Source organism: Chiloscyllium punctatum, chromosome 40 (assembly GCF_047496795.1).
Source record: "Chiloscyllium punctatum isolate Juve2018m chromosome 40, sChiPun1.3, whole genome shotgun sequence".
Taxonomy (NCBI): domain Eukaryota; kingdom Metazoa; phylum Chordata; class Chondrichthyes; order Orectolobiformes; family Hemiscylliidae; genus Chiloscyllium; species Chiloscyllium punctatum.
In genome coordinates, this window is record NC_092778.1 from 24988187 (window position 1) to 25132365 (window position 144179).

Consider the following 144179-nt stretch of genomic DNA (forward strand, 5'->3'; position numbering starts at 1 on the left):
ACAGAACTTTCAACTTGCCGTCAGCCATTTTATACATAATAGCAATAGCACTGGGACATGTGATAACAGGTGAGCACGTAATTAGGCACAGGCCTGTGGAGTAACCTTGATCACTCTCAGGATTTCCAATATTGACAGCCCATCAGAAACTATGTGAAATCATAGAATGGAACCCCTACAGAGTGGGGACAGGCCATTAGACCCAACATGTCCACACCACCCAGACCCATTCCCTACCCTATAATTACACCTGACTATTGCACCTAACCTACACATCACTGAACACTATGGGCAATTTAGCACAGCCAAATCACCTAACCTGCATGTATTTGGACTGTGGGAGGAAACCCGAGCACCCAGCAGAAACCCACGCGGGCATGGGGAGAATGTGCAAACTCCACACAGACTGACACCCGAGGCTGGGATTGAACCCGGGTCCTTGTGCTATGAGGCAACACTGCTAACCACTGATCAACCGTGCCACGCTGTAGTCACTGTTGTAATGTAAGAAATGTAATTGACACAAAGTGAGCTCACACAAATAGCAGTGCGATGCTATCCAGATAGCCTTCCTGACAATACCTTCCAAGCACACAAATTCTAGTATCTTAAAGGACCAGGGCAGCAGATACATGAGAACACCAACTATCTGTACGTTCCCTTCTGATCTGAGCCTCGCACCATCCTGACTTGGAAGTATATTGCTGTTCCTTCAGCATTACTGAGTTAAAATCTCAGAACTCCCTTCTTACCAACAATATGTGGTTGTACACCACTCAGACTCCACCTGCACGTTCTCAAAGGTAATTAAGAATGGGCAGCAACAATCGGTGTTACCAACATTAATGAATGAATAATACAAATAACTGTTCTTTTATGGTTGTGGCCAGAGCTCCAGCATGGCCTTCCACAGACAAATTAGGTTAAACTATTGTTGGAAAGATAACATCTCCAGCAATGGAGGCTCAGCCTTCATATTGTGTTTCTATGTGTGGAATGGAGCATGAATCAACTGCCTCAAAGGTGGATGTGTTACCACTGAGTCATGGTTGAGGGAGAAAAAAATAGAGTGAAGGGTTCTGTCGAATTGCTGTCAAGTGTTTGTGGTGTTTTGCCTTCCAACATGTTGCATCAGCTCTTGTGTGTATGATTATGAGCTTCTCTGACGTCGCTGATCAGATACTCACATTGAAGAAACTAAGTGAAAACCTGGATTGCATTGGCAATAATATTGTGCTCTTTGGCACTTTTTCCAGGTGGTACAGTAGCTATACCCCTGCAATTGGTATCATTTTGGCCTTTGGGTCATCTAGTGTGGATTGAACTTTGGGCATGACTACAAGTTGGCACGTTTTTTGGTACTGAGGAAAGTCTTGCTTTGGTACCAATGCATGAAGCTGAGGTGTTACCCGTCTTCTTCATGGGATCAGATGGAGACAAAAAAAAACTGTAGTTGCTGGAATCCAAAGTAGACAAGAAGGAGGCTGGAAGAATACAGCAAGCCAGGCAGGATCAGGAGGTGGAGAAGTCAACGTTTCAGGTATAACCCTTCTTCAAGAATTCCTGAAGAAGCGTTATAGCAGAAATGGCGACTTCTCCACCTCCTGATGTTGGGTTGAAGAGTGTATTGCTGGAAAAGCACAGCTGGTCAGACAGCATCTGAAGAGCAGTAGAATCAATGTTTTGGGCATAACCCCTTCATCAGGAATGAGGCTTGTAGACCAAGGGGGCTGTGAGATAAATGGGAGGGGGTGGGGCAATGGGAGAAGGTAGCTGGGTATGCGATAGGTAGATGAAGGTCAGGGTGAAAGTGATAGGTCAGAGAGGTGGGTGGAGCAGATAGGTCGGAAGGAAGATGGATGGGTAGGACAGTTCAAGAAGGCGGTACCAAATTGGAAGGTTGGGATTGGGATGACTTTGGGGGAGGGGAAATGGGGAAACTAGTGAAATCCTCACTGATCTTGTGTTGGAGGGTCCCAATAGGGAAGATGAGGCGTTCTTCCTCCAGGCGTCGTGTGGTTAGGGTTTGGCTATGGAAGAGGCCTAGGACCTGCATGTCCTTGGTGGAGTGGAAGAGTAAGTTTAAAGTGCTCAGCCACAGGGTGATGGGGTTGGTTGGTGCGAGTGTCCCAGAGATGTTCTTGGAAATAATCCGCAAGTTGGAGTCCTGTCTCCCGCAATGGAGAGGAGACCACATCGGCGGGTGCGATGGATACAGTAGATGCCGTGTGTGGAAGTACAGGTAAGCTACTGTCAGATGTGGAATATTGCTTTGGGGCCTTTGATGGAGGTGAGGAAGGAGGTGTGGGCACAGGCTTTGCTCTTCCTGCGGTGGCAGGGGAAGGTGCCGGGAGGGGAGAGTGGGTTGGGGGTGGTGGTGGTGGTGGTGGGGGGGGGGGGGGAGTGGGGGGGGCGGAAGGTGGGAGCGTGGACCTAACAAAGGAGTCGGGGAGGAAATGGTCTCTCTGAAACGCAGTTAGGGGCTCAGAGGGAAATGTACCTTTGGTAGTGGAGTCTGTAGTTGGCAGAAATGGTGGGGAATAATGCAATGTCTTGGCACATTGGTAGGGTGGAAGGTGAGGACCGGAAGGTTGGGGGGATGGGATTCTGTCCTTGTTGCATTGGGAGGGGTGGGGTTCAAGGGCAGAGGTGCGAGAAGTGGAGGAGTGCTGGAGTGCATCGTCAACCATGTGAGAGGGGAAATTGTGGTCTTTGAAGAAGGAGGCCATCTGGGATGTTCTATGAAATTGGAATTGATCCTCGTGGGAGCAGATGCGTGGAGGCAGAGGAATTGAACATAAGGGTTAGCATTTTTAGCGACGACAGGTTTGGAGGAGGTGCATTCCGTGTGGTGCAGGACTCGGTAGATTTATAGTTGATGTCTGTGTTGAATCAGTTGCCAGAAATGGAGATGGAGAGGACCAGGAAGGAGGGCGGTGTCTGAGATGGTCCAGATAAACTTGAGGTCGGGGTGGAAGGTGTTTGTGAAGTTGATGAACTGTTCAACCTCCTCATGGGGGCATGAGGTAACGCCAATTTGGTGATTAATGCAACGGATGAAAAGGTGGGGACTGGTGCCGGTGTAGCTGTGGAAAATGGACTGTTCCACATACCTGACAAAGATGCAGGCATAGCTGGGGCCCATGAGGATGCCCAGGCCTACCCCTTTAGTCTGGAGGAAGTGTGAGGATTCGAATGAGAAACCGTTGAGGGTGAGGACCAGTTCAACCAGTCGAATGAGAATGTCAGTGGAAGAGTAATAGAGGGGTCAGCGTGAGAGGAAGAATTGAAGGGCTTGGAGGCCTTTGTCATGGTGGATGGATGTGTACAGGGATTGAATGTCCATGTTGAAGATAAGGCGTTGGAGCCTGGAGAAACAAAAATAATGGAGGCAGTGGAGGGCATAGGTTGTGTCCCGAACATAGGTGGGGTGTTCCTGGACTAAGAGGGATAGGACGGTGTCTAGGTATGCAGAGATAAGTTCTGTGGTGCAGCTCCTGATGCTGCCTGACTTACTGTATTCTTGCAGCCTCCTGCTTGTCTGACTGGATCAGATGAGCAGAAAAGCATTTCATGGCATAACCAGAAGCCAATAGACACTTCTCCCTCCAGCCATTTAATAAAATGATTATTCATCTCACTGCCATTTGTGGCTACTATATTTTGCCCACATAGTAGCAGTGACTAATGTTTAAGAAGTAGCTAATTGGCTATGAAGCTCAGGATGTTGTGGGATGCACAATGAAACCATACTTTACTTCAACAATGACAGAATTAGCTGGAGAAACTCATGGCAGAATCTGTGAATTAAGAAACAGAGTTAACATATTGTGTCCAATGACCATTTGGAAATGTGAAACATTGACTCTGTTTTTTCTCCACAGATACTGCCAGATCTGTTGAGTTTCTCAGCAATTTCTGTTTTTGTTTCAGATTGCCAGCATCTGCAGTAGTTTATATTTTGTTTTGATTACCCTTGTTTCCAGTCAGGGTAATTGAACAAGTCAGAGGGAGCTTTGGGGGTACTGTGACACATTAGAACATAGAACATAGAACAGTCCAGCACAGAACAGGCCCTTCAGCCCACAATGTTGTGCCGACCACTGATCCTCATGTATGCACCCTCAAATTTCTGTGACCATATGCATGTCCAGGAGTCTCTTAAATGTCCCCAATGATCCTGCCTCCACAACTGCTACTGGCAACGCATTCCATGCTCTCACAACTCTCTGTGTAAAGAACCCACCTCTGACATCCCCTCTATACTTTCCTCCAACCAGCTTAAAACTATGACCCCTCGTGTTAGTAATTTCTGCCCTGGGAAATAGTCTCTGGCTAACGACTCTATCTATGCCTCTCATTATCTTGTATACCTCAATTAGGTCCCCTCTTCTCCTCCTTTTCTCCAATGAAAAAAGTCCGAGCTCAGTCAACCTCTCTTCATAAGATAAGCCCTCCAGTCCAGGCAACATCCTAGTAAACTTCCTCTGAATCCTCTCCAAAGCATCCACATCTTTCTTATAATAGGGCGACTAGAACCGGATGCAGTATTCCGAGTGCGGTCTAACCAAAGTTTTATAGAGCTGCAACAAGATCTCACGACTCTTAAACTCAATCCCCCTGTTAATGAAAGCCAATACACCATATGCTTTCTTAACAACCCTGTCCACTTGGGTGGCCATTTTAAGGGATCTATGTACCTGCATACAAAGATCCCTCTGCTCCTCCACACTGCCAAGAATCCTATCCTTAATCCTGTACTCAGCTTTCAAATTCGACTTTCCAAAATGCATCACCTCACATTTATCCAGGTTGAACTCCATCTGCCACCTCTCAGCCCATCTCTGCATCCTGTCAATGTCCCGCTGCAGCCTACAACAGCCCTCTATACTGTCAACGACACCTCCAACTTTTGTGTCATCTGCAAACTTGCTGACCCATCCTTCAATCCCCTCATCCAAGTCATTAATAAAAATTACAAACAATAGAGGCCCAAGGACAGAGCCCTGTGGAACACCACTCACCACAGACTTCCAGGCAGAATATTTTCCTTCTACTACCACTCACTGTCTTCTGTTGGCCAGCCAATTCTGTATCCAGGCAGCTAAGTTCCCTTGTAGCCCATTCCTCCTTCTGAATGAGCCTACCATGGGGAACCTTATCAAATGCCTTGCTGAAGTCCATATATACCACATTGAAGGGTGTCTGAGAGAAAAAAGGCAAGGGAGAAAAAATTGAATTAACAAAGATTAAATGGAAAATGTTCAAATTCCCTCTCCAGCGTACTGCTGCTTTAAACACAATGTAAAGTTTGTAAGATGCTTACAAATCACATCTTTAATATAGCCTAGACTGCAGCTAAACAAATCCAGTCTTTTGCTGTATAGGGATGGCTTCAGGAATGAGAGAGTGTGACACCTTTCTGAAGTCAAGCCTCTCTCCCCATCCCTATTATTTCCCAAGGTGAGGTGAGAGTGACAGCACTTGACATCAAGGCCACATTCAACTGAGTGTGGCATCAAGGAGCCCGAGCAAAGCTGGAATCAATGGGTTTCAGGGGAAAACTCTCCACTGGTTAGAGTCATATCTGGCACATAGGAAGATAGTAACAAAATCAGAAATTGCTGGAAAGACTCAGCAGTTCTGGCAGCATCTGTGGAGAGAAAGCAGAGTTAATGTTTCGGGTCCAGTGACGTAACTGAAGATGGTCATGGTTATTGGAGGTCAGTCATCTCAGCTCCATGGCCTCTCTGCAGGAGTTCCTCAGGGTTGTGTCCTATGTCCACCCAACTTCAGCTGCTTCATCCCTCCATTAGAAGCAGTCAGAAGTAGGGATATTCGCTGATGATTGTACAATGTTCAGCACCATTTGCCACTCCTCAGATACTGAATCAGTCCACGTCTAAGACTTGCACAATGTTCAGGCTTGAGTTGAAAAGTGGAAGGTAACATTTGCAGCACATAAATGACAGGCAGTGATCATCTCCAATGGGAGACAATCTAAACATCGCCTCTTGACATTCAGTGGTGTTCATAGAGTCATAGAGATGTACAGCATGGAAACAGACCCTTCCGACCAGATATCCCAACCCAAACTAGTCCCACCTGCCAGCACCCATATCCCTCCAAACCCTTCCTATTCATATACCCATCCAAATGCCTCTTAAATGTTGCAATTGTACCAGCCTCCACCACATCCTCTGGCAGCTCATTCCATACACGTACTACCCTCTGCGTGAAAAAGTTGCCCCTTAAGTCTCTTTTATATCTTTCCCCTCTCATCCTAAACCTATGCCCTCTAGTTCTGGACTCCCTGATCCAGGGAAAAGACTTTGTCTATTTATCCTATCTATGCCCCTCATAATTTTGTAAACCTCTATAAGGTCACCCCTCAGCTGTAGCTCAGATCCTCCAACCCTGGCAACATCCTTGTAAATCTTTTCTGAACACTTTCAAGTTTCACAACATCTTTCCAATAGGAAGGAGACCAGAATTACACGCAATATTCCAACAGTGGCCTAACCAATGTCCTGTAGAGCTGCAACATGACCTCCCAGCTCCTGTACTCAAGACTCTGACCAATAGAGGAAAGCATACCATACGCCTTCTTCACTATCCTGTCTACCTGCGACTCCACTTTCAACAAGCTATGAACCTGCACTCCAAGATCTCTTTGTTCAGCAACACTCCCTCGAACATTAACATTAACTGTATAAGTCCTGCTAAGATTTGCTTTCCCAAAATGCAACACCTCACATTTATCTAAATTAAACTTCATCTGCCACTTCTCAGCCCATTGGCCCATCTGGTCAAGATCCAGTTGTAATCTGACGTAACCTTCTTCCACTGTCCACTACACCTCCAACTTTGGTGTCATCTGCAAACTTACTAACTGTACCTCTTATGCTCGCATCCAAATCATTTATGTAAATGACAAAAAGTAAAAGGACCCAGCACCGATCCTTGTGGCACTCCACTGGTCACAGGCCTCCAGTCTGAAAACAACCTTCCACCACCACCCTCTGTCTTCTACCTTTGAGCCAGTTCTGTATCCAAATGGCTAGTTCTCCCTGTATTCCATGAGATCTAACCTTGCTAATCAGTCTCCCCTGGGAAACCTTGTCGAACGCCTTACTGAAGTCCATATAGATCACATCTACTGCTCTGCCCTCATCAATCCTCTTTGTTACTTCCTCAAAAACTCAATCAAGTTTGTGAGACATGATTTCCCATGCTCAAAACCATGTTGACTATCCCGAATCAGTCTTTGCCTTTCCAAATACATGTACATCCTGTCGCTCAGGATTCCCTCCAACAACTTGCCCACCACCGAGGTCAGGCTCATTTGTCTATAGTTCCCTGGCTTGTCCTTACCACCCTTCTTAAACAGTGGCACTATGTTAGCCAGCTTCCAGTCTTCCGGCACCTCACCTGTGACTATCGATGATACAAATATCTCAGCAAGAGGCCCAGCAATCACTTCCCTAGCTTCCCACAGAGTTCTAGGGTACACCTGATCAGGTCCTGGGGATTTATCCACTTTTATGCGTTTCAAGACATCCAGCACTTCCTCCTCTGTAATATGGACATTTTGCAAGGTGTCACCATCTATTTCCCTACAGTCTATATATTCCATATCCTTTTCCACAGTAAATACTAATGCATAATACTCATTTAGTATCTCCCCCATTTTGACCTTCACTGAAGCCCCCACTTTCCACATATTGGGGGTTACCATTGACCAGAAACTCAACTGGACTCACCACATGAACACAGTGGCTACAAGACCAGGACAGAGGCTAGGTCTTTTTCACTGGAGTGTAGGAGTTTGAGGGGTCACCTTATGAAAGCTTGAAACTCATGAGGGACATTGATTAGGTGAATTCTAGGTGTCTTTTCCATATGGTGAGGAATTTCAAGACTAGGAAGCATATTTTTAAAGTAAGTGGAGAAAGATTTAAAAAGAAATGAGGGGCAATGTTTCTTTTACACAGACAGCAGTCCTTGTGTGGAATGAACTTCCCAGGAAAGTTTTGGATGCAGATGCGGTTACGATGTTTAAAAGACATTTGGATGAGTACATGAACAGGAAAGGTTTAGAGGGATATGGGCAGAGAGGTGGAACTAGTTTAGTTTGGGATTATGGTTGGCATGGACCGGTTGGCTTGAAGGGTCTGTTTCCATGCTGTATGACTCAATGACTTGTCAGTATGGAATGTCATTAACAAGCCTCATTAAATAAAAATGCCAGTGAAGGTCACTTCTCAAGAATGAAGTGACAAAAAGGATGGCTTTGACTTGATTTACACAATTGCTTACATGCTAATTTTCTATCTTAATAATGTTTGCACCCACTAAAATCTGTGTTAATCTGCAGAAAGCCCTGATAAGAAAACACCTCTTAGACACTTACCGCCGTGTTGTGCAATCTGTTGTTCTCTGCAGAATAGCAGCAGGTGCCTGGCTGTTATTAACGCTATAAGCTGCTGTCGCTGCGGCATGTTATCTTAGTGGCCCAGTGTACCTAACTGAAAGAATGTAAGAACCAGATGCTTGTTCAGGTGCATGAACACTATCAGAGCTGACAGGTGTTGCCATATCAGGCTATCTTGCCATAATCACAGCGGCACGACACTTTAATTAAACTTCCCTGTCGTGAGATAATGCTGGTAAATACTCGGTGGAACACCAGTCTGAGTCAGAGACTTTCAAGTCTTATCAGTTCTAGACACACGCTAGGAGTCTGCTCAATCACGGACAGGAACAGGCGCACAAAGTGCTTGCAGTACATAGATTATAGTCAACCATTAATTTGCAAATGACTGATTCCCAGGAGACTTATTACTAAACTGCAGGTTGAGGAATTCCACGCAGTCTGATGCTATGTTGCAATAATTACAGATGTATCTAATTGATGTGCAGATGGCAGGCTATATTTAAGGTTACACTCTACTGCATTGTTAATTCTGTGGCCCTGGTTTTAACCATTGCCCTTCATTTGCAATTTAATGAGGCTATTGGTGACAAGCTTCCAAAGTGCCATAACATTTTCAACATCAAAACAATTCCATGTGTAAACTTTATAACATGCTTGCTTAGCTACTGTCAGCATTATTCTTCTCTTTGGAATATTCAAGTTTTGGGACTTTGATGCCACATAGTTTGGAAGACTTTTTTGGAAGTCATTACTATTACTCTTCTAACATTAGTGGTATGGTGGCTCAGTGGTTAGCACTGCTGCCTCACAGCACCAGGGACGTGGGCTCAATTCCTGCTTCGGTGACTGTCTGTGTAGAGTTTGCACATTCTCCCTGTGACTGTGCGGGTTTCCTCCGGGTGCTTTGGTTTCCTCCCACAGTCCAAAGATGAGTATGTCAGGTGAATTGACTATGCTAAATTGCCCATAGTGTTAGGCGCTTTAGTCAGGGGTAATTATAGATTGGGGGAATGGGTCTGAGTGTGTTACTCTTCAGGGGGTTGGTGTGGACTTGTTGGGCTGAAGGGCCTGTTTTCATACTGTAAGGAATCTAATCTAAAAGATACAATTTGACACTTGTTGGTAATTGTTGCTAGCACATTTTGCTGTGTTTACTGGTGTAATTAATTTAGATCTCACCCATGTCTCATTACTTGCAAACTGTCCTGCGATTGACTGGAACCCAGGCCATTACTATGGTGACTGAGCTCATGATAATAGCGCAACCTTCTGCCCTCCCTGATAAATGGAGAGGGGCCTTTGAATTAAAAGACTGACTGTTTAACCAGCGATAAATACTAAAATGTTACAGCTCAAAATAGCAGCAGCTTTAAGCAGCTCTGAGACAGGCACCACAATGGGCTGTGCTGGCTTATTCATCTCCATTTGAAAGATGTTTTGGTATTCAGCTTTGTCAAATCCCTTTGTAAATCCAGGGATTGTCCTCTACCCATTAGGGACTCAAAGAAACCTGTGGATGGCTGTTAGTCCACTGATTCACAACTGAATTATGATTCATGTGCCAACTTGGTTTATTGACTCCTGGCCACCTGTTGTAGCAGCTTAAAATGGGGACAGTCAGGATCTGTAAGTGGGCAGAGCTTTCAATGTACTGCAATCACACCCTCTTCAACTCTGTCAGCATGCCCCTCCCCCTCTCCCACCCTGCCCCATGCTCATTCCAATGGCCAGTGGGACAAGCAGATGGAAATGAGAGAGTAGAAATGTTGGTCATGTCCCATGCCAGTTTTTTAAAAAATGCCACTTTCTTGATGAACTCAAAGCTGGCCACAACAGAACCTGTGGGATTTCTAAATGTTTAGTCATGATGTGGAGGTGCCAATGTGGATCTGTGGGGACAAAGTCAAAAATCCTACGACCCCGGGTTATAGTCCAACAGGTTTATTTGAAATGTATGGTTTTGTGTACCCAGTGACGTGTGATTTTTTTTGACTAAATGCTTAGTTAAAGGCAGAAGATAACTTGTGTTACATTCTGGTACACTTCATTGACTGTAGACACTTTGGGATTTCTCAAGGCTGTGGGAGGCAAAATACAAATGCAAATCTACCAACAATTCTGTCAATTTCCCGCATGGGCCACTGCCTCGAGAACAGGACATTATATTTATGTTCAGAAACTGTGCACCCTCCATTAGCTCAATAGCGTTGCTAATGCCCATAGGGAGGATTGCTCGTGGCCTTCACCTCTGATTTGTTTGGGACCAGCAATACTGGACAATGTTTCCCCCAGCAGCTCCTGGTGATTTCATTTCTGTGTCCCTACTGTCCCCCAAAATGTAATACACTACTGTCATCTTTCTCTCAAATACAAGACACAAGGCTTTCAGGTACCCAGCTGTGTCAAGCAGCTAGTAATTGTTTTTAGCAATTACTTAAACGCAGTATAATATTTCATTCAGGGAGCTTCCCAGCAAGATTATCAACAAGAAAGTGAGACTGAGCTGTATGTAGAGTCACGAGGACAGGTTTAGTAAAGAGCAAGAGCTGGGGTCTTCATGGTGAGCAAGAATTAAATCTGAAATGTTAGTGTCACTCTCCCTTGCAAACCAGACATTCAGTCAACTGATTCCTAATGAAGGGCTTTTGCCCAAAATGTCGATTTTAGTGCTCCTTGGATGCTGCCTGAACTGCTGTGTGTGCTCTTCCAGCACCACTAATCCAGAATCTGGTTTCCAGCATCTGCAGTCATTGTTTTTACCTTATTCAGTCAACTGAGATAACCAAGTGGAACCTCAAAAGGACATTGACAAGGTGGTGGAGTGCATGGTGCCAGATGAGTGCAGAGAAGTATGAGTTGATGCATATTGTTACAAAGGACATGGAGACATTAATGGTACTGTTCTAAGGTGTGTGCAGGAGCAGAATGTATTAAAGGTGGCAGGGCATGTAGAGAGAGTTCCTGATGAAGGACTTTTGCCCGAAACATTGATTTTCCTGCTCTTTGGATGCTGCCTGACCTGCTATGGTTTTCCAGCACTATTCTAATCTTGACTCTGATCTCAACATCTGCAGTACTCACTTTTGCCTAGCTAGAGAGAGTTGTTAATAAAGTATAGAGTACCCTAACCTTCATTAATAGAAACATAGGGTAGAAGAAGAGGGAGGTTAGGAAGTTATGATGACCTTGCACAAGTCACTTGTTACACCTTCGCTGGAATCTTGTGTTCAGTTCTGAGTGCCAGATTATAGGAATGATATGAATGCATTGAAGAGGGTGCAAAAGAGGTTTAAGACAATACTTCCCAGGTCAGGACACTTCAGTGATGAGGACAGGTTGAAGAGGGAATGATAAAAGGAGTTTTGACAGAAGTTTTAAAACTTATGTGCAGTCTGGACAGAATGGATAGCAAGAAAGTGGTCCCGCTTGTTAGATGGAATAGAAAACAGGGGGCACAGATTTAAAGTGTTTTACAAAAGAAGCACTTAAGATGCCATATCCCTACTGGACCATCAGGCTGCTCTCTCAATGGAGAGTCTTTCAACCTCTGTCAAACTAAGGGTCATCAAGAGAGGGGAGAGGTTGAGAAGCGCAATATTTCATGGTAACCTCAGCCAATATGGGAATGAAACCCATGATGGCATCATTTTGCATTGCAAACCAACTGTTCAGCTAACTAACTCAGCCCGTCTCCAGTGAAGTGAGAGAAACCTTTTTCACACAGCTAGTTAGGTAATGGAAAGCATTGCCTGGAAATGTGGGGGAAGCAAGTTCAATTGAGGCATTCAAGAGGGACATTGGATGGTTATGTAAATGGAAACAACATGCAGGGCTACAGGAAAAGGGCAGAAGAATGGCACCAAGTTAAAATGAGAGAAAGTGAGGACTGCAGATGCTGGAGATCAGAGTCGAGAATGTGATGCTGGAAAAGCACAGCAGGTCAGGCAGTCTCTGAGGAGCAGTAGAATCGATGTTTCGGGCAAAAGCCCTTCATCAGGAATCATCATCATAAGTCCTTCCTGATGAAGGACTTATGCCTGAAATGTCGATTCTCCTGCTCCTCGGATGCTGTCTGACTGGCTGTGCTTTTCCAGCACAACATTTGCTACCAAGTTAAAATGCTCAGACAGCCAGTGCAGGCACAGTGGGCCAAATGGTCTCCTTCTGTGAGACAAGGATGAAGAGGTAAAGAGGTATCGCAAGGGAACTCCAGAGCTTAGGGCAGCTAAATGCTAGTGGTAAACTGATGGCAATTTCTGAACCAATAACTTCCTTCTTTTGCCAGCAATATCCACTCCTGGTCACTTGTACTTAGCTCACTTTGGTTCACTCTCTGGCTCTTTTTGAGGTCTCACAGCTGGAGCCAGGGGACGGTCGAGAGAGATGTTGGGTGCACACTGTGCTAACAAGGATCTGCATCACTTCCACACAAGCAGAGCAGAAAACAAGAAAGAAAGGGCCAAAGGGTGGTAAGGACAGCCTATTGAGTCCCAGAATCTGGTGAATGATCAATGGTTTAGTGCCTGGCACGCTGTCAATTAACACATAGTTCATCAGTAAGAGAAGAAAGACAAGCTGATACTCACAAATGGCACTTTCATCCCTCTTTCCCCATCTCTTCAATCTATGGTCTCCCATCTCAAGGCTGTGGGTAAACTTTGGGGATTGTTTGGGGATTTGAGATTAAGAGGCTTACCTCCAGAATTAAACTTTATTTTAATATGAACAATTTTGGAGGTAAATTATCAGGTGTGGCATAAAGCAGGCTGCTGATTTGCTATCATTTGTTTTTTGTCATCGCCGGCGAACAGTTTTACCTCAGTGCCTCTGCCAATGCAGCAGTGTCTCAGTAGTGCCTGCCCTTGTTTACAAGTTTTTCAGTTGGGGTTTGAGCCCACCATTTTCTGACTCAAAGCTGAGACTTACACCATTTCCAGTAAAAAAACAGAGCCTAAACTCCCTTGATGTCCAAAGCCCCATGGCCCCTTAATGTACAACTTAATTAACACCCAATTTACAGACATTACAGCACAGTACAGCCCTTGTTGTTGCACCGACCTGTGCAACCAAAGCTAACAATATTCAAATCAATGTTTGTCCTAACTTTCAGAGACTGGTGAGCTAAAGGTTGAATCATAGAATCCCTACTGTGTGGAAGCAGACCATTCAGCTCATTGAAACCACACAGAACCTCGAAAAGGCATCGCACCTCCGCTCTAACCCAGTAACACTGCATTTCTCATGACTAATCCATCTAGCTTGCATGTCCCTGAACACTTGTTCAACCCCAGGGCATCAATGTGGACTTCAACAGTTTCCTCATTTCCCCTTCCCCCACTTCGCCCTAGTTCTAAACCTCCAGCTCAGCACTGTCCCCTTGACTCGTCCTACCTGCCTATCTTCTTTTCCACCAATCCACTCCACCTTCCTCCCTGACCTATCACCTTCATCCCCTCCCCCACTCACCCATTGTACTCTATGCTACTTTCTCCCCACCCTCACCCTCCTCTAGCTTATCTCTCCACCCTTCAGGCTCTCTGCCTTTATTCCTGATGAAGGGCTTTTGCCCGAAACGTCAATTTTGCTGCTCCTCGGATGCTGCCTGAGCTGCTATGCTCTTCCAGCACCACTAATCCAGAATCTGGTTTGAAGTATCTGCAGTCATTGTTTTTACCACCGCTATGGACAACTTAGCCTGGCCAATCCACCTAATCTGACCATCTTTGGACTGTGAGAGGAAACCCAAACTGACATGGGGAGAATGTCCAAACTCCACACAGACGGTCACCCAGGACTGGTATCAACCCTAGATCGGTGGTGCTATGAGGCAACAATGCTATCTGCTCAGCCACCACGCTACCCTAGCTTCTGCTACTTTTGCTTTCGATCTAACTGTACTGAGACAGAAAGTCTGTGATAGAACCCAACATATTATCTGCAGACTGAAGGATGTGAAATCAGAATAGATTAATGCTGTGAGAGGAGACATTTCTTATGGGGCTGCACCCCCTAGAGGCAAATAGCAGGAACTTCGGTGGTTCTGTGCAATGACCCTCTCAAATGTATCATAGCCTGGAAATTCTGTCTTGTTTACCGAGATTTCTAGCCAAAATTATTATGGGAAACTTAAAAATGTCGATCGAAAGAATTGCAGGGACCTGCTTTTCCAACTGACCTTCACAAAGATAACCAATTCATTCTTACAAAGCAAGCTCTGGTTCCTTCATCACAGCATCTAACAATTTCTTGAAAGGCAACAATCTTTTTGGTCTCAACTTACCTACACAAAAGATCAGGCCAAGTACTGGCCATTTATTGATGGTCATTTCACTTAAGCTGCCTCTCATTAATCAGAAATCTTTATTAGAAACCCAGTTTCACAGCTGTCAGATTATCTAAGTGAACAATCGAAAACCATGGGAAATGCGTCTGAATTTCTGATATGCATCTTTAGGCTGCCTGCTAGAATCTTATATGAAAACATTACTCATCCTATTTGCAAAATGAAGAATTATTTGTGAACTTGCCATTAACCAGCTTGTGTTCAAATTTCCTTGCACTAGCACTGTATACTTATTTATAGGACAGCCTCACGTTCCTATTACTAGCCTAAACCTTTAGTTTACCCATGGTACGAGTGAAAGTGCAAATGGTGGGACTCCCACCACCTCTCACTGTCCCATGTGAATTCTGTCATGAATCCTAAGGAGGAGGATATATATGAGTTCTTAGAATTGGAAGAAGAGCCAGTATTATGCAGAAGTTAGGTTTTAGAAATCATCACAGGCTAATTTCATTTCATCATTCTCTAGACACAGAATGCTGCAGAGATGAGCAGTTATAGATGCAGAGGGGATTGGTGGACAACACAATCAGTCTGAGGACCAAAAGAGTATGATAGGTGAAATAACTCCACAGAGGTTGGTATCCTGTCAGTGAGTCACCCCTTATTTACACATGCAAAGTACTTGGCTACCTTACAGGCAGCTCTCAGAGTGAACAGAATATCTGCTACTCCTGTTTATATCTGTCAGCCAGGTTAACAGCCCCAATCAGGGAACACATATTCTCTCAAATCCACTTTGTTGACCTTGTTACAATCACTACAGTAGGGAAATTGGGGGCTCTGTAGAAACTATCTAAATGGGATAAGGAAGAGAAGGCTGACAATGACAGTCATTCAGAGATGGAGAATGTCCAAAGAACAATAAACAGCTAGCAACAATAATGACAGTGTATGCGCGTAAAGGAAGATTCCAACCTGTGACAATCATGACTAGAATGTGTGCTTACACTCAAGGAAACATGTTTTTGCACCAAGCTCACACTTGCTTTGTATAATTAACCATCCTGGATTGCAGGAACTCTACCTAAACTTGCAGGGTACTAATGTGGCTATATAGAAGATACAACTTATGTACCCTCAGTGATTGAGTTCTCTATGTGAGAGCAGCATTGACACTATGTCTGCTGAGAATTGCATATAATTGATTAACAAAGACAATTATCAGACGTATCTCTATCTTGTAGGGCAAGATCACAACAAAAAAATAGAGTGTGTACTAATCTTTCTCTTTTTCTGTTTCTGTGGAGTGCCACAAGGGTCAGTGCTGGGTCCATTACTTTTCATCATTTACATAAATGATTTGGATGTGAGCATAGGAGGTACAGTTAGTAAATTTGCAGATGACATCAAAATTGGAGGTGTAGTGGTCAGCGAAGTAGTGTAGTGGACCTCAGATTACAACAGGATCTTGATCAGATGGGCCATTGGCTGAGGAGTAGCAGATGGAGTTTCATGTACTTTGGGAAAGCAAATCTTAGCAAGACTTAATGGTAAGGTCCTAGGGAGTGTTGCTGAACAAAGAGACCTTGGAATACAGGTTCATAGCTCCTTGAAAGTAGAGTCGCAGGTAGATAGGATAGTGAATAGGTGTTTGGTATGCTTTCCTTTATTGGTCAGAGTATTGAATACAGGAGTTGGGAGGTCATGTTGCGGGTGTACAGTACATTGGTTAGGCCACTGTTGGAATATTGCATGTATTTCTGGTGTCCCTCCTATCGGAAAGATGTTGCGAAACTTGAAAGGATTCAGAAAAGATTTACAAGGATGTTGCCAGGGTTGGAGGATTTGAGCTATAGGAAGAGGTTGAATAAGCTGGGGCTGCTTTCCCTAGAGCGTCGGAGGCTGAGGGGTGACCTCATAGACATTTATAAAATCATGAGGGGCATGGATAGGATAAATAGACAAAGTCTTTTCCCTGGGGTGGGGGAATCCAGAACTAGAGGGCATAGGTTTAGGGTGAGAGGGGGAAGATATAAAAGAGACCCAAGGGGCAACATTTTCACACAGAGGGTGGTACGTGTATGGAATGAGCTGCCAGAGGAAGTGGTGGCGGCTTGTACAATTACAACATTTAAGAGGCATGTGGATGGGTGTATGAATAGGAAGGGTTTGGAGAGCTATGGGCCAGATGCTGGCAGGTAGGACTCTTTTGGGTTGGGATATCTGGTTGGCATGGATGGGTTAGACTGAAGGGTCTGTTTCCTTGCTGTACATCTCTCTGACTCTATAACTCTATATGATTATGGCACCATTTTGACTACACAGTCACTGACCATTGTGGTGAACATCTACAGAGTTAAAGTCACGAAGATTACACATTTCTGCCTGGAATGATAGAAAGATACAGAGATTCGAAGCAGTGATGTCCTTGGCTGGTGCTCTCCAGGCTGAGATTAAAGTGGTGCTGGAAATGCAAAGCAAGTCAGACAGCATCCGAGGAGCAGGAAAATCGACGTTTCAGGCAGGAGCCCTTCATCAGGAATTCCTTGGATGCTGTCTGACCTGCTGTGCATTTCCAGCACCACTCTAATCTCGACTCTAATCTCCTGCAGTCCTCACTTTTGCCTAGTTCTCCACGTTGAGGTGAGCTGCAGCTTTTCAGTTAGCACTTGGTGTGCACTTTCCCAATAAGATGGAGATGGTGTGGAGTGCAATCTTCTGAGGCACTGTGCACAGTTCTGGTAACCCTGTTTTCCAAAGGATCTTACTAAATTGGAGAGGGTGCAGATTTGCAAGGATGTTCCTCAGACTGGAGGGTTTGAGTTCTAAGGAAGGGCTGGATAAGCTGGGACTTTTTTCACTGGGGCAGAGGAGATTGAGGGGTGACCTTATTGACGTTTATAAAATCATAAGGGGCATAGATAATGTGAATAAAAAAGGTATTTTTCCTTAGGGCAGGGGAGTTTAAAATTAGGGCATACAGCTTTAAGGTGAGAGGAGAAAGATTTAAAAGGGACCCAAGGGGCAACATTTTCACACAGAGGGTGGTTCATGTGTGGAATGAATGACCAAAGGAAGTGTTAGCTGCAGGTACAGTTACAACATTTAAAAGACATTTGAATAGGTACATGAATTAGTAAGATTTAGTCGGGCATGGGTCAAACACAAGAAAATGGGGCTAGTTTAATTTGGGAAACATGGTCAGCATGGACAAGTTGGCCTGAAGAGTCTGTATATATGTGTCTATGTATTCTCTGGTATCAAGTAAGTTGAACTGGGGTCTTCTTAGTGTGGAGCTAAGAGGTGCCTTATGTGAATTCCAACTCTAAAGAGCTCTGATCTACCCTCTTACAAATCCTCATCTTCTTCTTCATAGCCTGAGACAGTCCCATTCGTAATTACCCAGGTCCCAGAGCAGAATGAACTTGAATCTGAGGGCAAGAAGCTGCAAAGAGATGACTGTGAAAGTGTGAAACACAGATCGCAGACAAAATGGTCTCCGTAATGTGGCATCCAACTCAGGTGTCGTTTATACTACCACGTCCATGATTCACAGGAATAATGCCTCTTGTTCCAGTTTAAATAAGGCAATTCAATCTGGCAGAACTATTTTCAGAGCAATTCCAATTCATTATAACCTTTTTTTACCACCTCAAAACAGACAGTACATTGAACGAATGAATTGTCTCAAAATTTAACTAGTTTGCACATATAGAAGACATGATTAGCAAGTTTGCCGATGATGCCAAAATTGGTGGCATTGTAGAAAGTGAAGGTTTTCGAAGATTACAAAGGGATTTTGATCAATTGGTTCAATGGGCTGAAAAATGGCAGATAAAGTTCAATCTGGATAAATGCGAAATATTGCATTTTGGTAGAACAAACAGGGGTAGGACTTATATAATTAATGGTAGGGCATTGGGTAGTGTTGTAGAATAGAGGGACCTGGGGTGCAGGTACATAATTGTTAGAAGTTTGTGTCATATATAGATAGGGTGGTTAAAAATGTGATACATTTACCTTCATTGCTCAGTCCTTTGAGAGTAGGAGTTGGGACATCATGTTGAGGTTATACAAGTCATTGGTGAGACATCTTCTGGAATACTGTATCCAGTTCTTGTCCCCCAGTTATAGGAAGGATATTATTAAGATGGAATGGGTTCAGAAGAGATTTGCTAGGATATTACGGGGTATGGAAGGTTTGAGTTATAAAGAAAGGCTGGATAGGTTGGGACCCTTTTTCATTATAAAATAATGAGAGGTATAGATAGAGTTAATGGTAGTTTCTTTTCCCTAGAATTGGGGATTTCAAGACAAGGGGGCCCATAATACATAAGAAGCACATTTTTTACACACAAGGTGGTTCATGTGTGGAATGAACTTCCTGAGAAAGTGGTATCCAGGATGTGAGTACAACTGCAACGTTTAAAAGACATTTGGATAGGTACATGCACAGGAAAGGTTTGGAGGGATATGGGCTAGGAGCAAGCAGGTGGGGCTAGTTTTGTTTGGGATTATGTTCGGCATGGACTGGTTAGAGAGAAGAGTCTGCTTCCATGCTGTAATACTCAATGACTCTATATCAATGATTGTTCATCATATTTACATTTTGTGCAGAGCGCGAAGTTTCAAGTTCTCCTGTAAAGGCAGTGATGAGTTTTATCCAGCAGAGGGAGGTGTGCTCACCTGTAAGATTCAGACTCTCTTAAGTACAGTTCTTTAAAAAAGTCTAGATCATAATATCCAGGGGCTTAATCAGCATGATTTCTATCACGCAGCGGCTTTAGGTTTGAGTATATTTCATAAAATATGTTCTTTTTCAACATTAAAATATAATCAACAAACATAGATACTTAAAGTTTCAGACATTATTGAAAATAGGATTAATAAATTAGTAGAATGAAAACACATTTACGTTTGGTAAGTGATGCATTGTAAACCAGTATATAGATCACGTAAATTAAGGAATTTAATTTGACAGATCCTGAATTTTGGTATATGTTGATGCTAATATGAAGTGAATTCTACTTTCTTATGTTGGTTTCAAATTAATTGATTTCATTTCTTTCTCTTCTCTTCCCTGTAGCTCTGATAAATATCTTCAGCACACACTGTAATTTGATAACATTTGACGTGTTCTAATTTGTGCTGGGGTAAATGTGAGATTGAATTCAGTTAAAAACAATTCAATTTAATTCTGGAAGCGTTAAGCAAAATCCTTGATGTAAATCATCAGTTTTTGCAGGAAGTATACTGTAGGGACATAGGGGTGCCAATTATTCATGTATGCTCTAAGGAGATATTTATCTTCATTAAGCTTTCTTATTAAATCTTTTTTCCTTTTGTTTGTCAATGCGCCAATACAGACTCGAATAAAACTTCTCCATTCGTTCTGTAAATCATAAGAACATGAGACATAGGATCTGAAGTAGGCCATTTTATCTGCTGTGCAACAAGATGATGTCTGACCCAGGTATTGTAAGCTCTATTTTCCTGTCTTTAACACATAACCATTTGATCCCCTTACTGATTAAAAATCTGTCCAGCATGTTCACGTGACTGGAGATCTGATAGAGACTGGGGCTATTGTGTAGGCTGTGTCAAACTTGGTAACCCTGAGGTTTGTCCTTGTCTTCCAATGTATACAACACATGTACATATGAACAGTCAGAGCTGCAAACTCACTGTATGTGGAAATTTGGACAAAAAGGCAAAAAATGAGGGTGTACACTTTCACTTTTTCCAATTGGAGCAAGAGGAAGCAGCGACATTATTCAAAAGTTAAAGGCATTCAAGAGGAAGACAACAGGTTGGAGCAGTTTGTCATGTACATTTTATGTTCCCGATAAGCCTGGTCTCGTAAATGGGTGGATGCTGACACTAATCTCAGTGTCAGCATCCACTTCGAACATTACTATGGTGTTCTGGAATAGACTTCTTCAAATGAAAGCTTCCATGGAGTGAGTATTTTGGTTTGATTCTACTGGAGACCCCATCACTGATGGACATAGTGAAAATATAGGCAGAAGTGGGTACTGCAGGTGCTGGAGATTAGAGTCAAGATTAGAGTGATGCTGGAAAAGCACAGCAGGTCAGGCAGCATCCGAGAACCTGGAAAATCAATGTTTCAGGCAAAAGCCCTTCATCAGGAATAGTGTAAATATACTCTTGTCTCCACATTGCTCTCAGATGTTTGGATGGAGAACACTACATCTGAGCATTTACATTCACTAACAGGCAGTGGCATTGATATTTACAGAATCACAGGAGGCCAATCAATTCATCTGGCTGTTTGTCAGATTTATCCAATTTATCCCACTTGCAGCCTTTTCCCCACTACCATGCAGGTTTTTCTACTTCAACTGATTTTGTCCAATTCCAGTTTTGTACGAACATACATTATAGGAGCAAAGGTAGGCATTCAGCCCCTTGAATGTGCTCCATCATTCAAAGAGATCATGACTGAACTGTTCGCATTTTGAATTCCACATTCCCATCGACCACCGTCACCAACAAGGATTTATCTACTCTGTCCTAAGAATATTCGGGGGCCCCAGCTCCACTACCTTCTTTCAGCCCAGTGTGGTGACCTGGCATGGCTCCACCGTGGACTTCTAGCCTCAAGAAGATTGCAGAGCAGTCTCCCGGTCTCAAGAATCTCAGGCTGAAGCCTGGAACAGTGTGGAGTCAAGGCCCCACACAGACTGGAGGCTTTGTGCCAGCATGGATTGGGAAGAACTATTGTTCTGAATCTTTCAGTGCTCCATTTTCTAATTTATTTCTATAATCTGTAATGCTGGACTTTTTAATTTCTTTATTTTTCTAATTATTTTTTACTGAGAATCTGCACTGAAGAATCTGTACCTTGGTACCTTGTACCTAAGATGGCACCCGAAGTGCTTGTACTCTAAAGCTAATTCTAAGGCAGACAGTTCTAAAATTGCTCAACATTTCAAGAGAAAATAATTCTCATTACTTCTGTAAGAAAAAAATAAAGTTCTGATGATGCTGGAAGTCTGAAATAAAAGCAGAATGTGCTAGAGAAACTCAATGGTCTGGCAGTATTTGTGGACAGCTTTGTTTTTCCAGCACTTTCTCTCCTACTCTCTGTCATGAAAATTTCAAAACAGGTTAAAACTGGCTCTGGACTGACCCACATCCTTTCCAAGTCCACTTTGTCAGGGTCATGTAGGATGTTAAACACTTCAATCAATCACCCCCACTCTCCTAAACTCCAGTAGAGATAAACCCAGACTATCTAAATGTTCCTCTGAAAACCTGTTCATTCCTCGTGACCTTGTAGTTTGAAAGTTATGACTGGATCTACTGCCACCACCTTGTCAGGCAGTGTGTACTAATTATGATGACATGCTCAAATTGTGCACTCCAAAAAAAAATCTCCTCATCTCACAGCTGCTTATTTTAGCAGTTAGTGTAAACCTGTACCCTCAAATGACCCCCCCGATCCCCACACCCTGCTTTTGTTGACATCAATGATGCTCCTGTGGATTTAGTAAATGATCAAAGTTAAATATATTCCTATTGAGGGTCAGTGTGGACTTGATGGGCCAAATGGCCTGCTTCCACACTGTAGGGATCCTATGATTCTATGAATCTATGATAAATGTTTATGATTTTCAGCTTTGCCAACTATGGTTATATTAACCCCTGAATGAAACCCAAATGCTTTCTGGAGGCTGAAATCTAAATTGAACCTAAATTGAAGCAGTCTGAATACTTTTTTATTATGGTCAAAAAGTTGCTTTGAAATGATGTGAATTGAAGAATTTAACATCATGAAGGGGGAGCCTATTTTTGAATACAATATTTGATAGGTTTGTTCCACAAAATTTAGTCTTCTGGACCTTTGGGGACGGTGATGGCTGAGTGGTATTAGTACTTGACTGTTAATCCAAGGACCCAGATAATATTCTGGAGACCCAAGTTCAAATCCCACCACAGCATATGGAGGAATTTGAATTCAATAAAAGAAGCCTAGAATTTAAGATCTAATGATGGCCATGAATCCATTGTCAATTGTTAGGAAAAACCCATCTGGTTTACTGATGCCCTTTAGGAAAGGAAACTGCCATCCTTATTTGGTCTGACTCCAGTTTAGTCATTTGGTTGACACTTAACTGCCATCTGGGCAATTAGGGATGAGCAATAAATACTGCCTAGTCAGCGACACCCTCATCGTGTGAATGAATAAAATAACATGGAGGAGAGCTACAACAGTGGGTGAAAAGAGGATCATGTCTGCAAACATAAAGCTGTTAGCAATGGCTTTGAACCTACTGGAAGATTAATTACCAGCGATTGTCCCAAAGGGACCAATGGAAAGACACTTTCCTATCATTATTTGTGACCTTGATGAAGATTCAGGGAATTAATACATTAGTTTGAGATGTTGCAATGTTTTATGGAGGTGGCAAAATTGAGGAGAAAGTGAGCAATTGTAAACATTTCAATATGTCTGTCAGACATTTGGCAAGTACCATTCAATTTGGAAAAATGAGACATTCTGTATGTTTGAAAACAACATAAAACTGCAGATTACAAGGTGCATCCATAATGAACAAGGCTTGAAGAATGTGAATGATAAAGACCTTTATGTCATAGTTCATACTCTCTAAAACCTCCTGACCAAAGCCAAGAAGCTGAACCAAGCTGTGTTGTATTCACACTTCCATCCTTTCATAAAAACATTTTGCCTTTGTGAAAAACTGCTGACCAGCCGAAGGTTTGAAGATTATGTCCAGTTTTGCTCACCTTACATGATAGGTGACTTAGAAAGGTTTCAGAAGAGGGCCTGGGAAAGATGATCAGTTTTAAAATGCTATCACTGAATGTTTAGAGTGAATAGAGAAATATAGACTGTGTAGAGGCACAAGATTTTTAGTTTAGAAAGGCAAGTGTTGGCGCAACCCTGTGTTGTACTGGTCTTTGCTTTGCTCTTTGTGCTTTGATCAGACTATGTGCAGACTGAGAAATTATTGAACTTATGTGATGAATGCTCGTTAAAAATCTTCTTTCAAAAGAGAGCTGAAGTGATCCCTGGTTTGGTGACTCTTGTACAGGAGAGTTAATACTTGAAAGGGTTAACATCATGAGGTAAACTCACTAATAGAATGGTTCCTGAAATGCTAAACAGTGTAAAGCTTTGGTTTCTTGTAGGCACCAGTAATATATACTTACTGTTAGGCACAAAAGTTCTTAATTTGAGAAAGGTCAGTTTTGACAATGTGAGCCAGGAACTTTCACAAGTTGATTGGAGTAGACTGTTCACAGGTAAAGGATTCTGGATTAGTGGTGCTGGAAGAGCACAGCAGTTCAGGCAGCATCCAAGTAGCTTCGAAATCGACGTTTCGGGCAAAAGCCCTTCATCAGGAAGGTAAAGGGATGAGTGACAACTGGCAGACTCTAGGTGTATCCCTGGACATTGTGGGAAGTTATTGAAGACATTGCGGACCTCCTAGCAAAAATATTTCTATCATATACAGCCACGGGTGAGGTGCCAGAGGACTGGAGGGTGGCTAATGTTGTACCTTTATTTAAGAAAGGCTGTCAGGAGAAGTCTGGAATGCAGACTAGTGAATCTGATATCAGCTGTGTGGATATCTTGGTGGAGGGGATTCTGGGAGGTAAGATTTACATGCATTTGGAGAGGCAAGGGATAGCCAGCATGGGTTTATACATGGCAAATCATGTCTCACAAATTTGATTGAGTTTTTTGAGGATGTAACCAAGAAGGTAGATGAGGCCAGAGCAGTAGACATTGTCTACATGGATGTTAGTATAGCCTTGACAAGGTTCCGCATGGTGGACTCATCAGTTAAATTAGGTAACATGGGATTCAGGAAAAGCTTGTCAATTGGATGTAAAATTTGCTTGATGGTAGGAGATAGAAGGTGGCAGTGGTGAAGGTTTGTTTTCTGTACTGGAGTCCTATACTCAACAGTGTTAGATTAGATTACTTACAGCATGGAAACAGGCCCTTCGGCCCAACAAGTCCACACCGCCCCGCCGAAGCGCAACCCACCCATACCCCTATATTTACCCCTTACCTAACACTACCGGCAATTTAGCATGGCCAATTCACCTGACCTGCACATCTTTGGACTGTAGGAGGAAACTGGAGTACCCAGAGGGGACCCACGCAGAACGTGCAAACTCCACACAGTTAGTCGCCTAAGGCGGGAATTGAACCCGGATCTCTGGCGCTGTGAGGCAGCAGTGCTAACCACTGTGCCACCGTGCCGCCCACAAAGAGTTTTCAGAGTTTGTAAGTGTTTGTAAGAGTTTGCAAGTTGCAGAGTTTGGTGCTGGGTCCAATGTTGTTTGTTATTTATATAAATGATATGGCTGAGAATTTAGGAGGCATGGTTATTAAGTTCACAGATGATTCCAAAATTGATGCTATGGATAACAAGTGAAGAAGTTTATCTAAGAAGACAAAGTGTTCTTATCAATTGGGCCAGTGGGCTGAGGAGTGGCATAAGGAGTTTAATTTGGCTAAATGTGAGGTATTATTTTTTGGTAAAACAATCAAGGGCAGGACATTTACAGTTAATGGTAGAGCCCTGAGTAGTGTTGTCAAAACAGAGAAACCTAAGGGTTCAGGTAAATAGTTTTTTGAAATTTGCATCACAGAAAGGCAAGATTGTTCAGAAGGCATATGACACACTTTCCTTCATTGTTTAGACCATTGAGTATCGGAGTTTTTAATTAAAGGATTTTATTAAATTGGAGAAGATGCAGAAAAGCTTTAAAAGGATGTTACTGGGACTGGGACTGGAGGGCTTGAATTACAAGGAGAGATTGGATAGGCTGTGATTTCTTTTTTCCCTGTAGCATAGGATGTTGAGAGGTGACCTTAAAGAGGTTTATAAAATTATTAAGAACTTAGATAAGGTGAATAGCAAGAATCTTTTCCCTCGGGTGGAGGAATTCAAAACTGGAGAGCATAATTTTAAGGTGAGAGAAGAAAGATTTAAAAAGGATCTGAGAGGCAACTATTTCACACAGGGGGTGGTTCGTTGTGGAACGAACTGCGAGAGAAAATGGTAGGTGAAGGTACAGTTACAATATTTAAAAGACAATTGTACAGGTACATGGTGCAAAGCTTAGAGTGATATGGGACAAATGCAGGTAAGTGGGACTACTTTAGTTTCAGAAACTTTGTCAGTATGGACAAGACAGACTGAAGGTTCTGTTTCTGTGTTGTATGACTGTATGCCTCTATGACTCTATCAGAGAGTTTCATATAAATCAGATGTAATGTAATAAGCTATTAAGTACTGTGCAATAAACCCATTCTGTTAATCTTTCCTTCTGCCAAAACTCGATGCGGCAACTTTCCCCACAGTCAGCTGGACATGTATTAATATGAGGAATAGAGGGTAATGAATTTACTCAAAACATTTCAGATAGTGCTGGCAACTTGGACCACAACATACACCATGCTGATTGTGGTACTGATCCTCTGTCTTACTAACACTAAAAATAAAAAGGCAGGGTCGCCATTGTCCTCTTCTGTCATTCTAGAGGTACAACTGGTGGTGAGTTTATCCTGAGGGTTACTATTCCTCAAATGAGGGGTGAGGTTGAGAAGAATTGAGGTAAGGTTGACATTTACAGAATCATACGGTCATACAGCATGGGAACAGATGTTCCTGTCTAACCAGTCCACACTGATCATGTTCCCAAACTAAACTAGTCACACTTGCCTGCGCATATCCCTCCAAACTTTTCTTATTCATGTCTTTTAAAGATTTTAACTGTTCCTGCATCCACTAATTCCTCTGGAATTTCATTCCACATATGAGCTACCCTCTGTATAAAAAACATATCCCTCGCGTCGTTTTTAAATCTTTTACCTCTCACCTTAAAAAATGCTTGCAGTCTTGAACTCCCTCACCCTAAGGAAAGGACATCTGATCTGTATCTCTCATAATTTTATAAACCTCTATAAGACCACACCTCGATCTCCTATGCTCCAGTGAAAAAAGTCCCACGGTAACTTCAGACAGTGTGGGAACTGAGCTTGTGCTATTAGTATCACAAAGCAGCTGTCCAGTCAACCATGCTAACCAGCTCCCTACCACTGTTACCTTATCTACTACAGACAGCATCATACAAGGGGAATGAAACGAATTGCATAACCCATAATCACCATGCTCATTCCATATCACAGAAGTCTTTCAGGTTTTTTTGTTCCTGAAAGACCCTTGAATCTTCTCCCAGGTGCTTGCACCCATAAGAATATGGATTTTCCTGACTTGATGTATCAAAACTAGATGGAACAGATCAGACAGACCAGCCGGTCATTCTGAATTTTTTTTGCCAGATTCTGTTTTATTTTGGGACCAGAAGGCAGACAGGAAAGCAATCTTGGGTTGTGGCATGACTACATTGGACAGCATTGCTGCGAGCTATTCCAATCTGTGGACACAGCTCTTCATTGCCTGGCAATTTCCCACTACAAATGACACATTCCTTTTCTATATAAAAAGAAACCTTCAGTTGGTTTTCAAAAACATTCACAACTCTCCAGGGCCATCTGGGCAGCTGCTTGTAATTTTCAATTTGTGGAAACTCTTGGGGCTAGTGACTGTTGACAGAGGGGGGAGAGGAAGGTTGCAAACAGTTACTTCCGACTGGCCTTTAAGAGCTCAGCTTTCTATATGACATTCTCCGTATGTGACAGTTGTGTGAAGCTTTTAGAAATGGATCTGTATTTATTTTATTACTTTTTAACTGCTTCTTTCTGTAAATTAACCTCATATCCCTGCAGAACACAGAAAGATTTATTATTTTAAGCAATGCGCCGATATCTATCCTATTCCTACAGCCTAACCTACATGACCTTGTTAGCCGTGAGATTGACATAAATGTCAAATGCTTGTGACATTTGTGTTATTATCCATTAATCGAAACTGCAGAATTCCGTAGGGATGGAGAGAATGGAATGTTGTACAAGGACGCTGAAAATAACAGACATGGTGAAATCAGGAAACCAGCAATACAGTTTATTATTAAAATTGAATTGCAACCCATTGAAATGTCACATAATCTGTAACAAGTTACTGTGACAAAAGGAACAACAATCACACACAGATCACCACTCCTCTCTGTTTTAACAAAGTGAAAGATGGCCATATTTCTGGCAGAGATGCTGATTTGGACTCCATCAGAAATGTGAAGCGATAGTTGCATTCTAACAAGTCTCTCTTGGCATGGAACAGTCAGGAGAAAGTAAACCAGGTCCTATTGCTCACACCAGTCAGTTGCTACATTCTGTAATATAAAGGCTCAGCGTCACAGAAAGCCACATTGCCAGCTCATATGAAACAATAGGAACACAAGGCAAATGTGAAGTTAGCATGCCAGAAGGGTACAGTGCCTGGTAGATAAGATTTTGGCACCTGATAGGTAAAGTGCCATGTGGGTAGGGGTAGTGTGATGGTTAATAAGAGTGCCAGGTATGTAGAGTGTCACATTGGTAGGAGGTAGGCTAAGTGCCAGATGAATAAGGTGTAGTGTGCCATATAAATAGGCTGCCAGATGGTTACAGCATGAAATGATTAGAGGGTAGGGTGCCAAGTAGATACAATGTCATAAATGTAAGGTGCCACAGGACAAAGTGGCAAAAGAGGGAAGTAAATGAGGACATGGCCGAGTGGTATCACTGCTAGACCATTACTCCAAAGATCCAGAAAGTATTCTGTGGACCTGGGTTCAAATCCCTCCAACAGTAGATGGTAGAATTTGATTTCAATAAATATCTGGAGTTAAGAATCTAATGATAACCATGAATCCATTGTCAATTGTTGGGAAAGACCCATATGGTTCACTAATGCCCTTAGGGAAGGAAACTGCCATCCACAACTGGTCTGGCCTATATGTAACTCCAGACCCACAGCAATGTGGTTGACTCTTAACTGCCCTCTGAGCAATTAGAGATGAACAATAAGTGTTGCCTAGCCAGAGATCCCATCATCCTGTGAATGAATAAAGGAAAGGAAATTGTAAATGATGGTGTGTTTAGGGTAGTTTAGGGTGGATTTTGGACCCATGAAGAGCTAATGGGTGTTGTGAGGGAGATGTCCTTGGTGGGAAGACGGGGCCTGGTAGTGGGGGTTGGGTTTGGATCCCAAGGGGGCTGGGTTCATTAATAGACATTAACAGGCAGGACATTACTTCCTGAGGTGAATGAGTAGAGCTAGGAAATCTCCCTGTTCATCTGGGTGTGTGGGCAACTGTTTTGTAAGACTCACCTCTGAGAATTCATCTCAGTTATGTTCTTGCACATTTGGCTGTTCAACCTTCAGCCTTCACCAGCCCACCAACATTGCCCATGCATTCCAATCTCTGACTTCCAGACCCAACCTGAATGCTCCCTTGGGGACACTATTCCAATGTGTGCTGATTCACATCAATTCATGCCCTCAGCAATCCTCAATGCCTATGAGTGAATACTCAAAACACCTTCACCCACACTTTTCATGCAACACTACTGGCATCACCTCAGCAAACCTCAACAGCCTCCCAGAGAAGAAATAAAATCAAGTTCTAAATATCTATCACAGGCTTCATTATGTGTTAAAACAAACTCCCATTCATGAAATCTTATTTAAATTCCCTCAAGTACTCCACCATAAAATCAGACTGAGTCAACATACCTTTTTTTTTGTAAAAGGGCAATTCTATTATGATCAGCCTGTTTTTCTCTGGAAAAAGAAGAAATGGAGTGAATTGCACCCCATCCTCTGATCAGAAAGCAAACTCACAAACTCTGATGTTCAGGACATCCAACAGTCCCAGGCCACCTGCTCCCTGAGTTTCCCAAAGAAAGATTTTTCCTAAAATTCTTTCAGACTATGTCTAAAAGTGCTCTGGTCTATCAAAGATAATGGTTCAGAAAGAGTTAACGTTGATGTTGCTTTAGCTCCACCTAATCATGAATTGAATGAATGGATGAATTAGTTTTATTGTCACATGTACTCAAATGAGTACACTGAAAAGTTTACAAGTCACCACTCATGGTGCCATCTTATGTAAAAAGGTACAGATTCTTCAGTAGAGGTTATTAGTAAAAAAAAACCAATAAAGATTTAATTATGATGTGACACAAGCCATTAAATAATTAAGCACAGAATAAACAGAATTTAAAAAAACCCAACACTTTGTTGAAAAGAATAAGAAGAGTTCAAAGTGGAATATGGCACAATAAATGTTCAGCTGTGTAGAGAAGACATCAGTTCTTCCTGTTCATGAGCAATCCACCAATAATGTACTAGAGGAAGGCTTGTCTACACTGGAGTAATTCCGTGATTCTGTGAGATGAGGATTCAGAGTTTAATTCAGATTCTTATGGAGCTGTCGCCTTTGTAAATGGCTTTACAACAGTTCTTGTTCTTGGACTTGTTATAAATTCAGAATATGAACATGTCTTGCATCCATCTACATCTGAGCTGGCATGGTGGCTTAATGGCTATCACTGTTGCAACCTGAGTTCAATTCCAGCCTTGGGTGACTGTCTGTGCGGAGCTTGCACATTCTCCCTGTATCTGTGTGCTTTTCCTCCCATATGTGCATGCTAGGATTGGCCATGCTAAATTGGCCCATAGTGTCCAGGGATGTGCAGGGATGGGAATTAACCAGGGAAAATGCAGAGATACAGGGATTCTTTGAGTCTAGATGAGATGCTCTTTGGAGGGTTGGAATGGGCTTGATGGGTCAAATGGCCTGCCTCCACACTGTAGGGATTCCATCATTGCTGACTGCACATCCTTTACTCATTATTGCTACTGTGCATAATATTAAACTCATTACTAAAAATTAAAAGTTTTACTTTTTGACACTATTTATTTTACTCAATGTGCTCTTTCATTCAAATTGTATCATTAATTGCGATTTCTCACTCTGAATTATTATATTTATGAGCAATATTACTGGTGTCAGCAAGTGAAGACAATTTTTAAAATGTTACCTGGTAATGGATTGATCCACAAGAGGAAACATCCTTTCTACATTCACCTTGTCAAGACCATTCACATACATTTCAATCAAGTCACCTCACTCTTCTAAACTCCAGGGGAAAACAGCTCAACATGTCCAACCTTTTCTTGTCAGACAACCCACTCACCCCAGGTATTGATCTAGTTCACCTCCATTGAAATCCATACAAGATCTTTATATCCTTCCTTATATAAGGAAACAAAACTGAATACAGTGTTTGAGGCATGGTTTCACCAATGCACTACACAACTGAATAACTCCTATGTTCAATTTTTCTCACAATAAAGATTATTATCCCATTAGCCTTCTTAGTTATGAGCTGTACCTGCATACTGACCATTGTGACTGATGCACTACAGTAACTGGATACTTTGCAATTCTGTGGTCAGTCTCCATTGAATTAAATGCTCCCTTCCTGCCAAAGTGAACAACTTCGCATCTCCCCACATTATATTCTGTCTGTTAGATTTTTGCACTGAATCTAGATTGCTCTGTATACTTGTACAGGCTTCATGACATGCTTTTCTGCTTATCTTTGCAGACACATACTATCTTTATACCGTCTGCAAATGTTGCCCTCATATATTCCCTTTGCTCTTCTGAATCATCGATACAAATTGTGAAAGATAGGGGCTATTCACAGTTGCCTGAAGGACACCACTACTCACATGCTGCCAATCTGAAAAAAGACCTATTCATTCACATGCTGTTTTCTGCCAGTCAGTCAATCTTTGATCCCCACCAGTAATGTTACCCCCTTACACCATAAGTGCCTACTTTGCACAACACTTTTTTTATGTGGAACCTTGCCAAATACTTTCTGAATATCCAAGCACTGTACATCAATAAGCTCCTTTTTTCACAATGCATGCACCCCTTCAAAAATTTGAATAAAGTGGTTATACTGAAGCCAAACTGAATTGTCCTGATTACCTTGAATTTTTCCAAATGCCCAGTTATAGCCTTCCTAATGGATGGATTATAACATCTGCCTTATAACAGATGTCAAGCTAGCCGGACTTATAGTTATTGTTTTCTGCCTCCCTCCCTTCATAAATATAAGGAATATATTTGCTTCTTTCCAGTCTATTGGACCCTTTCCAGGATTGATTTTTGGAAAATTAACACTACCACATCTACTATCTCATTAGCAATCAGATTTAAGACCATTGGATGAAGTCTATCAGGATCTGAAGATTTATCATCTCTTAGCTCCATCAAGTTGTTCAGTACATATCCCTCGTAAATATAGTTTCACCAAGTTCCTTTCTTCTTTCACTCCTCAGGTTTTCAGGTATTGTTGGAATTCAAAAGTTTTTGGAATTGTCTGTAGTGAAGGCAGAAGCAAAATATTTTGTCACTTCATCCACCATTTCTTTATTATGTACTGTTGTGAGAGAAGATTATGCCACCAGACACAGCTAGACACAGCCAGATTCCAGTCCAGGTCAGAGCTCTGTCCCAAATGAAAAGGGACCCCCAGCAATACAGGGAGAAGATCACTGTCCATCTGTGCTCTGCAAGGGGAAATGCCACCATAGTTTCTCTGCAACCTCACACTCACAGGGACACCACTTACTCTAACATGGTACTCACACACCTCTCACCAAGCTTTGTGGATTATACTCTTATGATAGCACACTTCATGTCCACTCAAGGCCTCTGACCCACTTCGTCCTCCCAAACAACTAACCCTACCAGCCCTTTACACTTGCTCCTCACTCACTGTCTCCCAACCCTGGCTCCTGCATCCCCACTAAATGCCCTCCATTCATTGTTATTATTCTCAACCTTGCGATCATCTCATTGTTGGGGAGCATGTCCCCGAAACGGGGTGAGATTGCGAGGACATATAAGGTGTGGGGGTGCTGGCCATATGAGGAGAATCGTCTAAATTTAGCCAAAGAGCACAAGCCACCCATGTGAAGGTTGGGAGACGTCAATGGCCAAGCAACTCCACGAGTTTCATTGTTATGCTGCTCTCTTGTAACCACCAATGCTAGCCCATACTTAATCTGCACAGGCTTTTATCCCTCAGAGACAACAGATTCCCTCTCTTCTCTTCAGTGGCAAGGTGGCTAAGTGATCAGCACTGTTGCCTCACAGTGCCAGGGACCCAGGTTCAAATCCACCCTTGAGCCACTGTCTGTGCGGAGTTTGCACATTCTCCCTGTGTCTGTGTGGGTTTTCTCTGCATACTCCAGTTTCCTCACACAGTCCAAAGATGTGCAGGTTGGGTGAATTGGCCAAGCTAAATTGTCCATACTGTTAGGTGCATTAGTCAGGGTTAAAAATAGGGGAATGGGTGTGGGAGGGCTAATCTTTGGAGCGTCGGTGAGGAGTTGTTGGGCCAAATGGCCTGTTTCCACACTATAGGGAATCTAACCAAAAGATAAAGTAGGCACCAACAGCACCCAGAAAACCTCACCAGACCATCAGCTTCACTTCCATCTCAAAGGAGGAAACAACTCAATCCTCAGAGGATACATTGGCAAAGTTGTACCATCCATCAGCTGCAAGAGCTTCTCCTCGGTGAGCTCTTTCTCTAGATTAGACTCAGGAAGCACTTTGCTGCCAGATCGCTACAGTCATAGAGTCATAGAGATGTACAGCATGGAAACAGACCCTTCGATCCAACCCATCCACACCGACCAGATATCCCAACCCAATCTAAACCCACTTGCCAGCACCCGGCCCATACCCTCCAAACCCTTCCTATTCATATACCCATCCAGATGCCTTATAAATGTTACAATTGTAGTAGTCTCCATCACTTCCTCTGGCGCTCATTCCATACACGTACCACCCTCTGCATGAAACAGTTGCCCCTTAGGTCTCTTTTATATCATTCCCCTCTCACCCTAAACATATGCCCTCTAGTTCTGGACTTCTCCACCCGAAGGAAAAGACTTTGTCTATTTATCCTATCTATGCCCTTCATGATCTTATAAACCTCTATGAAGTCACCCCCCCAGCCTCCGACGCTCCAGAGAAAACATTCCTGGCAATGTCTTTGTAAATCTTTTCTGAACTCTTTCTGATAGGAAAGAGACCAGAATTGCATGCAATATTCCAAATTTGGCCTAATTAATGTCCTGTACAGCCGCAAGATGACCTCCAAAACTCTATACTCAAGACTCTGACCAATAAAGGAAAGTATATCAAACGCTTCTTCACTATCCTATCTCCCTACGACTGTACTTTCAAGGAGCTATGAACCTGCACTCCAAGGTCTCTTTGTTCACAACACTCCCTAGGACTGTACTATTAAGTGCATAAGTCCTGCTAAGATTTACTTTTCCAAAATGCAGCACCTCGTATTTATCTAAATTAAACTCCATCTGCCACTATATCCCATTGTAAGGTAACCTTCTTCACTGTCCACTACAACTCCAATTTTGGTGTCATCTGCAAACTTACTAACCGTATCTCTTATGTTCACATCCAAATCATTTATATAAATGACGAAGAGTAGTGGACCCAGCCCCGATCCTTGTGGCACTCCACTGGTCCCAGGCCTCCAGTCTGAAAAACAACCCTCCACTTGGTCAAGGATGAAACTCAACAGTGGGCTAGCACTCTGAGGATGGATGAATCTAGACCCCTACATAGACCCAGGTAGAATACGATGCCATGGTGTTGACCATGAATGGACAGACAGGCACAGGGACAATAGGTAGGTTTGCCTGAGACACTCAGTAAGCTGGCTTAAATCGTTGGTGAGTCCAACACGACTACAGATCTGGCAGTATTTCTAAGGCAGGCCTACAGAAATTCAAAATGGTGTTTTAAGCCTGATTCTGGGCACTACACTGTCTATAGGCCTGAGCCTTCTCAATTGGAGGCATTTTCACAAGTCTTCCAGGCTGACAAGAGCCTATAATACATGGTCCCTTCTCCTCAGCTACTGAAATTGCGACTATAGTTAGATGCAGTGAGAGAAACGGGAGAAGGAAAACTTACAGAGGTACATAAGGTTGACACATTACTGTAAAGAAGGATTTCACTTTTATAAATATATGTTCACCAGTTCTGTGCACACTTATGTAATCTCTGCTGTCAAACCATGTTAAGTCACACCCATATGAGCAGCCTATTTAGGCATCTGATGAATGAAAGAGACTGTAATAGCCAAGCATTGCTGATCTGATTGCCTGACTGCAGACTGTCTGTAATCTCTAGGCTAGTTACATGTAACCTTCAGAGCTGACTGACCACACAGTCACAGATCCCCAGATACTGGTAGGACCAAGCTCCTGATTGACCACGGTCACCCCATTGAACTGTAATCAGACAAGCCCCTTGGCCAACAGTGGAGAAGATGATTGTAGTCTACCCTGACCCCACTAAACACTCCCCTTTGACTTTCAGGCATGGCCATTTGCTTGAGACACATACAATGAGTATGCCATCGAAGCTGCTGGCACGCATTGGTTGTGTGGTGTTGACAATGCCTAGTGTTAAGGAGTCAGTTAGTTCATTTAGCTGGACAGCTTAGTGTTATGAAGTTGAAGGCATGGACACTTTCTCTTTAAGAAAGAGTGAATGCTATTTTGCACTGAAAGCTTACAAGCACCTTTCATATGAATAAGTAGCAGTCTCAGAGTGGACTGGAAAACTGAAAATATGTAATATTTGGCTGTGAAATAGATACCTGATTTGGTTGCTGTTTTGACAACAATTTGAATCTAATCAATCAGTTTAAATTATGCCTCAGGATACTAAAACCCAATTAAGTTAGAATTTATTGTTTTTGCCAATATTGAACTAATGAGGCAATCCGATGTTGAGCGAATATGAAAACAGGCATTTTGAAAGTCAGACAGAGTAACTGCCAGAGAGAGAATAACTCCCATCGAGAAAGACTGTCATTCAAACCACTCTCTATCAAAAATACCTTTTCATATGAAACATCTTCACAGTAAAAAAAAAGATGACCCAGGGAGAACTTCAGCCGAAAGAAGAAAGATACCAGAGACGACAGCCGCTGTATGGTTTTGAAATTAAGTTGAAATTTATTGTAACAATGTATGGTTATAGAGTTGGAGGCAGATAACAAGCATTTATAAGAAAGAGGACTTAGAGTTGTGAATAGTTGTTGTTTAATGTTCACTTTTAGAGTTAAGGAATTAATTGATATTATTTTCTTCTGGGAGTTTAGGAGTTCTCTGTCACTCATATTTTAACAGATTATGAGGTGAGGTGAGCTTTTCTGGGCGTTTGGTTTAATTAACAGAAGGGTTCTCCGCTGTGTTGTAACATTAGTTTATAGTACATAGTGCATCTACAGCATGAGCTCAATTTCTGCATTGGCTGAGACTACCATGAAGGACTCTTTATCTATCCCCTTGCCTGAGGTGTGGGAGCCCTCCAGTTAAGCCATGACCAGATGTCTCTCTCTAATGAGAGAGTAACCCTATGGTCTGAAATGTATGGAATTTTTATCTTACTCCTATCATAGCTTGCAACATGTAAAGTAGGGCACAGTTGAAGTGATTAGTCTTAGTTTTTGAAGTTACCTTTGCCCTTAGTGATACAAATGGGCCTAGTCCTCCGTGAGAAGCCAATCTGTAGTATTTACCCTTTCCTGACTAAGTCCTTCACCTACATTTCATAGACTCATAGAATCCCTACAGTGTGGAAAAAGGCCATTTGGCCCATCAAGTCCACACTGACCCTCCGAAGAGTAACCCACTCAAAATGATTTCCCTATCCTATTACTATACATTTACTCCTGACTAATGCACCTATGCTACACATCCCTGAACACTATGGACAATTTAGCATGGCCAATTTATCAAACCTGCACATCTTTGGATTGTGGGAGGAAACAGGAGCACCCAGAGGAAACCCACGCAGACATGGGGAGAATGTGCAAACTCCACAAAGACAGTTGCCCGAGGCTGGAATTGAACCCAGGTCCCTTGTACTGTGAATGCTAACCACTGAGCCACTGTGCCACCCTGATGTTCCCTTCAGCCCATCAAGTCCGCACCGACCCTATGAAGAGCATCCCACCCAGACCCATCCCCCTACCCTATCCCTGTAATCTTGCACTTCCCATGGCTAATACACTTAGCCTGCACATCCTTGGACATGATGGAAAATTTAGTATGGCCAATCCACCTAACTCAAATACACCCAGGTTGCTGTCGGGCTTCTACGGGAATGGGAGTGCCTTCAGGAAGCTAAGGACTGTTCATGTGTAAATAAAGGGTGAGTTGGTGATATGCTACTGGTGTCTGAGGAGCATTTCAGGGAAAATTGGGAATAAGGTGATTGAAAGGATTCTGGAGTGCGGAATATAGGGTGAAGGAGTCAGGTCAGAAAAGGCTAACCACGAGAGCTAGGCTTCTCATGGTGGCAAATCTTTGGACTGTGGGAGGAAACCAAAGCACCCAGAGGAGACCCATACGCACAGAGGGAGAATGTGTAAACTCCACACAATAGTCCCCCAAGGCTGGAATCAAACCTGGGTCCCTGGCACTGTGAGGCAACAGTGCTAACCCCTGAGCCATCATGCTGCCTCAGTAAATGTAAAGCAGTTGAACAGCCTCTTTGTCTCTTCATGCATAGTTTATTTCCCATTTCTAGCTGCCCTTGAGAAGGTCTTAATGACTTTCCATGTCCTCCTCCCCATTCAGAAGAAAGCAGCCATGCTGAGACAGGGCAGTGAGTTCTGAGTTGAGGTAGTTTTCAGGCTTCTGTTAGCATCAGCTCTCTGTGTGTGGTGGACTGCCATCTCTTGTGATCAGCAGCAAGTTAAGGGCAATCCCAAGGTGCCTCCCTTTCACCCCCCTCGTGTTGGTCGGACTTTAAACATTTTAGAGTTTGTGTCGACCACTAAACAGATAGAATGTGGAGGGTCGTCACTGATTCTGTGCTCCCATTCACAAGGTAGATGTAATAGTGGGCATTCTATAGACAGAGGGCCCTAGCACATTCCCTGGATATTGGCTTTCATCTCAGTGCCATCCACTGTGCACTACAACAGCTTGGCTGCTCCCATAAACATCACAGACCACTCACATCTGAGGCAATCTACAGTCAAGGAGTCAGGACCCCAAAAAGTTGAACAAAACTTGACCAATTGCAACATGTTCATCCTCTGAACATCTGAGGAAGATGCTTCCATCTCAAATAGCTCCAAGTAAAATATGCCCGACAGTGTTAAAGCTGATGTTTCCCTTCCTTTCCCTCCCACTACATCTAAATGCAGTTCCTGGGATCTGCAGCTAGGGGGCAGAAAGCCTGCTCTCAGCTTGGAAGTCTTGGCCAGTCACAGCCAGGCCTGCAGGGTTTAGAGAACCCAGGCCTGTTGGGAATGCCCTGCCCAGATACAGGCTCATCCTCCTCCATTTGGACTTCTGCAGGTTTTGGCATCATGGGCAGGGGCTATGTGTGAGACCAACACCTCTGGAATGTCCGAAGAGGAAGCTGCTGGGCTCCTGCATGTGGCTCCTCCTCCCTTTGAGTGCCTACTTGCACTATCCTGTCTCCTCGAAAGGAAGGGTGACATGGAGAGAAGGTGAGGTCCTTATCCTCCTGTTCCCTTGCTATGGATTATGAGCACTAGAGCAAAGGAGTACAGGTATTCCCTGTCATTAAGAATCCTGGACCAAGGTCTCCATGACAGCTGCCAACCTGCCCATGGAGACAGCCAGGTGTGTGTATGTCAGACCCAGCAGGGCACTTTCCATCATTGATTCAGCCCCTGCCAATCCTGCCTGGTGTTCATGATCCACTCTTTGCATTTCAACCAAGTTATTAATGGCTTCATTGGAGCATCATCTGCCTGGAGCTAATCTGGCGTCTGATTTCTGATAGTGCCAGCTCCCAGGGGCATTTCATCCCCTGCCAGCCGCGGAGACACCAGATTGTGCTTGTGAGTCCAATCCAGGATAAGAACCCATTGAAGTGAAAGCTCTGACCGGCATCTCAAGTGAACTGAGAGGTTAGTTTAACTTTCTGTGTCATGTCCTCAGCGATCACAGTTAAACAGCACGTCAAGAGACAGTTCCTTGCCTACAGCATTTGAAAAGCTTTAGGGATGGAGTTTGAAAATGGCACCAACTGGCATGAGGTGTGACAAAGTCCCAACAGTGGGAACATTTATTACTCTCCTCTCCTGTGGCACAATCCCATGAGCCAGGTGAAAAAGAAGCCAGTTCCATAATTAATGAGCGGATGATAATAGTCTACATGGTCTGTCATGATTTCACTCACCAAAACAAAAGTACTAACACTCAGTGCTCTGAGTTTTGCATGTTCCCTGTATTTTCCCAACTTCCTGACCATTGCTCATGCCACACCATAAAGAGGGTATTTTTATAGACTTCCCTGTCCTATTTTATTTTGATGGAATGTGGATGTCACTGGCAGGGTCAGCATTTGTTGCTTGACCTTAATTGCCCTTGAACTGAGTGACTATTTCAATGGATAGTTAAAAATTAACCACATCACTATGGATCTTTCTTTGACCTCATTGGGCATTGCTGACTGGCCAGTACTTATTGCCTGTCCCTAGTTGCCCTTGAGCTGGCTTCTTGAACCACTGCAGTCCACGTGCTGTCGGTAAATCCACCATACCCTCGGATTTCAGGATTTTGACTGAGTGAAAAATGAAGGAAATGGGATATATTTCCAAATCAGGATGGTGATTGGCTTAGAGGGAAACTTGAGGTAAAAACAATGACTGCAGATGCTGGAAAGCAAATACTGGATTAGTGTTGCTGGAAGAGCACGGCAGTTCAGGCAGCATCCAACGAGCAGTGAAATCGACGTTTCGGGCATAAGCCCTTCATCAGGAAGGGCTTATGCCCGAAACGTCGATTTCGCTGCTCGTTGGATGCTGCCTGAACTGCTGTGCTCTTCCAGCACCACTAATCCAGTATTAGAGGGAAACTTGCAGAGAGTGGTGTTCCCATGTATCTGCTGCCCTTGTCCTCCCAAAAGGAAGTGGTCATGGATTTGGAAGGTGCAGTCTAAGGCTCTTTGGTGAGATTCTGCAGCGTGGATAGTCCACACTGTCGGTACTGAGCATTGGCAGTGGAAGGTGTGAGTATTTGTGGATGTGGTGCTAATCAAGCTTCTTAAGTATTGTTGGGGCTGCACCAATCTAGGCAAGTAGGGAGTATTCCATCACACTTCTGACTTGTGTCTTTTAGATGGCGGACAGGCTTTGGGGAGTCAGGTGATGAGCTACTCGCTGCAGGATCCCTAAGCTCTGACTTGCTCTTGAAGTCACTGTATTAATATGGCCAGTCCAGTTCAGTTTCAGGTCAACAGTAACTGAAGTCACAAGCAAACTGGGCCAGATAAGGAGAGCAGATTTCCTTTGTTGAAGAACATGAGTAAACTAGCTGAGTTTTCACAACTGATAATTTTCCTATGGTCACCATTACTGAGACTAGTTTTGTGTGCTAGATTTATTTATTAATAGAAACTACATCAGCTGCTGCAGTGGGTTTGAACCCAGATTGCTCAGAGCATGAAGACAAGCCACTGGTTTCCTCGCCTAACATTACCACGACACCACCATCTCAGTGACTTGTCTTACTCTGCCCATTTAAATTCATGCTCCAGAAATCGGAAGTAACAATTCCAGCTGCTGTAAATCTATATGAGACTTATTCATTGCCAAGACCTCAGGAGTTTGTTCATTATTACTGCTTTCCAGACATTGAGCCATGGTGCTTTACAGTCTCTGAAAAAACAGCTTTCTAAGGAGTAGAGTCTGATTTACACCAACACAAAACTGTGCCCTTGAATGGATATTGTACACACAATGTAAAACTTTAAAAGATGGATTATCTATTGAACAGGAGAAAGTGAGGACTGCAGATGCCGGAGATCAGAGTCGAGATTGTGGTGCGGGAATAGCACAGCATGTCAGGCAGCATCTGAGGAGCAGGAGAATCAATGTTTCGGGCGTAAGCCCTCCATCAAGAATTCCTGATGAAGGGCTTATACCCGAAAAATCGATTCTCCTGATTCTTATCTATTTACCGGTTCAAAATGAACAAAACCATTAGATGGGGCAGAAATCAGTTCTGAAGAAGATCTTTTGGACATAAACTGTTAAATGTTTCTGTCGCCACAGGTGTGGCCAGACCCGCTGAGTTTCTCCAGCACTTTTTTGTTTTAATTTCTTCAGAAATTTGCTGCCATTGTTTCTATATAAAAATGTTAAACTCTATGAGTGAATGTGTTTATTCTTTAAAAAAAAGCCTAAAGGTGCAGTCTTGTTAGGAGCAGTATTAAGGTTATAAGGCTGTCAACAAAAAGGTTATGGATTGAAATCCTAATTGTCACTCAGCCTTGTTCACTTTCAATGTGAGTGTTGGCCTGGTCCCAGCGGAGGTGACAGATGAAACACCGCATTGCAGCAAAACATTCTATCTTGGGAAGGTCAGAAAGAGCAAGTGTGAATGGGAAACAGTCCCAGCCTACATGAAAAAACCCAGCTCTTGAGAAATCTCTATCATATTTACCAGCAGAAACCCAGGTGCTAAGAATGACCATGTAAGAAGGCAAAAGCAATAAATGTGCAGAAATAATACTCATATCAGATATCAATTTCTCTTCATTTCCAAAGCAATTTGCATGAAGTGGAAAATACACCAAAGTAGGAAATTTGAATATGTGCTGTGTTGAGAATGGAGATGGGAACACATGGGGATGTGTGAGGATGAGTGGGAGCAGGGATGGTATGTAGGAGTCCTCTAGTGCTTGGGAAACCTGAAATTGCCCTCATGCTGGAGTGACTAAACTGTGTGTTGTAAATAGTACCCCTGCCTGGAAGGCAGGCTGACTGGCAGTGGAGTAAGGAGTAGTGTGCAAGACACCACAGGGTTAGCTCTGTCTGTTCCCTAATCTAGGAGAGAGGTGTGGTGGATCTCAACTTGAGTGAATCATAGCCAAGAGTGTGGTGCTACAAAAGCACAGCAGATCAGGCAGCAACCAAGGAGCAAGAAAATTCATTCCTAATGAAGGGCTTTTGCTTGAAATCTTGATTTTCCTGTTCCTTGGATACTGCCTGACCTGCTGTACTTTTCCAGCACCACACTCGTGACTCCAACCTCCAGCATCTGCAGTACTCACTTTCCTCTGAGTGAATCATACTCTGGGAACATAGGGTGGGCTGTCATTCTAGGATGACTGGGTGTTCTGATGGTCAGGGAGCTTACTGAACCTAGAGTAAGCACTCATATTTCTGTCAGTCCAGGAGATTTGGTTAAACTATTTATCATCTTGCTGAAGTTCTCCTTGTCTCCCATTCAGTTGTTGGGTTTCAGAGGACCAGGCAGCCATGTTTAACCTGCAAGCAGCTTCAATCCAAAGCTTCCAGGAATTGGTGGACTGCGTCAGCGCTTAATGACCGAGTAAAACTGAAAGGTCAGCAGGAGTTTCCTGACACCCTTTCATCTTTTTGCCTGTGGAAACATTAACCACAATCAATCACTGCCATGCAATTAACCTTCTTATTACCTCAGAATAGTGATTCTTCTGTGGAGACTGTATAGTAGTATAACCTGCATTACTAATCATTACATGGGTTCAATGGTTAGCACTGCTGCCTCAAGTGCCAGGGACCCGGTTTCAATTCCCAAGTCGGGTGACTGTCTGTGTGGAGTTTTCACATTCTCCCCCTGTCTGCGTGGGTTTCTTCTGGGTGCTCTGATTTCCTCCCACAATCCAAAGATGTGTAGGATAGGTGAATTGGCGATGCTAAATAGTCCATAGTCTTAGTCAGGGATGAATGGGTCTGGGTGTGTTGCTTTTCAGAAGGTCAGTGTGGACTTGTTAGGCCGAAAGGCCTGTTTCCATACTGTAGGGAATCTATTCTGCTCTATTCATCCCTGTTAAAGCTCCTTGTCTCAGTGGGTGAACCCACCTTCCTTACCAAAGGGATTGCAAGTCAGAAGGAATGTGTCACATACCCAGCACTCCCATTTGTGGCATTTTCGCAGGTGATCACTCCCAGTGCCTCTCTGGCAAATACAATGTCTGGTACTGGATCAGGGGTATTTGAAGACTTCCATTGCCAGAAATCCTTCTTTGCCTTGGGTCCACGTAATGATTAGTAATGCAGGTTATACTACTATACAGTCTCCACAGAATAGTCACTGTTCTTAGGTAATAAGAAGGTTAATTGTTGCGTACAATTATATTTGGAAGGAGAAAGTGAGGACTGCAGATGCTGGAGATCAGAGCTGAAAATGTGTTGCTGGAAAAGCGCAGCAGGTCAGGCAGCATCCAAGGAGCAGGAGAATCGACGTTTCGGGCATGAGCCCTTCCTCAGGAATGAGGAAAGTGTGCCAAGCAGGCTAAGATGAAAGGCAGGGGGGAGGGACTTGAGGGAGGGGCGTTGGAAATGCGATAGGTGGAAGGAGGTTAAGGTGAGGGTAATAAGGTGAGGGCGATAGGCCGGAGTGGGGGTGGGGGCGGAGAGGTCAGGAAGAAGATTGCAGGTTAGGAAGGTAGTGCTGAGTTCGAGGGTTGGGACTGAGGCAAGTGGGGGGAGGAGAAATGAGGAAACTGGAGAAATCTGAGTTCATCCCTTATGGTTGCAGGGTTCCTAGGCAGAAGATGAGGCGCACTTCCTTCAGCCGTCGTGTTGCTATGGTCTGGTGATGGAGGAGTCCAAGGACCTGCATGTCCTTGATGGAGTGGGAGGGGGAGTTGAAGTGTTGAGCCACAGGGTGGTTGGGTTGGTTGGTCCGGGTGTCCCAGAGGTATTCTCTGAAACGTTCCGCAAGTAGGCGGCCTGTCTCCCCAATATAGAGGAGGCCACATCGGGTGCAACGGATGCAGTAAATGATGTGTGTGGAGGTGCAGGTGAATTTGTGGCAGATATAGTAGGATCCCTTGGGACCTTGGAGGGAAGTGAGGGGGGAGGTGTGGGTGCAAGTTTTGCATTTCTTGCGGTTGCAGGGGAAGGAGCCAGGAGTGGAGGTTGGGTTGGTGGGGGGTGTGGACCCTGACGAGGGAGTCACGGAGGGAGTGGTCTTTTCGGAGCGCTGATAGGGGAGGGGAGGGAAATATATCCCTGGTGGTGGGGTCCGTTTGGAGGTGGCGGAAATGATGATGGATGATACGATGTATATGGAGGTTGGTGGGGTGGTAGGTGAGGACCAGTGGGGTTCTGTCCTGGTGGCGATTGGAGGGGCGGGGCTCAAGGGCGGAGGAGCGGGAAGTGGAGGAGATGCAGTGGAGAGCATTGTCGATCACGTCTGGGGGAAAATTGCGGTCTTTGAAGAAGGAGGCCATCTGGGTTGTTCGGTATTGGAAGTGGTCCTCCTTGGAGCAGATACAGCGGAAACGAAGGAATTGGGAATATGGGATCGCATTTTTACAGGGGGCAGGGTGGGAGGAGGTGTAGTCTAGGTAGCTGTGGGAGTCGGTCGGTTTATAGTAAATGTCCGTGTTGATTTGGTCGCCCGAGCTACAAATGGAGAAGTCTAGGAAGGGGAGGGAGGAGTCTGAGATGATCCAGGTAAATTTGAGGTCGGGGTGGAAAGTGTTGGTAAAGTAGATGAACTGTTCAACCTCCTCGTGGGAGCACGAGGTAGCGCCGATTCAGTCATCGATGTAGTAGAGGAAAAGGTGCGGGGTGGGGCCAGTGTAGCTGCGGAAGATGGACTGTTCCATATATCCTACGAAGAGGCAGGCATAGCTGGGGCCCATGCGGGTGTCCATGGCTACTCCTTTGGTTTGGAGGAAGTGGGAGGATTGGAAAGAGAAGTTGTTCAGAGTGAGGACCAGTTCAGTCAGTCGAAGGAGGGTGTCAGTGGAAGGGTACTGGTTGGTTCGGCGGGAAAGGAAGAAGCGGAGGGCTTTGAGTCCTTCATGATGGGGGATGGAGGTGTACAGGGACTGGATGTCCATGGTGAAGATAAGGTGTTGGGGACTGGGGAAGTGAAAATCATGGAGGAGGTGGAGGGTGTGAGTGGATATTTGGTCAGGGATAATGACCAGAGCAATAGGGAACTGGTGGAAAACTACCTGCTCCCTTTGAAAACTAAAAGAGAACCCACAGACCTGTGTGTGACATCAATCAAATGCTGGGGAGCCAGTGAATCATGAACATTAACCCCTTCAGATCTTTCAACCTTTGGCAACATCATAGGGTGGCATGGTGGCTCAGTGGTTAGCATAGCTGCCTCACAGCACCAGGGACCTGGGTTTGATTCCCGTCTTGGGCGTTGATCTGTGTGGAGTTTGCACATTCTCCCCGTGCCTGTGTGGGTTTTGTTTGGGTGCTCTGGTTTCCTCCCACAATCCAAAGATGAGCAGATTAGGTAAATTGGCCATGCTAAATTGCCCAAAGTGTTAAGTGCATTAGTCAAGGGTAAATATAGGGTAGGGGAATGGATCTTGGTGGGTTACTCTTCAAAGGACTTGTTGGGCTGAAGGGTCTGTTTCCATACTGTAGGGAATCTAATCTAATCACCTTTCCCTTTCTGCCATGAACTTTCTCCCATAGTTAATTCATTTTACAATTGCGTAGATAACTAGATTCATTTGACCACGATCCCTAATTTCAGAATGAGTGTTCACATTTTTCTCAGAAGGTTCTATCTTTAGGCTGGAACAGAGCAGTAGGTCTCTTACTTGAGGATCGTTGACCCTGATTCTGACCTGTAGATCATTTCTCCATTCAGGGATCTTTAACATTTTCATAGAAGGATTCATCACGGTCATGACTGATCATCCAACTCAATAGCCCATACCCTTTGATACTATTCGCCCCAAGTGTTATATCTACCCATGTCTTGAGTACATTTGATGTTTTGGCATAACTACTTCCTGTGGTAATGAATTCCATAGGTTCGCCATGCTGTGGGTGAAAAGGTGTCTCCTCATGTCCGTCCTAAATGATCTATGCCAAATCCTCAGACTGTGCCCCCTGGTTCTAGACACACCCACCATTGTAACACCCTCCCTGCATCTACCCTGCCTAGTCCTGTTAGAATTTTATAAATCTGTATAAGATTTCTCTCATTCATCTGAACTCCAGTGAAAGCAATCATAATCGAGTCAATCTCTCCTCATGTGTCGATCCCGCCAGCCCTGAAGTCATCTTGGGAAACCTTCACTGCACTCCCTTGAAAGCAAGAGCATCCTTCCTCAGAAAAGGAAGGCTGAAACCTCACACAATATTCTAGCTGTGCCTCACCAAGGCCTGGAATAACTGCAATAACATTTCCCTACTTGATATCTTTTGGATATTCTTTGTGCGGGCAACATTGTTGTTGTTTCATTAACTTATTTGGAGAACCTTTAATCTCCTGAATGTCCTTCCTGGAAGACAGCCAGTCTTTTGAAATAAGGATATTCTTCCTTGTCATTTCCTAGCATTAAACTCACTGGAATCTCATCTCACCGGATTCTTTATCAGTTCGGATTCCACCAGGTATCTGGGAAGCCAAATGGAACTCTTCCACTGATTTCCTCTTGACTGATTGGTCAATAATGGCTTTATCATGTACCAGTTGTTCTCTTGGTCTGAGTGGGACTCCATCTGATATCTTCAGGGGGTTGATGCATACTGGATTGAACTGAGGAGTATTGATTGTGTATTTTCAGCTCTCTTATGTTTCTTGTGTTGCAGTATTATTACTGTGCTCCTGACCAATGTTGCCTCTAAGCTGCATGGCCAGGCAACCACTGGGAGGTTCAGCTAACATCGATGGCATTGCCTTCTGCCTGTGGAAGCTGCTCTTGATGGTTATCCCAGCAAACCCACACAATCTTATCTCTATAGACTTTAGCTTCAGCTTCTACAGTACGGTAATTGATCTGGTAAATAAGTGACCTCAGCATTAAATTCAACAGGATGCATGTTGATAACTTTGCAATCATCGTACTTCCCTATAAATGCCTTGGTTATCTTTTTTAAAGGAAACTGTTTTACCATATCAAAGTCGTAAGGATTCCAAACTACTTCTTATGCAATTAAAAATGACCCACTTCCATTTCAAATATACCCACAGACTGAGCTTCCACATCCCTCTGTTTGATTTTTTTCCCCCCAATGGTGTTTTCATCTCCAACCTTGAATGTGTGAATGGAATGTGAACATTAACCCCTTCAAGACCATCACCATATTCCCTCTCTGAGTCAAACTCTTAGATGAATATACTATTACACACTGAGACACCAACATTCACAATTAAAGCTATCATCTTATTGCCAATTCATCACAATATTTTTCATCCCTAATGAGTTAGGAAGAAACTATCAAGCTTGTATTACTTAGCAACCTTAAATGTAGTAAAAATACTTTTACCTCCCATCAGCAGTGATTGAATTTAAGTCCAACTTCTGAAGGCGGATGGATTGTATAATTGTACTATGCAGCAAAGTGGAAATTTTCAAGCTGCTTCTTTTCATTTCTCCACATTGCACTGCCTCAGAGTATTGCCTCATTATATTCCAAAATGACAGCAGAACAGGATTCCTGAGCCAGAGCTCATCCACGCTCCCTGTTTCATTTCTTCTTTTTCTCCCTCTTGTTTTTTTTCTTTTTTTTCTTTTACCTTTCATCCTTGGACGGCATCATCAGCGATGTCCGGAGTGTAAGCCAGCGCAGATTCCCGGACTCAGCGTGGACAAGAACCCTCGGCCTCAGCATGGACTTGAACTCTCGGCTTCAGTGTGGACTTAAACCCCTGGCCTCAGCGTGGACTCAGACTGCCATCCTTGGCATGGATTTGGATTCCTGGCCTCAGTGTAGACTTGGACTCCCAGCCTCAGTGTGGACTCAAACTGCTGGCCTCAGCATGGACTTGACTGTCAGCCTCAAGGTGAAGCATGGCGCAGTTTGGATGAAAGGAGTGTTATACTGAACTTCTATTTCTCTATTTTTCTAATTTATTGTTGGACTTTTCATTTCTTTATGTCTCTATTCTTTTGCCCTAAGAATTTCTACTTAAGAATCTGTACCTAAGTATTGTGACAACAATGATTGAGGACTTGACGGCATTAGTTTAAGGTTAGAAGGGAAAGAAAAACAGGGATCCTGATGGGCAACTTTTTTCACACAGAGAGTGGTACGCATATGGAATGAGCTATCAGCGGAAGTGGTTAAAGTGGGTATACTAACAACGTTTAAAGCCATTTGGACAAATACATGTACAGGAAAAGTTTAGAAGGATATGGGCTGTAAAATTATGGTTTTATAATGTTGACAGAAAGGGGTGAGGCACAATTGGAACAAAGGTTGAGGGATTCCAGAACAACAGCCAAAGAGATAAAAGGCAATGTGGTGGAAAGAATGGAAATGTAAATTGGGAGGAAATGATAGGTGCAAAAAGGAGAAAATATGCCCTCACTTGTATACAGACTATCAATTACATCTATTTTCACTTGCTCCTCATTTGACAATGGCATTAAAAAAAACATGTCCGTCTCATTCATTCCCAAAAGAAACCGTATTGGACTCCTTTAATATCAACTCTGTTCCTCTCTCTTTGATGCTGCCAAATCTGCTGAGTTTCTCCAGCACTTTTTAAAAACATTTCCAGCATCTGCTATATTTTGCTTTTATCTGAGTGAGGAAGAGACTACTTGGATAACTCTAACAATGAGCTAGCATGGGCATAATGGACCAAATGGCCAATTTCAATAAGATCCCATGATTTTGGGTCAGATGAGGATATGATGTGTAGCTTTTATCTTGCATGTTGGCCCAGCACAATTTTCATTTCGTAACTTAAAAAGCAGTAACTGCATCCAAGCAGTTACCACCATACCAGTGTGGCATTTCACAGGAAATCTCTGAACAGATATTTAATACTTTGATCCAGTGTGACAGTACTGGGCTGCTGTTTATATAAATAGACTTTCGGGGGTATCAGCTTGCTCTGACACTGCATCATTTTGGCAAAACATCTTCCGAGAATGAAATCAATCAGTGGAAAATACTATTAAGCCAAGGAATTTGTAGTTGTCAACTGTTAAAAATTTTAAGCTTCAATAAGAATTTGACATTCAAAGCAATGGTATTATAGTAATCCACTTGTGTGTAGTGCTCAGCAAAGCCAAATCTACAGAGTGGAAAATGTGAATAGACATTAGGACAATAAAATATCTCGGAGGGACAAGCTCAACAGCGATGTGTCAGACGAAAACAGCTCACCCAGCATGTCTGCAGCTTTGATTAAATTCAGACACAGTGTTATTACAGGATGCACACCTATTCTGTGCTCAGATCACAGCATCACTGACCAATCAATCATGGTTAATGCATACAGGAAGACATTAGTTTAAAAAGATGACAAGCCTCACTCATGGTTCAATTGACAATGCACTATCTGGTGCCAAATTGTACTCTGCAAACCACCCAACTCTTGGCTTTATTTCCCTTATCCATGCTGAGTGAGCTGATTTCAGTGGTGGTGAGTGTGGTAGATAAGACAGCCTCTGTGGCTGCAGGTTCGTGTCCCTGATCACTAGTCGAATGAATGTTGCAAATATGTAGGCAAAAGTGAGGACTGCAGATGCTGGAAACCAGACTCTCGATTAGAGTTCTAGGCTTTTGTCAAAAACGTCAATATTCCTGCTCCTTGGATGCTGCCTGACCTGTTGCGCTTTTCCAGCACCACTCTAATCTAGACTGTTGCAAATATGTGTCTATGTCAGGATATTCAGCCTTGACTGGCTCAATGGTCATATTCATCTACTGAAAAAAAATAGACTTGCATTTATATCGCTTCTTTCGTAACTTCAAGACATCCCAAAGTACTTTCCTATCAATGGGTTCTCTTGTAGTGTCATAACTGCTATAGTCAATGGAACAGCCAACTTGTTCACAGCAAGGTTCCACAACTCAGCAATTAAACAGTCAGCAGAATGTAATGAGTGTTTTATTTGTGTGCTTTAGGATGCCAACTGCTACCAACATGTGGTTGGGAAAATTTGATGCCACCAAGTAAGTCATAATAGGATGATGCAGTTTTTTGCATTAGGTACAAGTTACATCAGTAAGATGAATATTATTATTAAGGTAATGAGGATCCCTCGGATATGTGGGGGCATGTAAGATCCCAAATTGCTCTGTTTTTCTTTTACCCAAGTCTTTTGGTATCATCTGATTAATTGGAGCCAAATGCAGTCTCCAACATTACCCTCTTAGAACCATATTCTTGTACAATGTCTTTCACTATGCCTTCTTCTCATAATTAACATGTGTACATTTACATTATCCCATCATCCTCCAAATCTCTGCCTTTACAAAGTCAAACAATCTGGAGGTTTCAGGATTCTTCTAGAATATGTTTTCTTCGGTCTTGGAGATTTGGTTGGTCTTTGGCTTAAAGGCTGTTGATCTTGAGTTTGTCAAGTCTTTTGACACTGAGGGACCTCAAAACTCCTGGAACTTCTTTGCTGAGTGTATCATTCCTGCTAAACCAGAATTTCATTCATGAACCTATCTGGAGGATCCTTAACTTCCTGAAATGCCCTTTGTAGTGTATCTCCTGTCTAATGAGATGAGGAATTTGCTCACATGTCTGTGGGACCTTTAATCTCATGAAACTCCTTTATGGAAGACAGCTACATTATTGAAACAGAATCCCAGATTTTGCAGTATCCCAGATTTCACAATCAGTCAGTCTTTTCTTAAAATATCATTATTCTGTGGAGGTTGATCATTTCACTTCAGTGTTGGTTCCCACAGAGTTGTATGCAGCCCATCTGTGGTCAGCAAAGTTTTGGAAAGACTTCTGAGGGATAGGATTTATGACTATTTGGCAAAGCACAGTGTGATTAAAGGCAGTCAGCATGGCTTTGTGAGGGGCAGGTCATGCCTCACAAATCTTATTGAATTCTTTGAGGAGGTGACAAGACAGGTTGATGAAGGTCGAGCAGTGGATGTGGTATATATGGACTTCAGCAAGGCATTTAATAAGGTTCCCCATGGTAGGCTCATTCATAAAGTCAGGAAGTATGGGATACAGGGAGATTTGGCTATCTGGAATTAGAATTGGCTGGCTGACAGAAGGCAGAGAGTGGTTGTAGATGGAAAGTATTCAGTGTTGAGTGGGGTCTGGCAGGGCTCTGTTCTTGGGCCTCTGCTCTTTGTAGTTTTTATAAATGACTTGGATGAGGAAGTTGAGGGGTGGGTTAGCAAATTTGCAGATGACACAAAGGTTGGAAGTGTCATTGATAGTATAGAGGGCTACTGCAGGCTGCAATGTGACATAGACAGGATGCAGAGCTGGGCTGAGAAATGGCAGATGGAGTTCAACCTGGATAAATGTGAAGTGATGCATTTTGGAAGGTCAAACTCAAATGCTGAATATAGGATTAAAGACAGGATTCTTGGCAGTGTGGAGGAGCAGAGGGATCTGGGTGTTCAAGTACATTGATCCCTCAAAATTGCCACCCAAGTAGGGTTGTTAAGAAATCATATGGTGTTTTGGCTTTCATTAACAGGGGGATTGAGTTTAAGAGCTGCGAGGTTTTGCTACAGCTCTACAAATCCCTGGTGAGACCACACTTGGAATATTGTGTCCAATTCTGGTCACCCTACTATAGGAAAGATACAGAGGCTTTGGAGAGGGTGCAAAGAAGGTTTACCAGGATGCTGCCTGGACTGGAGGGCTTGCCTCATGAAGAAAGGTTGAATAAGCTCGGACTGGAGAGAAGAAGAAAAAAAGGAGACCTGATCGAGGTATGCAAGGTGGAATAGATAGAGTCAATAGCCAGAGACTTTTCCCTAGGGCAGGATTGACTGGTAAAAGGAGTCATAGTTTGAAGATATTAGGAAGAAGGTATAAAGGAGACATCATTCCTCTGTACCCTTCCTATCCATGTACCTATTTTAAGTGTTACGATTGTACCTGCCTCAACCACTTTCTCTGGCAGCCTCTGGTAGGTTCTTTATACAGAGAGTTGTGAATGCATGGAATGCATTGCCAGCGGTGGTGGTGGAAGCAGAGTCATTGGGGACATTTAAGCAACTGCTGGATATACACATGGACAGCAGTGAGTTGAGGGGTGCGTAGGCTAAGTTATTATATTTTACATTAGGATTAAACCTCGGCACAACATCGTGGGCCAAAGGGCCTGTTCTCTGCAGTATTTTTCTATGTTCTATGTTCTATCTCCAATCTGTGTAAACAATATCTTACTCTCAATCTGTTGTTGAATCAGGGGAACTCCTGACTTCAACTTTCAGATTTAGTTGAATATCTTCACATATTCTGTATGATTGCCTTGGTGGTGAACCAAGCATCATCAGTCATACTAACTGAAGATTGCTGCTTGAGTATTGCTCCATCATTGGGCCTGGCTATTCTTGCTTGGAAGACAAAGAGTTGAAATAATCCTCTTAAATTTGTACTATATCACCACCTAACATCAAACTCGAATCTGCACATTGTTGTCCAGGCTGTATTAGGGCCTGAACAATCTCATGACCGCCATGACCAGGGCCTCAAAGCCCTCCATTTTTTCCTCTCCAGACGTCCCAACAGTACCCTTCCACTGACACTCTCATTCGTTTGGCCGAACTGGTCCTCACCCTTAACAATTTCTCCTTTGAATCCTCCCACTTTCTCCAGACCAAAGGCGTAGCCATGGGCACACGTATGGGCCCCAGCTATGCCTGTCTCTTTGTTGGCTATGTAGAACAGTTGATCTTCCGTAATTACACCGGCACCACTCCCCACCTCTTCCTCCGCTACATTGATGACTGCATTGGCGCCACCTCATGCTCCCGCGAGGAGGTTGAGCAATTCATCAACTTCACCAACACATTCCACCCTGACCTTAAATTTACCTGGACCATCTCTGACACCTCCCTCCCCTTCCTGGACCTCTCCATCTCCATTAGTGACGACCGACTTGACACTGACATTTTTTACAAACCCACCGACTCCCACAGCTACCTGGATTACACCTCTTCCCACCCTATCTCTTGCAAAAATGCCATCACATATTCCCAATTTCTCCGCCTCCGCCATATCTGCTCCCAGGAGGACCAGTTCCACCATAGAACACACCAGATGGCCTCCTTCTTTAGAGACCGCAATTTCCCTTCCCATGTGGTTAAAGATGCCCTCCAACGCATCTCGTCCACATCCCGCTCCTCCGCCCTCAGACCCCACCCCTCCAACCGTAACAAGGACAGAACACCCCTGGTGCTCACCTTCCACCCTCCAAACCTTCGCATAAACCAAATCATCCGCCGACATTTCCGCCACCTCCAAACCAACCCCACCACCAGGGATATATTTCCCTCCCCACCCCTTTCCACCTTCCGCAAAGACGGTTCCCTCCGTGACTACCTGGTCAGGTCCACACCCCCCTACGACCCACCCTCCCATTCTGGCACTTTCCCCTGCCACCGCAGGAACTGTAAAACCTGCGCCCACACCTCCTCCCTCACCTCTATCCGAGGCCCTAAAGGAGCCTTCCACATCCATCAAAGTTTTACCTGCATATCCACTAATATCACTTATTGTATCCGTTGCTCCCGATGTGGTCTCCTCTACATTGGGGAGACTGGGCGCCTCCTAGCAGAGCGCTTTAGGGAACATCTCCGAGACACCCGCACCAATCAACCAAACCGCCCCGTGGCCCAACATTTCAACTCCCCCTCCCACTCTGCCGAGGACATGGAGGTCCTGGGCCTCCTTCACCGCTGCTCCCTCACCACCAGACACCTGGAGGAAGAATGCCTCATCTTCCGCCTCAGAACACTTCAACCCCAGGGCATCAATGTGGACTTCAACAGTTTCCTCATTTCCCCTTCCCACACTTTGCCCTCGTTCCAAACTTCCAGTTCAGCACTGTCTCCTTGACTTGTCCGGACTTGTCCGACCTGCCTAGCTCCTTTTCCACCTATCCACTCCACCCTCCCCTCCCTGACCTATCACCTTCATCCCCTCCCTCACTCACCCATTGTACTCTATGCTACTCTCTCCCCACCCCCACCCTCCTCTAGCTTATCTCTCCACGCTTCAGGCTCACTGCCTTTATTCCTGATGAAGGGCTTTTGCCCGAAATGTTGATTTCGCTGCTCGTTGGATGCTGCCTGAACTGCTGTGCTCTTCCAACACCATAATCCTGAACAATCTCAGTTAAAGATTCAACAATAGGCTCGAGTGACTTGCAATGCCCAATCTTTTTAACCAGTTAAGTGTTGTTTTTCCCTTTCCATGGATTGTCTGAAAGCTGTTTGATGGTTCAGCTGCTGAGGCTGATGACCCTCTGTACGAATAGTTCTTAAAGCCGCAGAGACCTTCAAGCCATAAGTGTCCAATCCTGCTCTCGGATCCAGGGGAGTCCTTTGCTTTTGGGACCACTGGAATTTTCACTCTTACTACCTTGTGATACAAAGCGATAAGTCCATCACTGCTATCATGTTACATGTGCTGTGATGCCAATCACTACCAGCTTGTAGCTGGACAGTTTGCTGCCACCGAATGGGTCCTAACAAGAAGGAAATCCTAATCTGAAACACGGTACAGTTTACAATGCGATAGCAAGTACAAGCTTTAGTAGTAAAACATTGGGTTGGATTTTTAAAGACCAGATAATTAGAATCCCAGGAGAGATGGGAATTGTGTACAGAATTCAAACTCTCCAATGGGATTATCTCCAAGGCAGACTCCAAAGGAATTATCTGGGAAATTGAGTATTCGACTGGGCAATTTGTCTACTCCTGGAACTTTCTGAAAGTCTCCATCTAAATTAAAGACTTAAGTCAGAGGTTTCCACTGCAACTGTGTGAATAACTACTCAGGAAAAGTTTGACAATTAGAAACTGAGTCTGTCTCCCAAGGAAACATTCAGCTCACCCCAACCTACCTCACACACACACAACCACCCAGAAACCGAATATCCCTCCTCCACCACGCTGATGTGGCACAGCCCTAACACTGAAACCTATCCCTGCCCTACCCCACCATCGGACTCAATGGCCACACCCTCATGCCGAGAACCTGACACACCCAGGGGCCTGATCCCTTACCCTGTCACCAGATCCAACTTTTTCAACCAACGCTGAACCCAATCCTCACTGTCCTGCATCAGGCAGAATAAATGCTATCCATTCACCTTGGTTCTAGGCCTGATATCTCCTCCTCCTGCCCGCCACAAGGAAAAAGATTCCTGTGTTATCATTTTGTGTTTCTGGTGTGTCAACCAATTCTCAGTCCGTGCCAATATGTTACATCCACCACATAACCTTTGTTATTTGTTATTTACATAAATGATCTGGACGAGAATACACAAGGTATGATTCGTAAGTTGTGTGAATGACACAAAATTAGGAGGTACCATGATCAGTGAAGAAGGTTATCAAAAATTACAGAGGGATCTTGATCAGATGGGGAAGTGGGCTGAGGATTGGCAAACGTAGTTCAATACAGATAAGTGTGAGGGGTTGCACTTTGGAAAGTCTGCCTTGGAAGGTTAGATCAAACGGAATCCAGGAGGAGTGGCACATTGGATACACAGTTGGCTTGATGCTAGGAAGCAGAGAGTAATAATGGAAGAATGCTTGTCAGACTGGACGCCTGTGACATATAGAATGCCTCAGAGGCCAGTGCTGGGTCCATTGCTGTTTGTTATCTCTATCAATGATTCAGAAGAAAATGAATAAGGCATGATTAGTCAGTTTTCAGAAGACACTAAAGTAGGAGGTATCATGAACAGTGATGAAGGTTATCAGAAATTGCAGCAGAACTGCTACCTCACAGTGCCAGAGACCCAGGTTTGATTCCAGCCTCAGGCGAATCTGCGTGTGTTTCCTCCAGGTGCTCCAGTTTCTTCTCACAATTTAAAGATGTGCAGGTTAGGTGAATTGGCTGTGCTAAATTGCCCATAATCTTCAAGGATGTGTAGGTTACGTGCATTAGTCAGGGGTTATATGTAGGGGAATGGGTTACTTTTTGGAGGTTTGATGTGGACTTGTTAGGCCATAGGTCCTGTTTCCACACTGTAGGGACTCTATGATTCTATGACCTTGATCAGCTGAGGAAGTGGGCCAGGAAATGGCAAGTATAGTTTAGTATAGATAAGTGCGGGGTCTTGCATTTTGGAAAGTCAAGTCAAAGTAGAAGTTTCATAGTGAATGGTAGGGCCTTAAGGAGTGTAGTGGAATGGAGGGACTTTGGAGTTCAGTTGCACAGTTCTCTGAAAGTTGCATCACAGATAGACAGGGCAATGAAGAAGCCTTTTGGTACACTGGTCTTCAATAGTCAGGACATTGGTGTAGAAGTTGGGAAGTTATGCTGCAGTTGTACAGGACATTGGTGAGGCTACACATGGAGTAATGTGTTCAGTTTTGGTCATCTTCCTGTAGGAAGGATGTTATTTACCTGGAAAGAGTGCAGATAAAATTACAAGGATGTTGTCAGGACTCGACAGTCTGAGTTATAGGGAGAGGTTGAACAGGTTAAGACTTTTGTTCTTCAGCGTGTAGGAGTGTGGGGGGTGTACAAGAAGTGTACAAGTTCATGAGAGGCATGGAGATGGTGAATGCACTCAGGTTTGGGGAATTGCAGATTAGAGAGCATCAGTTTAAGGTTAGAAGGGAAAGAATAAAAGGGAACCTGAGGGGCAACTTTTTTTATACAGAGGGTGGCACGCATATGAGCTTCCAGTAGAAGTGGTTGAGGTGGGTACATTAACAACATTTAAAAGGCATTTGGACAACTACATGGATAGGGAAGAAATAGAAGGGTGTAGGCCAAGTGCAAGGAAACAAGGTTAACATTGATGGACATTTTGCTTGGTATGGACCAGTTTGAGCCGAAGGGCCTGTCTCCATGCTGTAGGACTCTATAACTCTATGACTCTATGACTCGAAACCAATGCTGGCTTTGTCTAATCCCATTTATGTTTTTAAAATGTTCTGTTATCTCATCACAAACATTTTTACTGTTATTGATGTTTGGCTGTCTCATCTGTAATTTCTTCTTTTACTCTCCCTCCTTTTTTAAACAGTGAGGTTACATTTGCCACCCTTTAATCAGTATGACCTGCCCTGGTAAGCTGTTGGCCTTTTATCTCATTAACTCGCCCAGCACTATTTTCTTACTAATACATACTGGTTTCCTTCAATTCCACCCTCTCATTAGACCCATAGTTTCCTACCATTTCCATGGAGTTATTTGTAGCTTTTTTTTGTGAACACAGACCAAAGTACGTGTTCGTTCTTCTGCCATTTCTTTCTTCCCCATTATGATTTTCCTACATTTCTGACTACAAGGTCTTTTCCCTCTTTACTAAGTTTTGTCTCTTCACATTGCTGTAAAAACCTTTACAGTCAGTTTCTATACTCTGTTCAATTTTACTCACATACTCTTTGCCCTTTTTGTTGAATTCTGAAATTCTCCCAATCCTTAGGCGTTTTTTGACAATTTATCTCGTCTCCTCTTTGGATGTAATTTCTTTTATAGGGTATAATTGAATTAACTTTCCTCTTTTAGCTTTGTGCCAGACAGAAATGAATAATTGTTGCAAATCATGCACGCATTCTTAAAATATGAACCAATGTCAATTTACTGTCAACTCCTTTCACAAGATTTCCACTAGCCCCTCTGGTAAATAATTGACATAAGTGCCTACTTTTATAAGTTTTCCTTTGCGACAAATGACCTCATATTGGCAATCAGAACTGATCTGTTCATAAGAACACAATCTGTCAAATGTGATAGTTTGATTATAATATAATCACAGAACCCTACAGTGAGGAAGCAGGCCATTTAGCCTCCCTGGTCTACACCGACCCTCTGAAGAACACCACACTCAGACCCATGCCTCTGCCCTATCCTTGTAACCCTACATTGTCCATGCCCAATCCACCTACCCTGGAGATCCTTGGACTGTGTGTAATAACTGGAGCACCCAGAGGAAACCCACACAGGCTCAGGATGAACATGCAAACCCCATATATATAGTCACCCAAGGCTGGAATCATACCCTAGTTCTGTGATGCAGCTGCTGTAACCACTGAATCTGAACCAGTCTGACACAAGATTGAGATACAGACTCTAACCTCACACCTTTAATGCATTGTCTGAGCTGAGATGTCACTTGTTTTGCAAAAAATCCTTAAGTTATCTTGAGAATGTGACTTAAAAGAAGTTCTGGGATTTACATATTAATGAACCGAAACCTGCAACCTATTCAACATATCATTTCAGTTGCACGACACTGTAATCTTTTGCTATAACTTCTGTATCTTGCGGTCCTACTCCACAGCTACCTGATAAAGGAGCAGCGCTCCGAAAGCTAGTGCTTCCAAATAAAGCTGTTGGACTATAACCTAGTGTTGTATGATTTTTAACTCTATCCTTCCTGTAGTGTAGCGACCAGAGCTGCATGTAGGACTCCAGCTGTGTGTCCTTGCCTGTGGTGCCTGAAAGAATAAAGAGAATCAGGGACTTATCCCCAGTGTCTGAAACAATGTTTATTTTTCAATCACTATCACAAGGAACACACTGGGGAGAATTAAATGCCCTCACCCTATGGCAAGGTTAAGAGATGGAGGGGCATGTCATGAAATGGGAACTTAATATATAGGCCCCTGTCACTGTTTATTAACTGCTAGCAATACTCATGATGACATTTCTCATCCCATTGCAATCGAAGACGACTGAGTTTCTCCTTTCCAATCCTGTTTAAGGATGGGGTTTTCTCATCAGGAAGTTCCTGACAAAGGGCTCCAGCCCAAAATGTCGATTTTCCTGCTCCTCGGATGCTGCCTGACCTGCTGTACTTTTCCAGCAACACCTTCTCAACTCTGATCTCCAGCATCTCCAGACCTCACTGTCTCCTTTTCTCATTCAAAGGAACTCAGTGCCTGATTTAGGGATCAGACATTCAGAAGGAGATACCCATGGCCATCTCCAACCCCTGCTCACTGCATTCTCCTCCCTGCAATTCCTCTCTTGCAATCACTCACTTAAGCTGAAGGGATGTGTGAGATTTAATGGACCAAGGGAACAATTGATGGACATATTCATTAAGGATTAATTGCAAGACAATTGGATGTGAACTAATGAGGTGAGAGGTTTATGGAGTGTGGCTAACTGAAATTAAGCTCAAATAAAAGTGTGGCCCTGAATTCTATTTCAATACACTTTTGGATTGTAACATTGGTAGCAGAGGCTGGTTGAAATATAAAGTTTTAGGATATGATTATTAACCCAGTCTCTCCTCATAACTGAGGCTATTCCATCCTAGAAACATCCTGATGAATCCTCTCTGTACCCTCTCCAGTACAATCGCATCCTTCAAACAGTGTGGTGACCAGAACTACATGTTCCATCCATGCTTAACCAATGTTTTATAAAATTGCAACAAGATTTCCTTGCTCCCCAGCTAATGAAGACAAACATATTGTATGTTTTCTTCACCATCTTTTCTATCTGTACTGACAACTTTTCTATCTGTACACCAAGATTCCTCTGTTCCTCAGTACTCCCTAGGGACATACCATTCATTGTGTAAATCCTTCCCTTATTTGATGTCCCAAAATGCATCACCTTGCACTTATCAGAGTTAAATTCCGTCTGCCTTGCTCTGCCCAATTTACCATTTGATCAATATCACACTGTAGTCTGAGTTCATCCCCCTCACTATCAATAACACCTCCAATTTTTGTGTCATCTGCAAACTTACTTATTATACCTTCTACATTCAAATCCAAACCATTAATGTGCAAATACAAATAACAAGGGTTCCAGCATCAAACCCTGTTCCATTGGTCACAGATTTCCATTCACAAAAACAACTCTCCACCATCACTCTTTGCTTCCTGTTTCCAGGCCAATTTTGGATCTAGTTTGCCAATTTGTCTTGGATCCCACAGGCTCTTAAATTTTGGACAAGCCTTCCATGTGGGTCCTCATCAAAGGCCTCAGTAAAATCCATGTCAATTGCGCTACCCTCAACAATATATATAGTCAACTTTTCAAAAAACGTAACTAAATTAGCCAGGCGTAATCTCCTTATATGAAATCCATGCTGACTATCCCTGATCGATCTCTGTTTTTCCAAGTGTGGATTAATCCTCTCCCTCAGAATTTTTGCCAAAATTTCCCCACTACTGAAGCCGGACGAACTGGTCTGTAATTACCAGGCCTATCCCTGCTGCCCTTCTTGAACAAAGGAACCACATTAGGTATCCTTCAATCATCTGGTACTTCACCAGGGTTCGGTGAAATATTAATATCTCCATCAGGGCCACAGCAATCTCCTTCCTTACCTCTCACAGCAGTCTGGGATGCATCTCATCAGGCCCTGCACTGATACACTGACTTATGCACTTTTATGCTTGCTAAAGCATCCTCCTTATTCATTTTAACATTCTGTAGAACCTGATGAAGGGCTTTTGCCTGAAATGTTGATTTTCCTGCTCCTCGGATGCAGCCTGACCTGCTGTGCTTTTCCAGCACCACTCTAATCTAAACTCTGATTTCCAGCATCTGCAGTCCTCACTTTTGCCTATGCTGTAGAACCTCACCAACCCAAGTGAAATCCCCAGCTACGATGTTTCTCTCCTTTGTGAATGTTCACATGAGAAATATTCACTTAAGAGCTCTGCTCCACACACAGATTGCCCCTTTGGTAGTTCAATAGACCCCACTTTTTCCAGGTAATCCTCTTACTCTCAATTTACATGTGAAATGACTTGGTGTTTTCCTTGATCTTTTCTGCCAAATATATTTCATAATCAGTCTTTGCCTACTTAATTTCTCTTTTAAGCAACCCCCTATACTTGCTATGCATCTGAAGAACCTCCCTTGTTTTGGATTTAATATATGCTTCCTCCTTTGTCTTTATCAAACTCTCAATATTCCCTGGACTAGCTGTCCTTGCCCTTTATTCTTAAAGGAACACACTGGCCCTGATGTCTCACTATACTACTTTTAAAAGGCTCCTTTTTTCCTACAAGTCTTACCTACAAGTAGCTGACCCCAATCTCTGTTTTCCAGATCCTGTCTTAAGGTATCAAAATTGGCCTTCTCCTAATTTAGGCACTTAACTTCTGCACTATCGTTATCCCTTTCCATAATAAATTTGAAACCTATAGCGTTATAGTCACTAACCCCAAAATGTTCACCATGGAAATTTCATCCACTTGACTGGCTTTATTCCCGACGATTACATCTCGCACTGCCCTACCTCTCGTTGGGCGATCTATGTACTGCCACAAAAAAACTATCCTGGATGGACTTTAAAAATTCTACCCCATCTAATCCTTTCACACAAAAGACGATCCATGTTAATATTAGGAAACTTGAAATCCCCTATAACAATAACCTTAATCCTCTCACACCTCTCTTTGATTTACCTGCATATCTGCTTCTCTTTCTCGCTCTCTCTCTCTCTCTCTCTCTCTCGCTCTCTCACTCACTCACACACACACTGTTGGGAGGTCTGTAGTATGAACCCAGCAAAGCAATCACCCTTTTTAAAATTTCTGAACTCTACCCAGATGGCCTGATTTGAAGAGCTTTCTAGAACATCCTCCCTCATTACTGCGGTGATGTTTTTCTTTATTTTTAGTGCAATGCCACCACGTCACCCTGGGCATAGTCAACATAGATTTCTGAATGGGAAATTGTGCATGACAAACGTGTTGGAGTTTAATTGAAGATGTTACTAGCAAAACTGATATAGGACAGCCTATGGATGCACTATAGTTCGATATTCAGAAGGCTTTTGATAAAGTCCCCCACAGGAGTTAGGTTAGAGGGGTTAAAGCACATGCATTAGGAGGTAATGCATTAGTGCAAATTAATGATTGGCTAGTAGGCAGAAAACAGAAAGGAGGAATAAATGGGTCATTCCCATGTTGGTAGACTCACTTTTGGGATACCACAGGAATCCGTACTTGTGCCCTAGCTGTTCTCAATGCATATCAATGATTTGGAGGTGGGGACCAAATGTAATAATTTCCAATATTGTGGATGATACAAAGGTAAGTGGGAATGTGTGTTGGGAGGAAGATGGCAAATGGCTTCAGGAGGATTTGGACACTGTTGGTGAATGGGAAAGAAAATGGCGGAGGGAACATTATGTGGAAAAATCCCACTTTGCTGGGCAGAATCAATTTTCAACCGAGGCAGCATCATAAAACACAGAACATAGGACATAGAACTGTATAGCCCAGTCCGACCTTTCAGCCCAAGATATTGTGTCAAACATGATGCCTTCTGCCTGGCCTTGATCCATATCCTTCCATACCTTGCCTATTCATGTGCTTATCTAAAAGTTCCTTAAACACCCCTATTGTATCTGCCTCCACCACTATCCCTAAGCAGCGTGTTCCAGACTCTTACCACTCTCCTATATGGGGTAAGATCAGAAAAGTGATCGGATAAAGAATTGCTATCAAGGAAAAGATGCTGAATTTTACATTGAACGTCCAGAGAACAATCTCACTAGTGAGTGGCAAGAGGCTGATTTGCATTAACACTTCATTTGTACCTACTTTCGTCTTGTTTACATGCAGTTTGTTATTTTCTCATGTGGCAGAGAGAAACTAGAGGTGACAGTTCCTGGCATGAAGGCCTGAGTGGGGACTTGGAAGCTACAGCTTACTGCTTACTCCACCAGCAATCCTCAACACCTCAGGCACAATCTGTGGGCAGTGGTTACTTGCATGCATACCCTCCCAGCAGTAAAGTCTGGCATCTTCCTGACCACATCATCTTGGATATCTCAGAGTCATTTAAAATAGTTTCTCCACTTCAGAACACAGAACAGTACAGCACAAGAATGGGCCCTTCGGCCCACAATGTTGCGGAGGAAGGTTCAAAAGAGATGTGAAGGTGTCTGGAGAGCGCTGACAGGGGAGGTGGGAGAAGTAGATGTGATAGGGGCATGCAAGGAATGGAGGGATATGGACCAAGGGAGGGCAGAAGGGATTAGTTTAAATTGAGAGCATGTGCGGCACAACGTCATAAGCCAAAGGGCCTGTTCCTGTGTTGTACTGTTCTATGTTCCACACGAACAGCCACCTGAAGGTAGAATTGAATCCAGGTCCCTGGCTCTGTGGGGTAGCAATGCTAACCACTGAGCCACCATACCACTGTGGTGGATGCTGAAGAGCTTGGAGAGTCTTTGAGGAGGAAGATGAGGGCATTGACCAGGAGGAAAATCCCCTTCAACATGAGAGATTGCAACAGCAACAGGCACAGCAAGTCAGACTGGACTTCACGAACACCCATTTCCAGTTGGATATGAGCCGACCACAGTGATTATTATCATGAGCAATAATTTGTTATGACACAAAAGGTCTCTGTTAGTTCCCGGAAGCAAAGGCAGTATTTGTTCTTTTTCTTTGTTTTTGCTGTTGCTCATTAAAAGTTAATGTTTTTAACAAATTGAATAAAAGCTTTCCGGTATGTGATGCTCCCACAGTGAACAAGGAGAAGATGTTATCCTGAACACTAGGGGAGGGGTAGCACTCCCTTAGACAGTATTCTAACATGGTGTGAAGCTAAGGACAGGTAGCCTGTGTACCTTGATTCTTGTAGTTGCAGTTACAAAGGCAATTGAACAAATGGATGATGTAGTAAAGCAGTCAAACATTTATAAAAAGTGAGCTTGTATTTCCAATGAAGAGACACCATGTGCCTTCGGAAGCTTTTGTTTTACATTCCCCTCTCACCATGTGCACTGTGAAAGGGAGATCTGGGCTGGCAGTGCTTGTCCTAGTGGAGAGCTGGGATTTTAATATGGTCCTGGAAACCATGAGATGTCCCAGCTGTGGCACGCACCTGATATCTCAAGCAGGGCATTGTCAGGCATAGGAAGACGAGCAATGGAGAATTCTTTCTCCCTAACAGATGAAATTCTCCAAAATTGACACTTAGTGTATTTTTGGTAAATTTCAGCCCTTTCTCATAAATTACTTATCAGGCAGCAAGGAGGTTAGGTCCACGGACCACCCATGGGTGCCACTTGACTGATCTGGGGGAGGGCAGGGTTGAAGCACTGGTTTCCAGTGTAGTCATTCCTATCTATTCTCCTTTCATCAAAAGGTTTTATGTCTGATTCACAGCCACAGACTAAACACAGCTTTCCTGTGTTTGGCACACATCTCCCCGCATCTGCTTTGTCAGGTCGGTAATCCTGTCCCACGTGGTACCAATTCTTCTTTATATTTGCTTCCCAGCTGGAACCGACATGAGACCAGATTCTCAGTGCACAGCTGGATCAGAACAGACACAATGGCTTTAAAGGTGAGTGTCAAGTTTCTAACATTTCCAGCTCCACAGCTGAACTACTTATTGACTGCACCAGGTCCCTTTGCACTTGTTTGTTAGATGGGTAATATGAGGTGCATTCCACAATGAAACTTTTTCTTCCATTCATTGTACCAAAGTGCAGTTTTATTACTGATAAAAACGGTGCGGAAGTAATTGTTTCAAATAAAGCCAAAATTTATCGAAAAGGAATAAGGAAGGTGAATAAGTATACAAAAATGGGAAGTTAACCAGCGGACTTAATAGTTTAATTGTATTGTTTAGTGAGAGTTTTCAACTTAAAATAAAATAGAATTTACAGGTGAGTTTTTTTTATTCAGGGGTCAAAGGCTAGGCCAGTATTTATTGCAAAGAGGGCAGTTCAGGGTTAATCACATTGCTGTGAGTCTGGAATCAAGTATGGACTAAAACCAGGTAAAAACAGCAGATTTTCCTCCCTGAAGGGCATTATAATACTCAGGCTATGGCTTTAAATACTATTAGCATGCAGATGACATTTAGTCTTTTAAAAAAAATCTTTCATATCGATATGGACATCTCTGATAAGGTCATCATTTGTTGTCCTGAAGAAGGTGGCCAGGATGGAACACCGTATATTTCCAACACTGGGTGGGGATTGGCTTGGAGGGGGTGTCTTGGATGGTTTGCACGTGCATCTTCTAACTTCCTATTTCTAGGTGGTAGAAATCACAACATTAGAACTTGTTACCTAAGGAGCCTTGGTGAGGCATTGCAGTAAAACTTGCAAATGCTGTACACAGTTGTTACTATGTGAGTGGTGGAGGGAGTGGATGTTTGTGGATGTGGTACCAACCAAATGAGATGCTTTGACCTGAATGGTGTCAATTTTCTTGAGTATTGTTGAAGCTGCATTCATTTACGCAAATGGGGAGTATTCCATCACACTCCTGAATTGTGCCAGGAATGAAGAAGGGCTTATGCCCGAATCGTCGATTCTCCTGCTCCTCGGATGCTGCCTGGCCTGCTGTGTTTTTCCAGCACCACATTTTTCAACCCAGGCATTGAATTGGCCTGAGCTGGAGAATTGTGTCCACCTCTGGCCTCCCACTTCAGGAAGGATGGGATGTTGGAGGAGGTGCAAAAAATATTCACGAGAAAGGTTTCAGATGGTGAAGCTCAGACTCCTCTCTGAGAGCTCCAATGGAAGTGTCATAGTGTCATAGGGGGCTACAGCATAGAAAAAGGCCCTTCAGCCCATCAAGTCTGTGCCAATCAAAAACAAGCACTGAGCTATTTTAATCCCATTTTCCAGCACTTGGGTCCACAGCCTTGTATGCTTTGGCATCACAAGTGCACATCTAAATATTTCCTGAGGAGAAAGTGAGGACTGCAGATGCTGGGGATCAGAGTCAAGACGTGTGGTGCTGGAAAAGCACAGCCGGTCAAGCAGCATCCAAGGAGCAGGAGAGTTGATGTTTTGAACATAAGCTCTTCATCAGGAATGTTGGGGATGGGGAGGGGAATGAGTGATAAATAGGAGGGTGGGGGTGGGGGGAAGTTAGCTGGGAATGTGATATGTAGATGAAGGTAGGGGTAAAGGTGATAGGCTGGAGCGGAGGGTGGACCGGATAGGTGGGAAGGGAGATAGACAGGGAGGATAGTTTAAGAGAGGGTTGGATCTGGGACAAGGTTGGAGGAGGGGAGATCAGGAAACTGGTTTCAATTACCACACATACACATTTCTACATATACAGCCACATATGGATATAAACTTTGACGGCAATTTCTGCAAAAGAATCATTTCACCCCCTAACGCAGTGTGAACTTGCATGCTAATTTATAACTGCTTAAATGCCACATTGTTGAACAATTTCATTTGGCTTCTGGGAGGTAACAAATTATTGAAGCATGCATTGCTGTGAGGCAGAAGCTAAATCCCTGAATGGAATAATCAATGTCGAATTCTGTAGCCCTGCCTACTCAACTGAGAATGACACCAAGGTTCCCCTCAGGGCTCGATATAAGGTTAGAGTCAATGTCAGTGATTTTACATCAATGAAGCTGGATCCTGCTGAGGATATGAATATATTCAAATATTATCTCAGGCATTGATCTGACAACTCCCAATGATACTGCAAATCAATGCTTCCCAAGATTTTCTTCAACATTTCTCATTCAATACAGATTCAAAAATATTTAGCCTGAGGCAAATTAGAATGTAATATATTCAGTGCCATCGAACATTTATTCACTTGTGTTAATGCACGGGTATAAAACTAAACTGAATGCCTATAAATATTGCAAATGTCTTTAAGGTTTCGTGGCACACGATCATCAATATTAATTCAATTGATTGACTTGCAGTAAATGATAATAACAATCTAGTTTTTGTTTACAACTTGTGGTTGTAGGCTCTTCAGTATATTACATTTCTTCCAGATTGTAACCTTATGCATTGTCAAATACTATATATGCTACAACATTACACTGTTTGATGTGATACAATACTACACATTATACTGTTGTGTGTAAATTACTACAACCCACACTTTAATTATGAAATCTCAGGCAATCATATACTGAAATAGTTATTTAAACTTGATTGCATGTAGCAACTGAAATAAGATCCCTCAAGTAAGCAAGTTAAACCTCACAACCCAACTTAGCTATTACCTGATTAAGGGCGAAATTTAGCTCTGATTCCAACCAACAACTCTGGGGATATCCAAAGCTTGATTCTTGTACAGTGTGGTTCTCTAGAGTTCTACTGTTGAAGAAACCCAAAGTTGAATTCTTTCAGGATTTGATGTCCTGTTAATTTTTGTTGTGTCATTATTTATGATACTTCTGAAGTCACCAAGCTTACAGCTTGCTTTTTCATCAGGAGTAGCTTGTCTGTTCCTTGTTACATTCAGGGTTAACAGTCTGTTCCAAACACAGCCATTAACTCCGTAAATTCTTCTGTGGGGCAATCATTTAACTATGTGGCATAAGGCAACCATTTATCAAATGGTTGTTAAAACAGTTTGTTATGTAGCTTTGACTCCTTTTTATTTCCCAAGGATAATTAATTAGCATAGCATGCTTTTAATTTCTTATCCTTTATCTCAGGAAAGAGTTAATTCCCAAAAGTTATTGCTGATTCTTTCAATCCATGAAAGTTAGTAAAGTTCTGAAGTTTACATATTATACATATTATATATTGAGAAAGCAGATCTGTGATCCAATACGACGATGGTGACTTTTCCAGTATATACTATTGCACATTATACAATATATAAGAGCATAAAATCGGACTTTTAAACAAAGAAACATGTTTTAAAGTTTGGACGATTCAGACACATGTAGCACTTGAATTATTGTTTTCTGCTGATTCCCTGGAAGTGAGTGTGGAAGGAAGAACCTGGTGTTCCTATAAGATGATTATGAGTTGTGTTTGATCAGCTCCCTGGTGTGGTGTTACCATGGAGACACTTCACCAATAGCATGGCTGGATGTGGGGCGGGCTGCCTGTTCAAAGAAAAGGGTACAGGCCCGTTAAGAGGGGCATTAAAGCCTGATATCAGCCTTTTGTAACCCAGTGAAAGCCTGGCAGGATGAGGGCTGATCAGGCAATGATGGTGCTACATGTGAAGAAAGTAGCCCCCAGGACTCCAGCAATATCCCTGGAGTGTACTCGGTCCTTTTATAATTACAAATAATGCTTTGCTGTGGACTGGCTATGGGCCCAGGTCCCTCCTTCAGGTGGGCCACCAAACCTCCATGCGGAAATGGATGGTTCCTCTGGACCTGCCTTGCTGTCAGCTATCGCTGAGCCCTGATTGTGAGTAGATTTGCCCCTGTCCCATCCTTTCTTTCTCCTGTCTACAGGTTGTCCTCTCCTGCTGCTGAATTGCCACCTCTGCCAGTCAAACTGCCCTGACCACCTATCCCTGGCACAGTGAGGAACCTTAGGACAAGGAAGCTTGGAGCTCCATCTTCCCAGAGTTCCCAGGTTTATCGCATGTGCCCTATTGTTCACACACACTGGCCCCACCCTGTGCCTGTTAAAATCAGTGCCATGACAGAGAACAGTGCTAGTGCTCTGAAGTTGTTGAACTCAGTGCTGACAGCTGAAGGCTGTATGGTCCTCAGCAGAAAATGAGGTGATGTTTCTCCAGTCTACATTGATCTTTGTTGGGACACTGAAGCAGGCCTGGAATGGAAATGTTAGCACGAGAGGAAGATGGTTCTCTGAAATAGAAAGTGACTGGAAGGTAAGGAGTCAATCCTGCAGACAGAACAGGGCAGTTGCGTGAGGCATATTTGGTTTTCTCAATGTGGAGAAGTCACCTCTACTTCATCTACACCCTTTTCTTGAGGGTGGCATGATGATTCAGTAATGAGCTGAACTGGTTTGCAGAGCCAGGGACCCAGGTTCAGTTTCATGCTCAGGTTTAGTCAGGTGTGAAGTTTGCACGTTCTTCCCATATTTGTGTGGGTTTCCCCCAGGTGCTCCAGATTCCACCCACAGTCCAGAGACATGCAGGCTAGGTGGGTTAGCCATGGGAAATGCAGGGATGGGGGGAGACGGTGAGTCTGGGTGAGATGCTGTTCAGAGGTTCAGTGCGGACTTGATAGGTGAAATGGTTTGCTTTCACAATGTAGGGATTCTATATTCTAAAACACCTTCTCCATTTGTTCTATTTGCTCTTCCTCCCTCCCTTTTTCTCGTACTCATCATTTTTCCAACTCTGCTTAATTCAAAAAGAGAGTCTTATTGGACTTGAAATGTTAATTCTGTCTCTCCTCTTCACAGGTGCTGCCTGAAGTGCTGAGGTTTTTTCAACACTTTCTGTTTTCAGTTCAGATCTTGAGCATTCGTGGTATTTTACTTCAGAAAGAGTTGTGTATATTTGCATATTTAAATGGGAATGGACTTTTTGGATTAAATGTTGTTCACCTTTCTGTTTCTGGCAGTTTGAAGCCGTGTGTCCTGAGGGCCTGTGTCCTGGTTGGAATGTGACTCTGAAGGGTGAACCAAGTCTAGAAGCCAAAAGGTAATGTGGGAAGATGTGAAGTTGTTAAATTTGCAACAAAGAACAAAAGAACGGTGTATTATTTAAATGGAGAAATACTGCAGAAGGTTGCTACACAAAGGAATGTGGGATTACGTGTGCACAATCATAGAAAGCTAATACACAGGTACAGCAGGTAATCAGAAAAACTAATAAAATGTTGGCCCTTATTTCGAGAGGGTTGGAGCATAATAGAAAGGAAGTGTTACCGCAATTGTGTAAGGTGCTGGTGAGGCCACATCTGGAGTACTGTGAACAGTTTTGAGCCCCTTATTGAAGGAAAGATATTATTTCATTGGAAGCAGTACAGAGAATGTTCACTAGGTTGGTCCCTTGCGTGAAGGGAATGTCTTATGAGTAAAGATTAAACAGCTTGAAACTCTACTTACTGGAGTTAGAACAATGAGAGGTGATCTCAATGTAATGTACAGGATTCTTAAGGGGCCTAGCAGGGTAAATGCTGAGAGGATGTTTCCTCTTACCCAAAAGTCTAGGTCCAATGGGCATAATCTCAGAATAAAGGGGTAGCAATTAAAGCCGGCGATGAGGAGAAATTTCTTCCCTCAGAAGGTTGTGAGTATTTGGAACTCCTTGCCACAAAGAGCTGTAAGGACTGAGTCCTTGTTTGTAAGACTGGATCCAAACACATCTCGCATCATCTTATAGGAACACCAGGCCCTTTTTAAAGGCTAAAATAGATAGATTCTTGATCTGTTGAGGAATCAAGAGTTATGGAGAAAATGCAGAGAGTGTTAAATCAACAATTGAATGGTAAGCAGGTTCAAGCGGCCAAATGGCCTACACCTGTTCTTATTTTTTATTATCTTAAGAGAGGGCTATCTGCTACAATCACCATAGATTCTGACAGTTGGCATTGACCCATGCTGCCTTGAAGTGAAGGGAACCCAATCTGTACCATGACAAAGAACTCTGTTCACACATCAGCAGGAATTTGAAGCCATTCTGTAGATGAGCGTGGGTTTCCCCTCCTGAGCTTGATTCTAAGGTGTGCAAGTGTGGACCCAAGCAGACCAAGTTTGGCTTATCCTTGACCCCTCTGAGATTGCTCCCTGAATCCCATAATTGAGGCGCACACATCTGAAAGGGGTGAAAGATTATTAAGGATATGTTGGAATTTAACACTGAGATCAGTTGTGATCTTACTGAGTGGTACAACAGACTCAAAGGGTCAAGTGACCTATTCTTGTTCCTTGTCCAAATATGTTCTTATTGATTGATTGGTTTATTGCCACGGTTACCCAAGTACAGTGATAAGCTTAATTTACAAGCAGTACAGGCAGTTTATAGTAAGCGGAGATGTACAGATGAAAGGTTGTAAAAAAAATCAAGGCTTGCGCTAGGTGAGATCGACATTAGAAAGATTGGCATTATGTGAGTTTAGAGAGTCCATTCATCAGTCTAATAATGGCTGGGAAGGAACTGTTCCTGAACCAGTTGCTGTGTGTATTCAAGTTTCTGTATCTCCTGCCTGATGGAAGAGGTTGCAGGAGAGCATTACTGGAGTCCAATGGGTCTTTGAAGATGTTGACAGCCTTTCCGTGGCAACATGACTCCGTAAATGGAGTCCACGGATGGAACGCTGGCTTCTGTGGTGGTCTGGGCTGTGCACACAACCACCTGTAGTTTCTTGTGGCAGAGCAGTTGCCATATCATGGCATTGTGCATCCAAACAGTATGCTTTCAATGGTGCATCTGTAGAAGTTGGTGAGGGTCCTTATGAACATGCCAAATTTCCTGAACCACCTGAGAAAGAAGAGCTGTTGTTGCGCCTTCTTGACTGCTGCATCTACACGGGAAGTCTGGGACTGGTTGCAGGGTACTCCAAGGAACCTGATGCTCTCCACCCTCTCAGCCTCAGCTCCATTGCTGTAAATGGGGGCGTGTTCTCCTCTTTTCTTTTTGAAGTCAATAACCAGTTCGTTAGTTTTGCCAACATTGAGAGAGACGTTGTTCTTGCTGCACCACATCACCAAGCCCTCTATTTCCCTTCTGTATTTTGACTTGCCATTGTTTGATACCTGTCCTATTATGGTGGGGCATCAGCGAACTTGTAGATGGTGTTCATTCGGAATTTAGCTGCACATTTGTGGGTGTACAATAGGGAATTGAAGATGCATCCTTGGTGGGGTGGGGGGCTTGAGTGTTGAATGTTATTGTGGAGGAGGTGCAGTTACCTATCTTCACTGATTGCGGTCTGTGGGTCAGGAAGCTAGGGATCTAGTTGCAGATGGCTGAGCAGACACTAAGGTCACAGAATTTTGAGATCAGTCGAGAGGGGGGCGATGGTTTGAAGGCAGAGCTGTAAACAATGAGGAGGAATCTGACATAGGTATCCTTGTTGTCCAGATGCTCCAGGGATAAGGTGCAGGGCTAGGGATATGGTATCTGCTGTGGACCTATTATGTTGGTAGGCAAAATGTTGGGGAATCAATATGTGTGTATCACTCTTTTCAGCTCCTTGTCTTTTCATCTTTGCACTATCATGAGATTTATATCAATACTGACATCAGGAGAAGACAGGACACCAGTCTAGAATCAGCATGTGCAGAGAGAGGTCTCAGAACCTGCATTAGAGAGCTGTATTTGAGAACCTACAACGTACAGATGTAAATAAAGAAGTGTTACTGTAGATAGGGACTTGATGCACCTTACTTAATGATAAGAGCACCCTCACAGACAGACAACGTGCGGATACCCACAGTTTGAGATACTTCAGACTGGAATCTCAATGTATAGGCAGCAGGATTGGCTTAAATCACAATTCGAAAACATCTCCATATTTTGTCATTCTCTGTCCCAATTGAGATAAGGAAGGAGCAGGGACCTGAAGGTCATCTTCCAGCCATCTACAGAGCTTGAGGCACTGTATACTAGCCCGGTTTTTGGAGATAGGGTGAAGGGAGAAATATTCTCTCAACCAGGTGGCCACTCTAAGCTCAGGTGAGTGATCAAGAACGTAACTATCTTGAGGGGATAGTGTAGTGAGAGGGGACCTCCTATAGAATTCTACTCACTCAAACTCCAGATCCATGTGTGATCTGGAGATACTGTGTGCACATGCTCAGCAGATATTCTTGGAGCAAAGATATAATTAACCCTTTACTCCACGGTGCACTTAAGTCCTTCTAATCTTGCCCATTCTAATTCATGGAGAAAGTGAGGACTGCAGATGTCAGGCAGCATCCAAGGAGCAGGAGAATCGACGTTTCGGGCATAAGCCCTTCTTCAGGAATGAGGAAAGTGTGTCCAGCAGGCTAAGCTAAAAGGTAGGGAGGAGGGAGTTGGGGGAGGGGCATTGGAAATGCGATAGGTGGAAGGAGGTTAAGGTGAGGGTGATAGGCCAGAGTGGGGGTGGGGGGCGGAGAGGTCAGGAAGAAGATTGCAGGTTAGGAAGGTGGTGCTGAGTACGAGGGTTGGGACTGAGACAAGGTGGGGGGAGAGGAAATGAGGAAACTAGTTCATCCTTGTGGTTGGAGGGTTCCTAGGTGGAAGATGAGGCGCTCTTCCTCTAACCGTCGTGTTGCCATGGTCTGGCGATGGAGGAGCCCAAGGACCTATATGTCCTTGGTGGAGTGGGAGGGGGAGTTGAAGTGTTGGATCACAGGGTGGTTGGGTTGATTGGTCCGGGTGTCCCAGAGGTGTTCTCTGAAACGTTCTTCAGGTAGGCAGCCTGTCTCCCCAATATCGAGGAGGCCACATCGGGTGCAGCGGGTGCAGTAAATGATGTGAGTGGAGGTGCAGGTGAATTTGTGGCGGTTATGGAAAGATCCCTTGGGGCCTTGGAGGGAAGTAAGGAGGGAGGTGTGGGTGCAGGTTTTGCATTTCTTGCGGTTGCAGGGGAAGGTTCCAGGAGTGGAGGTTGGGTTGGTGGGGGGGGCAACTGACGAGGGAGTCACGGAGGGAGTGGTCTTTTCAGAGTGCTGATAGGGTAGGGGAGGGAAATATATCCCTGGTGGTGGGGCCTGTTTGGAGGTGGCAGAAATGACGACAGATGATATGATATAAATGGAGGTTGGTGGGGTGGTAGGTGAGGACCAGTGGGGTTCTGTCCTGGTGGTGATTAGAGGGGCGGAGCTCAAGGGCGGAGGAGCAGGAAGTGGAGGAGATGTGGTGGAGAGCATCGTCAATCACGTCTGGGGGGAAATTGCGGTCTTTGAAGAAGGAGGCCATCTGGGTTGTTCAGTATTAGAACTGGTCCTCCTGGGAGCAGATGCGGTGGAGACGAAGGAATTGGGAATATGGGATGGCGTTTTTATAGGGGGCAGGGTGGGAGGAGGTGTAGTCTAGGTAGCTGTGGGAGTCGGTCGGTTTATAGTAAATGTCCGTGTTGATTCGGTTGCCCGAGATAGAAATGGAGAGGTCTAGGAAGGGGAGGAAGGAGTCTGAGATGGTCCAAGTAAATTTGAGGTCGGGGTGGAAGTTGTTGGTAAAGTGGATGAACCTCCTCGTGGGAGCACGAGGCAGCGCCGATACAGTCATCGATGTAGTGGAGGAAAAGGTGGGGGGTGGTGCCAGTGTAGCTGCGGAAGATGGACTGTTCCACATATCCTACAAAGAGGCAGGCATAGCTGGGGCCCATGTGGGTGCCCATGGCTACTCCTTTGGTTTGGAGGAAGTGGGAGGATTGGAAAGAGAAGTTGTTCAGAGTGAGGACCAGTTCAGTCAGTCGAAGGAGGGGGGTCAGTGGAAGGGTACTGGTTGGTACGGCAGGAAAGGAAGAAGTGGAGGGCTTTGAGTCCTTCATGATGGGGGATGGAGGTGTATAGGGACTGGATGTCCATGGTGAAGATAAGGCGTTGGGGACCGGGGAAGTGAAAATCATGGAGGAGGCGGAGGGCGTGGATGGTGTCCCGAACTTAGGTGGGGGGGTTCTTCGACTAAGGGGGACAGGACCGTGTTGAGGTATGCAGAGGTGAGTTCGGTGGGGCAGGAGCAGGCTGAGACAATGGGTCGGCCGGGGCAGTCAGGTTTGTGGATTTTGGGCAGGAGGTAGAAATGGGCAGTTCGGGGTTGTGGGACTATGAGGTTGGAGGCGGTGGATGGGAGATCCCCTGAGGTGATGAGGTTATGGATGGCCTGGGAGATGATGGTTTGGTGGTGGGACTTTCAGTGCAAGTTGGTGCACTAAGGTGAGAAGAGTTGCCTTGAGGAACTGGAATTGTCCAGTTTAATGTTGGGGGGGGGGTGGATGGCAGTTTTTGCCGTTGGTTGTTAAATGAGTGGACTGGTGGAATTGAAGTGAATATCACAACATTGAGAGGAACCAGGCACCAGTATAGTCCACTGCTGATGCCTTGGCCCCATATCAAGTTCAACCTCCTTGGAATTGTCTGTCAGAGGGAATATCAAGATGGCAGCACTGGCAAGGCAGACAGCATTTGGGCTGCTGGGCCTGTCCGCTCCAGACTGACCACTTCCTCCCTTCTTTCTTACCAATTTTGTCTTCTTTCCATTTCCTTTCCTTCATCTTCTTCCTGTCAGCGGCAGTGGAGAAAGTGGCATAGAGTCGTAGAATCCTACAGCGCGGAATCAGGTCCTTTGGCCCAAACTGGTCCATGCCGACCAAAATGTCTGTCAACATTAACCCCATATGGCCCATATCCTTCTAAACCTTTTCTATCCGTGTATTTGTCCAAAGGCCTTTTAAATGTTGTTAATGTACCACCTCAACCACTTCCGCTGGCAGCTCATTCTATATGAGTACCACACTCTGTGTAAAACACGTTGCCCCTCAGGTTCCCTTTTATTCTTTCCCCTCTAACCTTAAGCAGATGCCCTCAATTCTGTAATCCTGGGAAAAAGATTGAGTGTATTCACTCTATCCATGCCTTTCTTGATCTTATACATCTCTGGAAAGTCCCCCTTCAATCTCCTACGCTGTAAAGAGAAAAGGTCTGAGCTTGTCCAACCTCTCTCTATAAATCAGACCATTGAATCCAAGCAACATCCTTGTAAATTTCTTCTGCACTCTTTCCAGGTAAATAACATCCTTCCTACAGGAAGGTAACCAAAACTGAACACATTACTCCTCGTGCAGTCTCAACAACATCCTGTATAACTACAACATAGATTCCCAACTTCTATACTCAATACCCTGACTGATGAAGGCCCATGTGCCAAAAGCCTTCTTCACTGCCCTGTCTACCTGGGACTCCACTTTCAGAGAACCATGCACCTTAACTCCACGGCCCCTCTGTTCCACCACACTCCTTCAGGCCTAACTATTCACCATGAAACTCCTACCTTGATTTGATGTTCCAGAATGCAAGCCCTCACACTTAGCTAAATTAAACTCCATTTGCCATTTCTCGGTGCACTTCCCCAGCTGATCAAGGTCCTGCTGTAATTTCTGATAACCTTTCTCACCGTCCATGATACTGCCTTTTTTAGTGTCCTCTGCAAACTTACTAATCATGCCTTGTACATTCTCATCCAAATTATTGATATTGATAACAAACAGCAATGAGCCCAACACTGACCTCTGAGGCACCCCACCATTCACAGGTCTCCAGTCCAACAAGCATCCTTCCACTATTACCCTCTGCTTCCTACCATCAAGCCAATTGTGTATCCAATTTGCCAGTACCCCCTGGATTTCATGCAATTTAGCTTTCCAGAGCAGGCTACCATGTGGAACCTCCTCAAAGGCCTTACTGAAATCAATATAGACTATGTCTACCACCCTGCCCTCGTCAGCCTTCCTGGTCACTTCATCGAAGAGCTCCAACAAATTTACGAGGCATGATCTCCCGCTCACAAAGCCATGCTAACTACTCCGAATCAAACCCTGTCTTCCCAATGCATGTATATCATATCCCTCAAAATCTTCTCAAGTAACGTACCTACCACAGATGTTCGGCTTACTGCTCTTTACTTCCCAGGTTTGCCTTTGCAGCCCTTCTTGAATAATGGCACATTTGTTACCCTCCAGTTTTCCAGGACCTCACCCGTGGCTAACGATGATGTAAAAACATCAGCCAGGGCCCCTACAATTTCTTCTTTAGCCTTTTGCAGTGTTGTTGGATATAACTGGTCAGGACCAGGAGATTTATCCACTTTGATGCATTCCAATACATCCAAAACCGCATCTACTGTGATATGAACTGTCCCCAAGATATCACCACTAATTTCTCCAAGTTCCCAAGTCATCATGTCTTTTTCTATGGTAGACACAGAGGAGAAATATTCATTGAAGACCTCACCCATCTCCCGCGGTTCTACACATATATGTGCACTTTGGTCCTTTAGGTGGCCTATTCCCTTTCTAGTTATTTGTTTTCCTTTACTATACTTAATATAGTATTAAGGAGCATCAGGAAGGAGAGCAGCTGAAGCAGGTGAGATGGTGCCATAGCCTGATGGCAGAACCAGGGACTCCTGGTTGTGGTGCACCAGGGCAGGGATTCCAGGCATTGGCATGGCTGTGGCTGCAGCAGAATCAAGGACCCCTGGTTATTGACGAGGTGGCAGTAGCAACTCCTGGTTGTGGTAGGCCCACAGTGGGGGTCTCCTGGTTATCTGCAAGGCAGTGGTGGCAACTCCTGATTGTGGTGGATGGGGAAATAATACACTCCACTCCCTGCGGCACCTCACCTCTCCCTGAACAACTCCAGGGTGTTGGTGAGATACCATGTGCTCCTTCTCCAGAGACACCTGAGCTCTAACATAACTGCAGGCAATCGGCCCTAATGACCCCCTCCATACCTGGACCTGTTTATGACCAGTTTAGCCAGACCCAGGTGCAGACCCATGGGGAGGTCTTCTGACCTGCCCTGGCCCCCTTCACACTGGGTGCCCGAAGATCAGGAGCGTGGCACTGAAGTGCAACCCGAAACAGAGGAGAAGGTACATGCCTTTTTTTTGTTCTCAGAGTGTACACTCCTGTTCTCTTTTTTTTAACACGGTCCACCTTGCTGAGTTCATTATAATCATTACAGACGGTCTTGCAGTTCTATCTTTTAATTCTTGTTATTCTTAAATATTGAAAATGACACTGGATTGTAGTGACAGTTGAAACTTTTCAATGTATCTTGCTATGTTATTCATTGCAGAGCACAAGTGACAATAAATCATCATTCATAACAAATAAAAATGATCTGAAAATGAAATTACTGGAGCTCTGTTTAGAAGTACTCAAAAGAGTGAGACAAGTATGTGTCATTTGCCAATTTTACTGTTTTTTTCCCTTTCGGATCAGGCTCAGTTCCCTGTGCCTTGCTTCTCCTGCAGATGTCAAGCCAGCTGCAGAACATGGAGAGGCAATACCATTCTGGAGAATGGCAGGGTCTTACTGAAGGGTTCCTGAAGATCAGTCTAAGTATCTGAAACACTTCTACAATACAGCAATGCCAAACTCAAAGCCATATCTAACTGCCATATGGATCATTCCTCGGCCCCACACTTACATTTCAGTACCTCCAGCTGCATTTTTGAATGATCTCCCTTTTCCTCAAAGCAACTCATCAGGTGTTTGCTGTAAAGCATGGGGGGATCAGGGACCAGGGGCTGGTGGAATGAGGTATCATTAAGAATCTTGTTCCAACCAGTATTAGCATCTTGTAATGCAGGGAAGATGGTGACCTGGAGGTAATGTCTCTGGGCTAGTAATCCAGAGACACAGACTTAATTCAGAGCTGGCCATGAAATGACCCTTGATAGTTGTAATTCTTGACAGCCATGTTCACATGGTTGCAGTCCACGGAAAACAAGTTGACTCCTCTCACACTCTGTGAGGAGTGGCTGACTCTGAGATCCTGCTATTGTCTCTCACTGAGCCCGGAGGAGCCAGTAACATTGCTGGCAATGTTGACAAACTGGTACCGGTGGTGAATGGCACAGATCACACCACTACGAGATTCTTGAGAGGTGAGTATTCTCACACATTGAAGAGGCTGAGTCTCTGTTTCTACACCTTCAGTCTCCTCCTGTAAGCAGCACCTAACTGGAAATATAACAGCATAGGAAGAGGGCAATCTCCATGGAATACTCCAATCTGTCCCATTCCTCCACTCTAGCACCTATCACAGTAGATTAATTCCCCTCAAGTGCACATCCAACTGCCCTAAATCATTGAGTCTCTTTGCTCCTGCCATCCTCTTAGCCTCTAAATTCCAGGGATTATTGTTCACTGTATACAGCAACTTCTTCCTCACACCACCTCACCTCCTGGACCTTTTATCCTAAACGGTGAATCTGCTCCCTGCAGTCCTTATACCATCAGCTAATGGTATGTAGGAGTTCTTTTCCCTGACTTCCGCTGTCACTGTATTCTTCTCTCACTTTCATTAGCCAGTTCTGTGAAATGAGTGTATAGCACAGTTTAACTGTCCCTGCCTCTTAGTCTGGTTAATATCACCATAAAAAAGCAGTTACCATGCTGAGACTGAAAAGCCACTAGGCCTGAGGGAGTTCAGTGCTGCGGTGCCTTCCAGTCAAAGATGGGCATTTGTGAGATGATCCCTGATACACTGTTGGCTTTGGTGCTTTAATCCACACATCTGCTCTCAAACTGTTTTATTTCTGCAAGCTACAATCCAGCCCATTGACCATGTTTCAAGCTCTCAATTCTATCTCTGTCTGATCCAGACTGTTTGCAGTCATGATTTTCTACAGCTCTGAGATAGATGACGTTTCTTGTATCAAGTCTATCCTGCAGGCTAGCTACCTCCATCTCCATAACATTGTCCAGCTCCTCCTTGACTCAGCTCATCTACTATTGGCACCTTAATCCTGGCTTTAGTTGCTATTGACCATTCTGATATCCTTCTGATGTCTTCCCAATTTGCCCTCTCTGAAAATTTGAAGTTGTCCAAAATCTAACTCATGCCAATCTTGTTCAGCTGTTGCATCTCAGTTCACTGACCTACAGTAGCTGTCAGTCCGAGCGATGGCGCCATTTGAAAATTCTCATTCTTGGTTTCACATTGCTCCCTAGTTTCATTCCTCTCTATCTCTGTAGCCTCCTCCTGCCCTACACTACTCTATGAAATCTGCTTTCTTCCAAGTCTGGCCTCTTTCACATTCCCAAGTTCAATGTTTCAATTTTGGCATTTGTGCATTCTATCACTGCTCCTGAGTTCTGGAGTTCTCCCCCTAAACATCTCTCAGCTTCTACCATTTACTTTCAGGAGCTTGCTAAAATCCACCTTTGCGTTGTTCTAAAGTCTTCTGATGGGATGCTCATCTTGGAATGTTTTTTCTGAAGGAAAGATTCATTAAAAAATAACAAAATCAGAAGGAAATATTGGTACCAGTATTTTAATTTTGTCTGGCTGTTTCAATTACCACCAAAGATAATTTTCAGGTAGTGCATTATTGAAATGCAGGAACAGTATCTATCTCATTTCCTCCCATTTAATATTATCCTGTTCTCTCTGTTTTATCTCACTTTCTTTATCATCCTCTGTCTTTCATTATCTCCTTCCCTTTTGGGCTTTCCATCTGCTTGTCTCACTCCATTAAACACAGTAAAATACATATTTTTGCTCAAAGTGTTGTTAAATGAGAACGGTCAATATTAAAATCAGTGACCTTTATAATTTGACAAATTCATTGAATTTGAATTGACAGGAATGTTGCAAACAGAAGTGTAGCACTCAGTGCTAAGGTGTGAGTGTATGGAAGGGAGTCAAACTGAAAAAGACACCGTGAAAGATAGCAGTCACATGTTGATGCTGCATCCAAAAGCTGACAGCATTCTTCAAAATTTGTAGAAAGGCTTGTTTATCGCCTTACGCAAAGACATCAGATGTTGTTTGGGAAGAGTTGTTATTTAAGAGCCTTGCCGAGAGTGCCCAACTTAACAGCAGCAGCAGATTGAAGCTGAAGCATTCAGGAAATGGCAGAAAAAGCTGGAATCCTCAGCAGGTCAGGTAGTGCCTGTGGAGTAGGAGTGAGTGTTAACATCACTGATCGATGACCTTTCTCCTGGAGCAGAAGTTAAAACCAGTCTGCAGTGTAAAGCTCAGCATCACCCAATACAATAACTTCACCACCAGGAGACTGAGTGCCCCATTTATAAATGTTACAGCTAATCGATTTACTGAATGCCTGCACTCTCCTATCTTGTATATATTTTTGAATTCACTGATGTTCTGTATAGGAATCAGTGGGTTTCTGAGTGTAAACATGCCCCTAGAAAAACATGTTTCTAATTCTTTCCAGTACTCAATGCAAGAATTTGCCTATATACAGCAGCGATGTGGCTCTGATGGAGGTGGGGAGGGACCGGGTTGTAGGGTTGCTATGCAGCTTTGAGTTTGTGAACCCAGCAGAATGAGTTTGCCACTCTGTATATCACATTAACACTGCTATCTGCTTACCATGCCTGGGAGGAGTGTCTTCATCACAGAAGTGGCAGGAGGGAGGGGTGATGATCAATAAGACGGCCATCAGGTACTTTGCTCCCACGTGAAGAACTAACCTCTGAGCAGGAAGCTTGACTTTACAGACTGCCCCTTGTTAATGCCTTGTAAATTAACATCATCCTTTTTCCTAACCCTAACCATAATGCTAACCCTTATCTGAACCCTAAGCCTAATCTTAACCCTAACTTTGATCCTAACCGTAAAGCTAACCTCAAACTTGACAGTAACCCTAAACCTGACCCTAATTCTAACCCTAATCCTAACTCTAGCTCTAATCCCAACTAATCCTAATTTAACCTTCTCCCCAGCCCTATTCCTAATCCTAAAATGACCCTAAACCTAACCCTAAACCTGACTTTAATGTTTTCAACCAATTAACCCTAAACCACGGGCGAGAAAGTAGCAGTCCCTGTGGAAGGCCAATGTCCTCGATCTGCCCCAGTCATGGGGTGACCTGATGCATGGTGGGGTGGAGTGGGATATTTGACAGAGGAGCTGACCACTCAGGCCATGACATTGTGTGGTCTCTGAACCCCGGGTTTCCACTGTCTGTTCCTGAAAGTCACCCACCTTACCCACTGCCCCAAGACTGTGGCAATGCTGTGGTCATCAGCCTCATGTCTAAGGTAGTGCTGCTGTACACTGTGAATGCCAGCCTCTGTTTGACCAGCAGCTTAGGGCAGGGCAGGATATCACTGTCCCAGGAAGTGAGGCACGGAAAAGCCCAACAGGTGACCACGAGTGCCTGATAGGCACAATGTCTGAGTTGGCATTTCCTTCTTGTTGTCAGTGTGAAGTATGCTCATAGGCCCAGGAAAGGCAACAGAAACAAATCCAGAATATAAACAGTCCAGGAACGGAAACAGCCCAGGAATGGTGGTTCAGCAGTTGACACACACATGGTACCTGGGTTCAATTCTTTCTTTGGGCAACTTGTCTGTGTAGAGTTTGCATGTTCTTCCCTGTGTCTGTGTAGGATTCCTTTGGGTGCTCCTCCCACAGTACAAAGATGGGTGGATTGACCATGCTAAATTGCCCATAGTGCACAGGGATTTGCAGGCTAGGTGAGTTAGCTGTGGGAATTGCAGGATGGGGTTCTGTTAAATGCTCTTTGGACAGCAGGTGCAGACTTGATGGGCTGAATGTAGAGATTCTATCATTGTAAAATAGTGGAACAGAAACAAGCCAAGGAGCATCAGCAGGGGACCAAGGAGGAGGAGAAGCACTGACCTGAGGGGAGAGGCCACATCTGCAGGGCTCCTCAGGATGAGTTGGTGGCATTGGAGGACCAGAGTCTTCCAGCCCCCAATTTATGTAGGAACATAGCCCTTCGTGTCTGATCCACAGAAGTTAAGGGGTGATCTGTGACCTGCTTCTGTATACCTGCCTTTAGCCCATACCCCTTCGCTTACCGAAAATGTTTCTGTCTTAGGTTTAAAACTAACAATTGATCGAGTAGCCACTGCTGTTTGTGGAACATAGTTTCAAACTTACACTGCATTTAACTTCACACTATCTCCCCGTTTTAGTTTCAACATGGATAATCTCGCACTTGCTTACATGGCTGTGCCCATTCACCTAGCCATTGCAGTGTTACTGTTGACATCAGTATTCAAAAAGTCAATGCCAAGATTTATGGATTCATGGATTTGTTGAACCACTTTTGCCTGAATTCCTTTCAGTTGCTGACTGGCAGCATTCAGAGTGGGAGACTTGATTTTCTCCTTTAGCTGTAGTGTAAAGGTGTTTAAAATGTCTTTCTCGGAGCTCTGACCCTCATAACATGGGAGTCTGTGCAATAGGAGGTCAGACCATTAACACAGGCTAACTTTTAACCATAATTCCCCTGAAATCTTGGAAAGGGAAAATAGAAATATTTCCTGTCTTTTTTTAAACCATCACATTTCCATTACAAAATACTGACAGGAGATTACACATTCACTTTATGAAGTAGAGAATCACCACGGTGCAGAAAGAGACCATTTTGTCCATGAAGTCTGCACCAACCTTCTACCCAGATCCATCCCGCTATCTTATCATCCTGCATTTCCCATGGCCAATCGACCCTAACCTGGACATCATTGGACATTGGAAGGAAACCCACACTAAAACAGGCGGGATATGGCAAACTCAATAGTCACCTGAGGGTGGACTTGAATCCAGGTCTCTGGTGTTGTGATGCAGCAGTACTACTCACTGAACCACCACATTACATGTAGGTGACCCCTTTGAAGCTTCTTTGACACCTCACCAGATTAAATTGAGTCCACAGTCGCTTTCTCTTCAGGCAGCCACTGAAATTACATTTGCTGTCAACCTTTGACCTGGTGGCCATTTAAAATAAAAAAACACGCCTGTTATAACGAATGTTCAGTTTGTTTATTGGAGCTGTGGTCATGATAATTGTTACAGAGACTTTGAGATGAACCAGATGTCAGATCTCACTCATGAAGTCATAGAGTCATACAACATTGAAACAGACCCATCGGTACAACCATAGTCCCACACTAACTAGTCCCACCTGCCTGCATTTGGCCCATATCCTTCCAAATGTTTCTTATTCATGTACTTATTCAAATGTCTTTGAAATGTTGTATCTGTATCCGTATCTACCACTTTCTCTGGAAGTTCAGCCCACACACAAATTTTTTTGCCATTCACCTTATCTATGCCACTCATGCCTTTATAGACCTCTATAAAGTCACCTTTTCAACCTCCTACACTCCAGTGACAAAAGATCCAGCCTCTCCTTATAACTCAAAGCCTCTTTGAGTTATAAGGAGATATCCTGGTAATTTTTTCCTAAGCCCTGTTCAGTTTAACAATATCCTTCCTATTACAGGGCAATTAGAACTGCACATTGTACTCCAGACGAGGTCTCACCAGAGTCCTTCACAACCTCAACATGTCATCCCAACTCCAAACTTAAAGGTCTGAACAATTAAGGCAAACATGCTAACCACCTTCTGAGCTGTTCTGCTCACAATCCATGACAGCATCATAGTGGGTAGTGCTCAAATGGACTCTTTCAGATTCATATACTGTACTAATCCAGTGAACAACTGATCTATTCAGATTCTGTCAATCCGAGGTTCAATCCATCATTCCGAGTGTGAGATATTGGTGGGAAGATTTACAGTTTCCCTCAATGTTTCAGAGTTGCGAAAAAGAATATGAGTCACAGTTGTCCATCCCACTTTAGTAGCTATTGAGTCAATCTGAAGGGACTGCCCAACTGAGTTGAATAACTTATGAGCATTCACAGCCAAAGGTTTCAAATGAATTATAATGATCAGTGCCCATGGAAACATGCACTGACAGAAAAGTAATGACAAAGGAAGTGCAGGAGCAGGATGAAAATTGCCAAGGGAAAGAAGGATATGGTTTTGTCCTTAATGAATGAGGTGATCAATTTAAAGTGAAAATTGAAGAACAGAATTACAGTCTAACTGTGTGTTCTCCACTGATAGGTTTGAAATCAATTTTGTGCGCGACAGTACTGAAGAAATAGCATTCCATTTTAACCCACGTTTTACTGAGTCATCACTGGTGTGTAATTCCTACCTGGCTAACAAGTGGGGTGAGGAGGAACGAGTCACCTCATGTCCACTTGAGGTTGAGGAGCCATTCCAGGTAAATCATCTGGCGTTTCATGCATTATTAATTTTTAAAAGAAAATGTCACTTTTGCAGCCTAGGCTTTGCTCTGGCTTATTGGAGGGAGGGTGGTTTTTATAGAAGATTGAGGCAAAGCACCCGATGTCATACTAGGATGACTGAACTGATCCTGTTCGACTGTCTCAGGCTGAATATCATTGTGCGTTCACTTCTGCTGATGATATGGTGGGGCCCAGCTAGGAATTTTTTTATTGTGGTGGTTAGGAAGGGTCAGGTATACCCTCCATCATATTAGAAAGATGGCCGAAGCACTGATGCCTTTTGTTAAGACTTTTTATTTAAGACTTAGCTCAAAGTCTAAACATTAGCACACATATCTCTGCACCATATTATCTCATTGGTTACTTCAGAAGTGATGTAATATTTAGTGATTTGAGTATTAACTCTACATGCTACATGAATGTGAGGGGATCTCAACTCTGATCCTTAGTCTGTGTTGAATCAATTGAACTATTCATAGAGTTGGATTGAAATCATAAACCATTCCATCCAATCAGGCCACACTGCCTTCATGCAGCAATGTCTTAATTTCCTGCACCTGTTCCCTTCCCATCAGCCTTTACTCCTGTCCTTCAAACAACGTTCGAACCTATCCTTAACTATTGGCATCAGCACTCAATTTCCACAAAGTCAACAATATTCGATTATCTTCATCCAAAGGTGGAAGAAGCAGAGTTTGTGAATAATTTTCAGGCATTCTTGATAATCAAGGGGGAACTTAAAGGTAATAAAATTGGGTAGGAGGCAGTATTATGGAGTAATCACATCAGTCAGAAGCTAATTGAAAGGCAGAGCAGGCTCAAGGGGCTGAATGGCTTACTCTTGCTCCTAATTCAGATGTTTTTATCAGAGAGATCAGAGAAAATAAACTTTTGCATTTATGCAGCACCTTTCAGGTGTGCAGGGTATCTTAAACTCTTCTGCAACCAATAACAGGTTGAAGTGTAGTAACTGTTTGGACATTGGAAACAAGCCAGCCAATCTCAACAAATCTCCCACCAACAGCAATCTGGTAGTGAGATCATCTGCTTTACATGTTCATTGAGGGATGAAATCCAGTGCCACAGTCCCATTCCCATTCTTCTTCAAATACTGTACTGGTGTCTTCAAGCTCCTTGTGAGAAGAAAGCTTAATCAGAAGTCACACGCAAGTTTCCTGATTCCATTAAATCCAATAAGAATCAGGCACAGATTCTAACATGATTCTATTCTAAATGCATCGCAGACTACTTCTGTGGCAACAAGCTTCAGTGCAGACATGGTGCAGCGATGTTGAACACTGTATTTTGCAATTGAGCATTAGATGGGAGCAATGAGAGGCTGGAGGCAGCACGGTTCTGACAGCTCCCCATTTTTTCCCCTCAGGGAATCTCCTGATTTCTTTGCAAAGCATGTATTGTCACAGAGCAGCTACTCTACAGCTCTGTAAGGGGGCAGCATCTCACCACAGGGCTATAAATTTTTCAGTGAAGATCTGTAAATGCAACAGAAACAGAACAGGAAGGACAAATGTCTGGGGCATTTTACACGGATATATGGTGCCAAAAATAAATTAAATGCAGTAATCACTTTCACATTGACAGAGTGATTTTGACATACGAGCAGGGCTCACAATCTTCACCAAGAGGCTTACACAGATGTACAACAGCAGCTTTGGACAATTACACTCTTTAAACACTGGATTCCTCTCAATTGTTCTTAAAGCAGTTTAACTGCCAGCAAATACAAGGTAGACTGTGAACAGATTGGGCATGTATTGTATGCCATGTGGCCATATTTTGTAGCATCTGTGCACTACTCTTCCTTCTCCTCATCCACAATTGGTGTACCATTTGGTTCACTCATGTCCTTTAGGGAAGGAAATCCTTACCCACTCCATATTATTCTAAGAACAGGAGTAGGCCGTTTCAGTCTTTGGGCCTGCCTGCCATTGGGTCTGGCCTACATGTGACTACAAAGCCACGTGGACTGGGTAATTCTTAACTCTGTAATAGCCTTGCCAGGCATTCAGCTTGATGGCAATTTGGAAGAGGGACAACTGTTGGCCTTTCCAACCATGTCCGTATCTGAGAATAAATTAAAAATAAACTTTGTGTCTCGGCCAAGCAAATCATCACAGCTTCTGAAAAGATTGAGAAAATTCCCAACCAGTTGATAAATGGAGCATGTAAGTGTTCATTTCAATGATCTTTCCTGTGAAATATTTGCTAATGGTGAAGAGAAAATTCAGGCCAGGCATAATAAGTCTTTTTTAACCCCTACTGTGCTAGTGTTTCCCACAGCCTCACAGCTAACTGGGCAAGAATGTTCCCCTGTTTTCCATTGAAACCCCCTTACTATATCTGAATCCTGACCATGGTTTCTGAGCTCCAGCTCATCAGCATGATCCGCCCACAGGCAGCTGCATTGATAGGCTGCCTCTGGGAACCCTGTGCTACAGGTCAAGAATCCACCCCAGTGTCTCCAACCTGGCCACCCACTCACTGTTTCCTACAGAGTGTCAGCAATGTTCACTGACTTCAGGCCTTCCATGAGCAGTGGGGCCTAAAGAGACCAGGGAACAACAAATGATCGCTCGATATGAAACTGTAAGTTTCCTATATGCTTCGAATTTCATCACAGTGCCCTTAGGTAGTCTGCCCTAAATTTTTGTCAATTTATTTAAATAGTAAGTGAAACTCATAGCCTTCTGACACAATAACAAGCCTGATAACAACTGAGAAGCTTGTAACTGCCTTCAGATGTTTTAAAATTGTCACAATGTGATCATTAAAGATGATTATTGTCATCAGTATGATTATTGAGATGGATTAGCATCTTCTGCCTATTCAATATCAATCACATCACAGATATATATTGAACCAGTACCACTTTGCTGCAGGTGAAAGCCATTCACAACAAACATTCATAACGATAAATGAAAGCCAGCCGTTCAGCCTATGATTTTAAGCATCAACAATTGCCCTGTAAGAAGCTTGTCCTTCCTCCTTCATCTTCGGTTCTCCACCCAATGGCAGGTCTCACCCATGGCTTCAGAGACCCACAGTGAAGTTAGTAGAACTGGAGCAGAGATCAGATGCCCTGATGCTGGCAACAATCTGATTCATGCTGGCTATCCAGCCAGCTGAGCTAACCGGTCTCACTGGAAGAGTTGGAGTTGCAGTGGAAACATGCATTTTCCATGGGCATCCCAGTGGCTAGGGGTTAGTACAGCTGCCTCACAGCACCAGGGTTTGATTCCACCTTAGGTATCTCTCCGTGCAGAGTTTGCATAACCCTCCCGTGTTTGTGTGGGTATCCTCCAGGTGCTCCGGTTTCCTCCCACAGTCCAAAGATGTGCAGGTTTGCTGGAAGGGCGATGCTAAATGGCCTATAATATCCATAGATGTGTAGGTTAAGTGAATGAATCATGTGATATGCAGGGTTAGGGGGTGTGAGTCTGGGTGGGATGCTCTTCAGAGGTCAGTGTGGACTTGACGGGCCGAATGTCCTGCTTCTGTACTAAAGTGATTCTGTGATCACTGTGATAGCACATAATGATGAAGAGGCTCCGCACATCTGTCCATAACATGGCTGACCAGGAATCTCTCACTTACTGCCTGCCATTGGCCATTATTGGAAAAATTAAAGGGTGATCCTCAGCCTGTTTATTCAGATTCTGAATGTAACAACCTTGTCCATCATGTCCTGGAGTGGGACTTGAATATGGGATCTGGTTCAGAGGCAGACTCATGATTCACTTTCCCACAAGACCCCATCCATCAATTTACAGACAACTTCATTCACTTTAGTTCGCTCATTGAGGGAAGTTAGGTTCAAAAAATAGGCAGGGTACATTGCTAAATATCACAACCATGCTGTAGATGACCTGTAATCATCACAATGTGTGATCTAACTGTTACTGAAATGAGGCCTTCAATGGAGACAGGGTGTTTTCTGTCACCCTCTGCCAAAGCTTATCAAACAAAAATGACCAGATTTCAACTGTGTTGAATGCACTGCAACATTCCCTATGTTACCCATGACAACACCTCATTGAAAATGAACAGGTATTATTTCCCACAAACAGAAATACTACAAACACATATTAGGACCATTAGCATCTTGGAGAGTCTCGAACCAGAAGGCATAGTTTCAGAATAAAGAGGTGCCAATTTAAGACTGAGTTGAGGAGGAATTTCTTCTCTCAGAGGATCGTGAGTCCTTGGAACTCCTTGCCACTGAGGGCTGTGGGGGGTGGGGGTAGAGTCATTTTGTATATTTAAAGCTGAGTTAGATAGATTCTTGATCAGCAGAGGAGTCAAGGGTTATGCGTGGAAGACAGGAAAGTAGACGTGAGGAATGTTAGATCAGCCATGATGCTGTTGACTGGCGGAGCAGACCCGCGGGATTGAATGGCCTATGCCTATTGCTATTTCTTGTGGTTTTATGTAGTCATTTGAAAGTGAAAGCTCATGGAGGGATTCTTCATGAGAATTGGCAAGTTCACATAGAATAGACTGGGTGGGGGTGGTCAGTGATGGGGGCACATTAGGCGAGATTGCTGGGGGACCTGGCATTGTTGATCAATTTTGACACCAAACTGATAGAAATCCCCCATGGTGAGCTAAATGTGAAGGCCCCAGGCCCCAGGCCTCAGTCCCAGGAGCCATTAGTATCTGGTAGAGCTATGCCCCACCCAAAAGCAGGGACAGGGAGGAGGATACCAGCAAATGCAATGCAAAGACTTCACACAGCATCTGACAGATCATTCCTGCTCCCGACCTATCCTCAGAAAATTTGGATACCTTGGTCTAGCCCTTTTAGGCACTCTAGGGATTTCCATCAGCTCTGGCAATCAGAGTTTCATTCCCTTGGACTTTCCCAAATTCTGAGCTCAAGATTTGCCACAGCATCCTTGACATCACATATTTAACATCTACCTGCCTTATCCTAGGGCCGCATGGTGGCTCAGTGGTTAGCACTGCTGCCTTACAGTGCCCGGGACCCAGGTTCAATCCCACTCATGGGCAACTATCTGTGTGGAGTTTGCATGTTCTCTCTGTGTCTGTGTGAGTTTCTTCCCACAGTCCAAAGGTATGCAGCTTAGGTGGATTAACCATGCTAAATTGCCCATAGCATCTAGGGATATGCAGAGCAGGTGGATTAGCCGTGGAAGATGCAGGGTTAGGGGGATGGGCCTGGAAGGGATGCTCTTCAGAGGGCTGGTATGGACTTGATGGCCTGTTTCCACACTGTAGGGATCTATCTCATAGATACTTTGAGATTACTAATGATGGAGACATTGGGAAGGCAGTCCCATCTGTTGGCATTGCTATCTTAATGAATCACATTTACACACAGAAGACTGGGTTAAAATCTATCCTTTTGACTTTGTAAGATAAATTCAGTGAATGTTGTTATATTTCAAATTGCAATCTTAATTAATTTGAGCTAATATTTCTAGCTTCAAGATTTTCACCTATTTTGTTCTGTTTGTATGTTAGGTTGATATTTATTCTGATGAGGAATATTTTCATGTGCTGCTTGATGGGACTGCTGTTTGTCAGTTCAAACATCGCATTGAGGAACTCAGTTCTATCACCAAGATGCAGGTGCTGCATGATGTCAATGTTTCCTCAGTAGAATTTACCAAAAAAGCCTTCTGGTAATTGTCATGAAAAAGCCAGGAACGAAGAGATGCTCATATCAAATAAATCGAGATAAGAAAAGTTCGACTTTGGACACTACAGTGTTCATGAAAAGGAAAAACCTGCTTATGAACTGTCGAGTCTTATTGAAAAATTGTAACAAAACACGATCCGATTATGTTGATCCATATGACGGCAGTGACCTACTACAAAAGATCAAAAACACCAATGGCTTATATGCATTGTTGACTGAAACCTTACACTTACATTTACAACTTGTACTAGTATAACTAAAATATTCATTCAGCAAGCTGAGGTGGAGAGAAAATAAACTCCTTTTTACAGGTAAAGAAAATAAAATGCAACAAGTAGTTATTAAAATAATTATGAATTTGATGACACATTGATCATTAGACATATTGTCAAAAGATTTTCCTTCACACATAAGGGGCAAGGAACAGTTTCTTATCATTATCTTAAATACAATTCTTTACAGTATATTGTGTATATGAATCAACATGTATCTCAATGATATAAAGGAATACTTTGGATTTACTTTTAACCTGTCTAAAGATTTTATTTGTTCTTGAATATGGATCTCACTTACAGAGGCAGTGTTTACTATCTTTGCGAAGGTGATAGACATGACCTTCTCTTGCAGCCTTGTGGAGTCAATGTGGTGATGGTATTCCTGTTGCATACAAAATGGAAATAGAGATTGAATTGTTAAATATTGTAGGTGCAGGCGTGTTCCTTGAAAGACAGTTGTTGTTCTGTTTACCAAGCAATCCCCATTCAACTAATGTATGGATTACATGCCAGGTGAATGATAACTTGATGCTTTCTCACAACAATCTGCTGGATATGCCCTGCAATGTTTTCACCTTTCCAGTAAAATAATATTTGGGATCTTACTGAAGCCGCTAATAGTAAAATGCCCTTTGTTTTGGACACTAATCCACTTAAAACTGTAGTGAGGCTGGCCAAATTTAGGAGCATTGCATTTGGCAAATTAAATCTTTGCTGCATTTGAAACCAGGTTCAGGTTCAGATTGTGACTGAATAGTTCTCAATGCCTGTGAAACTGAAACTGAAACTAGGCAGGGCTGTACACCAGAGCAGGTTTCTATCTATCACCCCTTCACCATCCCGCATGCACTAGCGCCATAGACCTGTACAGCACAGAAACAAGCCCTTCGGTCCAACTTGTCTATGCTGACCAGATATCCTAAGTTCATCGAGTCGCATTTGACAGCATTTAGCCATATCCTTCTAAATCCTTACTATTCATATACCCATCTAGATATCATTTAAATTTTGCAATTAGGGTGAGCATAAGAGGTACAGTTAGTAAGTTTGCAGATGACACCAAAATTGGAGGTGTAGTGGACCGCGAAGAGGGTTACCTCAGATTACAACAGGATCTGGACCAGATGGGCCAATGGGCTGAGAAGTGGCAGATGGAGTTTAATTCAGATAAGTGCGAGGTGCTGTATTTTGGGAAAGCAAATCTTAGCAGGACTTATACACTTAATGGTAAGGTCCTAGGGAGTGTTTCTGAACAAAGAAACCTTGGAGTGCAGGTTCATAATTCCTTGACGGTGGAGTCGCAGGTCAATAGGATAGTGAAGGCGGCGTTTGGTATGCTTTCCTTTATTGGTCAGAGTAATGAGTACAGGAGTTAGGAGGTTATGTTGCAGCTGTACAAGACATTGGTTAGGCCACTGTTGGAATATTGCGTGCAATTCTGGTTTCCTTCCAATCGGAAAGATGTTGTGAAACTTGAAAGAGTTTAGAAAAGATTTACAAGGATGTTGCCAGGGTTAGAGGATTTGAGTTATAGGGAGAGGCTGAACAGGCTGGGGCTGCTTTCCCTGGAGCGTCGGAGGCTGAGGGGTGACCTTATAGAGGTTTACAAAATTATGAGGGGCATGGATAGGATAAATAGACAGTCTTTTCCCTGGGGTGGGGGAGTCCAGAACTGGAGGGCATAGAACATAGAACATAGAACATAGAACAATACAGCGCAGTACAGGCCCTTCGGCCCTCGATGTTGCGCCGATCAAAGCCCACCTAACCTACACTAACCCACTATCCTCCATATACCTATCCAATGCCCGCTTAAATACCCATAAAGAGGGAGAGTCCACTACTGCTACTGGCAGGGCATTCCATGATCTTACGACTCGCTGAGTGAAGAACCTACCCCTAACATCAGTCCTATATCTACCCCCCCTTAATTTAAAGCTATGCCCCCTTGTAATAGCTGACTCCATACGCGGAAAAAGGTTCTCACTGTCAACCCTATCTAACCCCCTAATCATCTTGTTTAGGGTGAGAGGGGAAAGATATAAAAGAGACATAAGGGGTAACTTTTTCATGCAGAGGGTGGTACGTGTATGGAATGAGCTGCCAGAGGATGTGGTGGAGGCTGGTACAATTGCAACATTTAAGAGGCATTTGGATGGGTATATGAATAGGAAGGGTTTGGAGGGATATGGGCTGGGTGCTGGCAGGTGGGACTAGATTGGGTTGGGATGTTTGGTCGGCATGGACGGGTTGGACTGAAGGGTCTGTTTCCATGGGGTACATCTCTATGACTCTCCCACTTCCACTGGCAGCTCATTCCATACACATACCAGCCTCTGTGTGAAAAAGTTGGCTCCTTTTATATCTTTCCCCTCTCAATTTACATATATGCCCTCCAGTTTTGGACTCCCCTACCCTGGAAGAACACCTTGCCTTTTCCCCTATCCATGTCCATCATGATTCTCAACCTCCAGTGCTCCAGGGGAAAAGTCCAAGCCTATTCAGTCTCTTTCTACATCTGAAACCCTCCATTTCTGGCAATATCCTTGTAAATCTCTTCTGCACCCTGTCGTGTTTAACAAAATATTTGCTATAGCAGGGAGACTGGAATTGAACACAGTATTCCAAACGTGGCCTCACCAATATCTGTACAGCTACAGCATCACATGCCAACTCGTATACTCAATGCACTGACCAGTAAAGGCAAATGTAACAAGTGCCTTCTTCATCTATCGGCAACTACACCTTCGAGGAACTATGAATCTGCAACCCAATGTCTTTTTGTTTGGCAACATTCCCCAGAACTCTAGCATTAACTGAATTATCCCAGGTTACAAAAGCCTTGCTGGCCAATTTAACATTGCAGACATCAGAAAACCTTATTGATTGTTCACAAGCAAAATTTAATCGGAGTTAGAAACCACTTTCCAGATTAATTTGCTTTGTGAACAGGGGTCTTGTAGGCTTTATATATGTGCCACTGATACTCCAGTTCTGAATAATTTAATAAACGTTTCAACTATTCAAGGTTGAGTCAATTTACATTAAAACAAATTACCTTCTAATTCATCACTTGAGTCTGTTCATCCATGTAGTCTTTAATTGATTTCAATATAATCACCTTACAAAATTCAGCCTTCAGGCAATCCTTATCGATTATAGCAATCAACTAATTCCACAAGTTCAAGCAGGCTGGCTTATTTTGCTCAGGAAGTAAAAATCCCCAAATTAATGATATGCCAGCACTGCAGTCAACTGTGTAATTAGTTGAAATAACAAGGAAAAGACAAGTTTCTACATTGACTGACTTGCAAGAGGTCTTAATGTTGTAGGCTGTTGTAAACAAATTTGTTCATCTAGCGCCCGGATCATGTGGCTTCTTTACTTGTTTCATTGATTGGAGCGCTCACGCTGACACAGTTATTGTCGTTAAAAAAAATTCCCTGGATTTGGTAAATATCCTGCTTGGCATTCACAGCCTGTGAAAATACTCTTTAAGACATTTAAAAGAATGTTGCCAGGGTACAGACTGAGGCTGAATAGGCTATTTTCCTTGGAGCGTTGAGGTGTGACCCTATAGAGGTTTATAATGTCATAAGGGTATGGCTCTGATCGACATGGATGAGTTGGACTGAAGGGTCTGTTTCTGTGCTGACATCCTGGTTTTGGTGTCTGATGTTTGTCTTTGGACTGCCACTTCAAGTTGCAGGTAACCAATATTTAATGTTTTTTAAAAATCTGTTTATTTATTTGTCAATGTTTCCTTGTTAAGTTGCCCCCCAGAGTTGTTTTATACATTTAGCACAAGAACGTATCGTAAGAACATAAGAATTAGGAGCAGGAGTAGGCCATTTGGCCCCTCGTGCCTGCTCCGCCATTCAATAAGATCATGGCTGATCTTTTTGTGAACTCAACTCCACTTACCTGCTGTCTCACCCATATCCCTTAACTTCCTTTATTGTAAAAAAAAACCTATCATAGATATAGCATCAACTACTCCACTGGGCAAGGAATTCCATAGATTTACAACCCTCTGGGTAAAGATGTTCCCACTAAATTCAGTCCTAAATCTGCTCTCCTTATTTTGAGGCAATGCCTTCTCGTCCTAGTTGCCAGTGGAAATATCCTTTCTATTTCTATCCTATCTGTTCCCTTCATAATTTTATATGTTTGTATAAGATCCCCCCCCCCTTCTAAATTCCAGTGAATATAATCCCAGTCTACTCAGTCTTTCTGCATAAACCAACCTCCTCTAGTCCGGAACCAACCTCCTCTAGTGAACCTCCACTGCACCCCCTCTAGTACCTCCTTTTTCAAGTAAAGAGACCAAAACAGTTCTCCAGGTGTGGTCTCACCAGCATCCTATACAGCTGCAAACCTTTTTGCTTTTAAACTCAGTCTCTTTAGCAATGAAGGACAAAATTCCATTTGCCTTGCTAATTACTTGTTGTACCTGCAGACCAACCCTCTGTGATTCATGCACAAGAACACCCAGGTCCCTCTGCATAGCAGCATGCTTCAACTTTTTACCAATCAAGTAATAATCCATTTTTGCCGTTACTCCTACCAAAATGGATGACTTCATATTTATTAACATTATATTAACATAGGATTCCAGACCATTGCCTAGCCATTTAAAGTATCTATGATCCTGTTTCCCCACTAATTAAGAATTTCTGAACGAAATTGTATAAGGTCACATTTCAAAGGAATATTCCACACTCTTTCTCTGTACTAAAACCCATCATCACTAAATAATATTGTTTCGCAATGTTCGCACACAAGCTTAGTTTCATTTAGAGATTACTGTAAAATAATTTGTTTTACAAATTGCTCTTGATCTGTCTTTAGTGATGAAAATCCTTTGTTTCAATGTTTCTTTGCTATACCGTGCAATGCAATCATGTAGAGCAACAGAATCAGTGTTCTCAATCATACAGAAGCACAGACAGACAGAATTAACCAAATGGGCAGACTGTCAAAGGAGGGAACCACATGAAAATCATGGAAGTCACACATTAATCTTTCAAATAAGATATTCAATTTGGGAAACCTTCCTAGTGAATAGGTGAATACTAAAAACAATTTTAACAAGAATGATTGACCCATCTATTAAGCTATTAGGAGATTATAGGCTCTTTTTTAATCTGCCCTTGTGTTTCTAGCTGTTATTTTTTTCTGCGATTTCCTGTTCCAATGCCTGTTCTTTGAGTATTGATACAAGCTATGAAAAGTGATGGAAAAGAATGCTGCGCCTTTGACAATGATCTTTGCATCCTCACTGTCCACTGGAGTAGTGCCAGATGATTGAAGGGCAGCAAATGTTATTCTCTTGTTCAAGAAAGTGAATAGAGATAATCCTGGGAATTACAGACCAATCAGTCTGACGTCAGGATTGAGCAAATTATTGGAAAGGATTCTGAGAGACAGGATTTATGATTATTTGGAAAAACATAGTCTGATTAGAGATCATCAGCACAGCTTTGTGAGGGACAGGTCATGCCTCACAAGCCTTATTGAATTCTTTGAGGATGTGACAAAACACATTGGTGAAGGTAGAGCAATGGATGTGGTGTACATGGATTTTAGCAAGGCGTTTGATAAGATTCCCAGTGGTAGGCTCATTCAGAAAGTAAGGAGGCATGGGATAGAGGGAAATCTGGCTGTCTGGATACAGAATTGGCAGGCCCATAGAAGACAGAGGGTGGTAGTAGATGGAAAGTATTCAGCCTGAAGCTCGGTGACCAGAGGTGTTCGGCAGGGATCTGTTCTGGGATCTCTACTCTTTTCATTGTTTTTAAATTACTTGGATGAAGAAGTGGAAGGGTGAGTTGGTAAGTTTGCCAATGACACTAAGTTTGATGGAGTTGTGGATAGTGTGGAGGATATTGTATGTTGCAACGGGACATAGACAGGATGCAGAGCTGGACTAAGAAGTGGCAGATGGAGTTCAACCTGGAACAGTGTGAAGTGATTCATTTTGGAAGGTCAAATTTGAATGCAGATTACAGAGTTAAAGGCAGGATTCTAGGCAGTGTGGAGGAACACACTGGGGGTCCACGTCCATAGATCCCTCAAAGTTGCCATCTAAGTTGAGAGGGTTGTTAAGAAGGCATATGTGTTGGCTTTCATTAGCAGGGGAATTGAGTTTAAGAGTCGTGACGTTATGCTGCAGCTCTATAATGCCCTGGTTAGACCACACTTGGAATATTATATTTTGTTCTGGTTGCCTCATTATAGTAAGGATGTGGAAGCTTTAGAGAGGGCGCAGAGGAGATTTACCAGGATGCTTCCCAGACTGAAGGGTATGTCTTATGAAGAAAGGTTGAGGTAGCTAGGGCTTTTCTCATTGGAGTGAAGCCGTATGACAGGCATAGATAGAGTGGATAGCCAAAGACTTTTTCCCAGGGTGGAAATGGCTATCACAAGAGGGCATAATTTTAAGATAATTGGAGGAAGGTTTTGGGTAAGTTTAGGTCAGAAGTAGGTTCTTTACACAGAGAGTGGAGGGTGCATAGAATGCACTGCCAGTGATGGTAGCAGAGTCAGAGACATTGGGGACATTTAAGTGACTCTTGGATAGGCACAGGGATGATAATAAAATGTACAGTGTATCGGTTAGTTTGATCTTAGAGTAGAATAAAAGGTCGGCACAGTATCGAGGGCAGGAAGGCCTGTACTGTGCTGTACTGTTCTAATGCTATGTAAGCTCAGGGCAGACTTCTTCAGAATCTGTGTTTCTTGTTGCATTGTACGTGATGGTAAGGACATGGAGCTACATGCTCCTGACTGTACAGTGAAATAACTCCACAGAGACCAGTCTTCCATCACCAAGTCACCCTTTATTTACACCCGAACAGTCCTTGACTCATTCAGAGTCAGGAACCAGAGCGTCAGTATCTCTGACACTCATTCTTTATATCCATCAGCCAGGGCTTTCAGATTAAACCAGAACAACAGCCCAATCAGGGCACTCATATTCTATGAGGTCCAGCTGGCTGACCTCATTACAATCACTTCATATAGAGACCAAAGTCTTTGCAGAAAACTCATGCATGACCCCTGAGGTCCCAGTGACATCACTGCTTAGCTCAGAGGACCATGTACAGGATCATCAAAGCTTGTCTTCACTCTCTGTCTGACTCCTTTCATCGTACTCTGTCTCTCTTTTTCCTTCTGTTCATCCTTTTCTCCCGATCATTTATTTTTCTTTCTCTATCTTTCTCTTCCTTTCTTATTTCCTTTTAGGTATGGAATTATGTAATACTCACAGAGGAAAAAAAGGTAACCAAAAATGTAACAGTGATGTGCTTCAGGTGGTGTGCATTTAATGGCTCCCACAGACAGTGCACAAAGGCACTTATAGAGTACGCAGGGATCTCATGACTACAACAAGCCAACTGATTAACTAAATACAATTGCATTTCTGTAAATCTCCCACTTTTCACAAAAGAAACAAAAAGATGACATGCACTATTATTTGCAAATACAAAATATCCAACACACATGGTCACAACAAAAATGATCACTCATTAGCAAAACCATGTGTTAACTCCAATCAGTTCCTCATCCATCAGTCTCTTGTGCATGTATTCTTTGAATTGTACAAGACTCCCAAATAATTCATAAACGCATTGTCAGTGAGTTTTTATCCAGTATGTGTTCATTCTTAGGATGTTTCTTCTCTTGTGAGTAACATTCCCATGGCAGGTGCTGCTGCCATTGTACCTGTTGTTACCGATCTATTTCCGTTTCTGGGGAAACTTTGGGACTAATGGTCACCTTGCACACTGTGCTAGTGATGAGACCACATCTTTCTCACACAGTGAAGGGAAACCATCTTTAACTGGATGTAGATGTCTGCAGTTTACAACAACATATCTAATTGTTCACGTTCACCACATACAATTGAGGTGACAACCGCTCAATGCAGGTTTCAAGTTGTCACACAGAATAACCTTTGTTGAGAGATTAAATGTTTGTATGTTGACTGTCTCTGTAATCTGGCAATGACTCAGTGCTTTAATCACAGTGAAATTTAGCATTCTATCATTTTGCCTTGTTTTAGCTTCAGTTGTTTTTTGTTATTGGAAGAATAGTTTGAATGCAGCATGACAGTAGTCTTTGCATGGAGCTGCTTTCCTTGTCTTCAGTGGCTGTATCTTACATTGAAGGATTGCCTTATATAAGTCCTTGCCAGATTTGCTTGATTTCTTTATCATCCCTCTGGCAATTTTCATTGCCACCGCAGTCTTTCTATTTGATGTTAGGGAGTGTGGAAATGATGTGTGGTATTGAATTTCCCAATCCTTTATGAAGTGGCAGAGCTCTTTGCTCAGGAACTGTGGGCTATTGTCACTCATTATAATGACTGAAGTGTACTATCAAGCATTCTGCAATCTCGTCCATAGTCATTGCTGTGCTAGTCTAACTCCCAGTAGAAAAGAACTGAATTTCACAGTAACTGCAGCAACAAGGTAAACCAGCTGGGTCTTACAGAATATGTGTTCTCTGATGGGCTGTTAATCTGGTCCAATCAGGGAGACCTGGCTGACATAAAGGGATGAATGTCAGGGATATTCAGCCTCTGGAATGCCTGACTCAGTGATAGGGAGTGCTGTTGTTAAAGGTTATGCAATATAAATAAAAGGTATTTGGTGATGTGATGCCAGCCTCTGAAGAGTTATTTCAGTCACAAAATCATCAGTTCCTACAAGAGTGAAGAGGCTCACTCAATGATCTGTCTCGAAAGTCTTTATTAACTTGCTTGCTTAACTTGGTATTTGCGATAAGTCTTTCACTTGTTGTTTTGGTCCTTAACCTCATTGCTCATGTTTAGTCAGTACAGCATTTCTCCTGCCTTCCTCAATCTTGACTCAATTCCATCTCTTTGAGGCCATCCTTTCATCATTACTTCCTGAAGCACTTGGAGACTTACATCTTGCTGTGTAATTTGTTTGGTTGGACCAAGACACTTATTGTTGCTTTCCAGAACATGTCGAGCTGTTGCTTCTCTTTGAACCTGGCTGATACCACACTCTGTCACAGCATCCTCAACTTTCTTCATAGGGAGTACTGATGTTGACAGCATTGTATATATTTTTTTCTCGCTTGGATTTCATATCCAGATGACATCTTTGCCAATGACGTGACATTCTTTGCTGATATTTTGAAGCAAGTAGAAGCAGTTTGCGGAAAATGATTTGAAATGCCTTGGGGGTCAGAGTCCTCTATCAATTTGTCTCTCCCAAAAGAGTACTGATAAAAATGCTGACAAGCAGAGTATAGCCAGACACTCTTTCTCAATCTGAACATATCATTGTTCAGTTTACAATATGCTCTGGTTGTAAGTGTAACTCATTGTTCTTGCTGCATAATGATTGCTACGAGGTCCTTCTCACTGGCATCACTCTGCAATGTGACTTCGTCATTGATATTATTGTACCTCAGCACTGACATTGTCATTGCTATTTAAAAGACCATAAGGCAAAGGAGCAGAAGGCCATTTGACCCTCCGGGTCTGCTCCACCATTCGGTGAGATCAAGGCCACTCCACCTTCCCTATAATCATTATTGATTCCATTGCTGATCAGTTTTGTATATACTCAATGACTTATCCTTGACAGCCCTCTGGGGTAAAGAACTCTACAGATTCAATAGTGTCTGAGGGAAGAAATTCCCCCTCATCTCATCAGGTATGGGCAAAGTAACTCAGCCTCTTGCAGTTCGAGGATTGCTTTCCCACACTGGACATGCTTTTTTTGTGTGATGTTATCTGCAATATTTATCTTGTCCTCTGGCCTCTGTCTTTCTGCTGGCTCTTTTGCAGATATTTCTTCCTTTTTTCCCATATGTTGCTCTCATCCAACCTGGAGTGTCTCTCAATATAGTTCAAGGCTTTGTCTGTTCTCCTTTAACACACCATAGCTGATGACCGGCAATCTCAATATTTCTGTACAAATTGAAAGCTTTATTCAGGACATGTTTCTCCTCCCTCAGCAGATTTGCTTTCACTGTAGCTTCCATATGCCTAAAACAATTATAAATTGATAAGATCATCTTCCAGTAGTCCATACTCAAAGTTAAATGGATTAGTCTGATCACATAGTGTTCAGTAGTCTCTCTTTCTCCTTGAGGTCTGATGTTGAACAAATTCCATTCATATGAAGCATGGCAATGTATTTAAAGTGTGCCTTCAAAGCCTGCAATATCTGGTTCAACTAGATTTTCTGAGGTCTGGGTCATAATGCAGTCTATAAAATTCTTTCTCCAGCACTGATAGCATAGCTACAAACTTTTACACAATACAGATTTTGTAAAAATTAGACCCTGATGTGGAGGTGCCGGTGTTGGACTGGGTTGAACAAGGTCAAAAATCACACACCAGGTTCTAGTGAAACAGGCTTATTTGAAAACACAAACTTTCAGAGCACACGAAGACTGAGTGAGGTTCAGAAAGCTCATGATTTCAGATATATGTGTTGTCATGTGATTTTTGACCTTGTAAAAATTAGATTCATTGTTAGTTTACAGTTTTGTCACAAAGAGTGGAAAATTTCAGATCTGTTACATGTTTCCTTTCATTTCCAGAGCAGCACGGAGTGGAAAATACATTGTCATTTTGACATGCCTAATAATCTAAAGTTGAAAACATTTTTTTCCCTTCTCCCTTGCTGTTTCTTTCAGTCTCTGTCTCACTTACAGCCTTGAGAACCCATTCAGTTTTGCTGTCCCCCTCTAACTATAATGTTACAAGTGATGCAATGATTTTTACACAACGCACACAAAAGTACCTCAAGTAAAAATAGAGAGCACATGACTACAGTCGAAGAGTGTGGTGCTGGAAAAGCACAGATGATCAGGCAGCATCCGAGTAGCAGGAGAATCAACGTTTTGAGCCTTAGCTCTTCGTTAGGAACGACGGTGTGGTCAAGGGGGCTGAGAGATAAATGGGAAGGGGATTGGGCTGGGGAAAGGTAGCTGAGAATGGGACAGGTAGATGAAGTTGGTGGTGAAGGTGATAGGTTGGAGAGGAGGGTGGAGTGAATAGGTGGGAAGGAAGATGGACAAGTAAGACAGGTCAAGAGGACAGTGTCGAGTTGGACCTTGGATAAGGTCGGGGTGAGTGGAAATGAGGAAACTGGTGGAATCTATATTGATCATCCTGTGTGGTTGGAGGGTCCCTAGGAGGAAGATGAGATGTTCCTCCTCCAGGCGACGGGTGGTAAGGGTTTAACGGTAGAGGAGACCGAGGACCTGTATGCCCTTGGCAGGTTGGGAGGGGCAGTTGAGGTTTCCAGCCACAGGGCAGTGGGGTGGTTTGGTGCGTGTGTCCTGGAGATGTTCTCTGAAGCATTCTGCAAGTAGGCATCCTGTCTCCCTATTCTGGATTAGTGGTGCTGGAAGAGCACAGCAGTTCAGACAGCATCCAAGTAGCTACGAAATTGACGTTTCGGGCAAAAGCCCTTCATCAGGAATATTCCTGACGAAGGGCTTTTGCCCGAAATGTCGATTTCGAAGCTACTTGGATGCTGCCTGAACTGCTTTGCTCTTCCAGCACCACTAATCCAGAATCTGGTTTCCAGCATCTGCAGTCATTGCTTTTATCATGTCTCCCTATGACTACATTAAGTCAACCAGCACGCAAAACACAACTGCATATCTCCAAATTTCCAGTGGTAATTGAAGGAAAAAGTGTCGTTTACAAAGGCATCAAAGACTTCCTTTTCACATTCCTACACTCAGACGTGCTTTATTACGTTGCACTCAAAATGTGAATTCTCCACTTCTGTCTCACCTTTCGTTCTCATCATGATACTTTGTCTCCACAATTTGTTGTGCTATGTCCTTAAATCGAAACTTCAGTCAACTCCTGGTTATGATCATAGAATCCCTACAGTGCAGAAAGAGGCCATATATCAGCAGCAATATACTGACTTCCAATTGGACATGGTGGCCAAACATTACAGTGGCTGTCAAAGTACCCCCAGATCTTTCTAAGGTTCTGCACAGGCATATCTTATAACATAGGGTCAGCCTTGTCTATGAACATTGGCATCATAAAATTCGCTACCCCTCCCAAGCATCATAGCACCTCTTCAACACACTGGCAGGTCATAATCAGTCCTGTGTCTCCATTTCAGCCTGTCTCAGGGAGTGTAGGGTTAACATGGTCAAGGAGAGGCATAGCTATCAGTCAAAGGTCTGTGCACTTCTCATCCAGAGCTGTCCTGATATGTTACTTAAGGGGCATACCATAGTTAATCCATCTTGCCAGTCACAGAAACTAAAGATTTGGGGAAAAGTATAGGAGGGAAATATGGTGAGAAATCTCACCAGGCATCATGGTGAGAATTCCTCTAAAAAACTCAATATAACTCGCACTTAGTAAAGAAAGAAAATGTAATATGCAGCCCAAGTTCAGTTACGTTGATGCCAGCTCTTTGCTCAAGTCAGTCAGTTCTATTCTCATGTCCATTCTCCACAGCTACATTTTTCTTTCAGATATTTACCTGACTTCCTGTGTAAAGGCATGAATGACCTCCGTTCCGGCATTCTCTCAGCAGCTCCTTCCCGATGCGAGCCACTTTCCTCATTTTGTCATTGGTTACTTTTCCAATCACTTTGCAGTTGGACCCAATGGTTTTTTGATCGTAGAGTTGTAAAGCCAGAGAGAACTACAATACAGAACAATGTTCTTCAGCCCATCACATCCATGCTGATACAAAACAACCACCTAACTATTCTAATCCTCCTTCCTAACATCTGGAAGCTAGTGCCAAAATTGGGAGAGCTGTATCACACACTGCTTAAGCAATAGCCTCACTTAGTCATACTCACAGAATCATATTTTACAAACAATGTCCCAGACACCACTATCACCGTCCCTGGATATGTCTTGTCTCACCAGCAGGACAGACCAAACAGACAGTGTATCACAGTCATAAACAGTCAAGAGGGAGTTGAGTCTGGACCCCACAAAATCTCATGGCATCAGGCTAAACATGGGCAAGGACCCTTCCTGCTGAGTACTGTGCTCCCTCAGCTGATGGATCAATTCTCCTCCATGTGAGCAACATTTGGAAGAAGCATTGAAGGTGGCAAGGGCACAAAATGTACTCTGGGTGGGAGATTTCAATGTCTACCACCAAGAGTGGCTTGATAGCAGTACTACTGATTGAGCTAGTTTGGTCCGAACGGACATAGCTGTTAGACTTAGTCTACAGCAAGTGCTAAGGCAAAAAAACAAGGGGGAGAAACATACCAATGTGTCAGCTGCATATGCATGTATCCATGACAGTATCAGTAAGACCGACCACCATATAGTCCTTCTGGAGATGAAGTCCTGCCTTCACATTGAGAATACTCACCAGTGTGTTGTATGGCATTATCGTTATGCGAAATGGGTCAGACTTCGAACAGATCTAGCAACTCAAGACTGGGCATCTATGAGGTGCTGTGGGCCATCAACAGCAGAAGATTTTTTTTCTCCAGCACAATCTGTTAACCCCATGGCCAGGCATATCCTCTACTCACCCATTACCATCAAGCCAGGTTCAATTGAGAAAATAGGAAGGCATGTCAGGAGCAGCACCAGGCATATCTTAAAATGAAGTGTCCACCTGGTGAAGCTACCAAACAGGACTACTGGCATGCTGAACTGGATAAGCAGGAAGTGATAGACAGAGCTAAGTGATGGGCGGCACGGTGGCACAGTGGTTCGCATGACTGCCTCACAGCCCCAGAGACACAGGTTCAATTCCTGCCTCAGGCAACTTTTGTGTGGAGGCTGCACATTCTCCCTGTGTCTGCGTGGGTTTCCTCTGGGTGCTTCAGTTTCCTCCCACAGTCCAAATAAAATGTGCAGGTCAGGTGAACTGGCCATGCTAAATTGCCCGTAGTGTTAGTGAAGGGGTAAATGTAGGGGAATGGGTCTGGGTGGGTTGCTCTTCAGAGGGTCGGTGTGGACTTGTTGGGGCAAAGGGCCTGTTTCCACACTGTAAATAATCTAATCTAATCTAAATCCCACAGCCAATGGATCAGACCTAAGCTCTGCGGTCTTGTCACATCCAGTCATGAATGGTGGTGGACAATAAAACAACTTATGAAATGAGAAGGCTCCATAAAATATCCCTATTCTGGATATTCTCATTCTTGAAGAGCTCCAACACATCAGTGCAAATGATAAGGCATTCGCAGTAATCTTCAGGCAGAAGCATTGAGTGGGTGAATCATCTCGGCCTCTTTCAGTGCTACCAGCATCTCAGATATCAGTCAATTCTATTCATTTCATGTGATATTAAGAAAGGGCAAACAGAGTTGTTATCTCTGGTTTGTTGCCCGTGCCACGTGCTAGCGAGGTAAGGACTAGGGAGATAGAGGAGTGGCTACAGGGATGTTGCAGGACGGAGGGTTTTGGATGCCTGGATAATCGGGGGTCATTCTAGGGGAGGTGAGACCTCTACAGACAAGATGGTCTTCACCTGAACCAGAGGGGTACCAATATCCTGGAGGGGAAATTTGCTACTGCTCTTCTGGTGGCTTAAACGCATTCAGCAGGAGAATGGGAACCTACATTGTAGTTTGAGTATAGAGGAGGTTGGGAGTAGGGAGGTCCGAAATAAAGTTTCAGGGTCACAAGAGGGCACCAACAAGCAAGAAATTGGTTTGAAGTGTGTCTATTTCAATGCCAGGAGCATCCGGAATAAGGGTGAGTGAACTTGTAGCATGGGTCGGTACCAGGGATTTCAATGCCATGGCCATTTCAGAGACATGGGTAGAGCAGGGTCAGGAATGGTTGTTGCAGATTCCGAGATTTAGATGTTTCAGTAAGAACACAGAAGATGGTAAAAGAGGTGGGGATGTGGCATTCTTAGTCAAGGACAGCATAATGGCTGCAGAAAGGACATTTGAGGATTCATCAACTGAGGTAGTATAGACTGAGATTAAAAACAGGAAAGGAGAGGTCACCCTGTTGGGAGTTTTCTCTAGGCTTCCAAATAGTTCCTGAGATTTAGAGGAAAGGACAGCAAAGATGATTTTCGATAGGAGAAAGAGTGACAGGGTAGTTATTATGGGGGACTTCAACTTCCCAAATATTGACTGGGAATACTCTCATTCAAGTAATTTAGATGGGTCAGTTTTTGTCCAATGTATTCAAGAGGGTTTCCTGACACAGTATGTAGACAGGCCAACAAGGCATGCGGCCACATTAGATTCGATACTGGGTAAAGAACCCAGCCAGTTGTTAGATTTGTGGTGGGTGAGCACTTTGGTGATAGTGACCACAATTTGGTTATGTTTACTTTAGCGATGGAAAGGGATAGGTATACACCTGAGGGAAAGCGCTACAGCTGGGGGAAAGACAATTACGATGCAATTAGAAAAGATTTAGGATGTATAGGATTGGGAAGGAAACTGGAGGGAATGTACAAAATAGAAATGTGGAGCTTATTCAAGGAGCAGCTACTGTGTGTCCTTGATAAGTATGTACCTGTCAGACAGGGAGGACGTTGTTGAGTGCAGGACCCATGGTTTTCTAAGGAAGTTGAATCTCTTGTCAAGAGGAAGAAGAAGGATTATGTTAGGATGAGATGTGAAGGATCAGTTGGGGTGATTGACAGTTACAAGGTAACCAGGAAAGACCTAAAGAGAGAGCTAAGAAGAGCCAGGAGGGGACATAAAAAGTTGTTGGCGGATAGGATCAGGGAAAACCCTAAGGCTTTCTATAGGTCTATAAAGGATAAAAGAATGACTAGAGTAAGATTAAGGCCAATCAAAGACAGTAGGGGGAAATTGTGCGTAGAGTCAAAGGAGATAGGGAAGCACTAAACAAATATTTTTCATCAGTATTCACACTGGAAAAGACAATGTTGTCGAGGAGAATACTGAGATACAGTCTACTAGACTAGATGGGATTGAGGTTCATAAGCAGGAGGTGTTAGAAATTCTGGAAAGTGTGAAAATAGATAAGTCCTCTGGGCTGGATGGGATTTATCCTTGGATTCTCTGGGAAGCCAGAGAGGAGATTGCCAAACCTTTAGCTTTGATCTTTATGTTGTCATTGTCTACAGAATAGTGCCAGAAGACTGGAGGACAGCAAATGTTGTTCCCTTGTTCAAGAAGGGGAGTAGAGACAACCCTGGTAATCATAGACCAGTGATGCTTACATCGGTTATGGGTAAAGTGTTGGAAAAGGTTGCAAAAGATAGGATTTATAATCATCTCAATAGGAATAAATTGATTCAGGATAGTCAGCATGGTTTTGTGAAGGGTAGGCTGTGTCTCACAAGCCTTATTGAGTTCTTTGAGAAGGTGACCAAACAGGTGGATGAGGGTAAAGTGGTTGATGTGGTGTATATGGATCTCAGTAAGGTGTTTGATAAGGTTCCCCATCGCAGCCTATTGCAGAAAACACGGAGGCATGGGATTGAGAGTGATTTAGTGGTTTGGATCAGAAATTGGCTAGCTGAAAGGAGACAGAGGGTGGTGGTTCGTGGGAAATATTCATTTGGAGTTCAGTTACTAGTGATGTACCGCAGGGATCTGTATTGGATCTACTGCTGTTCATCATTTTTATAAATGATCTGGACGAGGGTGTAGAAGGATGGGTTAGTAAATTTGCGGTCAACACTAAAGTCAGGTACAGTTGTGTATAGTGCCGAAGGATGTTGTAAGTTACAGAGGGACATAAATAAGCTACAGAGCTGGGCTGAGAGGTGGCAATGGAGTTTAATTCAGAAAAGTGTGAGGTGATTCACTTTGGAAGGAGTAGCAGGAATGCAAAGAACTGGGAGAATGGTAAGATTCTTGGTAGTGTAGATGAGCAGAGAGATCTCAGTGTCCATGTACATAGATCCCTCAAAGTTGCCAGCCAAGTTGATAGGGCTGTTAAGAAGGCATATTGTGTGTTAACTTTTATGAGTAGAGGGATCGAGTTTCAGAACCATGAGGTTATGTTGCAGTTATACAAAGCTCTGGTGTGGCTGCATGTGGAGCATTGTGTGCAGTTCTGGTCATGACATTATAGAAAGAATGTGGAAACTTTGCAAAAGGTTCAGAGCAGGTTTACTAGGATATTGCCTGGTATGGAGGGAAGGTCTTACGAGGAAAGGTTGATGGATTTGAGGCTATTTTTGTTGGAGAGAAGAAGGTTGAGAGGTGTCTAAATTGAGACATATAAAATAATCAGAGGGATAGCTCAGGTGGACAGTGAGAGGCTTTTTCCTTGGATGGTGATGGATGGCATGAAGGTTGGACAATGATAGTTTTAAATTGATGGGTGATAGATATGGGACGGATGTCAGAGATAGTTTCCTTACTCAGACAGTAGTAAGGCATGGAATGCACTGTCTGCAACAGTAGTAGACTTGCCAACTTTAAGGGCATTCAAATGGTAATTAGATAGTCATATTGACGAGAATGGAATAGTGTAGGTTAGATGGGCTTCAGACTGGTTTCACAGGGTAGTGCAACATCAAGGGACAAAAGGCCTGCACTGTGCTATAATGTTCTATGTTCTGTATTGGAGGCACTGGATACTGCAAAGGTTTTGGGCTTTGACAACATTCTGGGAAGAATACCGAAGATTTGCTCTCCAGAACTCACTGCTCCCCATGTCAAACTGTTACAGTACAGTCACAACCCTGACATTTATCCGACAATGTGGAAAATTGCCCAAGTATGTCCTTTGCACAAAACACAGGACAAATCCAACCCAACCAATTACTGCCCAAAACAGTCTACTCTTGATCACCAGTAAAGTGATTGAAGGTGTCATCAACACAGTGCTATCAAGCAGCATCTGCTCAGCAATAACCTGCTCAGTGACACCCAGTTTGAGTTCCACCAGGGCCACGCATCTCCTGACCTCATTATAGTCTTGGTTCAAACATGGACAAAGGAGCTGAGTTCGAGAGGTGAGGTGAGAGCGACACTCCTTGTCATCAAAGCTGCACTTGACTGAAAGTGGCATCAAGGAGCCCTAGCAAAACTGGAATCAATGGGTATCGGGGACAAACGCTTCACTGGTTGGAGTCATACCTGGCACATAGGAAGATAGTTATTGTCATTGGAGGTCAGTCATCTCAGCTCCAGGACATCTCTGCAGAAGTTCCTCAGGGTAGTGTCCTAGGACCAATCATCTTCAGCTGCTTCATCAATGACCTTCACTCAATCATAAGGTCAGAGTGGGGATGTTCACTGATGATTGCAAAATATTCAGCACCATTCACAACTCCTCAGGTACTGAACCAGATCACATGTAATAAGATCTGGACAATATCCAGGCTTGGACCGACAAGTGGCAAGGACCATTCATGTCACACAACAGTCAGGCAATGACCATCACCGATAAGGGACAATCAAACTACCACTCTTGTCATTCAACGGTGTTACCATCACTGAATCCCCCACTGAAAATGTGTTGCTGGAAAAGCACAGCAGGTCAGGCAGCATCCAAGGAGCAGGAGAATCAACATTTTGGGCATGAGCCCTTCTTCTGGAATGAGGAAAGTGTGTCCAGCAGGCTAAGATAAAAGGTAGGGAGGAGGGACTTGGGGGGTGGCGTTGGAAATGTGATAGGTGGAAGGAAGTCAAGGTGAGGGTGATAGGCCGGAGTGGGATGGGGGCGGAGAGGTCAGGAAGAAGATTGCAGGTTAGGAAGGCGGTGCTGGGTTCGAGGGATTTAACTGAGACAAAGTGGGGGGAGGGGAAATGAGGAAACTGGACAAATCTGAGTTCATCCCTTGTGGTTGGAGGGTTCCTAGGCGGAAGCTGAGGCGCTCTTCCTCCAACCGTCATGTTGCTATGGTCTGGCAATGGAGGAGTCCAAAGACCTGCATGTTCTTGGTGGAGTGGGAGGGGGAGTTGAAGTGTTGAGCCACGGGGTGGTTGGGTTGGTTGATCTGGGTGTCCCAGAGGTGTTCTCTGAAACGTTCCGCAAGTAGGTGGTCTGTCTCCCCAATATAGAGGAGGCCACATCGGGTGCATTCTTAGGATATGTGGAACAGGGAACAGTTCATCTTCCGCAGCTACACTGGCACCAGCCCCCACCTTTTCCTCCACTACATCGATGACTGTATCGGCACTGCCTCATGCTCCCACGAGGAGGTAGAACAGTACATCCACTTTGCCAACACCTTCCACCCCAACCTCAAATTCACCTGGACTGTCTCAGACTCCTCCCTCCCCTTCCTAGACTTTCCATTTCTATCTCGAGCGACCAAATCAACACAGACATTTACTATAAACCAACCAACTCCCACAGCTACCTAGACTACACCTCCTCCCACCCTGCCCCCTGTAAAAACACCATCCCATATTCCCAATTCCTTCATCTCCGCCGCATCTGCTTCCAGGAGGACCATTCCAATACCGTACAACCCAGATGCTGTATGGTACCTCTGGGACACCTCTGGGACACCCGGACCAACCAACCCAACCACCCCGTGGCTCAACGCTTCAACTCCCCTTCCCACTCCACCAAGGACATGCAGGTCCTTGGACTCCTCCATTGCCAGACCATAGCAACATGACGGTTGGAGGAAGAGCGCCTCATCTTCTGCCTAGGAACCACAAGGGATGAACTCAGATTTGTCCAGTTTCCTCATTTCCCCTCCCCCCACCTTGTCTCAGTCAAATCCCTCGAACTCAGCACCGGTTTCCTAACCTGCAATCTTCTTCCTGACCTCTCCGCCCCCACCCCCACTCCAGCCTATCACCCTCAACTTGACCTCCTTCCACCTATCGCATTTCCAACGCCCCTCCCCCAAGTCCCTCCTCCCTACCTTTTATCTTAGCCTGCTTGGCACACTCTCCTCATTCCAGAAGAAGGGCTCATGCCCGAAACGTCGATTCTCCTGCTCCTTGGATGCTGCCTGACCTGCTGCACTTTTCCAGCAACACATTTTCATCTCTGATCTCCAGCATCTGCAGTCCTCACTTTCTCCCTGAATCCCCCACTATCAACATCCTGGGGGTTAGCATTGATCAGAAACTCAACTGGACCCAGAGACTAGGGATACTGCAGCAAGTAATTCACCTCCTGACTCCCAAAACCATTCTAATAGGCACATAACAGGTGTGTGATGAAATATTTTCCACTTGCCTGGATGGGTGTAACGCCAACAACAGTCAATAAGTCCCAATCTACTTGTTTGGCATCACTTCCATAAGCATTCATTCCTTCCACTATCGATGCTCAGTAGCAGCAGTGTGTGCTATCTACAAGATGCATAATAGAAATGCACCAAAGAACCTAAGACTCAACCTTCCAAACCCACAGCCACTTCCATCTAGAAGGGCAAGGGCTGTAGATACATGGGAACTTCCAAGTCACTCACCATCCTGACTTGGAAACGTATCGTCATTCCTTCAGTGTCACTGGGTCAAATTCCTGAACTCCCTCCCGAACAGCTATGTGGATCAACGTACATCACATGGGCTGCAGCTGTTCGATCAGGCAGCTCGCCACCATCTTCTCAAAGACAACTAGAGACGAGCAATAAATGCTGGCCCAGCCAGCAACATCCATGAGGGAAATAAAAAGAAAATCATTTTCCAGCACTCGGCCCATTGCCCTGGATGTCTTGGCTTCACAATTGCACATCTGAATGCATCTTAAATGTATGAGGGTTTCTGCCTTGAGCACTGTTACAGGCAGTGAGTTCCAGATTCGCAATGTCCTCTGGGTGAAAAAGGTTTTCCTCTTATCTCCTGTAGACCTCCTGCACCTTCCCTTTAAGCTATGTCCCTTGGTCATTGATCCCTCCATCGAGGGGATCAACCACCCTCATAATTTTATACATTTCAATCATATGGCCTTTCAATCTCCTCTGTTCTAAGGAAAACAATCTCAGTCTGTCCAAACTCTCTTCATAACTGAAACTCTCCAGCCCAGGCAACATTCTGGGAAATCTCTGCACCTTCTGCAGTGTTGTGACATCCCTCCAATAATGTGAATTCCAGAACTGCACACAATATGCTAACTGTGGCCTAACTAATGTTTTATGCAGTTCCAGCATAAGCTCCCTGCTCTTCGACTCTATGCGTCAACTAACAATGGCTTCTTAATCACTGTATCCACCAGTCCTGACACCTTAAGGGAATGGTGTACATAAACAACAAGGCTCCTCTGATGCTCAGTGCCTCCCAGAATCCTACGATTCATTATATATTCCCTTGCCTTATTGTCCTATTCAAGTGCATTATCTCATACTTAGCTGGATTGAATTCCATTTGCCACTGATGAACTCATCTGACCAGCCCATCTATATCCCTTTGTAGTCTAAAGACTATCCTCCTCACTATTTGCCACCACACTGATATTTGTATCATATGCAAACTTACTAATCAACTACCCTTGATTCCTGAAGAAGTGCTCCTGCTCCATGGATGCTGCCTGACCTGCTGCGCTTTTCCAGCAACACATTTTCAGCTCTGATCTCCAGCATCTGCGGTCCTCACTTTCTCCTTACTAATCAACTACCCTACTACATTCAAGTCTAAATAGACTACAAAGCTCTGCCAATGGGAGCAGTTTCTCTCAATGCCACCCATCTACAGCCTTCTGGAGGATAATTCTCTGAGGGTGAACATATCGATCAAACCTGGTCAAAACAATGACTGCAGATGCTGGAAACCAGATTCTGGATGAGTGGTGCTGGAAGAGCACAGCAGTTCAGGCAGCATCCAACGAGCAGCGAAATCGACGTTTTGGGCAATAGCCCTTCATCAGGAATAAAGGCAGTGAGCCTGAAGCGTGGAGAGATAAACTAGAGGAGGGTGGGGGTGGGGAGAAAGTAGCATAGAGTACAATAGGTGAGTGGGGGAGGGGATGAAGGTGATAGGTCAGGGAGGAAAGGGTGGCGTGGATAGGTGGAAAAGGAGATAGGCAGGTAGGACAAGTCTGGACAAGTCATGGGGACAGTGCTGAGCTGGACGTTTGGAACAAGGGTGAGGTGGGGGAAGGGAAATGAGGAAACTATTGAAGTCCACATTGATGCCCTGGGGTTGAAGTGTTCCGAGGCAGAAGATGAGGCGTTCTTCCACCAAGCGTCTGGTGGTGAGGGAGCGGCGGTGAAGGAGGCCCAGGACCTCCATGACCTCGGCAGAGTGGAGGGGAAGTTGAAATGTTGGGCCACGGGGCGGTGTGGTTGATTGGTGCGGGTGTCCAGGAGATGTTCCCTAAAGCGCTCTGCTAGGAGGCGTCCAGTCTCCCCAATGTAGAGGAGACTGCATCGGGAGCAACGGATACAATAAATGATATTAGTGGATGTGCAGGTACAACTTTGATGGATGTGGAAGGCTCCTTTAGGGCCTTGGTTAGAGGTGAGGGAGGAGGTGTGGGTGCAGGTTTTACAGTTCCTGCGGTGGCAGGGGAAGGTGCCAGGATGGGAGGGTGGGTTGTAGGGGGGCGTGGACCTGACCAGGTAGTCACGGAGGGAACGGTCTTTGCGGAAGGCGGAAAGGGGTGGGGAGGGAAATATATCCCTGGTGGTGGGGTCTTTTTGGAGGTGGCGGAAATGTCGGCGGATGATTTGGTTTATGCGAAGGTTGGTAGGGTGGAAGGTGAGCACCAGGGGCGTTCTGTCCTTGTTACGGTTGGAGGGGTGGGGTCTGAGGGCGGAGGTGCGAGATGTGGACGAGATACGTTGTAGGGCATCTTTAACCACGTGGGAAGGGAAATTGCGGTCTCTAAAGAAGGAGGCCATCTGGTGTGTTCTGTGGTGGAACTGGTCCTCCTGGGAGCAGATACGGCGAAGGCGGAGGAATTGGGAATATGAGATGGCATTTTTGCAAGAGATAGGGTGGGAAGAGGTGTAATCCAGGTAGCTGTGGGAGTCAGTGGGTTTGTAAAAAATGTCAGTGTCAAGTCGGTCATCATTAATGGAGATGGAGAGGTCCAGGAAGGGAAGGGAGGTGTCAGAGATGGTCCAGGTAAATTTAACGTCAGGGTTGAATGTGTTGGTGAAGTTGATGAATTGCTGAACCTCCTCACGGGAGCACGAGGTGGCGCCAATGCAGTCATCAATGTAACAGAGGAAGAGGTGGGGAGTGGTGACGGTGTAATTACGGAAGATCAACTGTTCTACATAGCCAACAAAGAGACAGGCATAGCTGGGGCCCATACGTGTGCCCATGGCTACCCCTTTGGTCTGGAGCCTCAGTTTCCCTGACTTATCCAGGTACCATTCATATAAACCTTCTCTGCAATTTCTCTGAACCCTTACGACCTTCCCAAGGTGTGGTGCCCAGAGTTGAACACAAGTACTCCAGTGTTTCAGAAATGCGTAGCAGAGCCCTTTTACTGTAATAACAGCCTATTTGTCTTTTTAGCTACTTTCTCAATCTGTTGTACTGTCTTCCAACAATTTGTGACGGGGTCCCATTATTCCCTGGAAATTGTATCTTTCAAACTGCTTCTCAGAAAGATTCACTTCATACTTCTCTGCATTAAATTTCATTTGCTACTTTTCCACCAGGCAAATGTGAGGACTGCAGATGCTGAAGATTAGGGCCGAGAGTGTGGCACTGGAAAAGCACAGCAGGTCAGGCAGCATCCGAGGAGAAGGAGAATTGACGTTTCGGGTAAAAGCCCTTCATCAGGAAGCCTTTTCCACCAAGGCTCTTTTGAAGGTCTTCACCACCTCCTCAAAGTTCATATTATTCTCATTTTATATGTCTTTGGTGACATTTTTAAGTTATTTCTTGTACACCCAAGTCATTGATATATACCAAGAGAAACAATAGTCCTGCTGCCGACACTGAGAATCCTGCCTTAAACCTGCCTCCAGTTCATAAAGCAATTCTGTGCTGTGTTCTCTCCCATCGTGAATGTTATATTTGTTTTGCTGCAGTATTTATTACTCAGTGAGTTTCAACTTTGCCACCGGTCTACCACAGGAATTTCTCAAATATCTTTAGGATTTCCACATCCAGCAGGTCACCAACATCAAAGTGGTTTGATCCAACATCAAGCATCTCAGTCCAGTTCAATTTCTGATTTGGACATGCCGCTTTCGACTGGGGCATACAAAGTTAAAAACCACATAACACCAGGTTATAGTCCAACAGGTTTATTTGGAAGCACTAGCTTTCGGAGTGCTGCTCCTTCATCACCTGATGAAGGAGCAGCACTCCGAAAGCTAGTGCTTCCAAATAAACCTGTTGGACTATAACCTGCAGTTCAATTTCATTTGTATTTAACAAATCAGTACAGGCTTTTCCAGAATTAAAGAGTGGGTAAGATTCCTTTCTGAGCCTTGGTTAGAGCACATTTCGAGAACTAAGTGCTGTGCTTTTGCCTGTTAATAAAATGTTATAAGAGGCGATAGAAAGGATACGGAGAAGCTTAACAAGGAAAATATGGATATACAGATCAGGAAAGGTTTAGCAGACTGGGTCTCTCCTCTCTTGAAGGAAGAAGGCTGAAGGGTGACCTGATCTCCTTGAGTTCTCTACCTGAGGGCAGATCTGACCCACAGCATCAGAATCTCCACCTTTGGCAGGACAAGGAACCAAGTTCCAAACCCATACCAGATAAAGCAGGGCTCAGACCCCATGCTGTTGCCATCAATCTAGTCCTTATCGGCTATACAGTCAGCTGCTCCCCAGCAATTCGGTCGGCATAGACGATTTGGACTGAAGGATCTGTCTCTGTGCTGTATGACTTTATGACTATTAATCTATGTGTCCTTGTTGCTATGGTAACATACGTTTTACATGTGTATTGCAGTTTTCTGTTCTTACCGCTTGCCAGTAGTTGGTGTTGAAAAGATTTGCAGATTGAAACTCTACCTTGTTAGCAGGAATATGAACATTCCTTTCTTGGCTGTTAAGTCCTGGAGTAGCACTCAAACCCAGAGTTCAGGCCCAAAGCAGGGATGTGGCCCACTCTGCCACAGGATGTTTTTTGTGATTCTTAAAATGATCGAGTGGACACAAAGAGAATGTTTCCTCTTGCGGGAAAGAGAATAAATTAAAGGCCATCAACAGATCGTCACCGAGCAATCCATCAGAGAAATTACAGGAACCTTGGTGACCTAAAACAGCTATTCTCAATTGGGGGCATATGGTCCCCTTAGGGGCCCGGACACATTTGAAGGGGGCAACAGATTGAAAACTGTGAGTAGGGAGCCCTGGTAACTGAACCAATGAAATACCCAACCAACACTGGAGTCAATAGTTTCCCTCTATTTATTATATCTTTCCAACACCCTGTTTGAATTCAGCGCACCTGGTAAATTAATTGCTTCAGCTCCTCCCTCACAGTCTCACTTCAGAGTCAGTCGCGAATCAGATTGCATTGGGTCAACATTAACAATCAAGGGTTCTCACATTCATTACTGCCATCCTTCATTGTCCGAAGATCAGTGTGTTTGCTAGGCCTTTTCTATCCTCGTTCATGTGTTCATTATTTTCCTTGTAAGAAGTGCCTTATGATTATTTTTGTTATTTTCAGAAATAATTCTACTCATGAGTTCCTTGGCGAAATAAAAGTGTCGGCCGTATTCAGTGGGATACTTTGAATTGCATGACTACATTGTCTAATGAAAGCAGGAGGCCAAGCTAATTGAAAAAACATTTGGATACTTCACGTCCAGATGAGAAAGATAAACCCTTAGATTTCTTCAAAGACCTTCGAGATAATTTTGAGAGAAGACCAAGGCTGAATCAAATGCTTATTCAAACATCGCAGAAATGAGAGAAGGGTCTTGTAGCATCATATAATCTTAGTTAACTGATTGCTAAAAGTGGAAATGCTCATATTGGTGAGTCACTTCTCCTGTCTTCAGTGTCCATAATAATATCTGATGTCATGAATGTGAGTGCCAAAAAAGCAATTCAGACAATTCCTTTGAGTAATTCTAATGTTGCCAGAAAAGTCGATGAGGTGGCACAGGACATTGAAGAAGGATTGGTCAGTTCATTACAATCCAAAAAGTTCTTTACAAATTAGATGAAACTACTTTACAAGCTCTTCTCATGATTTATGTGAGACTTTGGAACAGAAACGAACTAATGGAAGAGATGTTGTTTGCCAGGAGGGTTAAAATGGATACTAAGGTATTATTGAAGTCAAAGTTACTTAAGAGAGGACAATGTTCTATTGGAGAATATAATCGCTTGTGCAACTGATGGTGCAGCTTCTATGGTTGGTGGATACGGAGGATTCATCACCCACCTAAAAAAAGTTATACCTTCTGTCTTTACTATTCATTGCCTCATTCACAGAGAGCAGCCAGTAGCTGAAAACTTAGAAAGATGTCTCAATCTTTCACTTTTGGTTGTCAGAAAGGCTGTAAACTTCAGCAAATTCCGTGCCCTTCAGGATCATTTTTTCCGGCAGCTTTGTGAAGAAAGTGATGAAGACAGCCAGACACTGCTGCTGCATACCGAGGCAAGGTGGCTTTCCAAGGGAAAGTGTCTTCAACGTTTTCTTACACTCTGGGGCACCATAATTTCCTTCATGTCTGATAAAGAGTATGGAGAAAGACTCATTGATATATTTATCTGGCAGATAGCTTTCAGAAACTTAATTTGTTAAACAAGACCTTACAGGCCAAAAACAGCAACCTCTTAGATTGTAAGTAAACCACTGTTTCTTTCCTTAAGAAACTCGAAGTCTATTAGTACAACATGGTAAGTCGAGAATTTTTACAATTTTCAAACCTGAAGACGATCGCAGAGGCATTGAAGGATGATGATCTTAGCGTTGATGTGAAACATCTAAAGGAGATACACAAGGATATGCAAGAAAGATTCAATGACCAGTTAAAACTTGATATCCCGGATTGGATTTTGAATCCATTTGAAGTACAACCCACCCAAGTTGAGGCAGAAATTCTGGAGAGGTTGATTGATCTTCAAGTGATATAACTGCACATCAGCAGTTCAGTCAGTTTTAAAAAGATTTTTGGATCAAGAGAGATCTACCAAATAAATTTACAACACTGTGGGAAAAAGCCCAACTTGTTTTCTTGCCTTTGTCTCTACATATTTAGTTGAAAGTGGATTCCGCAAGGTGGTTTCCTTGACAAACACAAGAACAGAATTGATATCACAACAAGAGGTGACCTCCGACCGTCATTGTCTAACTTGGAGCCCGGGGCATGAACCTTGCAGAAAAGCACCAAGCTCAGGGATTTCGTTAGGCCTAATAGATGTTTAGTTTCATACAGTCTTTTTAAAAAACTTTTGTCCAGTATGTCGGAATGTCCAAGTTTTCTTCGTGTTCAATAATAAATGATTTTCTGTCTATCTGTTCCTATTGTATCCCTGTTTGAACCTGAGAAGAGCTGGATCCAAAAAAACGGTTGAGAATGTGGAGGTCAGTAGCACGGGGAGTGGGTGAGGTGAGTAGTATAAATGCATTTAAGGGAAATCGAGACAAGTGTATGAACAACCTCTTCTCTTGTTTAAAAGTCCTGCACCTCCAAACCCCACCTCCAAATGACCTTGATAACTTCCTCTTGATAATTGTTATTTAACATCTGTGACCACAGATACTTTCCTGGCAGCAGTTTTAACATAATCTACCTTTATACCTCTTAAAAACTGAAAGAGTTGTGAATTTTATAAATCAGAAGCAAAAATAGAAACTGCTGGAAAACCCAGCAAGTCTGACAGCATCTGTAGAGAGAAATCAGAATTAATGTTTCGAATCCAGACCCGTCCTCAGAACCTCAGAACCTAAGCTTTACCAGCAATTTCTGTTTTTGTTTCTGATTTACAGCATCTGGATTACAGGCTACAACATTTTGAGTGCGAGCAGCAGCTAAGGTAAGACTGTTTGTTTTAAAAGTACTTACCGGTAGCGGGCAACGGTGTTTTTTTTTCACTCTCTCTTCACAGAAAGAGCGGGAGCAGCAGGGGGAAGTGACGACGACCAGAGAGGCAGCCGAGACCCGGAAGCAGGTAGAGCGTAAGCTTACCTGGGTAGGTTTGTTTCCCCTTTAAAAGCGCGCAGCTGAAGAACCCGAGGCACCACGGCGGTAGTGCCTCCCACCCGCCCTCCTCCTCTAACCTAATAATAAGATCCGTTGTGGTAAGTAGGTAAGTGCTGAATTTTGCTTGTTGTATTCTGTAGACCCAGTTTTGTTTTAAAATAGTTTAGTTTTAGAGGGATGGCAGTGAAGGCAGTGCAATGTTCCTCCTGCAACATGTTTGAGTTGAGGGATGCCATGGACGTCCCTGCTGATTACACTTGCAGGAAGTGCACCCATCTCCAGCTCCTCCAAGACCGTGTTAGGGAACTGGAGCTGGAGTTGGATGAACTTTGGATCATTCGGGAGGCAGAGGGGGTCATAGATCGGAGCTATAGGGAAGTAGTAACTCCAAAGATGGCAGATAGATGGGTGACAGTGAGGGGGACTGGGAGGAAGCAGCCAGTGCAGGGGCCCCCTGCGGTCGTTCCCCTCAAGAACAAGTATACCGTTTTGGATACTTGTGGGGGGGACGACTTACCAGGGGTAAGTGACGGGGCTCAGGCCTCTGGCACGGAGCCTGTCCCCGTTACTCAGAAGGGAAGGGTGGAGAAGAGCAGAGCAATAATAATTGGGGACTCGATAGTTCGGGGCACAGATAGGCGGTTTTGTGGGAACGAGAGAGACTCACGTTTGGTATGTTGCCTCCCAGGTGCAAGGGTACGTGATGTCTCTGATCGTGTTTTCCGGGTCCTTAAGGGGGAGGGGGAGCAGCCTGAAGTCGTGGTCCATATTGGCACCAATGACATAGGTAGGAGGAGTGCTGAGGATGTTAGACAGGCTTTTAGGGAGCTAGGTTGGAAGCTCAGAGTTAGAATGAACAGAGTTGTCTCTGGTTTGTTACCCGTGCCACGTGATAGAGAGTCGAGGAATAGGGAGAGAGAACAGTTAAATACGTGGCTACAGGGATGGTGCAGGAGGGAGGGATTTCGGTACTTGGATAACTGGGGTTCTTTCTGGGGAAGGTGGGACCTCTATAAACAGGATGGTCTTCACCTGAACCTGAGGGGCACCAGTATCCTTGGGGGGAGGTTTGCTAGTGCTCTTGGGGGGGGTTTAAACTAACTCTGCAGGGGCATGGGAACCCAGACTGTAGCTTTAGGGTGCAGGACCTGGAGTGTAGGGAGGTTAGGAATATGGCATCAATCTTAAAGGAGGGTGCCTGTAAACAGAAGAGTGGCTTGAAGTGTGTATACTTTAATGCCAGACGTATACGAAATAAGGTAGGTGAACTTGCAGCGTGGGTTGGTACCTGGGACTTCGATGTTGTGGCTATTACGGAGACATGGCTAGATCAGGGACAGGATTGGCTGTTGCAGGTTCCAGGGTTTAAATGTTTTAGTAGGGTCAGAGGTGGGGGTAAAAGAGGGGGGGGGTGTGGCTTTGCTTGTCAAAGATAGTATTACAGCGGTGGAAAGGAAGATGGACAAAGATTTGCCATCTGAGGTAGTTTGGGTTGAGGTTAGGAATATGAGAGGTGAGGTCACCCTGTTAGGAGTCTTTTACAGGCCTCCTAATAGTCCTAGAATCGTTGAAGAAAGGATTGTGAAGATGATTCAGGAGAAGAGTGACAGTAATAGGGTGATTGTTATGGGAGACTTTAACTTTCCTGATATTGATTGGGAAAGCTATAGCTCAAGTTCGTTAGATGGGTCAGTGTTTGTGCAATGTGTGCAGGAGAGTTTCCTGACACAATATGTCGATAAGCCAACAAGAGGTGAGGCCATACTGGATTTGGTTCTGGGTAACGAACCAGGCCAGGTATTAGAACTAGAGGTAGGTGAGCACTTTGGGGACAGTGACCACAATTCGGTGATTTTTACTCTCGTGATGGAGAGGGATAAGTGTGTACTCCAGGGCAAGAGTTATAGCTGGGGGCAGGGAAATTATGATGCGTTGAGGCATGACTTAGGATGTGTGGATTGGAAAAGTAGATTCCAAGGCAAGAGCGTAATTGATATGTGGAACTTGTTCAAGGAGCAACTATTGAGTGTCCTTGATAAGTACGTACCTATCAGGCAGGGAGGAAAGGGTCGTGTGAGGGAGCCGTGGTTTAATAAGGAATTGGAATCCCTTGTTAAATGGAAGAGGGCGGCCTTTGTAAAAATGAGGCGTGAAGGTTCAATAGGGGCAATTGAGAGTTATAAGGTAGCCCGGAAGGACCTGAAGAGAGAGCTAAGAGCAGCAAGGAGGGGACATGAAAGGTCCTTAGTTGGTAGGATTAGGGAAAACCCTAAGGCTTTCTATAGGTATGTTAGGAATAAAAGAATGACTCGGGTAGGAATAGGTCCAATCAAGGATAGTAATGGGAAGTTGCGTGTGGAGGCTGAAGAGATTGGGGAGGCACTGAATGAATACTTTTCTTCAGTATTCACTCAGGAACAGGACATTGTTGTCGATATGAATACTGAGGCACGAATAAGTAGAATGGATGGCTTTGAGATATGTAGAGAAGAGGTGTTGGAAATTCTGGCAAGGGTGAAAATAGATAAGTCCCCTGGGCCTGATGGCATTTATCCTAGGATTCTCTGGGAAGCAAGGGAGGAGATTGCAGAGCCATTGACCTTGATTTTTGTGTCCTCTTTGTCTACAGGAGTAGTGCCAGAGGACTGGAGGCTAGCAAACGTGGTTCCCTTGTTCAAGAAGGGTAGTAGGGATAATCCTAGTAACTATAGGCCAGTGAGTCTCACTTCTGTTGTGGGCAAAGTCTTGGAGAGAATTGTAAGGGATAGGATTTATGCACATCTGGATAAGAATGATGTGATCAAGGATAGTCAGCATGGTTTTGTGAAGGGCAGGTCGTGCCTCACAAACCTTATTGAATTCTTTGAGAAGGTGACTAAGGAGGTAGATGAGGGGAAAGCGGTAGATGTGGTATATATGGATTTTAGTAAGGCGTTTGATAAGGTCCCCCATGGTAGGCTACTGCAGAAAATACAGAGATATGGCATTGAGGGTGAGTTGGAGGTTTGGATTAGGAATTGGCTGGCTGGAAGAAGACAGAGGGTAGTAGTTGATGGCAAGGGTTCATCTTGGAGTGTCGTCACTAGCGGTGTTCCGCAAGGATCTGTTTTGGGACCATTGCTGTTTGTCATTTTTATAAATGACCTGGAGGAAGGGTTAGAAGGTTGGGTGAGCAAGTTTGCGGATGATACGAAAGTCGGAGGAGTTGTAGACAGTGAGGAAGGATGTGGCAGGTTACAGCGGGATATAGAGAAGCTGCAGAGCTGGGCAGAAAGGTGACAAATGGAGTTCAATGTAGCTAAGTGTGAGGTGATTCACTTTGGTAAGAGTAATAAAAAGATGGGGTACTGGGCTAATGGTAGACTACTTGGTAGTGTGGAAGAGCAGAGGGATCTTGGTGTCCATGTACACAGATCTCTGAAAGTTGCCACCCAGGTAAATAGTGCAGTGAAGAAGGCATATGGCGTACTGGCTTTTATTGGTAGAGGAATTGAGTTCCGGAGTCCTGAGGTCATGCTGCAGTTGTATAGGACTCTGGTGCGGCCGCATCTGGAATATTGTGTGCAGTTTTGGTCGCCATACTATAGGAAGGATGTGGAGGCACTGGAACGGGTGCAGAGGAAGTTTACCAGGATGTTGCCTGGTATGGTAGGAAGATCCTATGAGGAAAGGCTGAGGCACTTGGGGTTGTTTTCATTGGAGAAAAGAAGGTTTAGGGGTGACTTGATAGAGGTGTACAAGATGATTAGGGGGTTAGATAGGGTTGACAGTGAGAACCTTTTTCCACGTATGGAGTCAGCTATTACAAGGGGGCATAGCTTTAAATTAAGGGGGGGTAGATATAGGACTGATGTTAGGGGTAGGTTCTTCACTCAGCGAGTCGTAAGTTCATGGAATGCCCTGCCAGTAGCAGTAGTGGACTCTCCCTCTTTATGGGTATTTAAGCGGGCATTGGATAGGTATATGGAGGATAGTGGGTTAGTGTAGGTTAGGTGGGCTTTGATCGGCGCAACATCGAGGGCCGAAGGGCCTGTACTGCGCTGTAATGTTCTATGTTCTAACATGACACTAACAGGATGCAGAGCTGGGCAGAGAAGTGGCAGACGGAGTTCAACCTGGACAAATGCGAAGTGAATCATTTTGGATGGTCAAATTTGAATGCAGAATACAGTGCTAAAGGCAGGATTCTTGGCAGTGTGGAGGAACAGCTGGATCGTAGGGTCCTCATACATAGATCCCTCAAAGTTGCCACCCAAGTTGATAGGGTTATTAAGAAGGTGTTGGGTGTGTTGGCTTTCATTAACACGGGGATCGAGTTTAAGAGCTGTGAGGTTATGTTGCAGCCCTATAAAACCCTGGTTAGTTCTGGTCACCGCATTATAGGAAGGATGTAGATACTTTTGAGATGGTGCAGAGGAGATTGACCAGGATGCTGCCTGGATTTGAGGGCTTGTCTTATGAAGAGAGGTTGAGGGAGCTAGGGCTTTTCACACTAGAGAGAAGGAGGAAGAGAGGTGACTTGATAGAGGTGTACAGGGTAATGAGAGGCATAGATAAAGTAGACAGCCAGAGACCTTCCCCCAGGACAGAAATGGCTATCACGAGGGGTCATAATTTTAAGTTGATTGGAGGAAAGTATGGGGGAGATGTCAGAGAGTGGTGAGTATGTGGAATGCACTGCCAGCAGTGGTAGTATAGTCAGAGACATTAGGAACATTTAAGCGACTGCTGGACAAGCACATGGATGGCACTAAATTGAGGGGTGTGTAGGTTAGGTTGATTTAAGATTAAGATAGATGCTCGTCACAACACCGTGGGCTGAAAGGCCTGTACTGTGCTCTATTGTTCTTTGTTCTAAAAATCTGGAATTATGAATCTAATGATGATCAAGAAACTGTTGTTGATTGTCAGGCAAAACCCAATTGGTTCACAAAGTTCCTTTAGGGAAGGAAACTGCCATCCTTACCTGGTCTGGAGTGCATGTGACTCCAGACCCACAGCAATGTGGCTGAGTCTTAACTGCCATCTGGGCTAGAGATGCTTTTCTAGACAGCTATGCCCACAACCTGTGAATGAAGAATCAACAAAATAGATCTGAGATGGTAGACTTCATTTAATATCTTTTAAAAGTCAAATTTTTGTTGACACAATTGGCCAAATAGCTTCCTTCTGTGCTGTAAATATCCGAAATGACCTGATAGATCACACCACCAATCATGCAGCACCTTCTTAGTCCTGCACCATCATGGGTTTGAACCCACAACCTCATGGTTCAAAAATAATAGTACCGCCAACAGAGACACAATTGATAGTAGAAACTATATCAGATCAGCAATTTAGAATCTAAAGTTAATGATGTGCTTAAGGATCAGTTTCAGGATCACTTACATAGTTTAATGTGGCTGATGTATTCAGCCCTGATTTTACAAAGTTAATGTGGTATAAAATTTTGCAATATGTAAATTGAGACCTTAAGCAGTGAGACATTCTCACTGAGAAGGTTGTGTTAAAGAGGAGCTGGTGGTTTATTAAATTTTCATTTTTTTAATGTTGCAATACCCATTTGCATTTTTAATCAGGGTCAGTCTTTCCTAACATGGTCTTTATGGGTGGGCTTAATTATGCAGTTTTTAAAAATTTTTAAGATTCTTGTTAAAATTCACAGGTGTTCCTGACGCTTGTTTCATTCCTGTAAAATGTTGCTGATTCAGCGTATAACAACATTCTGCAGTGGAATTACTGTGTTAAGTAGGGTATGTTGTTTAAGGGCCTGTTACAACAGAGAGGGAAAGCTGAAAGATAAATACTGCACATTCTCAGAATTGAAATGATTGATTAACTGCAACCAGTTTGTTGATATTCACTTGAAATGAAAATAATTCCCAAATTTCTGTTCATTGTGAGGTTTACGTTTTCTCTTTTAGGTTTAATTCCCTCAATTTTTTTTGTGGCTCTCCTGAATAGTTTGGAATAATTCCAGCCATTTCCCTGGAACAAATTTTTACCAGTGTACACCAAGGAATGTGTCCACCTCAATTTTCAGGAATCGGTTTCAATTGTTAAGTTTGCAACCATATAATAATTTTTGAATTCTGATACTCAATAGAGATTGAGGTAAGTTTGATCAAAAAGTATGCAGTTCATGAAGGCAGCTCATCACCAACTTCTCAAAGATACCTAGGGACAGGCAATAAATGTTGACCAGCCAATGATTCCCCCATCCCATAAATGAATCTTAACTCCTATCGATCTCGAGAGATATTGCATCTGGATGGCATTTTATCAGTTACTGGATTTAAAATCCTTAGAAATTTGAAGGGGAATCAAGGATGATTGCAATGATTGTGCAGAGTCTAACTGTGAAAGTTGTCACAGTATTGCTTGCCTTTGCTTAAGTAGAGTCATTTAAATTTTTGATCATAGGATTGAATGAAATGCATTTATATAGCAACTTCCACAATCTCAGGATGTCTCAAAGTGCTTTGCAGCCAATTATTTACTTTTGACCATTGCTGTAATACAATATGTAAACCTATGATATCAAGAGAAACAAAATTGTAGTAAGTGTATATATCATTATTATTTGGGAATTTGAATATTTCAAATAGAGACAGCTCTCTCTATGGAGGTGTTTTTTTTCGTAAGAAAATCATTTGGAACAGTGACCTATATACATCATTTCAAAACAGTCAAGTCCCCAGCAAGATACCAACACTGCTAACTGCTGAAATATTTACAGTGAAATGTTAATGACATGCAGAGAGAACAAACCAGGACCAATATCTTGCTGAGTTCACTTCAGCATCAGGTTTCAGCTTCACCCTAGCAAAAGAAACAAGTTTTCCATTCAGGGTGTGGTTACTGGAGCAGATGAGCTTTAGTTTGTGAAATCTCTAAGCTGGGAGGGATCATATTAAAGTTTTCAAGTTGTCAGAACTGAAAGGATGTTCAAACCAAAAAAACATGAAAATGTCATTAAACTATCAGCAGTCCCAGAAGGAGAATTGGAAAGATTCAACTAAGTAAGAAGTAAAGGCACTAAAATAATAATATTTTTTCTGAGATGGAGTATGTGTAAATGATATCACTGGGAAACAGTTTGCAACTTCTTTTTGCTATTTATGTTAAGATCTTTCTAAACTATACTTTATATGGCAATATTTTTTATTCTTTTGTGTAATACATTTTTGTTCATGTGTTAGAGAAGATTAACAGCCTCACATGAACAGGAACAATGGCTTACTACCATGAAAACCAACAACAAAACTGAAACATGCAAACTACTAAATCAGACTTTAGCTTGGGATCTGACTTGTCCAGTATTATCATCAGCTGAGATCATAACAAAAACACATATTCAGAGCATGGATATGAAATGGGATTTTGAATAATGATAATCAAGAACAAGTATGAGAGATCTTAATTATTATTTGAATTGTAGGAGAATGACAATCTTTCAAAGAAAAAAATATCTCAAGGTTCCATTCAACCAGAGAGATTCCATCCAATCAGGAGGGAAATTATGTGCAGAGTCAGAGAAAATGGGCAAGATTCTTAAGGAGTATTTTGCATCGGTCTTCACCGAGGAGAGGGACATGATGGATATTGAGATGAGGGATAGATGTTTGATTACTCCAGGTCAAGTTGGCATAGGGAGAGAGGAAGTGTTGGTTATTCTAAAAGGCATTAAGGGGTTAAATCCCCAGGTCCAGATGGGATATATCCCAAGTTACTTGGGAAGCAAGAGAGGAAATAGATGGGGCCTTAACAAATATCTTTGCAGCATCCTTGAACATGGGTGAGGTTCAGGAGGACTGGACAATTGTTAGCATTGTCCTCCTGTTTAAGAAGGGTGGCAAGGGTAATCTTGATAATTATAGACTGGTGAGCCTGATGTCAGTGGTAAGGAAGCTTCTGGAGAAGATACTGAGGGATAGGACCTATTTACATTTGGAAGAAAATGGACTTACCAGTGATAGGTAGCATGGTATTGTGCAGGGAAAATTATGTCTTACCAACCTAATAGAATTCTTTGAGGAAGTGACAAAGTTTATTGATGAGGGAAGGGCTGTAGACATTGACTTTAGTAAGGTGATTGATAAGGTTCCCCATGGTAGGTTGATGGAGAAGGTGAAGTTGCATGGGGTCCAGGGTGTTCTAGCTGGATGGATAGATAACTAGCTAGGCAGCAGAAGACATAGAGTAGTAGTGGAAGGGAGTTTCTTAAAATGGAAACCTGTGATCAGTGGTGTTCCACAGTGATCCATATTGGGACTGTTGTTTGTGATATACATAAATGATCTGGAGGAAGGTATAGGTGGTCGGGCTCTGCAAGTTTGCAGATGACACAAAGATTGGTGGAGTTGCAGATAGTGAAGGGAACTATCAGAGAATGCAGCAGAATATAGATAGATTGAAGATTTGGGCAGAGAAATGGTAGATGGAGTTCAATCGGGCAAATGGGAGTTGATGCATTTTGGAAGATCCAATTCAAGGGCGAGCTATACAGTAAATGGAAAAACCCTGGAGAAAATTGATGTACAGAGAGATCTGGGTGTTCAGGTCCATTGTACCCTGAAGGTGGCAACGCAGATCGATAGAGTGGTCAAACAGTCATACAGCATGTTTTCCTTCATTGGGCGGGGTATTGAGTACAGGGTTCACAGGTCATGTCACAGTTGTATAGGACCTTGGATCAACTACATTTGGAATACTGTGTACAGTTCTGGTTGCCACATTATCAAAAGGATGTGAATGCTTTCGGAGACGGTGCAGAGGAGGTTCACCAGGATGTTGCTTGGTATAGAGGGCACTAGTTATAACATGAGGTTGAGTAGATTTGGATTACTTTCATTAGAAAGATGGAGGTTGAGGGGAGACCTGATTGAGGTCTACAAAACCATAAGAGGTATAGGCAGGGTGGATAAGACGCTTTTTCCCAGAGTGGGGGAGTCAATTACTAGTGGTTGTAAGTTCAAGGACAGAGGGGGAAAGTTTAATGTTTCGAAAGTTCTTTGCACGGAGGGTGCCTGGAATGCATTGCCAACGGAGTTGGTAGGGGTGGGCATGATAGCCTCATTTAAGATATATCTAGACAGACACATGAATGGGCAGGGATACAGATCCTTGGAAAAAAGGCAACAGGTTTAGATAGAGGATCTGGATCGGCACAGGCTTGGAGGGCTGAAGGGCCTGTTCTTGTACTGTAATTTTCTTTGTTCTTTGTTCTTTGTTCACTGGGGAGCATTGAGTAGGGGAGCTGGAATAGGTTTCTGGGTTCATTTACAAATGATGGATAATACTTTTAACATATAACAACTAAATAAGTAATATACAACTACATTTGTGAAGGCATATGTTAGTGAACAATGAATAAAAATTAAAAAATAAACTACAGAGTTTGTGGGGGAAGAGATACGGGAGATAGCAGTTACAAAGGAATGCAGAAATAAATGATCACTTTGAGACCAGCGGAGTATAATAATGGGGAGACAAACAGTACGACAGAAAGATGAAATGATGATTTGATAACAGTTTTCATTAAAGAAATTGTCTGATTCCTGTAATTGGAACAGCAGGAGATGTATTCACGTTCTCCAAGAAATTAAAGGTTAGCAATGAAATGATCAGTATGGAACTGGTGTTTTTGAATATTCATAAGACAACAGGACCAGATGGAATGAATCCAATTAAGTGCACATACGGCAGTGAGGGTAAATGTGAGTGAATTGTGCCAAGAATGTAACAAAGCTCAATGAATAGGGGTTGTGATCAGAAGACTTGGAAGCAACTTTATCCTATTCAAAGCTTGCAAATGACAGAAGCAATGATCATGGGAATTATAGGTTTGTTAGTTTGACATTTTATGATGGGAAAAATATTGAGAACAATTGAAGCACATTTAATAAGAATACATTAAGTAGGCTCCGATTTTATTAGAAGCTTTTCATGTTAACATTTTTTGGCCTTCTTTGAATATGTAAGGGTGTTTGCTTCTTGTGAATAGTTACAAGATGCTTAATGCAATATGCATTCTGAAAGCAATTCAGCAGCTCACACAACACTTTTGGCAGATTTTTGCCTAATAATTGAAAACAATCACCCAAGTTATTGCCAATATTGTCCTGCCTAGATGAGGTATTCTCCCCTTGTTAACCCATCCGACATCTTTCTCAATTTACCCTCCAGTTCTCTGTGATCAACACAATGAGAAAACCATTCATACTTATAAATAATATTGAAAGGTACTGTTTAAATAGAATGTTTAAACTACTGGTGGATGTGTGATAGTTTAGACATAGGAAAGAACAAAATTCACATAAATGTATACTTTAATATATATTGAATCTAAAAAGGACAATATGATTGCAAAATCAAATTTATATTGTTAAGTGTACGATAGATGATACGAACATTCAGTATGACTAGCCTAGAGGTTTAATATTTGCACATTCTGGTGAATATTGGGAGACATTTAGGATCTGGGAAAGTAGAAGTACAATTTCAAGGGGAGCAGTGTTGAGACTGCACAGATTGCATCAAATGAAGCATATGTATAGAGCAGAATTTTACTGACAATCATCCAAATGCAAGTTTCAGGGAATTTCATGGATGGTTTCCCTCCATGAGATCCAGTGAGTTCTTTCACACTGTTTGATGATGCTCACCTTATTGTGTAGGCACCATAACTCTACAGCACCGCACTCTCACTTTCATATGCTCACCAGCCACTATACCATACTTAAAGCCCAGCTATCCAACAGGTCAATAGCTGCCAGCCAGGTACTATTATTCACAGTATACAGAGTGCAAGGGTGGCAGAAAAGAAGAACTTCTGACGGTGTGACAGTGAGATTTCATTGACAATACGAGAGCACATTCGTCATCATGTTGCTATTTTAGACCCTCTCCTGTCTGACCAACTATCACTGTAACTGCAGTTTCAAGAATCAAACTACACAAGATACCCATTTTTAATTTTAAAAATCAGAAATTGCTGGAAAAACTCAGCAGGTCTGGCAGTATTTGCGGAAAGAAAGCAGACTTAATATGGGCGGCATGGCGGTTCAGCAGTTAGCAGTGCTGCCTCACAGCACCAGGGTCCCAGATTTGTTTCCAGCCTTGGGTGACTGTCTGTGTGGAGTTTGCACATTCTCCTCGTGTCTGCATGGGTTTCCTCTGGGTGCTCCGGTTTCCTCCCACAGTCCAAAGATGTGCAGGTCAGGTGAATTGGCCATGCTAAACTGCTTATAGGGTTAGGTGCATTAGCCAGAGGGAAAATGAGACTGGGTGGGTTACCCATTGGAGGGTCGGTATGGACTTGTTGGGCCAAAGGCCCTGTTTTCACACTGTAAGGAATCTAATCTAGTGACCTTTCAATGACCAAGCTTTAGTGCCATTACAGCACCATCTAAGGAATGCTAGGCTTTTCCAATGTTCAACATAACATTTTGTCTTTGTTCAATATGGAGCCATGACTTGGTCGAAAGTCTTTAACAGCAATAAAAGCAAAAGAAAGAGGAATTGCTTTTCCCTGAGGCTGTGCAATTCTTTACTGAAGATGGCTGTTGAGGCTGAGTCATTAAAAATATTCAAGGTTGAGATGGACAGATTTTTAATCGCAAGGAAATCAAGGGTTATGGGGAGAAGGCAGGGAAGTGGAATTGAGGATTACCAGAACTGCCATAATCTCATTGGGACTTGATAGGCTGAATGGCTTACTTATGGTCCTATATCTAATGTCTTATGGCCAAAAAGCAAACTGGGAACAAATAGGGGCAGCTTGATTGTCATGCAATGACAAACTTACAACAAATGACCACTGAATCCAGCTCAGATCTAATCAAACTGGATGTCAGTGACGTCCTGTTGTGACTGACATTGCTACACTTTCTCATGCAGAAGGTGATGTTCCTCCTGCTCAATATCCTCATTTTCTTCCTCAGAGGCTGCTGCTGCTCTCCCAACTGTTCAGCATCCAGCACCTTCCTGTTTACCTGCTCCAGTTATGCATGTTGGGGTTAAGCAGCATACCCTGTTTATTGGGTACCCACTCAGACTTTCCCTTTGGAAATTGTCACCCTCCAGTTTCTCTCCATTGTGTGGGCGATTAGAAAATTGCTATAAATGAGGTGAGGTTAGGAACTAATGACATGTAAATCCATGCAATTATGCCTCTGCTCACTCTCTACTGAGATTCTCAACTTGCCATTCACGCCTTGGGTGAAAAATCAGAGTCTCATACTTGTCAAAAATTAAGAATCTCGTTTATCCACTCTCCACGTTTGTTCCCTTTTTGACTCGTTACTGCCCATGATGTTCAAGGGCCAACAAAGTTCAGTCCATTGGGATTTATTCTCATCATTGCACTGATGAGAAAAATCGAAATACAATCTACTTGTAACCAAGGCTCAGTAATGAGCTGTCAGATGATTGTTACAATCGAGGCTGGAAGGTCACTTTTTTCTTTTCGAGTTCCACGCCTTCACTGGTTACAGTTTATTTGAACTTTAACTAGAGTTAAGAACAAGTCTGCCAGGTTTCTATAGTCAGCAACAAATAAATGGTTTATTATCAAAAAAAAACCTTATTCAAATAAAGATACAAAGATTATTCTGGAAGGGCAGCATGATGGCTCAGTGGTTAGTACTGCTTACTCACAGCACCATGGACCCGGGTTCAATTCCTGTCTCGGGCGACTGTCTGTCTGGAGCTTGCACATTCTCCCCGGGTCTGTGTGGGTTTCCTCCAGGTGCTTGTGTTTCCTCCCATAGTCCAAAGATGTGCTGGTCAGGTGAATTGGCCGTGCTAAATTTCCCATAGTGTTAGGTACATTAGTCAGGGGTAAATATAGGGAAGGGGAATGGGTCTGGGTGGGTTACTGTTTGGAGTGTTGGTGCAGACCTGTTGGGTTGAAGGGTCTGTTTTCAAACTGTAGGGAATCTAAGTTATTAACAAACAATTTGAATGATAAAAATATATATGTTTAAGCATTAAAATGTACACACACGCACATTTACACTTTCCCACATACACATAGCTGAAAATGTATTGCTGGAAAAGTGCAGCAGGTCAGGCAGCATTCGAGGAACAGGAGAATCGACGTTTCAGGCATCAGCCCTTCTTCAGGAATGAGGACACACTTTCCTCATTCCTGAAGAAGGGCTGATGCCCGAAATGTCAATTCTCCTGTTCCTTGGATGCTGCCTGACCTGCTGCGCTTTTCCAGCAACACATTTTCAGCTCTGATCTCCAGCGTCTGCAGTCCTCACTTGCTCCCCACATACACATACACACACTCACAAACATACACAGAGACACACTCTCATAACACACGTGAACACAACTCTGAGGAGCAAAGAGTACTGGACCATGCAGGCAGGCAGCCTCAGACCACACCAAGTGCCTGCAGGAGATGGAGAAATTAAAAGCACAGCTCTCAATCCACAATGGAATAATATGTGCATATGGAGAGGTTAGAGAGAAAGGAGAAGAACAAGGAATAGACTGGGATGAGCTCAGGGAAGATATGTACCATAAGCCATATGCACGGAGGATTGGGTTCCACCCCCGCCCTTATCAGAAGAGTCAACTCCTTCAGCACCCCTTGGGGACACAGGCTGGACGAGAGAGAGGATGTAAAACTCATCGTAATGTGTTTAAGTCAGTTAGTGCTGTCCACAATTCCAAATCCACTAAACGTAGAGGAGACCGAATCCTCACAAATGTGAAAAAGGTGATCCTGACTGCAATTGGCTATAATAAGGGAGACAGGTTAAACAATTGTAGACAAAAGAAGAGGGAACACCTGACTGCCTTTGGTGGTCACTTACAGGTACACTTTACAGGAGTCTACGGTGATTTAAACAGGGGTCAGTTATTCAAGGCTAACGTGGCTAAGTGGGCTATGACCCCAGTTTCCCATGCCACTGAAGAGAACAGGAAGGCCTGTGTGAACTTTGATTCCACAGAGCCAAGCTACAATAAGATATGGGTTCTCAAAAGAATGCCCTGAGTGCTAGAGCTGTGCTACCACTGCAGGCATGCAGCTCACTCTGCACGGGAATGTCGAACCCATGCGCAGCCATACTTGCAGTCACAGGGACCACCAACCACAGGGGGACCTAGATCTGATAGAGGCAGTTATCAACTCCTATTAGAAGGCCCCACTCAGCAAGCTGCAGTCCATGGACACTAGCCAACTCATGTATACCTCACACCCAACCTCTGAGGCATCTGCATGATGGTGTTAGGCTTCTGCCTCTCCAGCGTGGGTCTCTGACATAAAGTGCAATAGTGCAGATAAACCACTAGTCAATGGTGAGGTAGGAGGCCACCCTACAGAATTTCTTTGGGATACCGGAGGTTCCCACACAACCCTGAATACCTCGAGATTTAATACTCAACACTCTCGCCACCTTACTATATGTATGATGGATGACACTGCCCTAGAACAAATAACAACATCAAGGGCATCCCATGACATATCCTCAGTCCAATCTCCCGACGAAAATGATGCACTTCTTTTGCTGCCACCAACAGCGACTTCCACATCCAAGGGACCCCTGACCATTTTAAGTGACCCAGTAGGAGACTATCTTACCGATTGGAGTCACTCACTCACCACACAGACATGACAGAAATAACCGAGCATTCTCAAACTGCTATAAGACAAACCCCTAACAGCATGCCCGCAACATGAATACAAAATACCTAGTACAGACTAAACAGACTAACTCAGATGCCCAGACAGTAACTCCAGATGTCTCCAATAGAGGGCATAAGTCAACACAAACATAGAAATCAGGAGGGTTCAATATGATCACACCCCCAGAGACAGAGGATTCAGAAATGTGCAGGTTAGGTGAATTGGCCATGCTAAATTGCCTGTAGTGTTAGGCGAAGGGGTAAATATAGGGGAATGGGTGTGGGTGGGTGGCGCTTCGGCTGGTCGGTGTGGACTTGTTGGGCCGAAGGGCCTGTTTCCACACTGTAAGTAAGCTAAGCTAACCTAAACACACTGATGACTCTCTGTCGGGTGCCTATTTGACACTAGTCCAGGTGATGAAACAGCTCCAAACAGCCACCCATGACAGAGTGTAACTGTTTCTGATGTTCCAACCTTGCATGCAACTCCCACTTTTTCCAAGTTTTACTTCTGTGCACGCTGGTGGGATTAACCAGGTTACATTTCTGTGGTTGCTGCTCAGTTTTGTTTATATTTAAATCATCGGTCTCTTGAGATTGCCTCCATCTTCACTCATGTTTAAATCACTGGTCATGCTGACTGCCTCGTCTTAGCCCTTCGAGCAGGGTAACTTTATCTTCACTTGTCTAAACTAGTCATGACCAACTCATTTCAGTCTTCCCTAACCACATCATGGTCAGTTCATTTGAACAATCTTCACTCCTACCACTAGAAACCAAAGTTGGAGACTACCAGACCTCTAAACCCAATTCAACATTCCACATTCGGTTTCCATTCCTCTCCAAAAAAGAGAGTGGGCAAGTTCAAAACTATTCAGAAATTAGACAAGGATAACAGCAGAAATGACCTTGCTGTCTCCCCAGGATAATGATGACTGTGTGGAATGGAATCAAGATAAGGTGACCCCCGTATCTGCAGGTGATGCACCCCAAGGCCTACTGCAGATGCCCAATACCGTGGATGCTCACAAACCTTATCATTTAAATGGGAAATTTACCTCCCTGGCAGACCCGGAATTATTTCTGGCATGTTCCATGTAATATTTTCCGGCCGCAGTAATCTGCAGATAACTGAAACCGAATCTCTGGATATGGAGGTCCCACTGTATATCACATCAGGATAGTCATCATCATCGGGAATGACACCCACGGGACATCACACAGACCAGAATATGGGTCTGGAGACCTCACTCAAATTCTGGTCCCCCCAAGCTTATTGAAGCTTTGTAAATATTTGGTTCGGCCTAGTGAATCTTAGTTACCATTGTGTATATAATATTCTGTAATGTTCTTTTTTATTATTAATTTTCCTTTTGTTCTTTTCATAATGTTCATTTTATTTTTCTATTTATCCTTATAAATTTTTCTTGTATTTGGCCATTTCTCTAATGTATAAAATATTCCCTGATTTTCTAATGTTTGTTCAATTTCAAGTTTTCTTTCTAAAAATTTTCATTACGAATTATTTTTCTTGTGGTTTGATAACGTTTGTTCTGTAATTAATTTTATTTTTGGCTGTATTTGTTGTTTTTTTTGTTGCTCTTGTGGATTTTTACTACTTCATTGTTTTACATTTTTTGTTAAGAACTTGTTTTCTGTTTGCTCACTTATGAATTTGTTTTTGTATTTGCTTATTTCTCCTTGTTTATTTAATTTTATATGTTTGCTTGATTCTCATATGCTATCCGTAACAGTGTAGTGGTTTAAGTATATATTCTGCTTTGCTGGAGCTTGGATGATCATGTACTCACCGCAAAAGAGGTTGGTCTTTTATTATGTGATCCATCACGCATTGCATTCAAGATCTGTGGCTGGACGAGTCACTCAAAATAATGAAGGGCTTTTGCCCAAAATGTCGATTTTCCTGCTCCTCAGAAGCTGCCTGACTGGCTGTGCTTTTCCAGCACCACATTCTTGACTCTAATTTCCAGTGTTTGCAGTACTCACTTTAACTCACTCAAAACTTGATGGGCCGAAGGGCCTGCTTCCACACTGTAAGTAATCTAATCTAATCTAATCTAAAATAATAAACTTATCATGGAGTTACAAAAGATGGTCAATGATTAAAGCATGCTGGGAAATGGAACCCAGCCTTGACCAAAGTGACCGTGTCAATCCACATACTGCAGAGTCCAGACAGGCCACAGTTCCCAACAGACAGTTTGTAAACAAACCTGGTAGCTACAGATCCTACACAGCCGAATTTGGGTTTGAATGGGTCAATGGAATGTCATCCTCGGGACAATTGGAAACATTGAGGTGTGTCCAAGCATGGAGGTGCCTTGCACCCTTATTTGGAGGAGGCTACATGCACCCAGCACCTCCAATAATAGGCATTTAAAGACCACCCCGCCATCAGTATCCCAACACTTGGTTGAGTCTGATCAATCAGGGTGATTGAAGCTGATCTATACATTAGAAGATACTCAAGACCCTCCCAAAAGGGCATGAGTATAAGAATTGCTGCAACATCACCCTCAGGGGTGATAACTCGAGTGGTAAGTGGAGAGTGGTAACTCGAGAATAAACACTGAAAGACAACTCTGAAACTATTAGAAGAAGACCAGGCGACGCCACTACGTGGAGCCTGGACCACGTTCTAGTGTGGTGGTATATGGTCATCAAAGTTAAGTTAAAGCATAAGATAGATTTGTAGTGTTTATCATTAGACCATAGTGTATTTGTTGTCCTAATTTTAATTGTGTCAAATAAACAAATATTATTGCTTTACTATTACTAAGAGTCAACTCACAGTTCTTTTGCTAGATATAAGAATTCAAACGTACTGTGTGGCAGGAGCAACACTCTTCTTTCTCAAAGTCTTCTTGTCTAAATCTCTTTCCCTTTGAAGATCAAAACCTTAAAATTGCATTTCTCTCTTTCTTTCCTCTAGCTCGACTCTTTAAATTTCCCTCTCTGTCATTAAATCAATTGCTTTATATTTAACTAGATCTTTACTAATTCTAGATGACATATCAAACTTCCTTTTAATTCTAAATGTTAATGGATCACTTTAAGCATTACCATATGGAATCCTTCTCTTATTTCTTCCTTCAATGTCTCTGCCAACTATCTCAGTTAAACCTTAGACAAAGAATTCCAGTAACCAACTTTTGTGTCTTTTACTCCCATAAATATTCTTAGCAATACACAAAGACATTTTGGTAGTCAAACTGTGCAATAAACTTCACCACAACGTTCCTGCTTTATACTGAAGACAAAAAAATCACAGCAGGTCAGGTGGCTTCCATGGAGAGAGACCAAGCTAATGTATTGATTCTAGATGACTCTTCACCAGAGCGGACATGAAGTGTAGAGGGGACAACATTTATAGAAATGAAAAGTTACCCTGCTTTCTCTCGCTCTCTCTCTCTCTCAGTGGATATGATGTGAAGATGCCGGTGTTGGACTGGCATGTACAAAGTTAAAAATCACACAACACCAGTTTATAATCTAATAGGTTTAATTGGAAGCACTAGCTTTCAGAACGCTGCTCCTTCATCAGGTGGTTGTGGAGTAAGACACAGAATTTATAGCAAAAGTTTACAGTGTGATGTAACTAAAATTACACATTGAAAAATACCTTGATTGTTTGTTAAGTCTCATCTGTTAGAATGACGATGTTAGTATCACTTCTTTCATATGTAAATCACAAAACTTTTTAAAAAATTTACATTCTCAGGTTAACTTTAACAATTGGTGTCAGCCCAGATAATATGTTGAAGGTGTTAAGCCCCCTGTGTGCTGTTCTCTGTGCCGTACTGTTTAGACTGATTCTAATCTAAAAAATGAGGCAACATTGTACATTGTACAGGGGATTCCCAGCTTCTGTTGCGACACCGGATTTCTTACAGAAACTCAGCATCTACAGACCAATCAAATCAGGAATATTCCTATCACAATGGATGTTTCAGCACTCTACACCAGCATACCCCACAATGATGGCATCACAGCAACAGCCTCAGTACACCTTCAACATATTATCTGGCTGACACCAATTGTTAAAGTTAACCTGAGAATGTAACTTTTGAAAAATGTTTTGTGATTTACATATGAAAGAAGTGAAAGTAACATGGTCACTCTAACAGATGAGAGACTTGACAAACATGTTAAAATTGTACAAGACATTGATTCGGCCGCATTTAGAATACTGTGTTCAGTTCTGGTCACCACATTACAAAAAGGATGTGGACCCTTTGGAGAGGATGCAGAGAAGGTTTACAAGGATGTTGCCAGGTATGGAAGGTGCTAGCTATTGAAGGGAGGTTGAGTAGATTAGATTAATTTTCATTAGAATAAAGGAGATTGAGGGGGAACCTGATTGAGGTTTATAAAATCATGAAGGGTATAGACAGGGTAGATAGAGATAAGCTTTTTCCCAGGGTGAAGGATTCAATAACGAGAGGTTATGCTTTCAAGGTGAGAGGTGAAAAGTTTAAGGGGGATACATGTGGCAAGTACTTTACACAGAGGGTGGTAGGTGTCTGAAATGCGTTGCCAGCAGAGGTAGTAGAGGCAAGCACGGTAGATTCATTTAAGATGTGTCTGGACAGATGCAGGAGTAGGTGGGAAACAGAGGAATACAGATGTTTAGGAATTGGATGACAAGTTTAGACAGTACATTTGGATCGGCTCAGGCTTGGAGGGCCGAAGGGCTTGTTCCTTCAATCAAGGTATTTTTCAATGTATAATTTCAGTTACATAATACTATAAACTTTTGCTATAAATTCTGTGTCTTACAATTGTGTACTCCATAACCACCTGACAAAGGAGCAGCGCTCAGAAAGCTAGTGCTTTCAATTAAACCTGTTGGACTATAACCTGGTGTTGTGTGATTTTTAACTCTCTCAGTGGATGCTGTCTGGTCCGCTGTGATTTCTGGCAGTTTTGTGGTAATAAGCATTGGCTTGGCCAGTGATGTCCATATCCTGTGCATGAATAAACAAAGGAAGACCACAAACAAAGCTACGTATATAGATCTTAACACAAACAGCAAAATACAATTTCAATATGTTTACCAAAACTACTGATGATCAATTCCAGAGAAATTTCACCCCATCCCAACACTGAGGTATTACTTAACTTACTTCTCTTTACCTTTACTTTGAAGATAAAAACCTTTTTAACCTTTCATTTCAGAGTCTATTCACAGATTCTCAGTTCTAACAACTTGAAGATTTCTATTCAATTCTCTGGCATAGAAGCTCCACAAACGAAAACAGTTTGGTGAGAGTGACTGGCTTCATGGGGCAAAAGCTTGACTCTTCCTCTCAGAGTTATCTCCATTCAGAACGGAACTCTTGATCCTTCTGAAACAAAATCAAAAAAGCTTATGGATTTCTGGTTTGATGTAAGCTCAGCAGTATAAACACTCCACCATTTCCAGTAATGTCTTTTCTGATAAGTTGCACATCTTGGATTGAAAGGTTTGCCTGCAAATATCCAGTATGGGAAGAATGTAGTTAGAGTCATAGAGGAATACAGCAAGGAAACAGGCCCTTTGGCCCAAACTGGTCCATGCTGATCATAGTGCCAACACTGACTGACCACATTTGATCCATATTCCTCTAAACCTGCCTCATCCATGTCCTATCCAAATATGTTTTAAATGTTACTATTGTACCTGCCTCAACCACTTTCTCTGGCTGCTCATTCTAGATATGTAATATTGTCTGGGTGAAGAAGTTGCCCCTCACGTCCTTCTTAAATCTTTCCCCGCTCACCTTAAACCTATGCCTTCTAGCTTTCAATTCCCCACCCCTGGGAAAAAGACTATGCATTTATCTTGTCAATGCCCCTCATGATTTTATACACCGCAATAAGATCAGCCATTCTCCTGCATTCCAAGGAATAAAGTCCTATCCTGACCAACCTCTCCTTATAACTCTGGCCTTCTAGCCCTGGCAACATCCTTGTAAATCTTCTTTGCACTTTTTCCATTTAAACTATGTCTTTCTTACAATAGAATGACCAAAACTGTACACAATACTCCAAGTGTGGCCTCACCAACAACTTATACGACTGTAATATAACGTCCCAACTCCTACACTCAGTGTCTCGACCGATGAAGGCCAGCACGCTAAATGCCTTCTTCACCACCCTGTCTACCAGTGACACCACTTTCAAAGAACTATGTACTTGCACTCCTAGGTCCCTCTGTTCCACAACACTCATCAGCACCTTGCCATTTACTGTATAAGTTCAACCTTAGTTTAACTTTCCAAAGTGCAACACCTCACATTTATCTGTATTGAAATGCAGTTGCCAATCATCAGCCCACTTCCCCATCTGATCAAGATCCTTCAGTAATTTTTGATAACCTTCCTCGCTAAGTTAGAGACAGGAATGTACAAATTAACCATATTTCATTGGCTGCATGGAAGGACAGTGGTGAGAAAGAAAAATTGATTGGTAACAGCACAATCTAGAAGATTTGCTCTCTCTCTCTCTCTCTCTCTCTCTCTGATTCCTTCGCATCATTTAAAAAGCCAGCCTGAGTCAAGGATTTCATAAATTTCATAATTGCTGGGGATATAAAATATCAACTAAATAGCTATAGTTTCAGGTGCCACTATAATAACTCAAGGGCTCGTCAGACTGTATACTCTTATTATTCCAACTGTACTACCTACTGGGAGGTACAGTGGCTCGGTGGTTAGTACAGCTGCTTCACAGTGCTAGGGACCTGGGTTCAATTCCGGCCTCAGGTGACTGTCTGTGTGGAGTCTGCACATTCGCCCCATGCCTACATAGATTTCCTTCAGGTCCTCAGGTTTCCTCCCACAGTCCAAAGAGGTGCAGGTTAGATGGATTGATCATGCTAAATTGCCCTGTGGTCTCCAGGGGATGTGCAGGCTAGGTTATACCAAGTACAACAGGAACAGTTTAAAAGAGACAACACAAGTTAATGGTTAAATATTTCATAGAATCCCTACAGTGTGGAAACAGATCATTGGGCCCAATATGCTCACACCAACCCTCTGAAGAGCACCCTACACAGACCCACACAGGGAGAATATGCAAACTCCACACAGACAGTCGTCCAAGGCTGGAATCAAACCTAGGTCCCTGGTGGTGTTAACCACTGTGCCACCCATATATCAGTCTATAGCAATTGTCAGAAGAGTCACACTAGCAGATGGTAGTAAATGAATGGAGACTGGTTAGGATCATTTTGAACAATACAACATACAGATCAGGCAGCATCTGTAGAAGATTAAATGCCCGTTAGCAGCATTTTTGGTGTTTTATTTCGGATTTCTGCTGTTTGTAGTATTTTGTCCTTGACTAACAAGATTATTCTACCTTGTGAAACAATGCATTGTTTAAAGAAGGTTTTGCTTTCATATAGCACTGTTAATAGTTTCATAACTGCCAGAAGGGATTTACAACTTATGCAGTACTTTGGAAGTACTATAGGCAACACACAACCAATTTGCGCAGAGCAAACACCCAAACAAAGCAAAGCAATCAGTGACAAGAATATTTAGTGATGTTAATGCATGGTGGCATGGTGACTCAGTGTTTGGCACTGCTGCCTCACCTCACCAGGGATCTCAGGTGACTATCTGCATGGAGTTTGTACATTCTCCCCATGTCTGCACAGTTTTCCTCCCAGTGCTCCTGTTTCCTCCTACAGTCTAAAGATAGAACATAGAACCTTACAGCACAGTACAGGCCCTTCGGCCCTTGATGTTGTGCCGACCTGTGAAACCAATCTGAAACCCACCTAACCTACACTATTCCATTTTCACCCATATGACTATCCAACGACCTAAAGTTGGCTAGTCTACTACTGTTGCAGGCAGTGCACTCCATGCCCTTACTACTCTCTGAGTAAAGAAACTACCTCTGACTCTGTCCTATATCTATCTGTCCTCAATTTAAAGCTATGTCCCCTCGTTTAGCCATCACCGTTCAAGGAGAAATGCTCTCACCTATCTGACCCTCTGACTATCTTATTTGTCTCAAATAAGTCACCTCTCAACCTTCTTCTCTCTAATGAAAATAGCCTCAAGTCCTGTACACTTTTGTCGTAAGGCCTTCCAGGCAACATCCTAGTAAATCTCCTCTGAACCCTTTCCAAAGCTTCCATATCCTTCCTATAATGCAGTGACCAGAACTGTATGCGAAAGTGCAGCCACACCAGAGTTTTGTACAGCTGCAGCATGACCTCATGGTTCCAAAACTCAATCCCTCTACTAACAAAAGCTAACACACCATTTGCCTTCTTAACGACCCTATCAACATGGGTGGCAACTTTTAGGGATCTATATCCCTGGACACCGAGATCTCTCTGCTCAGTTACACTACCAAGAATCTTAGCCCAGTACTCTGCATTTCTGTTGCTCCTTCCAAATTGAATCACCTCACATTTTCCCGCATTAATCTCCATTTGCCACCTCTTATTCCAGCTCTACAGCTTGTCTATGCCCCTCTGTAACCTATAACATCCTTCTGCACTATCCAAAACTCTACTGACCTTAGTGTCATCCGCAAATTTACTAACCCACCCTCCTACGCCCTCATCCAGGTCATTTATAAATATGACAAACAGCAATGGACTGAAAACAGACTCTTGCAGTACACCACTAGTAACTGAACTCCAGGATGAACATTTCCCATCAACCACCACCCCTCTTTCAGCTAGCCAATTTCTGATCCAATCCTCACCCTCAATCACCCTCAATCCCATGCCTCTGTATTTTCTGCAATAGCCTACCATGGGGAACCCTATCAAACACCTTACTGAAATCCATATACACCACATCAACAGCTTTCCCCTCATCCACCTGTTTGGTCACCTTCTCAAAGAACTCAATAAGGTTTGTGAGGCATGACCTACCCTTCACAAAACCGTGTTGACTAACCCTAATCAAATTATTCCTTTTGAGATGATTATAAATCCTACCTCTTATAACCCTTTCCAACTCTTTATCCAACACTGAAGTAAGGTTCACTGGTCTATGACTACCAGGGTTGTCTGTACTCCCTTTTGTAAACAAGGGAACAACATTTGCTATCCTCCAGTCTTCTGGCACTATTCCTGTAGACAATGATGACATAAAGATCAAAGCCAAAGGCTTGTCAATCTCCTCCCTGGCTACCCAGAGAATCCTACGGTAAATTCCATCTGGCCCAGGGTACTTAACTATTCTCACACTTTCCAGAATTGCTAACACCTCCTGCTTGTGAACCTCAATCCCATCTAGTCTAGTAACTTGTTTCTCAGTATTCTCCTCAACAAAATTGTCTTTTATTAGTGTGAATGCTGACAAAAAATATTCATTTAGCATTTCCTCTATCTCCTTGGACACCATGCACAACTTCCCACTACCATCCTTGATTGGCCCTAATCTTACTCTAGTCATTCTTTAATTCCTGATATACGTATAGAAAGCTTTAGGGTTTCTTTTTAGATTCCCTACAGTGTGGATTCCCTACAGCCCAATAAGCCCACACCGACCCTCCAAAGAGTAATCCACCCAGACTCATTTCTCTCTGACTAACGCACCTAACATCACGGGCAATTTAGCATGGCCAATTCACCTGACCTGCACATCTTTGGTGCTGTGGGAGGAAACCAGAGCATCCGGAGGAAACCCACACAGACACGGGAGAATGTGCAAACTCCACACAGATAGACGCCCAAAGCTGGAATTGAACCTGGGACCCTGGTGCTATGAGGTAGCAGTGCTAACCACTGAGCCACCGTGCTACCCTGATCCTTTCTGCCAACGACTTTGCATGTCCCCATCTGGTTCTTCTTAGTTTCTCTCTTTAGGTCTTTCCTGGCTATCCTGTGACTCTCAAGCACCCTAACTGAGCCTTCACGTCTCATCCTAACATACATCTTCTTCTTCCTGTTGACAAGAGATTCAACTTCTTTCGTAAACCACTGCTCCCTCGTTCAACCATATCCTCCCTGCCTGAGAGGTACATACTTATCAAGGGCCTGCAGTAGCTATTCCTTGAATAAGCTCCACATTTCAATTGTGCAGCTTGAGTGGATTGGCCATGCTAAATTGCCTGTAGTGTCCAGGGGTGTGCAGGCTAGCTGGGTTAGCCATGGGAAATGCAGGGCTACATGGTAGATTCTAGGCAGGATGGTGTTTGGAGGGTGAGTATGGACTCGATGGATCGAATGCCCGGCTTCCATACTCTGAGAATTCTATGATACATGCTGGTTGGGACAGTGCAGAGCTCCCTACCCTACTTTCTGCTCTTCGTTCAATGCTGACAGCAGCTGTCCAGGTTCTATCTCGGAAACAGAGCACCTCTGACAGTGCGGTCTTGAAATAGCATTAGATTGGAGGCTGAACTGGGAGCTCAGAGTTTCATGGTATCTCTCTCCTCTGTAAAGTGAAGTTGAAGACGTGAAGATTAAGGGTGAGAGACAAAAGCACAGTCCAGTGAAACTGCGGCTGAGAGTTTCTCTCTGCGTAGCATCCACAACTTGTTGTTAAACAGGAATTCGGCTGCTTCAGCACTCTGCAGGAGCAGTGACAGTGGCTGGAACACGGAGTAAGCAGTTCATATGAAAACACTGAGCAAGAGGCGAGTTAGCTCTCTGCAGCGCCCAGCTCCAACAGCTGGGAAACCCGGCAGGAAAGTTCATCCGGTCACCATTCCCGCTGGAGGACTGCGGTTTCTGAGGGATTTGGTCTGGTGAGATCCCTGAGGCGGTGGAAGTCTCTCTCCGTGTGCACATGGTTTGAGCAAAGCACTGGAAATAAAAAAAAATAGAGTGAATACCAGGTCTTTGCAAACATGGGGAAACGAATGCTCGCCAAAGCAGAAACAACTGATTGACGGCAAGCAACGAGGCAAAAGGGTCAGAGAGAAAACAAAAACTCACGGGAGAGAAACGCGAAAACGAACTGAACTGATGCCAGGAATGAGAGTTCAGAACCAGGAAGGATCAAACCGCAGAGGAAAAAGACAGAGAGAGCTTGCGAGGGATTAAACTTCAGGAGAGAGAGGAGCACGTAAGACATTAAAGATAGCATGCAAAGAGGCGATGGGGATATACAATCAGGCAGCAATAAACAGTCAAATACTAACTGGATGAAAGCCGACAGAGAAGTGGAGATCCAGAACAGAGATAGAGGCAGGGAAAACGGTTCCGATGCACTCTCTCTATCTCTGTCAGAAAGCAGCGTTACGCCAATGAGCTATCCCAGTGTTGGAGATGTGGAAGTCTGAAGCAGCGGTGAGGGATGTCTGCTCAGTGGCTCCCTGTCCTTGCAGCTTACAGAGTGGGCACTGTCGCTGTCCTTTCAGCACCAGCTCTGAACTCCGTACCCTGAGAGCAGCGGATCACAGCGACAAGCGTCAGGCACGGAAAATGATCGCTCAAAGCTGCCTCCAACAAGTATTATAGGAGAGTTCCGCGCACCGCACCGTACCGCCCGCCGTCATCGTGCTGCTGTGGACCAACGGGACTTGACTCTCCAACAATGCTGAAGAGAATGAACTCCTCACTCGGCAGCCCCTACTCCAGCTTGCCTT

The 144179-nt window shown here is 43.5% G+C and overlaps 2 protein-coding genes across 2 annotated transcripts in view; both read left to right on the top strand.

Annotated features, from left to right (window-relative positions):
• The first annotated feature begins 20089 nt into the window (after positions 1-20089).
• Positions 20090-90265, top strand: grifin (galectin-related inter-fiber protein). Its single transcript, XM_072559491.1, has 5 exons — positions 20090-20196; positions 63901-63967; positions 68912-68991; positions 83867-84029; positions 89560-90265. Exons 2-5 carry the CDS (start codon positions 63956-63958, stop codon positions 89722-89724), a joined length of 420 nt encoding a protein of 139 aa, XP_072415592.1. The 5' UTR covers positions 20090-20196; positions 63901-63955; the 3' UTR covers positions 89725-90265.
• A 53440-nt stretch (positions 90266-143705) lies between these two features.
• The window catches only part of LOC140464438 (galanin receptor type 1-like), a 6094-nt gene continuing 5620 nt past the window's right edge, over positions 143706-144179 (top strand). Inside the window, exon 1 of the mRNA XM_072559490.1 lies at positions 143706-144179. This exon is cut by the window's right edge and continues 5620 nt beyond it. Within this exon, the coding sequence (XP_072415591.1) occupies positions 144128-144179 (52 nt within the window). The 5' untranslated portion in view covers positions 143706-144127.

Excerpts from the sequence above, each read along its gene's own strand:
- grifin (XM_072559491.1), top strand. Across the intron at positions 68,992-83,866 it reads CCAAGTCTAGAAGCCAAAAG|GTTTGAAATCAATTTTGTGC; the intron begins GTAATGTGGGAA and ends CTCCACTGATAG. Across the intron at positions 84,030-89,559 it reads AGGTTGAGGAGCCATTCCAG|GTTGATATTTATTCTGATGA; the intron begins GTAAATCATCTG and ends TTTGTATGTTAG.